The sequence below is a fragment of the Alligator mississippiensis genome, chromosome 9 (assembly GCF_030867095.1).
Source record: "Alligator mississippiensis isolate rAllMis1 chromosome 9, rAllMis1, whole genome shotgun sequence".
NCBI lineage: Eukaryota > Metazoa > Chordata > Crocodylia > Alligatoridae > Alligator > Alligator mississippiensis.
This window is the reverse complement of record NC_081832.1, coordinates 60,403,099-60,539,541: the sequence shown is the minus strand read 5'-3', so window position 1 is coordinate 60,539,541 and position 136,443 is coordinate 60,403,099. Positions and strand designations below refer to the sequence as shown.

The window sequence follows — 136,443 nt, the reverse complement described above, 5'->3', positions numbered from 1 at the left end:
TAAACGCCCTTTCCAGCTTGGACAAATGGAGCTTTTCAAGGTAATGGGATTGCAAGACACCTTAACGACAGGCCAGGGAGAGTCCCCTTCCCCTCGCACCCTGCAGGATGGGCTGCAGCCCGCCATAAGGTACTGGCCTGGCACGACCCCTAAATCGAATTAGGGAATCTTTCCCCTCGTTTCTTCCAAGGAGTGTTTTTTCCCTCCTGCGATCATGTCACCGGCAAGGTAAAATTTATTCCTTCCAGAGCACAGTTCTCAGGGCTCTTCTGCTTTCCCATATGGGGCAGTGGGGCTGGAAAGGAAGTCAGTTATTACAAACAACTTTCTCTGAGTGAGTTCACTTATGTTCCCAGGCATTAGCTGGCAACGGCCACAGGCCTCTCTCCCTCTCCTCCCCCCTTTCCCCACCACCCCTCCTTCTCTCTCTCTCTCTTTCTCTCTCTCTTGCTCTCCCTCTCAGACTTAATGACTTCCACATGGGCCTCTGGCATCCTGAGCCAAGCCTCCCAGCATTGTCTGAAATCTCCAAATTTAGAAGAAATATGAAAATTGTCAAGCACTCCTTCCTTAGGGGGTAAAACCAACACGCAGCTGAACTGTCGCAGGTCAAGGCAGCCGGCCCACGTGATGGGGCTGCAGCCAATGGCTCCCCTCGGCGCCCCTGACAGATGTGGCCGTCGGCAGCCTGGCCTCCTTTTTCAGCTCATATAAGGTAAAAGAAAAAGGTTTTCCAGATTCTGAGCAGCGTGGAAGGAGTTTTCGCCGAGGACCCCCATGCCAGCTACTTAAAAAACCCAGCCTGGCAGCTCCGGGGCCCCAGTGGCAGGCTATATTTTGAAGAGATGAGGTGACAGCCCCCCCTCCACGCCCCCATGGGGCCTAGTGCACAACAGGTGTGAGTGAATACTTCTGCTCCCCATGCAATGCAGGTACGTACACATTGAGACCAAGGGGGGGTGTGCGTGTGCAAGTGTGCTTGAGCGTACTCATGTCTCCAACTGGCTCAGCTGTGAATATATATGGACATGGGTTTGTAGCATCTGCACAGCTACAAGTAGAAAGGCAGCTACAGAGCTAAAGCCAGTAGCTCTAATTGTCCTGTATACTTGAATTCTCTGCTCGTGGGAATACCAGGCTGTTTCAGTCCCCAGGTACATGCCGCAAAGCACCTAGGCTGACTGCTTCTGTTTTGCTGTTTTATCTTTTGTGCAACAAACTTCTCCCAGGCTGAGGCACGAAGGGGAACCAAAGTCCAGGGTGGGAGGGAGGGAAGGTTGTAGGGAGGAAATAATAATGGATCCTTCTTCTAGCAAGCCATGGGGCTCTGCCTGTCTCTCCCTGCCCACTCGGATGACAGCCAAGAATTGTGGGGTGGTGGGCTCCATCGGACGGTGGGCAGCAGGGAGGGTTGCTGTGCAGCTGCCAGTCTTGGGTGGTGCTGCTTTCCACAGAACACGACCTAGGGGTTGCCCGGATTGGGCAGGGCAGCCTCTCTCTGCCTGGGGATGGATGCTGGGCTCTGCCTCCCACTCCCTGTAGTTCTGCAGTAGCCACACCGTCCTGCAACCTGCTGCAGTGTGCCAGGGGGTCAGGGCGAACAGAGCCCCGGGCATGGCAGAGCCTATGGGTGAGGGAGGAGGGTTGTGTTGCAGCTCTGAGCATCGGCAGCTTGAGCATTGGGGCGGAAGGGCCTTTTCCCCACTTCTCATTGGAACAGCTGCTGGGAATTGCAGCCCTGAAGAAGTCAGATGGAGCCTGGCAGCCCCCCTGGCTGGGGCTGCAGGCAGCTTTCCCCGGCTGCTTGCTGTGAGGCATGATGTGTCTCCTCAGAGCTGCTTTTTGCCCTACATTTTTTTCAGGTTGGAAAATAAGGAGCCCGTTGAAATCCCAGCCATGCTTGGCACTGCGCCTCCCCAAGTGGAAAATGACAATAGCCTGAGCTCCGCCGGTCCAGGTTGCTTGAGCCAGGGACGTGGCTGCCAGTTTCCACAGACAGCAGCTTCTCTGAGGAAAGGGGGCTGCTGTCAAGCTGTGGAGGACCCCTGTGCCTCTACTTGCTTGCCCTTGCTTGGTGCCACCCTGAGCATGTGTAGATAACAGGGTCCCAGCTCGCAGGTTGATGGGCCCCATGCACCAGCCTGACCCTTCACAGATGCTTGCATTGCTTTCCTCCCCAGGGAGCGGTCCTGGCTTTCTCCCAAGTGCAGGGGCTTCCACAACTCCTTGGTCAATGGCCCCAGTGCATGGTCCCTGCTCTCTCTAGCTGCTGTTCAGCAGAATTACAACATGGGGAAGAAGGCAGCCATGGCTGAACCCCTTATACTAGAATCTCAGTGGGCAACTGTCTGACAAGAGATCACAGCCAGGGGGTGCGAGACTGGGCAGAAAGTCTGTATCCTTGCGGCATTGTCCCTGGAGCGGTTTCCTCTGTCCTGGCAGAACTATTTCTTAGTGGATCCAGAGGGATCCCATTGCCTTCAGTGCAGTTGCTGTGCATTGCCCCAGGTGTGAGACCTCTGTGTGCCTGTCCTTACCCACCAGCCTTCAGGAGCTGTTGAGCAAGCTGTGTATGAGGCTGTGAGGATAAGCGGTGGGGCAAGTTTGGGAGAGTGCTATAGGCTTGCCAGACTGGGGGCATCTCTCTATCCCCGAATGGTCTTTGACTCCACTTGGATGTCTGGTCAAAGGTTCATCAAATACCAATGCACCTGGTGCTCTAGAGGCTGCTACATGAAGGTCACTGCATTTCCAGCTGCAGAATCAGAATATGTTGCCCCACCAGGATCAAGGTACTCATACAATCATGGCTGGCACACCTGTGTTGACTCTCTGAGGGTATCAGCAAGCTTTTCTGCCACCTTGCCCACATGGACCAGGCCCTCTCAGACTTGGAATAACAATCAGGACTGCTCAGATCATAGCTGGTCCCCTGGTCAGAGCATCCAAAGGGTTTCGCTCTGTCCAAAGATGCCTGGCCCCTTTCCCTTGCTGCCAGCTTGGGGGAGTCTGCTGAATGCAGTTTTATTCCAGGGCTGGTCATGCACCCTGTAGAGACCAAAGTGCAAACCCCAGTAAACATTGCCTCATCTCCCATTGAGGGTAACAGTTTCTCAGGCCAAAGGTCAGCCAGTGGGACCAGAGCAGTCCCAGGACGTGCTTACCTCCAGCCCACACCAGGGCTTCCAACAAGGGCTTATCATGTCTCAGGAAATTCCAGTGCATCAGAATGAAAATCATTCCCAGCAGGGACAAGGAGCCAAAAATTCCAAATATCCTGTAAAATGAAAAGCACAAAAAAATCTCAGTTCAAGGCTGTTGAAAGATTGTGCATTGCTAATGGTGCATAATTCCATTGTGGTAAGACTGTGCCCTTCTCGTTAGGTCAGGCCTTTCACATTGACTTTGTTGGTTTGTTTCAACTTTTCTGGGGTGTTACAGCATCAGTGGTTCATATGCAGTGAGAACTTGTGCATAACACTGTTAATAACCTAGAAGGGTCTAAATAAAATGAGTTGAAGCATGAGTCAAAATGACTCGTTTTTACCCCGTTTCATATTGGTAAAATAAGGTAAAAGTGAGGCAGTTGTCTTGACTCATTCCAGCTTTTTTCCTTTGAAAACTTTGGTGATCTTGGTTCCACAGAATGGTTTTGATTTAAGCTGCTCTTTTTGTCAACAGAAAACAAATGTCAGTGTTTTTTTCAGCCAGCTGTACCTCCCACTAACCCTCCCAGCAGCAGCATCCCATGGCAGAGAACTGAGGCATGGGGTAGGGGGAGAAGCGGCTGGTATGAGAGTGCCTCTGAGGTGTCTCCTAGGAGCATCCTGCCTTACAATCTTGGGGTCTGAGCTTTTGACTATAAGAGGAGGGAAAACTATACCTGGAACGTAGGCTAGAGGTGGACACTGGGCAGGGGGCTGGCAGGGTGGGTTGCACTCCAGTGAAGTGTTTGGGCAGGCTGGAGACACCATGGTTTGCACTCCGAAACCCCCTTATACCTTGCTGCTCGGTGTGGGAACCAGCTTATGAGTCCCATTTCCTTCAAAAGGCCATGGATCCCCTTTCTGCATGTTGCAGCACAAGCTGCAGCACCCTGGAAAAGATGGTAACCTTTTCTACTCCTTTTGCTACTTTCCCAGACAGCGTCTCAAGTAAGCAGTCTGAGCTGCGGGCACACTGCTCCTAGCCACAGCCCGATTCTGCTCTCCCACAGACCCGCTGTGTCCTAGTATAGCTCCACTCATGTCCGTGCAGTTTCTCATGATTTACTGGGATGTGACAGCAGACTCTGGCTCAGAACCAAAGGTGCTAGAGAGCAGGTGTTAGTGCCTTTGCAGCTTGATGCTGAGAGGTGAGCTCATTTCTAGTACACGCGCACACATACACACATGCACCTCGGCCAAAGATTTCCCAAGCAGTTATCAGCAGGAATTCAGGGGAAGACTATGTCTAGACAGGCTGCAGTTCTGAGTCGCTCCTGGACGGAGTGGCATTTTCCTCTTCTCTTGTCAAGAGGGTTGTCTGCGGATGATTAAACTTTTATTTTTTTAACCATAGCTTGCAAAGCTGGCACAGAGCCCCAAAGCTGAGATGCAGAGAAATGTGTCCCCCTCCACCCCTGCATAAGGCAGAACCTGCCATGTTCTCTCTGCCGCTTTCTTACAGGCTTTCTAGCACCAGCTCTTCCTTCTTTTTAGAAAGGAGACTGAGAAGAGTTATGTGGGATGGGAGGAGGTTATATATGTTGGATGGCATGTTGTGTGATTTATGGCTTAATTGCTAATTAACAGTTAATGCTGTGTGTTGATGCCAATGCAGGTGTGTAAGTGTTGGGGTGTGTGCACATTTGTTTCGGGCCACATGTGTCCTAGCAGAGCGGGTGCATCTGTTAGTACGTTTGTGTTCCTATTTTATGCAGAGTGTATCGCAGAGTTGAAGTGCAGTCTCATGCGCATTTATGGTTGTTACAATGTGTGTGTATTAGTAGGGTGTGCAGAGTGCACTACAGGATGAATATGTAGCCCCGTGTGTGTGTGGAGGGGACGTATACTTCTGATGGAAGTCATTAAGGGCATGAGGTATCTGTCAAAAGCAATCCGGGCTCATGGACAGAGGTGATATCTTTTATTAGACTAACAAGATTTTTGCAAAAAAATGTCTTTAATTGTAAGCTTTCAGGTACAAACACCCATCATCAGGCATCAGAGAAAAGAAGGTATCTGTCTGCATTTTATAGGCATTGTAACCTGCGTGGGGGAGAGGAAGGAAAGGCTCTTTCTCTAGGGACTGGAGTCATATAGCTCACAATGAGGCAAGAGGCTAGAAATCTGAACTCTGGGACTGTTTCACCATTGGAGGCCCTGGCCAAAAATACATACAAAGAGAAGGAAAGAGAAACAGATGCCGGGGGTGGAGGAGCTCCCTGCTTGGGAAGCCAGGACTGAAACAGCAAAGAGGGCTGGGGGTCATGGTTTCAGTCATGAGGACCCAGCTAGTCCTTCAGTATCCTCAGCTCAGGACAGGTGCTGGGTATCATGGGACAGCTTCTATCATATAAACTACTCCCAGCAGTGGGAGATGCACTTGCTCAGCACTCAGGATTTTCCCTTAGGCAGGCCATGGGGTTCCAGGTTGCCTGGCCAGCAGCTCCTTTCTGATGTGGGGGCTTTTGCTTGAGAACAGGAAGGTGCTCTCCAGCGCTAGGGTGACAGTCTTTCTTCCTCTCCCCCATGCAGGTTACAATGCCTGTAACATGCCATTGAATTGGAACATCTGCCCCAAATGGTGCAGAAAATAAAGCCTTCTGTAGGGTCTTTCCTTCCCCCCCCCATCTCCCCCCCCCCCCCAACGGTTTGTGTGTAGGAGTTCTCTCTGGCTACGAGTGAATGGAAGGAGATACTGTTTGGAGATGGTGGGTTAATGTGGGATTATGTCCCCTTTGGGTCTGGGTCTGTTCCACCAAGCACAACCATGACTGAGTCCCTCATTGCATGACTGAGGAGAGAGGGGAAACAGAGCTGACCTACACTAGGGCTTTTGCAGGACAAATGCGCACCCCATGCAAGGGTCTTGTGGCAGCCAGCTGCTGTGATGGGGGATGGACATTCATCTGGGGTTGTATCTTTGTTCAGAGAAACCATTGGCCCCAGTGGTGAGAAGCTCTGCCCACTGGCTACCTGCCCTCACCACATGCTTCAGCTCTCTCTTCTTCTGCCACTGCTTATATCTGAAAAGCTCCTGATGGGCCCAAAGAGGATGCTCCATAAAGGTCAGTGTTTCCTTGGAGCAGCAGGGGTAGGGAAAGGAGTTTGCCATGGCCTGGAGGTGCTGATATCTGCCATGCCAGCCTGAGGTCTCCTGCACAACGGGCTTCTCCCAAGCCACAAGAAGGTGGCTTGCACACCTGAAAGCTTCCAGGGCTGAGTAGGGAACCCCTACCCATCTCGCTAGTCCCTTGGCAAATGCATTTGCTCCGGTACTCCATCAGCTCCACAGCTCTTTATCCCTGTGCAGGGGTGGGCAGCTGGAGGAGCTAGTAAAGCTGCCACTAGAGAGAGGAATGAAAAAGACCTCCTAGGTAAAGCCAAGGCAGGACAGGGACCATTCTCTGTCAAACAGCTCAAGGGAGATCACAAGCATCCACATGAAAGGAAGCGGGTGACTGAGCCTGCTTAGAAAAAAGAAGAGCCTTGACTTTCCTTCCCGACCCCTCAGACTACCCACTAACAGAGCTGGGCAGGGCCAGGAATCTCAGCTCAGTAGCTTGCCATCTCATAGCAGATGGAGCTAAAGTTACAGCAGGGCTGAAGTCCAGCAGGCTGGGATGGAGCCAGTACCCGCTTCTGGAAAAATGGAGTATGGGGTGAGCCCTAATTGCCTGGGGATGGGGGGAAAGGGCGTTTTGTGCTGCTGACCATGCCAGCAAGGCACTTCACAGCCACCCCCTTATGTACAGATGGAGGAAGCAGTCCTGCCAGATGGGTCCAGCTGTAACTGGATGGAAAAAGCAGGATTTTTTATTGGAAAATATGAATACCTTGGCTGTGAATGCCTTCACTGCATATGAGGATGGGGCAGGACATTTCTGTGGGGCCTAAGAGCAATGAGAGCCGTGTGTCTGCCTGGATGCAGACCTTACGATGATAGACTGAGAGCCATGGGACTCTTCAGCCTGGAAAAGCACAGGCTTAGGGGCAATCTGATGGCTACCTATAAGTTTATCAGGGGTGTTTACCAGGATCTGGGGGAACGATTGTTCACCAGAGCACCCCAAGGGATGACAAGGTCAAACAGTTATAAACTCCTGCAAGACCGTTTCAGGCTGGACATAAGGAAGAATTTCTTTACTGTCCAAGCCCCCAAGGTCTGGAATAGCCTGCCGTCAGAGGTGGTTCAAGCACCTACTCCGAACGCCTTCAAGAGAAAATTGGATGTTTATCTTGCTAGGATCCTATGACCCCAGCTGACTTCCTGCCCCTGGGGCAGGGGGCTGGACTCGATGATATTCCGAGGTCCTTTCCAGCCCTAATGTCTATGAAATCTATGATATGCTGACATATGGGTGCTTAATTTATGTCCACATTGTGCACATGAATTTGTAGACAGGAGCATGTTCCTGTGACTATACAAGGCTTTCTAGGTCTGTGTCTAGGTATGTGCAGGAGAGTTGCATGTGTATGTGATTGTGTGTATTCAGATCTCAGCATGCTGCTGTATGTATAGATAAGCTTTTGTGTACATGTGCCTCCTTATATGTTTATGACCCTGAATGTTGGAGCATGTTAGCCTGTGTGTATGTGGTCTGTCCACATCACATGTAAATATCTTTGGGCACTGGTGTTTGTGCACATACCTCATATGTAGCTATTAATGTGTGTGTCTGGGTGAACTAACCTGTTCTTTTCTCTCTTCATTTTCATTTTGAAGACACTAATTTAACTACTGCTGGTATTAAGGATTGGATATAGTCTTCTTTAGCCCTTCAATAGTATTCAAGCATCAAAGCTCAATGCTGTGTAGCTACCAACCCAAGCTCTGGAAATCCACTGACACCAGTTCTGCTGGGTTGTTGGTTTTGTGCACTGGACAGCAACTGGGTAGAGCAAGCTTTGTTAGTTCCCCTTTACTCCCAGGCAGTTGATCTGGGGAATTTTATAAACAGGGATCAACGCCTCCTGTTCAAAGAAGCCTGATCAGGAAATGCAGTTTTTAACAAATGAGCCAATTCAGAACATTGGCGTTGTCAGTATCCTCTTTAAAAGACATCTGTGCTGGCTCTCGGCTGCAGGGGCTCACGTTACAGCTTTGCTGTCTGTCTTAGCTGGATGCTAATACCAGGCATTTAGGCCCTAATCCTGCTGTCTCTCACACATGGGTTTAACTGACTTCCTTGGGACTACTTCCACTACTGAAGTTTCAGCCTGTGCTTACACGTTTGCAGGGTCACAAACGTTTATCCCAGCTAGAACCTGTACTGAGAGCAGTGAGCGAGCATATTTTCTGTTGGTGAGGCTTAGCCTTTCCAGATGTTGTTCCTTGACACATGGCAGCTGGCTAGAGAGGCAGGGCTGTCAGCAGCAAGCCTGTCCATCAGTCTGAAATCTGGTCCTGAGGTGAGCAGCTGTCTGTAGAACTGGCCACAGGCGCTGGGCCCAGGCGGGTGCTCGGAGGTCTCATGAGGGCCAGATTCTTTCCCTAGGATTGAGCTGTCAGTTCTCAGCTTTTTGCAGAATAGGGTCCAGTGTGAACCTTCCCCAGTCCAGTCTCCTTCCTCATGCCTTTTTCTTCAGCTGTGTGATTCATCCTGCTCTTCTCTGCTGCTCCTTCCCAGTTCCAACCCTGCTTCTTTCTTGCTCTCTTTCTGACACTTCTCTGTGCCTCTTTCTTCGCAGAGCTTGTTGGAGCCAAACAGCAGCTGAACGGCCGTATGAGCCCTAAGTTTTTGTTGCAAGTGGGAGGTTTTAGCAAACAGCTCTGCCTTAGTGAGGAGCCTTCTACTTTGCAAGAGCAAGCTCCCTCCTGCCTCAATTAATTCTCACTACCACCTTGAACCTTTAGATCCCTGGTTTGGTAGAAATCCCATCAACTTGAAAAGCATAACCCATTAGAAACCACTGCACATGCATCTGCTGCTGGGAGTCCTTGTTAGTGAAGGGTGTCTTGGCTTTTCATTCGCTCGTGTTGGGTGTTCAGCTGTCTGTTGCCACTGGAGAGTCCAGGTGGACCCGAGTCCATCAACCAGTGTAGTGTCTGCGCAGTGCCCCCAGATAACACAGGGCTCTGCACAGGATACAGAGTAGGGCTGGAGTTGGCTTCTCCCTTGTTATAAAGACCCTTCCTATAAGTACAGAGACAGGGAGGGAGGGAAAAGAAACCCTCTGCCATTTTAAAAGGAATCATTTTAACTCAGTAGAGTCAGGCCTTGCTTTTTGTGGGGGATCAATCACAAAGAATCAAACTGTCTAAGCTGAAGCCGCCATTTCCAAGAGCTTCCCGTGCCTTGGGTCAGGGAATGAATGTTTATGAATGAGCTGCCCTAGCCTGAGCATTCAATAACTCACAGCCTGACCTGGAAGGCATTGCAGAGGGGAGCAGACCACACACCTCCTAACAAATTAGCTTGCGAGGTAAAATAACAAGCTTCCCTGGGACCCACAGCAGACAGCTGGAGGCTTTTGCCTTCAGAGCCTTGGCATATGGAGATGTGGGAGGGGGGAGCTGGTGGAGTCTAGAGTCATGTTTTCATTTGAGAGGGAAGGAAATGGGAGAAGGCAGCTCGCCCTTGGTTCTCTGCACCTGGAGTTCTTCCCCAAGTGTCGGCATGCACTCCCTTTTGGTGTTCAAGGTCTTAGGTTCACCTTCTGCCATGGGCAGGGCTCCTTTGAGGCATAATAGTGTGTTACAAAGATATCCGTAGTGCTGTCAGCTCCTGCAGTTTTGGGGGATTTCTTTGTGCCTGGTTCCTGGATCTGAGAGACACTTCAGTTGTGAGAAAAACCTAAACTGTGAGCCAAAGGCATCCTGAAGACTCGGAAGCAGAAGGTGGAGAGAAGGCCCCAAATCCATGCTTTTTAATTAAAACAAACCAACTTGGGGTTTTTAGACGTGACTTGTTTTCTGGCCTCCTCCTGTCGGTGACCATATACTGTGCCCGGGGCTCTCTGTGGTCGCAGCCCAGGTGCAGGAAATAGGCTCCGAGCTCAGGTCTGCTGCAAAAGCAACAACTCTTCTTCTTTGGCGTCCCCATTGCCCTTGACAGAGTCCCCAGAGCAGGCAAGCAATGCTGGGAAAGCCTCCGAGTCTCAGTGCTCTGGGCTAGTAAGCACACTGCCCACCAGGGAAGTGGTTTGCTCCTGAATCCAGGCTCTCTCCTGGACGTGCTGGCCCTGCCAGTGCGGAGACATGTGAGAGAAGGGGAACTGCTCATGATAAGTGTAATGAGCACCAGCCTCATCCTAGGCAGGGACCTTTGACTGGATCTTGCTTTGTTCTCTGTCCCTCCCTGTGATAGCATGGCCCAGTTCTGCTCAGACACAGCTCCAGCAGTAACAGGCATTATTATCCCTGCCTCAGGGTAGAGCATCCTGCTCTTTCCACCTTGATTGTTCGGTGACAGCCCCGCTGAGTGGCTGAGCTGTGCTCTGACCTCATGGCAAGGCCTGGGCAGAGGCCAGCAGATCTGCGGGACAGGACAGCAGAGCTGTTTTCCTCCAGCTGAGGTTTCTTCACATAGAGAGCACAGGGCTTTATTATCAATGCTGAGCCTGGGCTGGATCCCACAGCAGCTCCCACCAGCTGGAGGCACCAGTAGCTCCACATTAGTTGCATCAGGCCTCAGCCATCCCCATGCAGCAGGATATCAATAGCCATGGATTTTATCAGGGTGACTTTGACCTCCTGAATGGGCCTCCTGGGACTCTCCCTTCTGCCTTTCTGAGCCTCTCCTTCCCCCTCCAGTTCTTCCTGTGAGATGGATCTAGCCACCAGAAGGACTGGCTCCGGCCGGCTCACTGCCGCTCCCTTGGGAATTCTCCCTCCCAGTGATTTCCTCTTTACCAAGAATGTGACGTGTAAACAGAGCAGGAAGTGCTGATCTCGGAGTCCCCAGCTCACACGCCCTAAGAGCCCTCGGGGCAGGTGGGGGTGGATTGGGAAGGGGGTGGCATGCGCATTGCCTTAAGGCTTGGTCCACTCGGGGTCTAAAGCTTTTTGAAATTCCCATTGCAGAGCTAAGTTTCCCCTAAGGTTTTACCCTCTAGCACCTACAGGGGCTGTACTGAGCCTGAGGCTCTGCCCGGGATATGTGCTGGGAGGGCGAGAGAAGTGAGGGGACGCAGACTGGGCAGAAAGGAAGCAGAGTGGGGAATGGTGGGGTGGGGTCCATCTGGGCAGGGAGGCAGGGAGCAAGGGAAGCAGGCTGAGTGGAGGTGGGAGTGGGTTTATGGGTAACAGTGTCACACTGCAGCCAGTTGGTGGCTGTACTTTGGAAATCACCCCCTGACTTTGAGCAGGACATGTGTCCTGTTTCCTGCCATTCCTGCCCTTCCTTGGTAGGCCCCAAACATCAAACTGAAAAATGGGGCCTGTCCGGGAGAGATGGCATATCTCCTTCTGCCCCACTCCCATCCTCTCTGACTTGCCCCAGTGAGAGGTCTTTCTCCAAGCTGAGCTGGGTCCTGGTGAGCTAAGATTTAGGGACAAAGACCACCTGTCCCTAGAAATGCATGCCTTCAAAATCTTGGGTTATGCCTTCACCATGCACATCCCTCAAAGCTGCAAGTGCCTGTGGACACCCACCTACTGCCTGCTGGTGCTGCTCCCCCTCCCTGCGCTCACCAGTACCCTCACTGAATGCATTTCTCTACTTTGCCATAAGGAAGGCACCATTCTCCTCTACGTACCTTTAGCCTTGCAGGTGACATCTCCGCACCTTTCTTTCTGTGTGTCATGCTTAGCAGTGGCAGGGCTTACATTGGTGCAATAAGCATCGTGCCAGTGTAAAAAACATAGCAGACAGATTATGTGAAACCCTATGCCAAGGTCACTTCACTCAGTCTTTTGGGAGCTACCCCTGACAGCATCGGGGGTAAAACTGTACCCTGACAGTTGCACAGGACAGGGGTCATCTGTCCACACTCATCTTTGGGTAGCTGTTTGCCCTGCCACCTACTGGTGAGACGTCATCGCCAGCTCCAAACCCACTGTCATTTATACCAGTGCCTGTGGTCATTTGTCTGTGCCCAAGGACTTTGGCTGGTCCAGAACTCTTTGCTAATCTACATAATTAGCTAACTAAGGGGCATGAAGCTACTTTACTGTAGAGCTGCTCATCAGGCCTGGGCTCTGGCTGACTCCTAGAGAGCATGGCCCTAGCTGTCCATGGGAGTGGGCTCCAACATGTAAATATACCTCATTATTAGTAGCAAATATTTTTCTGTCTGAAGGCCCTGACTGGGGTCCCCATGTGCTGGACATGAGACAGGCCTAGGAGAAAGACAGCCTTTGCCCTAGTGAGCCTGCAGTCTGTCACACACACAGGACATGCATGCATGTATGTGTTTCATGAACACACCACAACAGACCTCCCATTACAAATGTGTGTGTGCATACACGCACACACTTGTGCACACATGTACACAGTTCTTTCTGTGGCCTGCTCTTAGGAAGCTCTTGCAAGGCAAATGCCTTTGGCCCTGACCCCCAGGGAGCCTGGTTTTGAAGCCTGAGCACCAGTTTGGGGCACTTGGAGGAGCAGTGCTGTGTGTGTGGGAAGAGACAGTGTTATGTGCCTTGGAAGGATCAAGGGGCATTTCCCAGCCACGGCTTCTAGCTGCCTCAGCACCCCGTCCCCCGTGCTCTGATCTCCACTTCTCAGACCTGCTCTTTGTTCCTGGGATTACAATTTATCCCAGCAAAGCTCCTCTGCGAGGGAGCCTCAACAGCGCAGGCCCAGCGCTGTGTCGCCTGGGCCCCCTTGGCTCACCCCCAGCGCGGGAGAGCTGGGCTGCTCTGCTCCAAATCGGCCTTTTTGACCATAAAAGGGCAGGCATTTCTCAGACCCCATCGAGGATGGGAAAGGAAAGGCAGAGCTATTTATAGTGAGCATCAGGGCCCAGGTTTGAACTTGGGGTTAATTGGCCTGCAGTCGGATTGGGATCTTGCTCTTTCGCTCCATGTTCTCAGAAGCCTTTGATTTTAAAGGGGAGTGGGGGCAGATGTGAGGGAAATGCCCTTCCACAACCCTGTTCCCAGACACCCCCAGGGGCAGTGGTGGGGTCAGCAGTGAGGCCGGAGTGTTTCTCAGCATGTGTAGACCCTGCAGAAATCCCAGATCTCTTTGTATGAAGCCCAGAATGTCTTTTTATGGGCTAGGCTGAGAGAGAGCGAGCTGGGCTGTGACACACTGGCTGGGAGAGCATGCCAGCAAGACTGCCTTTGCCTCCTGCTTGCCAGCTGTGCTCTGGGAAAGTCGCTGGTTCCAGAGCTGTTTGCTCTGGTTGGTGCAGGGTGGCTGGGCAGGGAAGGGGCACCTGGCACCGAGTTTTCCACAGACAAAAAAGGTCCTCCATCACTAAGCTCCTTCTGCCTGGCCCTGCATGGGAGGTGGAGGTGGGGGTGACCTAGGCTCTGTCTCCTGACTGCAATATCAAAGGGTGTTTTGCAGACTCAGTGTCTCCCCATTGGCATTAGCAATGACTCCAAGTGAAGAAATATCCCACAGGGAAACAACCTGGCCACTCAAAAATGCTCTCACAAAAGGGAACTTCTTCGGCTACCACAAAAGGGAATGGGCAAGGCAAACAGTACAGATGCCTGGCTCTTCTGAGTCCCCCTGATGAACCCATAGTTTTAAAAGCCCGGGGTCACTTTTCCGTAGAATCCCATGGCCTTGGGATGAGGCGTATGAGGGCAACAGGCATGGCCCAGAGAGACAGCTGTTCCCGAAAACAAAAGCCACTTTTGCTGATGAAAGGGATCGAACAAAGAATTCCAGCTGGCTCTGCAGCTCGGCTTTGGGTGAGTCTTCTGCCTCAATGATCCTGTCTGTGTCAGGGCTAGCCAGCTTCTCCGAGGTGTCTAACTACTGAACTCTCCTTTATTTCAATGTGCTCAAATGCCTTTGAGGATCAGGCCCAATACTACCTATGCACCTTGCTAATAGGAGCAGAGGGAGGAGTGTCACAGGACCATTATAGTGTACTCAGGTGCTGGTGTTGTCCGTTCCTATCGTGATGGAGCAGCACAGCTCAGTCACCCTCTCCCCACAATCGAAGCAGGTGAGACACCCCAAAATATCCCTAGGAAATTTATCCACCCAGATCTTGAAAAGGGCTTCTAAAAAGAAAAAGAAAGACACAGGAAAGAAGCAGGGCATTTCCTCACAGCCTACATCCGGCACTGACAGAGAGTGGGGTCTGCCCCACGTCATGAACACCCTGTTGTTGTCTGTCAAGGGCCACCATTGTATCATTCAAGGTAGAGTCCTTCAGACACCACAGAGATGTACCTGGGGAGGGACCCTCAGCCCAGAGGCCTGTCCACTCTCACCCAGTTTGTAACCTGTCTACAGCAAGCCTTGGATGTGACGAATCACAGATGATGTACATGGTGGGTGCTTGTACACATGACAACTATGGCTAGGCTCAGTAAGAAGTGCTCTGCTTACCTTGCAAGTCCTTCTAGCCTGGAAAGCTCCCTCACCTGGGTCTATGTCTGTATCTAAGACAGGAAGAAGTGTGTTTGCTCTGTCAGAAAGGGCCTTACTCTTCTCTGGTGCCACTCCGGTGTCAGCGGTGGCTGATGATGAGACATGAGCTCTCAAGCTGATGTGCATTCGCTGCTCTGCCCTGTAGGAGAGAACCTATGGGTCTCGTATTCTGGCTTAAGACTTTGCTGATTGGGATGGCCTTGGCCAAATCACTCACTGTCCTTGTACCTGAGTTGGGGCCAGCAGGGAAAGTGGAAGAACCCCCCGGTCTCAGCCTCACTTCCCTGCAGAGAGGCACGAGGGAGAAAAATGAGTATCTGAGAGAAGATGGCAAGGGGAGGCCCAGGCATGTCTTCCACTTCATGTTCCTCCTCAGCGACTGGGGAGCTCTAAGTGGAGTGATCGGGGTGGGAATCCTCCCTTCCTCCAACGCTGTCCCCTCCAGCGCCAGGGGGAGGGCTGGTTCCCAGCAGATGTTCCACTTCCCGGCTCCGTCGGACACGCGGCCCTCCGCATTCCAGGAGCGTTCCCTTGCATTTCATCGGCCGCCGGCCCCTCCCTGGGGACAGCAGCTGAGACCTCGGTGCCCTGGGCTCAGGATGACGAGAACGCTCTGCCATAGCTTTTCCCACCGAATCGCTTGGGCCAGGCCAAAAGCCGCAGTGGGAGGAGAGAGACGGGTGGCTGCTGGGAGGCTTTCCTGCTCGCTGGACTTTGAGCATCCTCTGGGCATTGGAGCATGGTGGAAGCACAGTTCCTACTGTCTCTTTGGGGGCCTATGCATGTGCCCCAGGATGGATAGGGGGCATTTTAATTAGAGTGGCTCTCAGGAGCTGCTCTAATTAAAATGCCTGCAGCGTCTAGTGTATTCAGCATCCTGCGTTTCAAAATGGCAGTGGGGGCACTTTAACTAAACCTTGTTCAATGGCTTTAGTCAAAGGGCCACCACCACCATTTTGAAACGTGGGACGCTTATGTACAAGACACTGCAGCATGCTGGAGGGTTCTGATTAGAGTTCATAGAAAAAGTATCCTTTGTGCTTTTCATGGCTCACTTGGCCTGCATGGGCCATCTCAGGGCTGGGACAGGAAGAATGTGCTTTCCCTGGCTGCATGGGCCCAGTTGGTTGGCCCAGGGTTGGTTGTGAGTGCTGGGCCCACCAGACACAGTTCCCTCACAAGCACTGGGGCTTGGCTGGCTGGTGTGCTACTGTGGGGTTGCCCACAAATGATGGGTTATTGAAGCTTGTCCCTCCACATGGAGCAATTAGTATTATGGTGAGGGGCAGAGGTGCCCCAGTATTAAGACATTTCATTTGAAAACCAAGCCCTACACAGGAGGGATCTCATGTGCTCTACTCTGGCTGCGAGGCCTGGTGAGCACAGCAGTGTCCCCTGCCCTGCTGTGGGGGAAAGCAAAAGGAAATGAAGGAAAACATCCTCTGAGGGGCACTGGGAGCTCAGGGACTGGAGTCCAGCTTACTAGTTGATACCCCATTTCTCAGGGTGGCCTCTGGGAGAAAAATCTGTGGCCCTGCCACATCAGGCCTCAGCCAGCTGCTTCCCCCTCACCTGGCTCATCATCTTCCTTAACTTGTTTGTTCTTCTGCCCTGGTCCTTCTGAGCTGAGCTGATCCTTTCTTCTTTCCTTTTAAACTGAAGGGAGGATCAGAGGTAGCATCTATGTGTATATGCACTGGTATGCACTGTGAATGTGTGCAAGTCAGCAAATACAATGTGTATTTACATTGTGTGCAAGTACCTGTTGGCACATACACTATGGATGTACATACTGGTGCACACATAAATGAGTATGGGAATGCACTATGAGTATATGCATGTACTTTGCATGTGTTTTATATGTCACTGTATAGAGGGTGTGTTTATGCTTCGTGTTGGTGTGCACAGCATATATGTGTGCATGACCAGTGGAGTGCATTGATACATGCAGGGGGAGGCATGTGGACATATCCGGTGTATGGGTAGCATGAGTCTGCATGTGCAGTGGTAAGTAGGTCGTGTGGGAAGTGTGCATACAGCTGTTACATATGTGTGGACATCATGCGGGTGTTACCATATGCAGTGAGGGGGGAGCCTGTGCACTGGGGGGGGGGTCCCTTGTCCAGAATGGCCGTTTCCTATGTGTGCTGCTGTTGCATTCCCAGCCTTTGGGGAACAGCAGAGCAAACTTCCCTGGGCCCTTAAGTCAGCCTCTCAGAGACGCACCCAAGGCCAGAGCAGATCCCCCTAACACATCCCAGCCAGCAGCACCATCTGCTTCCCAGACTGGACTGGAAATCCAGACCTGATCCTGGACCTCCCAGATCTAATGATAACCTGCTGTTTGTCCTCCTCCTGTTTGAGGATGCCAAGATGCTGAGTGAATGGTTTCACCTCCCAGCCCCCTGGGAGCCTGGCCAGCATCCCACAACCAATGCCCAGGTTGTTGAAACACAGGTACAGGAGGCACAGGTGACCTGCCCAAACTATTCAATGAGTCAGAGGCCAAGCTAGGCACAGAACCAGCTCCCTGTCTGCTCCTCCAAGTACTAAACCAGCCCTACTCTCACATGGAGACTGGCCAAAGCCTCATAGTCTTGTTCTTTTGTGTGGTCCCCAGAATACCGCTGTCTCCTTGGGGGAGGTCCAGCCAGCCCCACTCACTCTTGTTTCAGGTGATTCCAGCCTACCATTCCTTGTCCCATCCATTCTGTCATTCTCACTTTTGGCCTGGGAGCCCCCACCGTGCCCCGGGATCCACTGTTCCAGGTGCTGTACAGACACAGAGCAGGGAACCAGGCCTGCTCCAGAGATCTGCCGGTCTAAGAATCGGTCAGTTGGAAAAATGATTCCCTCCCTCACTACCAAGGAAAGCTCCTGTTGTCCTTCAGATTGCCAAGGACCTCAGCCTGGGCTGGACCCTGGAGTCCTCTGCAGCTAAACCAAGGGAACCTGAGCCCAAGGCTGTGGATACAGAGGGCACCCAACTTCCAGCTATCCTGTTGTTCAGCTGCAGAGGCCTTGTTCACTTTTAGTTTGCTTTTAGCTCCGGCTAAAAGTGTTGTAGGCACTCAAGTGGTATGGCCAAAATGCTGAGTTCAATCAGCTGCTGCTGGGATATCTACCATAAGGGTATGTGTTGGTATTTCCTCAGCCTCTGCTTTAGTGGGGCATGAGAGAGCTGCCAGATGGGCCTGGGGCCTCAAAGAGAGTGTTTCAAAGGAACATGCCTGGCTGCTGAATTAGCCCAGTGAGAGATGCACCCACTCAGCTGAGCTTGGCAAGTGTCTGCAAACAGGGCCACAGGTAGCATGGCTGTGCTCTCAGTGCAGACATGGCTGCATTAGACCTTGGCACAACAGCCAGTAGTTCCCTCAGACTCCTCCCTGGAGTCACCCTTTACTCACTGTATTGCCCAGCCAGCTCACAAGGCTGCAGATTGCAATAAAAGGCCAAAAAGCTGAGAAGCAGCTGAACTCCTGGCACTTATGAGCGCCAGCTGGCTTAGTGCTGTTGTCTGGGTGGAGAGCCTGTGTGATGGGGCTCCTTCCTGGCGGCTACTGATGTCCAGTCTCTTTTTCTCCCTTACAGGCTTAGCCACTGGGGCTGCAGAGACCAAGAGGCCATGCAGATGACAGCTTTGAGGAAGCCGCTTCTGGAGGCTGCCTGGAGGGGCAACCAAACAGCCACATTATCAGGCACAGCCCCTGTATGACTGACAAAAGGCAGATGTAGCTTGCCAGGCCGACTTGACAAGGTGATTACCCATTACACCACCAGCACTGGGCAAAGCGCATGCTGCCCACTGCCAGCCACATTCATGCTCCTTGGACAGACACACACATGTACACACATACACTTAGAGGCAAACAACAAGCACCTCTTCATATGAACCAGTGGAAACACACACACACCCCCCCAATTACTAGCCTGTGGATTTGCTCTTTAGATCATGAGACTACTGGCCTCACGGGAAGGCAAAGTCTGTTGTTTGCACACTTATAGCCCATTCTTTACTGTGTGTGCCCAGGTCCGGTCACAAGTACTTATGACAGCTTAGCCCAAAGCTGAATCTGTCTGCTCCCCTTGGGTCTGAGCTCACAGCTCAAGTCTGCAATGAAGCCCTGACCGGCCTTTCCCAAATGCTTAAAAGGACTCATCCAGCTCTGGGTCCTGGGGCTTTTGTTCTGCTCAAGCTATCTAGTCCCTGCATGATGCAATAAACCAACATGGATAGGCACAGTGGTGTGAAGCAGGGCATTGCTGTATGCCAGGGAGATCTGTGGTGTGATATCATCCAGCATAGAGAGGTGGCTGGAAGGGCATTTTCCTCCCCAACCCAGATACTTGCAGTCTGGTTATACACTAACAGAGATTGTGCAGAGGCTCTGTGTGTGGGCAGGTGAATGAGGATGTGGTGCTGACACACTCAGGTAAGCACGCAAAGGTTATGAATATTTATTCACTGCCTAACAGGAAGATTGGCTTCCTCCTAGGCAGAGCAGAGCGGTTTCAGCAGGAGGCCTGTTGATGTTTGCTTAGGTGTTACCATCGCGCATTGCCTGAAGCTCCGTCCTTCCAAACCAGCCTCTGCCCTCCCCACTCAGCACCGGGCGCTGCTCCCTGTCTTGCAGATCCCGTGTGCTGTTTGGCCGCATTGTTATAGTATAGTTTACTCTAGCGAGCTGACGCATTTCCTGACGGCTGTTGCTCATGTTCTGAGTAAATTTGTTTCCCTACTGCACAGCAGATGGGGGCTGCATCCCCCACCCCAGCACTGACTAGGCTTGTATCATAGCATATCATAGCATATGGTGAAGGTTTGCTGGGAGTCTCAGATGGTCTGAGTCTAAAGTCTGGCCTGGAAGAGGTGCATATGATAGCAGAGCTGGGACCTGATGGAGTACCTGGGGGTAGGAGACCCAGGGGATCCCTCTGCATCAGCTGTTCTCCCTGCCTCCCAAGGGAAAGAGGACTGTGGCATGAACAATTGGAAGCCTAGCTGCATAGATGTCAGAGATACCAGAGCCTTGGTAGAGTCTCCTCCTTGATTTCCTCTTGCTCCTCTCCGGTAGGAATTGCTTAGATCACAGCAGTTGTTCTGCCTGTCTCTGACTCATTGCAGCTCCTTTCCAAACTTGGCCTCAGCATGCTGCTTGTTTGCCTAGCTGTTTCTGGGCTTGGAGATAACGTTGGAAATGGTTCGAAAAGCCTCCTCTTTTGAGTGACTTGTTCAAGCCATGCCAAGGCTGAGGCTGAAGGAGCTGATGTAGGTAAGTCAGTCTGGTCTGCTCTGCCTGGTGACTTCAGAGACACCAGAGGCAAAGTCTGTGATGTTGCCAGCTAGGATGGGGTTAAGGTGTTGGGAAAGGTGAGTTTCGCTAGTTGTGTGAGGATCTCCAATGTTCAAAATGGTGGTTGCTTTCAATGCAGGGCTCATCCATGCTTGCTCTGTTGACTGCTGTGGGCTCTGTTGAATGCTGCCTACTGATTGATGGTGAAGGCTGGGAAAACCTGTTTGTAGGGTGTCCTTCCAACTTTGCACTAGCCTGGGTGTGATTTTGCTTTTCTTCCTTCCCCTGAAAGACACAGCAGCATGGGTTGGTTGGAAGCATGGGGTGAGCTGCAGAACTCAACCACTGTTACACCCTGGCTTGCATTTTGCCTGTGGAGGTATGTTCCTTCCCTGTGGATTTGAAGCTGGGAAGCAACTGTTGTGTATGGAGCATAGGGGAGAGGGAGGCTTCCAGGGTGCCGGATGGAAGGGACGCCAGCCCAGAAAGCTGCCATCTGCTTCTTGTCAGGCTGTTCTGAGTGCCTGTTCCTAGCTGCCGGCTGGCGGAGGTGGCTGGATCCCAGCGTGAGGATGTTGTAATGATGGATGTTCTGTTTACCCTGCACAGGATTGCACAGGATGTTAGTGCTTGTCTGCAAAAACTTTGCTGGATTTGGTCTCCCTTCCCCCCCCCCCCCCCCTTGTTCACTTCCCCTCCTCCCTCTTCCCCACTATGTGCTCACTGTTGCTACCATCTATGGCCTTGCTCTACACATCAATGTACCCTGGGCTGGTCCTGCCCTCAAGTGCACAAGTTTTGGATGGCATGTCCTCTCAGGGAGCCTGGGGATAAAGTTAGAACTGGGGCCCCAAGCTGCATTCCCATGGGTGACAGAGGTGCTGCTGTTTCCTTCAGGGAGAGGATGAGAGAGGCTGTTTTAACTTCCCTTAACTCTTTGTGTGCCTGAGCCTTTCCCCACTTGCCTGCATGGTCAGGGCTGCATTGCATTTGCTCTCACAGCATTGGGTGTCTCCCAATGCTCTAACCTGTCAAGATGAGACCCCAAGGCCTGCTCCCTATGTCTGCGCCTTCAGCCATCTCACTGCAAGCCCTGGTAGGATGGCTGCAGGATCCAGAGCAGACTGGCTTGTGTGGGTCACCAGGGTTGGCCTGCTAGCTAGCACCTTCCTTGAGCTCTCAGCATCTCACTACTTCCCAGGTGCCAGCCCCGGCCACTCCCCTTGCTCCAAATCCAGGAGTCCTACCAGTCCTGTCCGTCTCCCCTGCTGCTCATTTTTAGTAGGGCTGATCCCTCCCCGGACCTCGGCAGGCTCAGGTTGGGGAGTGGGGAGGCCCAGCTTGGTGTCTCAGTCTGTAACCTGCATAAACCTCGCTGCACCCTGTGCTTTGACAAATGTCATACAGAGCCTTAATCTGGGGATCAGCTGTCCCCACAAACACACTACAGCCCTCTAGGCCGAGCTCGGGGGCCTGCCCTGTTCTTTGTCTGCCTCAGAGGGACTGATTGATGGGCTTCTTTCCAGTGGAAACCACAACACTGCTCTCCACAGCCCTGTCCTCCCCACGCCGGGGGCCACCCAGCCATCTGCAGGCTTGTGCCAGGCAGGAGGCAGCCCAGGGGAGCTGCCACACCAGCTCAGTTTCAGAGAGATGAGTTCCTGCCATAAAAGGGAAGGAAGGAGCCCAGAAGGACGTCACCCAGGCCTGTTTGCTCTCTCCCCTCTCCTCCACCTCCCATGACATCATCCTTATTTATCTATCTAGCCATCCATCAATCATGTGTTCTCATATCGCTATGGTATCTGGGTCCCACGGTTCCCTGGGATGAAGCCTGTGGTGGTTATTTTTTAACTAGAAGCCAGTAATGATTTTCCTTGGAGCTCCAAAGGCTAAGGGGTGAAGTGTGGCACTAGTTATAGCTCATTTATATCTTGTCCTACCAGCTGTGCCAACCGCAGAGATCCCTCCACAGGGAAGTGGACTCAGGCCCCTCTCCAAGGCCACTGCAAGGTCAGGACGATCAGATAGCCTGGGCTTGGAGAGGGAACAACTGGGGTAGACACATGACTCTGAGTGGTAACCTTCAAATGACACCTTGGGTCACTAGAGTCCATCTCCAGAGCTGTCATCCATCTGGATGCCCCAGGTTCACACTGCAAGAAGTGATGGCAAAGCTCTGTCTGCCTCATCTCCTCATGTAAAACCATGGTGAGACCTTGGCTCTTGTGAGCTCTGAAAGTAAAGCACCAAGCCCAGCTGTCTGCCAAAGCACATCTGCAGGTGTAACCATGCAGCACTGACTAAGCTTCCCCCCCACTGCCCACACTGGGATGAGGCTGGGGAGAGGCTGGAGGGGGGAACATTCCTAGACAAAGCAGCTTGTTCCCTGCTCATCACTGCTCAGGAGAGCCTGGTGTAGCTCTGTCCTCCGACATAACCCCTTTGCTTTCCACTTCTGAAAGGAGTTGCCTCTGCTGTCAGTGTTGTCAAGAGGGGGCTGGGACATCCTATTCTGTCTGTAATCTAGCTAGGTGCATGTGCATACACATACATGCACATGTGCACACACACACATATGCACTGAGATGTGAGCACACACACACATACATGTACATGCACATGCGCGCACACACAGCTGACAAGCACATGGTGGAATGGTCTCAGCCATGCTCCTTGGGAGCCAGAAGTCCCCTGCAGTCTGAGCTTTTTGCCCCTGTGTCCAGCCAGTTCCCCTGCCTGGTGTTTCTTCTTCCCTGCATACCCTCTGCCTGCGCACCAGATGGATACAGACAGAGCTCTTCAATGTCTCCCAGCCCAAGGTGCAGTGCTGCATCTCTGGTCAGTTGTGAGTCTGAGATGAAGCACTGTAGCTCGGGAAGGGAGGAACTGTGCAGCTGAGAGACGTGTCAGCCCAGCAGGCCTGCGGGCTCCCTGGCCATGGGACCTCCTGCTCCAGGAAGAAGCTTGACCTGACCAGCAATAAGGAGGACGAGGCACTAGTTGGCTCAGACATGAAGAGCAGGATCAGGTGAGCTGGGGCCACACAAGACTCACAAGCTCACTAGCACCAAGCCCAGTCCTTACGCAGGACTCAGGATGGTACTGTGGTTGCTACAGGACAGGGCTGAGGAAGGATTTTCATGGATATGAACATCTAGGAGGCATCCCTTCAGGTTGCCGTTGCCTTCTCTGCTGGGTCTCTGCACCAGTTCTCCTGCTGAATCTGAGGGCCAGGTTTCAAGGAGCCGTACTCACGGAGGTGTCTGTGCAAGGCAAAACTCAAGGCCTGTGGCTGGAGTGGAACATATCTAGGGGCTGATGGCACAGGCCCAAAGCTCCCTCTGGGCACAGGCCATACAGAAATGGATTCAGCCCACCCAGGGGAAGGGCGAGGGGGGTAGGAACAGATGATCTGGTTAGAGAATGATGGGAGCAGGCAGGCTGAGTGGGATAGGCACTGTACACCCCTTCAGGAGGCACTTTGCTGGGGTAAGGTGCCCAAAGCACTGCACTCTGCCTCTGGGAACGGCATCCCATGTTGACAACAGGTGAAGCTGTGCTTGGCTAATGAAGGCTCAAAGATAGGGAGGAAGGTGGAAGCAGAAGGTCCTCTCCTTGCTGTGTCCTCAGGGTCCAGTTTTCCCAGGAATCCCTTGGGCACTGTGTTGGGGATTCCTGGAAATACTGTTCTTGGGGCCGTGGCTCAGCAGCTGGAAAAGGCCTGCTCCTTGGACCATCAGGGGAATTGGAGAGCAAGGTCCAGAATCACTTCAAGGATTAGCTGGGCTGAGTGGGATGAAGGCTGGAATACCAGAGCCCCCTGCCCTGACAGTTCCCCTGTCACCCCTTGGACTGAGGGAGGGCAGGCGGAGCCCATGTCCTATACACCACAGCTCCTCCAGACCAAAGGGACCTCTGCACCCAACTGAGTACAACAGCTTCTGCATTCGCAGCTCACTGCAGTACCACGCACTCTGGGAGGTCACAGGCAGGGCCAGACCGCTCCTTTGGTACTGGCTCACCACTTCTTCCATACAATGCATTGCCCTCCCCGAGGGGCTGAGTGATGGGTGGGTGGTGACATCCGTCTTGCTGCCCTGTGTGTTACTTGGCCACAGCTGTATAAATAAAGACCTGGGCTCTTGACTCAAGTTGCGCTGGGCTGTTTCTTCATGCTGGTCGGCAGGTGAAAGGGTCAGGCCTTGGCATCAGCAATGGCACCACATTGTACACCGGCAAGGTGTGGCACCCACACTCTGCAGCGAGCCTCCAAGCAGCAGCTGGGCCACGAGCACCCCTGGGACCGTGGCCTTCGGGGCACAGTAGCAGTTGATGCATGTTCATATAGCTCCTAGCACAGTTTGTATCGAGGTGCAATCATAACAGAAATGAGCAGGGTCCTGACCCAGATGCCTGAGGCACTGCTTGGTGTCACCCTGAGGGAGGAATGGTGGCCAGTTGTGCACTGCCCCTGCCCTGCGGCCCATCTCAGCTGTGTGGGTTACAGCATTAGGCGGCAGAGGGGCAGGCGCTGCAGGGGCACTGTAGCCCCCCCTCCCCACCAGGGTGTGCAGCCTGTGCTGAGGTGTCCCACAGCAACCCCTGCACAGCCCCAGCCCCAGGTACCGCCGCACTCCCACCACAGGGCATGGCCCCTGCTCCTTCCTCTGAAAAGGAGACACAGTAAAAAAGACTGGGCGACAAGCGCCACCTACTGGCTACATCTGCACTTGCACAAAGCCCGGGAAACCCCGGGGGGGCCCCAGCGTCCCATGGCAGAGTAGGCAAAGGAGGGCAACTTGGCAGCTGGCACCCCAGTGGGCAAAGCAAGGACGGTGAGGCCCAAGGGGTGACCAGCAGCTTAGCCTGCCATCTCCAAACAACTGAGCTTTTACAAAACCATGAGGATGGTTCCTATCTTTCTTCCTACAGGTGGCCCTTACCTTTGCTGGTTCTGCCATCTCCAGCACAGCGCCCGCGGCAGGTTCAAGTCTCAGCTCCTGGCACACACGGTGATCATTTTGCATGGCAGACCTATTTATGAGTCAAGAGCCATTCCATTAGGGGCTGTTCAACCACTATGACTCTCATAAGCTGAGAAGCTCTTCTAGGTAGGTGGAGGCTTCTAGCGCCCCAGTCTGTAGAAGGGGCTTGCGCTGCTAAGGGAGCTCAGTGGGAGTGGCAGGAGAACAAAACATGGTCACACTTGGAAGCAAGTGTGTGTTCAAAGGTCCCCAAGCCGATGTACTGCAGGCCTGCCCCGCATTGGGGGCCAGGAGCAGGCTGCTTTGCTTTAGGCCAGAGCCAGGGAGAGATGTGATGGGCAGGTGGTGCTGCAGATCAAGACTGGCCCAGGCCACGGCGGGGGAGGGGGGGAACCTCCTCCTCCTAGCCCAGACTTGGAACTGCAGCATTCCTGGGGTTCGGGGCTGTGAGGCACTGGGGGAGGCAGATGACTGGATCAGCTGAGCGTGCCAGACCTCAGGACTAGGGGAGCTGGCAATGCCCTATGAGCCTGCAAGAGCTGGAGGGAAGCTGGGTGCACACAGTGGGCTGGGAGCGAACACACACAGATCCTTGTGCCTATGAAACAGGTACAAGAGCTGCAGACCTGCTGGCTCCAAGGGGCTGAAACCCTCGCCACCTTCCAGTGTTGACTCCTCTCTGTAATGAGGAGGGGAGGGGTGGGCTGGGGGGGTGGAGAAAAAGCCATCCTTTGCCTCCACGCCCAGGATCAAACTAGAACAACTGGATTTACTACTTTGGGAGGTGATGGCACCCCACCACATAGTTGCAGCCCTTTCTTCTGACTCATCTACCCCAATCTCCAGCCAGTGGGAGCAGGAAGCTGGAGCTGGGTCATCCTTCTGAGCCATGAGTGTCTGACCACAAGGGTCCCAGGTTCTCCTGGAGCCCAGGCCCTTTAGGTAACTAACTTGGCTTCCCCCATACGGTCCTTGGCCTGGCCACTGGAAGAAGGGCAGGGACCTGGTGTGAGAAGCAGCCATGGTGGAGGGCGGTTGGGGTGGGGGGAGAGTGCAGGATGGCGGGCAAGCTGAGCTAAGCCTGACTGCACTCAGCCCTGGGCTTCTCTGCCCTCCTGGTAGGGGCTGGACTTGCCAAGAGGAAAGCAATGCCTCACAGCCTGAAAGGGTGCATGCAGCCATGATGCCTTGGGACTAGGGTCAAGCCAAGCTACGCTGCATCTGTCCTAGAGCACTAGTGCTGCTCAAACAGCTGCCCCAGGACTGTGCCCAACCAGCTGGTCACCTCCATTAGTTCCTGTCCCTGTCCTTCCATCCCCCCCTTGGGGTCATAGCACCTGTGACTTTTGCCCTGCCTGACCATGGTGTGCTCCTTGTCAGCTCAGCCCCTACGGCCTGGTTCTCAGGCACTGGGGTCAGGGTGAGTGGCCCACAGTCCATCCCTGGCCCTCAGCCCAGATTGCCCTCATGAGGACTGAGGCACTGCCTGGGCCTGTAGGCACAGAGCAGGCTGTGAGGAGGCACTGCCCTGACTCAGAGAAGCTGCGAGCCCATAGATTCATACATGTTTGGGTCAGAAGGGACCTCAGCAGATCGAGTCCAACCCCCTGCCCTGGGCAGGAAAGAGCGCTGGGGTTAGATGACCCCAGCCAGGTGCATGTCTAGCCTCTTCTTAAAGACCCCCAAGACAGGAGAGAGCATCCCCTCCCTTGGAAGCCCATTTCAGATTTTGGCAACCCTTACTGCAACCCTTCCTGATGTCTAAGCTAAATATGCTCTCCATCAGTTTGTGGCCCCATGTCTGTGTCTCCAGCATGGGCTGAGCCAGATGGGGCAGGGCCTTCAGTGTAGCAGGCTGTGTGACCAGCCCTGAAGACTGGAGTGGGATTTCCCTGGCTCAGAGCAAGGTTAAAGAGTGAGGGGCACAAAGCGCCAGCCCTCCCCTCAGTCCAGGCTGACAGGACCACAGGAATCCCAGCTGTCAGTTCCCCAGAGCCCAGCCAGGCCATCCCTCAGCTGGAGCACAGGCAGGGGGAGCTCCAGGTCCCTGACACAGACATAAGCCTGGCTGCTAGGGCTGGTACACCAGAGTCCATGCAGGCCTGGTAATAAGTAAAGAGAGCCCTTAGGGGCTGCATTGCTTTCATGAGCTGTGCTTACCGCTATGGCAGACCCTTGTCCTCATGCCATGATGTCCCTTCTGGGGCCTCTGCTGTGGCCCTGTCCCTGGCACTTTCCCAGAAACAACCCTGCTGTGCCCAACTCACTGATGAGCATGCAGGCCCCGCTGCCCATCCCACTGATGCCCTTGTCTGGGCTGGGCTGGTAGCAGTGCCCAAGGCAAGCAGGGGGCACGTGCCACCTCAGCTGGCTGTCAGTGCAGCCTGTTCTCCTTTCCCCCGGCAGGGGGCACCAGCAAGGCGGCACTTGGCCCCTTGCTCCCTCACACGCCCCACCATGCTCTGAGTCATGGGGCGGGCATGGAGTGCAGGGACTGTCTGCAAGTGATTCATCTGCCGGAAGCCCTTCCTCAGCGCTGCACATGGATTCAGCACTGCACCTGCTCGGGGCCATGTGGCCCCTTCACGAGGACATAGGACACCCCTCACAGTGGCACTGGAGGGCAAGCTCTGACCACCAAGGTGCTCTGCAGGCACCTAAGTGAATCACTATGGCGCACACAACCGGGGTCTCCAAGCCACACAGACCGTGGCATGCACACCTGCCTGTTGCACAACACAGCATGGTGCCCGCTGCCTCCTCCGCACTCCCTGCCCATAGCAGGCCCTCCCCCACTCTGGGCCAGCTGTGCTCACCCCCTCACAGCACCACTTGGTACCCAGGGGCCACTCGCTGCTCCCTGGGCCCTGTTGTGCTCCCTGCTCCTTCTGTGCTGGATGTGACCCTCTCTGGGCCCTGCCAGCAGCTGGTGGCTTCCCAGCCAAGCCTGTCCATTTTGTCAGGTGGGAGGCAGCTGAAGGGATGCAGAATGTGAGGGCCCGGGGTCCCGTTACTGTCAATGGATGGAAGTGACAGATAGATCAGCCTAGTCCTGACTGCTAAGAATAGCCCTGAGGAGCAGCCAGTGTTCAGGGAGCCAGCTTTCCTTATGGACCATCCACGTGAGGGGCTGTAAGCATGTAGGAAGGGCGACAGGATGGCCTGGAGGTACATGTGAGTGCCTGGGTGCACCAGAGCCAGGTTCACTGCACAGCCTACCAGCAGCCCCGGGGACTTGCCCTTCTGGGAAGCCCTGGATGATGGGGAGAGACAGGGCTGTGTTGCCCTCCAAGAGCTGCCCACTCACCCAGCTCCATGGGAAACACTGTCCCTGCTGCTGAAACTGCCCATGGACACCGTGGGCAGCCACGCACAAAGTAGGGTTGCTTTCATCCGCCCCAGGCTCAGAGTTGGCCCCAGCATGAGGAAAAGGAGGGAATACAGAGGTGTGAAGACCTGCTTTGGGATGAACTGTAGTGCAAAGGGCCGGGGTTGGAAAGTCAGGGCACTGTGCTGATGCTGCCAGAGGTGAGAGAGGCCTTTCACTCTGGCTAAACCAAGGCAGTGTTTCTCAAACTTTTAAGTAGCAAGTGCCCCCTAACTTCTGAAAATTTTAATAAGTACCCCAATTTTCCAGGGGATTTTATATTTACAGACTAATGTGTGCAATATGTTCAAAGAAGGGCAGTGTATATAATGCCATGATATGACAGATGTCTGATCTGGTGTGGACAAGGTTGCCACCTTTTACACCAGGGGTCCACATCTCAAGTATGTACCTGGGCTAGAGGTGACGTTGCCCAAAGCTAGGAGGACTGAACCCAGTGCCGCGTAAAGTGCTGCACAACAAATTATTACTGGGAAATTTAAAGTGCCGCGCAATGTGCAGCGCACCAAATTTTTTCCTATAGTTTTGAGAGGAAAAGAGGGTGAGAGAGAGAGGAAAAGAGGGTGAGAGTGAGAGAGAGTGTTGGGGTGCCTGTGTCTCGCGTACCCCCCAGGGGTACATGTACCACAGGTTGAGAAACTATGAACCAAGGGACAATGTAACACCCTTTTGTTTAGCCACAACTGAAGCCCCTAGGACTGGGCTGGGATGAAGCCAAGGCAATGGCTGGGCTATGCAGTCCACAGGGCTTCTTTGGGATCTAACAGGGAATACAGCGGTATGCCTAGAGCCAAGGGCACAGGCAAAACAAGCACAGGGCACATAGTAGGAGTCACCGACCAGGAGGGCCTTTTGACCAGAGCACTCTCTGAAGGAGGCTGAGACCTAGGAGCAAAGCCAACCTCCAGCTCTTTGATCGCTGCTGTGCCCTGGGATGGGAGACAGGCACATCCACATTCCTTGTAAGCAAGCAGGATTGTGTCAAAGCAGCACAGGACTGCATCAAAAAAATGCCTGACCCCAGCATCAGTTTCCCCTCATGGAAACAGCCTTCAAGACCCTGAATATTGACTCACAGCTTTGGTCAAGGTGATATGGGGCTGGTGCCTACGTGAGGCTGGACTCAGGATTATCCCCTCCCCCTGGAAGATGGCAAGTGGGCTGGGGACAGCTCACGGTTGTTTTCCATACACCCAGATGCCCCACTCTGGGTGCTGCTCCTTGCCTCATACGCTCACTGTATCAGGGGCCTCCTGAGTGTGGCTCTATTTATATCCTGCCCTGCTCATCTGAAGTGTGGCTTTGGCCACCTCCTGCTGCCAGGCCTGTCTGCCTGCTAGAGTCGCTAAGTTATACTTTTTCTCCAGCTTCTGCAACCAGTTCAGGAGGGACCACACACACCCTCCAACCTGATCCCAGCTCCCCTGGCTCTCAGCTGGGGGAGCAAAACCCCAGGTCACAGGCAAGTCACCAGCAGCTTCCCAAGGCTCCCAAGCACAGCAGCTGCCCCTCACATGCACACTCCCCATCCACGTGCAGGCTCTGCATCATCCTCTCTCACTAGCTGCTCTTCCCTCACCTCCTCCTCTACCTCAGTTAATCTTTTTGCCTTTAGGAAGCACGCAGGACAGCAGAGCCCTATGCCTTTGTTTGACTGGCGCTGTGGAAAGCACCGGCTTGTGGAGGGTTAACAGCGTTCAGACTCTCTGTGAAGCAACTGCTGAATCAGGGTTGTGTAGGCAGGCAGGCACACCCAGGTGAGGCTCTTGCAGAGCTCAGCAGGGCATGCAAAGGCAGCCAGCCCCTGGCAGCCTGTGCCCGCCTCTCCCACCCTGGCTCCTGCTCTGCTCAGCACCTCCACTCCCTCTCTCTCATCCTCCCACTGATGCACATGCTCTCTCTCTCTCTTTCTGCCTTAAGTCCCAGGTGTAACCTGGCATGCCTTCCTCTTTCTGTCAGTGGAGGCCTGTGTCTCACCAGAGTTCCCCTGCCCAACCTGGCTCCCTGTGGGAGAGCAGTGAGTTGCCTCCAGCCCTGCTGCGCTCCAGCTGCGTCACAGGCATTCATGCTGAGCCACACAAAGGCAGACTCTGGGTCAAGGAGTGGCAGGGCCCTGACAGGCACTCCTGTCCCTGGCAAAGCGCCTGGGACTTCAGTGGATGCCTGGCAGTGAATCAGACCAGAGGGTTAGAACTGGGAAAGCACTGCAGGAGCCTGCAGTCTGAGCTACCCTGACCCACCAGCTCCAGTGAAACTTCCCCCCCAGGAACTCCTGGGCTTACCAGCAGCACAGAGCCAGCCACTGGTGTGTACACTGACAGTCTCTTCTCCAGTGAGGCCTGGTTCCTGGCCTGCCCGTCCCTATACAACTGAATGAACTTTTGCATCTGAAATGCAGCCTTGTGGTGCCAGGCTCCCTTCCCAGTGTCCTGCAATCACATTTGCAAGCCTCTCCCTTTGATATCTTTGGTGCATGCCATGTCCCACATTTGAGCCTCATCAGATTGAGAGGAAGGGGTGTATATGTGTATTACTGGCTAATTTGAGGCTCTCACATGCATGTGTGTGTGTGTGTGTGTGTGTGTTACTAGCTAATTTGAGGCTCTTGCGTGCGCATGTGTGTTATTGGTTAATTGGGGGGGGGGGGTGCGTTTAGGCAATACAGACGATACAGCCCCAGGCTAGCCCCGTGCAGCACAGTGGAGCCGAAGAGCAGGCAGTGCAGGAAGCTGCTGGTTTGGGTTTGGTCAGGGCTGTTTTTCCTGGCAAAGGAACAAACGCAAGTGCAGCTGCCACTTCCTGCTATTTTGGAGGCTAAATGGCTTTGCTGGTAAGCACCGGAGCCAGCACTATGGCTAGTAACAATGGAGCTGGGCTGCCTCACTGGATTTCCTTCCACCTCGCATCCCTCCCCACCCCATGTGAGCAACACATGCCTCCAGCTGTGCCCCAGCAAGCAGGTGAGCTGCACTACCAGCTCAGCTGGGAGGAAAAGCATCATGTGGTGAAATGGCCCTGCCTCTCCCTGGGCTGCCATCAGAGTGTGGACACAGGTTTGTCTGGTGTATTCAAGAGCCAGGCCACTGGTGGCAGCTGGTTATGGCACTGACACAGAGGCTGGGAAACTGTCACTGCATGCACAGGGAGAGATCTGAGCACTTGAATTAATAGAGCCTGGGCAGGAACAACGACTGCATTTCATTACTGGGGAAACTGAGGCACTGCACAGCTGACAGTGAGAGTGGGAAGAGAGCTCCTGGCTCCTGCCTCCCAGTCCTTGCTTTAACCACAAACTCCCTCCTTTCTCTCATGTAGGGAGGCATTAGGCCAGCACCTGCTCTTGAGGAAAGTGTCCAGGGGTCTGTGCTGTTCATTAAGAGGTCAGGAGCTCCGTGTTGGAAGTCTCTACTGAAAGAGGCCCACCTTTTCTGGAAGGCTGAGCTGGGGTTTGAATCTGGGACTGAGGGAGGCTACTTAAATCCTCTAGTGCCAGCCCTGCCTGCTGCCCCAGCTCTTGCTTCTATGGCCACAGCTTCCTCCCAAGGCAAACACATCTCCCACTTCAGGGAAAGGATCCAGTCTGCCACTGCATGTAGCCTGGCTGCTGCCAAGCTTGGGCCTTTCCAGAACTAAGGAATCAAGTCCTGGGTCTGGAAGCCTGCCAGGGGTGCAGTGCTGCAGGCAGGTAACAGCTAATCATTAGGTGGAGTCAGCTGCTGCCTCCACCTAAACTCCAAATCAGGAGCAAGTCCCAAGAGGATTATCCAGGCTGGGCCAATTCCCTTTCATGTCAGCAAGGAAGCAGAGCAGAGGAGAAGGCACCAAGTTACTGCTATGGCCCTTCCATAACAATGACTCCCCACTCCTTCCCAGAACCCCCCCCCAAATGGAGACTTCTCCCCTTCCCAACACCTAGTTTTCCTTTCAGGGAGGGAAACGTGGGATCTCAGCTGTACAGGCTTTCAGCATTAGTGCAAGCATTCACATATGCAGAGAGCAGGTAGGCAATGCAGAAAGTACTCCAGCCCTGGGAATCACTGTGCTATCCACTCCAAGCATGGGAAAAGCATGAGTCAGGCCCCCAGGATTAGCCTAAAATGAATATGGCTGGCATCTTATTTTGGTTTCTGGTTCCTGCATGTGAGTCAACTTTTCCAGCGTCTCTCCCCCCACAGGAGGGCTCTAAACTTAGCTGCTACTTAAAAGGAAAGTGGAGATTCTCACCTCATCCCATGACTCCAGAAACTGGGGCTTTACTAGGGAAGCCCCAAACCCCAGGAGATGTGTAACACAATCACAAGAGTTGGCAAGGGTGGGATCACATTCCTGCACACCCTGAGAGAAGGGGCCCCCTTCTTCAACGTGCCCCACCCCAAGCTGTCCCATTAGCTCAGTGTGGCTTTCTGATGGCTCCCATAAGATGTCACATCACCCTGGGCTGCCTTTGTGGACACTCATCGATCCCAGGCACATGATAGTGGTGGTAGGTTAGACAAATGGATCCATACATGGGGTTTCACACAAACACAAGGAGAGAAGGCCCCAAACCACTGATTCAGCCTACGGGAATGTCCATCTGTACTCTGAGCACTGCTTTCACCTCCAGCTCCCCCATATCGTAGCTCAGTGGGTAAGACCTTCAACACCTTGCCCCAAAGGCAGCACGTCTGCCAGCAGAGCGCTCACTGATGCTTTGTACCTGGGTACGGCTTCAGCAAGGCTGCAACACAACCGGCATCACCTCCCCAACTCCTCTGGTCCCTCCCTGGCCCTGCCCCAGCTGGGCTGGTAAGATCACAGCAGCATGAAGGAGAATGATGCACAAATGACCTCACAAAACTATAGCTAGAAACAGATGGAAAGAAGGCCACCCTCCTATTTGCTTACATTTTGCCAGGAGGGTGGGGTCTCATTTATCACATTTATCATCCATCCCTCCTAGGACCATATGTAAAGCTTCTGTAATGGCTACAAATCCTTTGGATTTCCAGGGTGTTCCTAACCCGGCTAAAATGTCAGCAGCAACCCCAGCTCCCAAAAGGCCAGCTTCATGACCCTGAAGGCCTGCAGCCCTCCCTTTCTGGGACACCTGTGGGTTTTTGTGCCCCTGGGTGCAGAGTTACTGTCTTGTGGGTAACTCCTCTGCTGTGAATTCTTCCCAGCCAGCCAGGGCTGCTTGATCTCCCACTCTCCTCCTCACACCCTGTTCTTTAGCCCCACATACAGGCTTATGCTGTGCAGCGACTTGGCCCCAAATGTGCCGAGGCTGCAAACACAACTGAGAAGAAAAGGAAAACCACATGAGAAAGTAAATTCCTGGGATGTCAGTACGTGTCCCTGCCACCGCCCTTCCATTGGTGCTTGGGAAGCCACTTGATGAACCAACCCTTCAGAAACTAAGGGGATGATATTGCAGCAGAGATCTGCCAGGCCTGCAGCATGACTCACATTCAGGCTCCCGGATGAAAGCCAGGCTTGACTAACTCATGCAGAATCTGCTGGCTGAAGGTGGATCAGTGTGGGGTAACACTCCTCCTGGCTCAGTTCCTTGGGTCTGAGCAGAGGAGATGCCAGCAGACTGTGGGTGGGTTCACTTCTTGCCAGAGAGCTGGGGTTGTCAAGAGCACCGAGGTCACTGTGTTCCTGATTCCAGTTGTCACTCAGACCAGAAGCCCAGCTCTTGTGCAGGCTAAGGGGGCCTTCTAGAGCCCTTGCCCAAGGATGGACCTGAAGCTGACGTTAACCCATTTAGCAGCAGTAGGTGGGGTGGGGTGGGATGGGGCGAGAGACTGGGAATGAGCACCTGAGAGACAAGAAAGCAGAGCCATTGCTCCCAAGCACTGAAATTCCCAGTGATGGAGAATGGCACCACTCCTGTCAAGGAGCTGGGCATGCTCCTTCACATGACACGTTGCAATCTGGCAGGTGCAGGAGGTTTCTGCTCCAGGAAGAGTCTGCCTGTTATGCTCCGAACACATCCCCAGAGACAGCTGTAGTGAAGGAAATGAAACAGGCCCTGACACTGGCTTCAAGGCGCAAGTCCCAGGGACGTAAAGTAGCAAGGACAAAATGCAGAGGGCACAAAGGGAAATCAACACATGAGAAGAACCTCTTGGCTCACATACCTATTAGCTAGCTTACAATTGGAGGTTGTGTGCATGGCCCCCTTCGATGCCATTCACAAGGATTTGGGGATGTAGGGCATGAATTGTGCAGAAATTCTGCTGAACTGGAAAAAAAACTAGGTAAAATGTTTAAAAAAATGCAATGATGATAATGATCCTTTAAAAATAATATTGCTGGGGTAGAGCTTGCTATGGAGGGAATTTGTTTTAATGGAGATCAGTACCCTAGGGGACATGCTAGAGATGAAAATCCCTCCAGCAATGCTTACGATAAGCAGTGCTTAGAAGAGAACTCGGCTGATAGTCCTCCTGGAAAAGTGTCTGGCACTGAAGAGTACATGGTAGGGGAAGGGCAAGAAGATCAAAGAGCTGATTTGCCCAGGGGATTCCTTCCAAATGAGAAGTCCTTTGGCTAGGCCTGTGCGGCAGTGAGCTTGGAGAGGAGGCTGGCAGCATGGTGCGGGAAACTGTTGGCTGAAAAAAGGAGAAGGGGAAAATTCACCATGCAGTGGGTGTTCTCTAGCCTGCCGCATGGGCTCACCAACATCCTGCCCCTTTCATCAGCAGACACTACAGGTGGGGACAGTGAAGCTTTGCTCAGGCCCCACTGCGAGATATGGGAAGTGCCTGCAGAAAGGGTCTCCTGAGTATGAGTACCAAAGGGCAGGGAATGTGGCCATTAGGAAGAAGGGCAGAATGCAGGGTGACCTGGTATAGGAGGAAGGTTGAGGTCATGCCCCAGGCTGGATAAGGCAAACCTTGCACCATCTTCCACAATTGCTTGAACAGCCTGTGGGACCACTGGATTTTGGTCAGAGCTGTGCATGCACCTTTGTTTTTCCCTAGTCATGGCTACCAGGAAAATGAGGTGGGAAGATATACTCTCTCATCACCCCTCACCCCAAGCTTTACGACAAGCAGACAGGACTTCCTGTGCCCCTCAACACAGACTTATCTTATTCAACAGCAGGAGTAAATCTACCCTCACCCCTCTTCCCATTGCTCTCTATGCAGAGCCTGGGGGAAGCTCAGTAACTGGCAGGCCAAGGCCTTGGCCCCTACCCAGGTGATGAGTGGTTTGGAGCAGGGCTAGTCTACTGGAATCAATTCCTAGGGGGCAAACACTTTCTCATAAAATCTCCATTTTCTGCAGAAACGTTGGGGAAAAATCAGAACGCTAGCTCCCCCGGACAGCTAAGATGCTCGGGGCTATTTTGGTGCCTCCCTGCCGGCAGAAAGCAAAGTGAGCTGAACCCGCGAGGTGGGCTGGTGAGGGCAGAGTGCCCCCACTCTCTACCTCGGCCTCCTGTTCTCACCACAGCCCTGGCTGCTGGAGAAGCGGAGGCAGGGTGCTTGGGGGGCTGAGGGAAGTCAGAGCTCCTGGTTCTCTGCCAGTGCAATTGCTGGAGGTGGGGAGGGCAGGCAGGAGAGCTGAGTGCACTGGTTCTCTGCGTCCCTCACACGCTGGAGCCATCCGGGCGGGCAGGGAGCAAACCCCAAGTTCAGTTCAGGGATTCCTGCTCTCTGGCCACTCACAGCCAGGGCTGCACCACGCAACTGAACTGGGTCCGGATGAAAAGAAGCCCCCTGGATGTCCCTTTGTCCCTCTCTAAACCCTGCCTACATCCTACATGTCCCCCCCGTTACATTGGGGGGGGTGTCGGGCTGCAATGGGGCTGCTGTATTTTTCCAGGGCTCTGCTCTGACCCCCTTCCTTTTCCACTTCTGCCCCAATGCCTGGCATTAGTGCTACCCCCTACCCTCGCTTGCTCTGGTATCGTGTGACATGCCAGCAGCTGGGGAAACAGCAGAGCATGAGGTAAAGCATCCCCTCAGCACTTGCCTAACGCACAGCAGAAATCAGCTTAAAGCTAATCCCCCTTGTCCTGCTTTGGCCTCTGGGGTCTGAGAGAAGCTGGTTCCTGCAGCAGCACATGCACGCAGGCAGAGAACAGAGAGCAGGGATGGGAGCCTTGGCCCCGTTATCTGATGCTAAGGGGGAGGAGGGAAGGCTCTTTCTCTAGGAAGGTGACTTGTGTCAGTGAGTCAGGCCTCCATCAGCTGCTTACGCTGCCCAAGCACAGCAGAGGCAGGGCTGAATCAGTGCCAGAAGAGTGTACACAGCCGACGTTCTGGGCAAGGCCTGCCTGCCCCGACAGCCTGTCTCTCAGGCAGCCCTGCTGCCGCCAGGGCGTCTCCCCAAGTCGCACACGCTCCACCTCATCCTCCATCTAACACCAGCAATGGGAGAATACTAGCAGCTTGCAAGCAGGACTGCAGAGTCCTCCCGACAGCTGCACCTGCCCGCCTTGGGGTCAGCGGCTATGCAAGGCTACATCACATTTACCGCATGGACAGGCTCAGCACCTCCACCTCTGCGGGACAGACACGCCACCTCACATCACCTCACAGTGCAGTGCAAGCAAATTCTTGTATGAATCATACATGCCTGGTGCCTGCCCAAACTCAGCCTCCCGGCTCAGGGGCCCCGAGGCCCTCGCATTGCTCCCCTATGCAGAAACCAGCATGTGTCCAATCAACTAGGGCTCACAGTGCCCCAACTACACTGATCTCTTGGGCTGAGTTATACTAGTGGTTTGGCAGAGTGAGGAAGCTGCCAGACCATCCCAGACGCACCAATGGCCAGCAGCCAGGCCCCAGCCATTGTATCCTCTATAGAGATCCCCTCCTTGCTGGTCCCAGCAGCCCCAGCTCTGTGCTTTGAGCGCTGCGGCAGGTGTCATGCTGTCCTCAGTCCGGAGCCAAAGACCCCACAGCAGGGATGGGCCCCCTGCCCAGCACAGCAGCTTTTATATTTGTTAGAACAGCTCAGCACATTTCTAACCAGAAACACTCACCCACCTGTCCCGCTCCTGGCTGGGTTCAGTATTTCCAGGCCAGGGCATTATGAAGGCCCAAGATTTTGTGCTGGTGGCAGGTGCTGTGCTGAGAGTCCTGGAGCCCGAAAGCCTTTAGTAGTGGCAGCAACAGCAAGCTCCGCACCAATTCCACCCCTGGGTGAAGGATCCCCTCTGGAGGTAAAAGGGAGCTTAGAAGACACCACGCCATCGGGTCTTGACCTCTCAAGGCCAGTCAGGAGTAGCATAGTTGGGGTGGGGGGGGAAGGTGACTGGGACAGTCATCCCAGGTGCCAACATGGGGGTAGAGCTGGAAAACAACAGCTGCACAATCACATCTGCAGGAGTCAGAAGTTGCAGCTACCCCAAGCATCTGGCTGCCTTGTTACATCTCTGCTGGCTGGCAGTGTCCTGCAGAATGGAGGGCTCCTTGCGCCATAGCAAGGGGGTTGTGACGTTGTAGGGGGATGGTGAAATCCTGGCCAATACACTGCAAGGGACATGCCAAGCGGAGCTGGGTCAGAGAGGACCTAACAGGGGTCAATGCCTGTGCTTGACTTCTGGCTGCCACAGGAGGCTCCGAGCCTGGGAGGGAGCAGGAAAGCCAGCTTGACCCTGCTTCCCATAGCAGGTGTGAAGAGGCCTCAGGTCCTGGCCTGATGAGCCCCCTGATAGTCTTTGGACTTGCCACTGGCTGACTGGCTCCCCTGATCTCTCAGGTGTGCAGAGGTCAGCTCCATGGTGGGTTCACTCACCATTTGCAGTCCAGACCTGTGTCCTCATGGGAGCAGCATAATCCTGCTAGAGCCTTGGCTACTGCTATTTGGGGTTGCTAATGGGTGAAGAAGGGCACCTTGGCTGCAATTACACTCAGCTAATCTCCCCTCACCCATGGCTGACAGATGTGTGCCTGCACATATATGCACACGCAGAGCCTGCTCTCAAGCACATGGAAGAACAGTGGGTAGAGCAGGTGGATAAAAGCCCTCACTTCACCCAGGAGAATTCAGTGCGTGTGCCCCTGCCCGCTAGGCCATCTTCCAGTGCCCACTTTGCAGGCAAGCCGTGGGAGACAAGGTCAACATAGCTACCAAGAGACCTGACACTGGCTCCTGGCCTGCCGGAGTAGAGCAGCAGTAACCGAGCTCCTGCCAGACTGGAGACGTGGACTCACCTCCTCTTCCTTCCACATTAGCTGTGTGTGGACTACAGGCAAGGCTAGCCCCGTGCCCTGCCTCCACAGCTAGCCCCAAACACTGCAGAAGGCAGCGAACCCCCCACCCCAACTGCACCAGGCAACTGTGCAATGCCCCAACAGCCTGTGAGAAGTACATAGGGGCATTTTTTTCCTGACCCCCTTCCCTCCCCTTGCCTGCAGTGATCAGCCTGCACCCTGAAGCAAGAGATCGGATAGCTATGCTCAGCCTGTTTGTCTACATGGTTCCCTGGAGCATTAAGACCACGGGCAGCTGGACAGCGAGCACCGCTGTGTGTCCAGCTCTCCAATAGTGCCCTCCAATAGCGCCATGCAGAGAAGGTAACTGTGTGGAGAAGCTGAGTTCTCCATGCCTTTGCAGACAGACACCGCAATGGCTGCCAGGCCCCCATGCAAGTTGGCTTTCCTAAGAAATGCCAGGGTGCATCTTTACTGCTGGCGAGGCAGCTGAGGCGTGAAGGATTTGGGAGGATGCTGGTAGCAAGGCGGGGAGGGTGTTGCTTCATACCCTTCCTCAGGCCAAGCAACAAATCCCTGCTGGAGGGGGATCTGCTATCTGCCCTTCACCCATCACTGCACAAACTCAACAGCCAGGCAGTGGCTCTCCAGTCACTGGGGTGCCCCCCCTCCCCCTGCCTGAGTCAGCACTGGAGGAAAGTCATGTCAATACTGAACTACCCGGGTGCCTTTTCCAGGCCTGCCTCGTGGGCGAATAACTGCTGTGTTGTGCAGCTCAGGGCTCAGAGCGCAGAGGAAGCAAAATCAGCAGAGGGAGGAGCCCAGCAAGGTGCAGAGAGGGGTGGGGGGAGGGACAGGGGTAGGGGCAGCAGTGGGAGCCAAGCCTTCTGGGGTGTCAGAGCCCATAAGTCAGCAGAGCCCAAGCTCCAGCCCATGAGACATGGACCCTGAGGAGGTCACAAGGGACAGGCAGGGAGATCCCAGGTGCTGGAAATCCTGGCTGGAACTACTAAAGTTCCCTGCCAGCCCCAGCCCTGCCATCACCCACCCACCCCCTGCTCCTCTCAGCTGTGCTTGGAGGTGCCCTGTGAGCCTGCAAGCCAATAACCCTGCTGATCACCCAGCAGTGCCATGCTGGGTCCTCCAGCACATCCCCCCCCCCAAAATCGCCTTTTCACTGGGGGGATAAAGCAAGGCACGCCCTGAATTTCTCTGCTGCCTGGCAGCTCCTGCAGCCAGCACACAAAGGAGAGCTGGCAACTCAGAGGATGGCAGAAGAAGAAAGCGGGGAGAGGAGCCAAGCCCTGCCCTCGGGAGGGAGCTGCTGCTTAGACATGCCCTGACTGCCAGGAGAACACAGGCCTTGAAAGCCCCTTTGTCAGCAGCTCTTTGGTGCAGAACAGAGCAAGTATCCCCACCCTTGCTGAGGAACAAAGCAACTCAAGGCCACCCAGGGTCAGGGCAGCGCTGCATGGCAGGGAGCAGGGATCCCAGGTCTGCTCCCCTTGCAGCATGGCAGCCTCCTCCACAAGCCCAGGGCGTGACTGCCGGCAGCTCCCAGCTGAAGGGGCCTGTGCAGAAAGCAGTGAGCAAGGACCAATAAAATGAAAGCCCTGGTGCATGGCAGCAGCAGCAAGTCCTTTGGAAGGGAGGCAGAGGCAGTGCAAACATCCACTGGCAATTACCTAAGAGGTGACCAGGACCATCCCCAGGCTGGGACCAGAACCCAGCGCTGATCCCGTCCACTCCAGCCCCACTCAGGTCCAGGGCTTGGATTGCTGAACATGGGTAACATGCCCAGCCCCAGACAAGCCCTGCCATTAGGCAGCTCCTGTCCTAGAGAGCAAGGAGTACTGTGGGGCAGGGAACCCAGGATAAAAAGCTGGGGCTGGCAAGATGGCAGAGAAAGAGCTTCCAAGAGAGAACAGAGCTGGGCAGGGGCAGGCACATGACCTCTCCCTTACCTGAGCTCAGCAGAACTGTAGCCATTAGGGTCCACTATAAGTCAGTTTACCCTTTGATCTCTCTGCACAGGCTGCTAGGGGATGCCTGGCAGAGAGGGTTAGTTCCTTCTGCTTATCTCTCTTCTTCCCCTTTGGAGGCACTTCAAGCCCCAGCAGTGGTTTATTGCACCTGTAACTCAATTTGCACCTTAACCCCTGTGAATTCACAGCTGCAGTTGCCAGGGACCTGGCCCCCACTGCACTGCAGCCCCAGCCCGTGAGCAGGAGGGAGCTGGGCCCTAGGCCTCTTGGTTTTCAAACAAGTGGCCATGCCCTGCACCCTCCCAAACCAGAGCCCACTGCTGGGGTGGCTGACCCAGCACAGCAAAAGCCCCTGCAGCCAAGCTGCTGCGAGCTGTCTTAGTGTCCCCAGTTGCAACATAAAGGGACTGCAGAAAGAGGGATTCTGGGCAGAGGTTAGATGCTAGGGGCAACTAGGCCTTCTCCTACCACTAGACTGCAGGATACATGCAGCGACAACAGCTCCGAGATTAAATTACAGGCAGGACACATGAGAAAGCAGCAGTACTCCTATTTGCCCATGAACCGAGAACCCCACGACACCCTGCCCTGCTGTGTTTTTGTTGGAGGATCTCTATGGGAAAAAAGAGCACATTTCTGTCAGCATGGCTCCAGCATCCCATCTCCCTTCCTGGAAAGGAGGTGCCCAATAGCAAATCTGCCATAGCACAGAGAAGCAACATAGGTGGCAACGTTTTCAGACAGAGTGCCAAACACACCCACAACCTCAACTTGTAAGATGTTGTCACAACAGAGGCAGATAGTGGGAGCACCCCGAGGGGCCTGATCACTGCTGTGTCAGTGCGCACGGCCCTGGCCCCTTGCCCGCTGTCCACTCCAAGGCACACGTGCCAAGCAAAATGCTTGTGTGCGCCCTGCTCTGACACCCATGCTGGGGATTGCTTACTTCTGTTGTAGAGTGTCTGGGGCAGCTAAGCAGGGAATCCTGCACGTGTGCAAGGTGCTGGACTAGATGTCCCTCAACTAGGGGCAAGGCCTGTGTTTTTCATGCAGCACCCTGCACAGTGCGGTCCTGCCCAGGACGGGGGGAGCAAATTGGGGGTTTCTAGCGATGGCCCAGTCAAATGTATCCACTGCACAAGCAAGCGCCTCCCCCATCACAGATCACAGCTTGCGTAGAGCGTCAAAGCAGCCACATTGCTGACTAGCTTTTGCCCTATGATTCAGCCCTACCCAGCAGGCAGGGGCTATGCTGCTCCTGACAGGCTGGCCAGCAACCTGCCCTTAGCTCACATTTACAGATGAACTTTGGACCAGCCCCGGGCATCTCCGTGGAGTCTGACGCAGGGACCGAGGGGCTCGTTGTTTGCAGCGAGGCTAAGTAAATAATTTGGCAACTGCAGTTGAAAATCGGTCCCTATGAAGAGAGGGTGGAGGGATCGGTTTGTGGTTGGGCCAGCACAAGCTCTTTTCTAAAGGCTCAGCTTCCGCCCAGCTCCCTCAACTGCTCTCAAAGACCTTCGCATAGCAACGGTACAAAGCTAAACACATACAATTAAGCAGAGAATTACAGCCTGGGTGAGGCAGGGCCCATTTGCCTCCTTGTGGCGCAGCTGCCATGAAGGAAACAGGTTTTCAGCCCCATGCAAGCCTGATCCTCTCCTTTACTGAAGCAGGCGCTCAGGCCTGCAGGCTGAAGACAGGACTCAAACTACATGTGCTCATTTCACCAGCTGAAGCCAAGGCCATAGGTTTGAGCTTCCTTTTCGCATGGCTCTGCCAGTGCTCCCCCATCCTAACCCTGCTGCTTCCACCCCTAGCAGCTCAGCACAGCATCTCAAGCCCACCCCCAACCTCTCCCCCTTCCAATCCTCCCAGCAACTTGGAGGCTGATGATTTCCCTTCCCCACAAGCTGCTTCTGAGCAAGCTTCCTCAAATTCCTTGCTTAACGGCTTGTAGGATGCTATTTATAGGCTTCCCTCACATAGCCCCTTTGCACACTGGGTCCCTCGGAGCACCTCAGGTCACCATTTACCCCGGTACAGAGCAGGTGTAAAGTGCTCCCTGGCTGCCGTGGATGTGCTGACAGTCATAGGGCAAGGTTTATCATCAGTCAACTGGCTTGCTTGTCTTGGAGGAGGATTTGCTCCCCACAGCCAGCCCCTGGAGCAGCCAGCAGCCATCTGAGTAAATAAGATAGGTCTTTATGCCATGCCCTGAAGGTCACCCAGCCTTTGTGGATCAACAGCTTATACTAGCCACCCGCGTGGCAGGGATGGGACTGAAACCACCAGCTGGTTTCACATAGGACTGTGGCAGCTGTTCAGCCTCTGTCATTAAGGCCTTGGGACTGGATTCAGCGCTGTGATGGAGATTAACATCTCACTCCCGTCACCCCTTGTAGGGGGAACCAGCCTTCTTTACTGTCTGTCCCCTACAAGCACTGTCTGTGTTGTGCAAAACTGGGAGAGCTCAAAGGGGGGGGGGGGGGGGGGACCCTGCCTTGTCATTCAGATATGCTTTGCCTCAGATAACTACTAGCAGTCAGGACGCAGGCTTTCACCACGGACAACCCCTGCCCCGTTGCCAGAGGATTTGTTACAGGTTTGTACCAGATGCACAGACCATGCAGCTTAAACTTGCCCCTGCTCTGTCTATTGGCATGCTGCACAGAAGGTACTGGGAACAGCTCCAGAGACAGGTCAGGGGGAGGAACAAGGGAGAACCCCAGCACCATACCACAGAGCCGGGGTCTAAAAATACAGCTTGAAACTCAATCCCAGTGGTGTACTGCCAATGGCAGCCCCTCACCTGTGCCAGCAGATGACCTTAAGGGTGACTCACTCTTGGGGAATCTGAATGGGAGCAGGGCGATGGACTCTCCTGCATCTCATTACAAAGAAAGGGGGGTTCCAGCACTACTGTGTAAACACCACCCTGCACCACTTGAGATCATGACCCACAGTCATAGAATCATAGAAAATGAGGGTTGGAAGGGACCTCAGGAGGTCATCTCATCCAACCTGGTGCTCGAAGCAGCACCAGCCCCATCTAGATCAGCCCTGCCACGGCTTTGTCGTGCTGGACCTTAAAAACCTCCAAGGAAGGAGATTCTACCACCTCTCTGGGAACCTGCTCAAGTGCTTCACCACCCCTCTTAGTGAGAAAGATTTTCCTAATATCCAACCTAAACCTCCCTTGCTGCAGCTTGAGACCATTGCTCCTTGTTCTGTCATCTACCACCACTAAAAACAGTCCAGCTTCATCTTCTTTCAAACCCTCCTTCAGGTAGTTACAGGCTGCTATCAAACCCCATCTTCTCTTCTGCAGGCTAATAAACCCATTTCCCTCAGCATCTTCTCAGAAGTCATGTGCCCCAGCCCCTAAACCACTACCATGGTGCTGGATGTGCTGGAAGGAATGGGTCCTCTGAGACAGGAAAGGCCCCCTACCCCCAAGCTCCAAAATGACATTTGCCCCTTATTTCAACGTTGGTGGCAGGAGCTGAGCTATGACACTGTCAGAGAAAGGAGGCAAGGCTCATGTGTTGTCTGGGGAACTGGGAGACCGGTAAGGGAGGGAAGAGGAAGAGATGAGATGCCAACATGCAATGGCTGTCATTTATCTAATACTTCTAGTTCTCACTCATTCAACAATTGGTTGAAAGAAGATCACAACCCCTTCTCTCTCTCTGAGACTCAGACTTATGGCCATTTCTTTACTGCTTATGACAGCATTTGAGCAATCCTTGTTTAAAATATTGCAGAGAATCAATTCAAGAGTTAATTCAGACCTGCACCCTTCAAATTCCTGCAGCTGAACAAAGTGTCCTATATCCTGAAACTAAACAAAAAGATCTGTTTAGAAGCAATGCAGCCAATAAGCATTTCATTGCTATGGTTGCAAAAGACCACATGACTACAGAAGTGTCTGCCCAGAATAAGAGACCGATGAGAAATAGAGCAGCCTTGAGCCTGAATTTAATTAACAACTGACCTATTTGGAGGAAATATGGGCTGAATGGAGCAAAGAGTCAAAAACTTTGCTAGAGGATGGGATTTTCAGAAGCACAATTAGTTTAACATTGTAGCTTTCAGGAGCAGAGAAGTGAGCCAACTTTGGGAAAATCCCCCTCCTACTTTTCCGCAGGATACAACAGCTCTCCTCCAGATCTGCTGAAGTCCTTTCCTGCTGGGATTCGCAGCCGTCTTTGAATCCCAATGCAAAAATCATCACTAGTACTGGCAGGCATTTGCTTTATAAGAGGCTAGTAACTGAAACAAGGCTACAGAACCAGCTGCAAACCCAGTCCTAGTGTGATACTTTCATGCTGTCACCCCCTCCTTTAGAAATCTTAATCCATGCCAAGAAGGCCACATTAAGACATCTTCAAGCCCAATGGCTTTTGGGATCTGAATGTCAATGACCCAGGGAAGCCATGGGTTGCCTGTAAAAGTAACCTTGCCAATATGCTGTCTTTAACTCTGGAATCAAAAGTGAAGCGTAAGGCTCTGCCCACACCAGGAACAGGACTATCAGCACAGCTCCACGTCCTGTGTTTGAAGTCAACATATCCTAGAGAGGCAAGGAGAGTCCAGAGGTCAACTGCATCTCCTCCCTTATTCTCCTCCATGCTGGAGCCCCTGAAGCAAACTAACGAAGTAGCTTTGGTAGTCCATTTCTTTTCCACCTTGCCTTCCACCATATGATTTCCAAGGGTTTCCATCAGGTTAATAAAAGCAGCCCAGCACCCACATGAGAGTGGTAACTTGTTTACTAGAGGCAATCCTCATACAAAGGCACATTTTCCAAAAGACCCCTTAGCCTATCATCAGTAGCAGGGTCACAGTAGAGGTCAATCACCTTAATCATAGTATTGAACAACACATCCTCCAAGATCAGGTTCAGCAGTGGTAACAGACCAGCCCACCTAGCCAGAAGCAGCTCGGGGTACTGAGCAGGATGTTTCAACATGGGTCAAGCTCCATCCTCACTTAAATAGCCCACTGATCTGGGTTAGTGGATTAAGGCTTACACTTTAATGGCCAGAGCCTGGAATCCGGGCATTTAAATCTGCTGCTGAAGTCACTGGTACAATCACTCTAAGCTCAGTGGACTCTGGCATGATAAAGGCATGACCTGTTTACAAGCAGGGTGGCCAAGATAGGGGCTGCAGCAGAATTTGAAAGTAGGGAATTTTCTGCTTGGCTCAGCAGGGAAACAGACTCCACTCTGCCTATTTTGGCTGGAATCAAGACAGAAAAGGAAAGATTCAAACTGAAGAAGCAGAGGAGTTAGGAGTCACACTGGAGGGAACTCTGGCAGGGAAGGAGATGACTTTAATTGTATTAAAGTCTTAGGTAGTTGCAGCGCCTCAGTCTGGGACACCGCGTTAAGAGAACATCAGTCTCCCAAACAAGCAGCTCAGATCAGGCAGGGAACAGCTAATCCTCTTTCACCTTGTTAGAGGGAGGGCCAGGCTGGGGCACAGCAGCAACAGACTCCTCATATTCTGCAAGTTACTGCCTTGATGCCAGGAGAGGAGATGAAAACCATAGGCCTGGTCTTCACTAGGGGTGAGGAAAAAAAAGCCAGGTTGAATCATGTTTTAATGTGGTAAAATCTTAGTGTGGACTTTGTCATCATCATAACACTATTTAAAAGTGGGTGTTGAACTCAGCTAGCTGCTTGTCTGGACTAGGATTTTTAATCCTGATTGTTAAAATGGATACCTCCATGAAGATATGGCCTTAGCATGTGCAGTCTCCCCTTTTAGTAATGTTTTAAAGACACATCCACGTCAGGATAGGCTCCAACATTGAGCAAAGGGCCCAGTGGAGGTGGCTGTGCCTTCAGACCTAAGCTGGGGAATGTCTCATAATAGTTTTAATACTGCAAGGAATTGCTGCTTCACCTACTGCTCCAAGGTTCATTTCAGTGGAGACAGAGTACCACTTTGGCATACATTATTACAAAGACACACAGCACCTAGGGACTCGCTGCTCCATTTACCCAAACACAGCAGTGAGCAAATCATTCTGTTCTCCATCAACGATGTTAAAGTACAGTCTGAAAGCAGAATGTGGGACAATGAATGGGGACACGGCCTACTAGGCTGGATTGCAGAAGAGTTAGAACCACGTGGGTTATTTATGCTGGCAACCAAGTGGGGCTGTGATCACTCCATAGTGAAAATAAAATGGCACTGACTCTGGGCAAAGAACCACCCTTCACCAACACAGCCATACTGGTATAAAATGGTGGGTTGAGCAGGCCTCCGATTCTTGAACATCCCCTCACTCTTCCCTAGAAAGCCCTTGGGAAGAAATGTACTAGCACTGCTTTGGTCCAAGAAAAGTCACTGTAAACTGCTGACTGCTCCTTTTGGGGAAGGATTTATGCCAGCCATTAAAAAGCAGGCAGGGACACACAAGGGTGATTTAGAGGAACATGTGACCAGCTGAAGCCTCATTTTCCAATTTCAGGTTTTAATTGGGATCTGGGTTTTTCCACTTGCCCAGTGGAACGCTGCGACTGATGCAGCATCCACTGCGTAGAGCAGGGGTGGCACAGTGCTAGCCAAGCGAGGCAGTGTGTTTTGCTGCAGTCATGGTCACTTTGCCCCAAGGTGCGTACTGCCCTGAGCACATGCTTTACAACCAGAATCACCGTACCCACACCCAAAATGGGGGGAGAGGGACTGGAACGGACAGTTTTGCACTCAAGATTTGCCCAAACAAATTTAGAAATAGTTCTACAGCTACTGCTCTTTAAGCTAGCAGCTAGTCACCATGCAGCAGGCTGTGGAACTGAAGTAAGTGAGCAGTAAACTATGGGCTTGGAGAAAGAAAGGGGAGACCAAGAGGTTAACTTGCTTTTTTGCTAGTTTGTCCCACCTACTCGGACAGCCAATCTACTCTGAGCCCGTCAGACCACAGTCTATTTGACAGCAAGGAGACTGATTTTCCTCCATCTTTGGACAAGGGCCAACCCTATGGCTCTTGACTGCTGGAGTATCATTGAGAAAGCACCTCCCTAAGGATCATCTCTCATTTGAGAGCTGGAACAGGTCTACAGCTATGCTAAAAGCAGGGGTTCGCTTACCTCTGTCCCCATCCTGAGTCCCCCTGCCCAACTGCTCTGGTTCAGAAACACTACAGGAGACATGTAAGAGCCTACAACTGTCTCCAGCCCACAGACGTTGTTGTTTATACCTGTGCTCTTCTAGAAAGGGATTTGAGCGCACGCAGTTCTTTCCAGGAAAGAGTTCACTTGGGTTTAGTGTTTCTTCCCTGAATATCCTCCTTGCTCTTTCAACCATAGTGCTCAAGTGCCCTGCATTCTGTGGGGGAGTTAGTCCCATCCACAATAACAAACATCAGCAGCTGCTGTGTGTTATTTAAAAGGAGCAGGATCCTTCCCTGATGGCCATTAAAAACAGGTATGTATTAGTTTCCTCACTTTGTTTCCATGATCTCTTGCCAAAAGCAAACTCTGCCAACACTCAACTGAAAGGAAAGCTCCATTGCAACAGAATATGCTTCTGCTCCAAAACAGCACAGGAGGTGCCAGCTTGCTCCGAAGAAACAAATGGTCCTTGGAGCAGAAAGAACCTCACAAGCCACCATTGTCTATTTTCCTCTCCAAGGCATAGTTTCTACTTAATCCTTTAGGAAAGTGGCTGTACTTGGTTATTTCAAATCAACTAAAGCAGTGCTCCCCCAGAGGAGCATCCCCCTCCGAAACGCTCGCTCCCACTTGCATTCAGAAATGCACCATGGCCAAATGCCTTCTATTCAGAAAGACTCAACATAGCAGCTGCTGCTTTCATGCAGGACTCCTGCTCTGAGCAGGGGAGTTAATGAAGGGCTTATTTCCACAAGTGTCGGAGATGATTTTAGGCTAGTGGATTAAGCCAAGCAATTTGGGACAATGAAGCCTTCCCCACTCCATTCTGCCTATTCTCTTACAGCACCTGTAGGCAATTATCTCTGTGCCCATGCAAGGCCTCGGTGGAAGTCTGCTATGCTCTACTGTATTGGCACATGGAGGGCAATTTCAGTTCTGAAGCCCTGAGACTGAGCTATATGAAGGGCAACAGGCCCAATGACTTCACTCTCCCCCCTTCCCTGCCACCACAGCCATTAGGAGTAACACAAGAATAAGGTGAAACAGCTGTGAGCCAATTACAGGAAGGCTGCAATGCAAATCCCCCTTCAGTTATTCCTTGCTGTTTACCCGTTTCCCAGCAACTGTCAAGAAGGAGAATAATACTATGCTCCATTTTCACAAGCTGCCCCAGCCCTGAACCCTTGAAAAGGTAACAAGGCTGAAGGCAGTTGGTACTACTCTCTATCAGCGAGTGTACTGTAACCCAACAACACCCCAGCAAAGTGTAAGAGGGGAAAATCAGGGACAATGGTCTTTAATCCTACAATGACTTCCACTGGTCAGCGAAGCAGCTAGAGTCCTCCAGAAAATAAGCAGGCAACTGGCTCTTGTCATCTTGGCAAGGGACCCTGCCTTTTGTTGCTGGGAATTTGTTTTTGTCTTTTTGCTTAAACTGGCTACTACATTAGTTAAATTAACTTTACAATTGCTGGACCAAAGTGCACACTGCCAGGTAATCAGCTCAGCAAATAAGCATTACATCACCAAGCTTCTTGGACTGAAGTGCCCAATAGTGGTTGGAAGATGAGTCAAATACTGGCCCATGGTTGAGCACCAGGGGAGCAGACTTTCCATTCATTAACTGATTTTAAGAGTCAGCAAAAATGCACTCTCCCCAATCCACACTTTCCATAGAAAGCACTAGATGTCCCAGGGTAACATGCAAGCACAAATAAAAAGATGAGGAACTCAAACCCTGGCCCCAAGCCGCTCTCAGAAGCGAAGAGGAAGGTGACCAGGTAGGGTAGAGACTGGCATTGGTTTTACTTCACTAGACAGGCCCTTCCATTGTTGTCACAGTTGGGATTCTGCTCTTTGGGAACATGCAGCCATATTTTGCAAAACATGCTGCTTCCTGGGGACAAAGCCAGCCTTGCAGGCCCTTTTCAGTACCCTCCCCATGTGCCACAACAGAGGTGCAGCTTAGTGCTATGTGAGAGAGGCACAGGGAAGGTCAGAGGAGATGCAATTTAAAAAGCTGTCAGTAGCAGAGAGAAAGATCAAAGTGATTGATGAAAATGGAGCAATCAGCTTATGGGAGTTGCTAACAGGTTAATGCAAGCTGGCTGAAAGACTTCTCAAACCATGCCTCATAAGCAGGGATGCTATTTTGATGATTAGTGTAAACCTCATTGAGAAGTCATCAGGCTATTAACCATCACTCTTCCTGACAGGGACAGGGAAGCACATTCTGGCTGCTACAGCATGAGCACCTCTATTAAAAATCCTTCCCACTGTGCCCGACTGCAATCCTCCGCTGCTGGAAGAGGATAAGAGAGCACTAAACTTGCGCTTTGCTTTCTTCCTCAGAAGCCCCAGGCCTGAAAAGGGGCGGGGTGCATTTCCAGGATGTGACTCAGTATGAATTTCTGGTAATACCTACTAAGAATCATTCACGCTCTTTAGGCTTGTACGTGAAATTCCCAGAGGTTTGACTCATACATGGAAGAACTGCAGGTTTATTAATATAAGCTCTAGAGCTCAGAACAGACTCCAAGTGCTAGCTACGCCCAAAATGTGATTAAACAGCAGGGTCTGCCCTATGACAGCAGCAGCATGCTCTTGAATACCAACTGCTCCTACTTAAGCAAAAGCCAAGAAGAGACAGACATGTGGAACTCACTCACCTCCCGCCCCTCAGCCTGAGGGAACCTGCAGCTTAGAAGCACTCAAGCACTTTTAACTAGAAAATCATTTGCCTTTTATTTGAAGGCAATCGAGGTAGTTCCAGGACTTCAAGTGATTTCCTTCTCATTTTTGCAGTAACCTGTTCTACTTGAATATTTCCTTCCTACTGTGTAGACCTGCCACACAAACACAAGGTGGGCATTTAACACCATTGGGTGAAAGAAAGCAAAGCATAAAAAAAGCCTGTTTTTTAGATAAGGAGTAGAGCCCTAAATGGGTGTCCCTTTGAACATTCCCTTTCTGGTTATTCTTTCACTGCAAAAGTAACGGCAACCGGTATGTGGGGTTAGTCTGAACCAAGCACATGCAGCCACACTGCAAAGCTATACTTCAGTTACCGGGCATGTTCATCCAATGGCTCTTTGCATTAAGTTAAACTGAACCATTCTGCCATTTTTCAGTGAACTGATGGAAGTTTTGTCTTGTCCCAAGTACGTGGAAAGAGACTGGTGGATTCAGTAGATGAGCGAGTTAGCCTATAGTAAATTACCTGGCAAAGTACAGACACAGACTTTAGTTTTTAATTCCCAGGAGAAACCAATCAGCTCGGGTGTAAGCCATTACTATATATGATGAAAAGTCTGTATAGGTGCATGCGTAGGAGCTGGGTTAAAGGTAACACTCCAGGAAACTGCATTGTAAAAATATTGCTGAGTGACGCCTAGTTTAACAAACTGGAAGCGTCATTACAATCCACGATTGTTACATATTTGAATTATACACAGCAAGCAACACCTTCAGAGAATCAGAAAGAACCAAGCTAAATGTTAAGAGAATGTAACAAGTGTGTGCTTGTGCATGTTAAAGGTGGTTTTTATCTGAAGGCATCATTACATCTTATGGTGAACAGCACAGTCATATGCGACCAATACTCTACTTTAGCATTGGTATGCAAAACAACGTTGCAATAGCCTCCTGCTTTATGTAGTAATAATGTATGGCTAGACAAAAACATCTGCTGTGCATCAGTATAGATGCAGACAAGGAAGGGACTTCAATGGAAAGCTTCCAAGTCATTCAGTACAAACTCAGGGGTGAACTTTCTAAATTAAAGGGAGTTAATTGGAAGACATTCTTAGTATATGCACATTTTTCTTACTTAAAGGAATTCTGCTAAGTAATCTTTGCAGATAGCGAAAGTTTAGCCACCTCCTGAGTTGCATGCAGCCTCTTCTCAACATGTACTTACAATGTTCCTCCAAAATATCTACCTGTTGCCATTTAAAATACTCCTCCACTATGACAGCAATGGAAGAGGGAAACATGTTTAATCTATGAACGCCAATATCCCACCTACTTCAAAGAACTAAGATTCAATAAAACAAAACTAGTTTACCCTCCATCAAAAGTAACTGATATATCAGTAAGACCAGGAGAAGAGAAATCAGGTTGCAATGTTACTAGTGGGGTGGGAAATACTAACATGAACAGAAGCAGCCAAGAACCAAGAACCCATCTTAAGCATTCTCCCTTGCTGCCCTTTTCAAAAGGCAAGAATTACCAAAAGGACAAATAAAGCCTTTTGAATGCACAAGAATTATTTAAAATATATATTTGAAGTTAGTAAACTTTCAAAATAGCCTGCCTATCCCAACTTAGTTACCCATATTAACTCTTGAAGCAGTTTATTAATTCTGTTGTCATTTTTACAAAAGAGAATGATCATTCATATCTGGAGAATCCCATCAGGAAAGACAGCTCTCTTCCCATACAATGTATTAGCTACTATTTTAGAAGAGTGACCATCTTTTATAGCAAGACTGAGAACTCAGCGTCATTACTAAGAGTACATAGGATATCCGACAATCCTGGAATAACTCAGTAACAGGAATAAAAGATCTTTTCCACTAATAAAATATGCAGTATGACCAAAACTTTGCTACAGCATGAAGTGTCTAAAAAAGGCTAATATACAAAACACCATTTACACAATAGGCATCTGGCAGCATTTTCAGACATTTTTTTAATTTATTCTGACATGCTATAAAGGAATAAATTACACTGTTAAAGAATTACCAGCAATAAAAGTACTTCTTGCTTTTAGCTGGACTAGAGTAAGTGAGAAGTAAGACAGCCTGGGGCAGTAGCCAATATGAACACTGCACGATGGGAGGCTGTCAGAAGAACAAGAGTTAATCTGATCATATCCACTTCACAAGAACTTGAAAGAAAATGCCTTGGTTTAAAACCATCCAAACACTTCCATTCTCAATTTTCAAAAACTAATACATCGCAAGTCAGTCCAGCCGATGCAAGACAATAGCAACGTTTGCGGGTTGCCGAGAGTGGGTCTGCAGAAGATGCCATTTCATTTTAAATCCACCAATCTCTTGTTTCTGAGGGTTGGGTACCAATGCAGAAGGTTATAAAAAAATGCAAGACTGCCCTTCCCCCTCAAGGAAAAAAAAAAAAAATACAAAAATTTATTTAAAAACAAAAAGGTGAGGAAGAGTTACAACACTAAGTCTAAAATGATTTTGAAAGAGACATCTCTTGCTTAACAAATGGCCTTGAAATTGTCCGTTTAAAAAAATTGGGGTGGTGTTGATTTCTTAGACTGAATTAACAAGGCAAATTAAAAAAATTCTCATTTCCTTACAGAAACAGTTTTTAGTTTTTAATGAACTTGTAAACAAAAAAGCTCCCGCTTCAAAATAAAAACAAAATCCCAGATCATATAGATGTTTACAGTGATTACATATATCTAAGCAACTTACATACAGGTTCAGTTGTAAGATGTTAACTAAATTTGTGACAAATATGTTGTTTTTCCTTTTATACCAAGAACATTATAGAGTTAATGCAGAGTCCTAAAGATTATCTAGTAGTTGCTAAGTTTCTCTTAAGTCTTCGCTTTAGATGCTGTTATTTCTAGCACAGGTAAGCAGGCAGAGTCTTTCGTATGCTTAAAAACTGGAATCTTTGGTTACTACCATGTCAGCTGGCTTGATATGTTGCACATAGAAGCCAACAGCTTTAAGAATGTTTTAAGTGTACAGCTTTCAAAACCCAAGGAGGAATAACCAGAAAAAAAAAAAAAAAAAGAGTGCACAATTGTGAGCATTTACAATTATCACAACTGTTGCTGAAGACTGTTCATGCCATTCTTCCAAAACAATGAGATCTCAAAGCAGTGTAGTTCAAAGTAAAAAGGTAACAAAAATTGGCATATGCACAATTTTCTCCACCACTTGCGTGTCAACCATTTAGTTAACTTTTCCACTTGAAAAAATGCAATAGAAAACTGGACACCATGTTTCACTATCTCAGTAATATTCACAATTACAGCTGCTACAACTCAGGGTGCAGCATCACTGACACCGCCCAGAGCCAGTTTATACTGAAATTAAGTTCTTTACACCAAGTAAATGGTTGCCCACAACCACTGGCAAGTGTACGTATGAACTAGAATTTCTAGGATTTGGGGAGTGACAAGTCCTGCTCCAATCTGCTCTGCTTTGTCCATCCTCTCTTCATGCTCAGAAACCTGCAAGATAAACACAAGGGCAATTTACTGATATTTGAAAAGAGAAGAGAAACAGCCTCCACCTGCAGGGGGACAGGGTTGTACAGCAATCATTAGGGCTACTGACAGGGAATATGCTGTACCATCTTGGAGGCGAGTCCCCATTTTCCTTTTATAGTGTTAAACATGGTCCGACTGATCACTGCTTTTAGTCAACTTTTAGCTCACCTCCACACACCATATTTGCAATGTCCTTGCTATAAAAAAAAATAAATAGAAGAGCCTTGCACATTGCATTAATGCAAAGTCTCTCAAACAAGGATTCAGACAAGATCTTCTTTCGTCACTAGAAAGGATTGTGCAATTTCCCAGAACTGTTTTCTACTTGTCTAATGCCAAGTGTGTCTCAATGTCACAAGCAGTCATGTAACTGCTGTGCACATTACCCTTTTGAAGAGCATCAAGAGCAGAGCAATATTCATGTGTCTGAGATCAGACCTTTTAGCTCATAAGCTTTTTTGGAGGAGCACAATGGGAAGAAGAGGTTCATTGCCTCTTTTCTCTTCAACCAAAGTCCAAAGAGGAATAAATTCCAACGTTACAGGGAAAGGAAGGAGCTTTTGACAAATCTCAAAGAACCAATTATTCTAAAGGCGCATCCATTTTTCCTTCAAATTACTGTCTGCATATTCTACTCTTGGTGGCACAAGCAGAAACCTTTTGCTCTGAGCAGATGCTTCAAGTCTTTGCCAAAGCAAGTGCCTTCTGTGGATGCCCTCTTAATGGAACAAAGGTTCTGTTCATATGTTCACAACATACTAAGAGGCCATTCTACAGGTTTTCATCAGTGGAGTTATTTCTAAAGCAAGCTACAGATACAAAATGACTTTTCATTTGGTTACCAGGTGCATCAAAACTTAAATATTTGGTAACAGCCCAATACTTTCCAAAATCCACCTGGATAACCTATGGGGAGAACAGCTTAGTTTCATCCAGAAATTAAGCTTTTTGACCATATGAAGGTAGATCCTCGGAAGTGCTACCATTAGATTTAGCAAAAGAAAACAAAAGTAAATGAACAGTATGGTTAAAAACTAAAGAAAACAAAGAATTTTGGATTCAGCTAGGCCTCATCCAAGGTTTCTGAGATTTTTTTTTCCCCACAAGATGAGAACAGCAGATCCATTATAAACAAAATTTACATTTCTCCCACTTAGATGTCAAATAACCAATATTTTCATGCAAATATGGTGTAATGAACATGCAGCTAATGGTTAAAATGGAGAACCTAGACCAGGTAATAGAATTCCCCCACAGTGGGTTTAACATGTGATTCTAACTCAAGGGTATTAAATTCACCAAGGACCCCAGACACAGGTTTCCTAGTTAGATAGATCCAGGCTGGCCGTGGGATGGTAGCTGTGGCCACTGCAGTGCCAGGTAGCTGCTTGTTGTGGTGGAGGCACACAAATCAGTGAGCCAGGTGGCTGCAGTGCCAAGGGCTTGTTGCATAGCCCTTGCTTGCCCATCTGCCAAAGGCCATATCCACAGGGCCCTAAATTCTGCAGCAGGCCATGTCCACTGCTGGCCACAGCCTCAACTTCTTCTGACAGCTTGCCAATACCCCAGCTTCTGAGACAGCTCCATGGGTCAGACCCAGCTCAGGCTACATTTTTTACATCCTTGCTCTAATTGAATCCGATAGATGTACTAATACTAGTTGTAGAATGTGAAAACAAGACACAGAGTCTACAAATAGGAAGAAATATGTATTAGTCCTAACCCAACAACCAGGCAATTTCAGGAAAGAAAGCAAAGCCAAAATGAACAGGCTACAGGCAGTCCTCGGCTTACAATGTTTCGTACTTACAAAGTTTATAAATTGACACCGTTTCAACTTTATGACGTCAGTTTCGACTTTACAACGCTTGATCCGATGCAATACCACACCAGCAAACAAGTTCGCTGCATCGCTCATCTCCCTGGAGAACATCTGTCTAAACTTCCTTGAACACTTTCTTTAAGAAAGCAGACAAGACTCCAGAAAAACCTGTAGCCAAGACTCCTGGGAAGACTCTACCCAAGAACCCTTAAAGAAGTCCAAACAAGAGCCTTTCAAAAAGTCCAGCAAAGTCACCTTGAAGAAGTCCTTCCAGATCAATGATTGCTATTTGCAATATAAATCCATTAATGTAGCTATATTATATATAATTGAGTACAAAATTCTGGGGTATTTTGGTGAAAATAGGGTATTGGGCCTTGGTTCAGGAACCAATCTCCCATTTATAACATTGTTTATGAGAAAATTGGTTCTGAGTTACAACATTTCAACTTAAGACGCAGTTTTCAGGAACCAATCGTGTCGCAAGTCCAAGGACTGCCTATATTTGCAAAGAGGGTGGGCAATACTCTGCCCAAATGGTAAGCAGGATAGTTCGATTTAAAATCGACTTCATTTCAATTAGTAAGGCAAAGCCTGATATTGATCAACTAAAATCACTGATACCAATCAACTCTCCCACTGTAGTTTTTTTGGTTTTAAAGAAAGGTGTATTTCATGGGTTGATACAGCATGTTGATTTGCAATCAAATACAGTTTTTACAGTAGATTTGCTGTTTCCTAGGTACGCAAATTACGTATACCATAATTAAAAAAAAATGCAGCTCAACATATTTGGTTCATTAAATATCCTGTAGTTTAATATGCTATTAAGTGGTGAAATATTTCATATTCACTATGCAACTACAATGTTGTTCATATCTGTATCAAGCTGCATTAAGATGGCAACTTCAATTTAGTTGGCACACACAAGATCAGCACTACACATTTATTAAACAAAGTATTGTTTTGTATACAGAAACTTTTAAAAATCAAACCATAGTCCACGTTTACAACTAAATTTATTAAAAGTTAGTATTAGCTGTTATAGTATTAGAAATGTGAACTGCAGTTAGTAAATCAAACAAATTCTTTCAGGTGACCCTGGGGGAAATTGTCTAAAAATGCCTAGGTGAAAATCATTTGAGTTTACATCTCTTACTCACCCAATTCTCTTTAACAAAGCGGTTTAAAAAAATTGACTTCGGCCATTTTGAAAATCCCCCCCCACCACAAGACATCTTTCAAGTTTTCAAAACTCAAATCTCACTCTTTTTCCAGGTGTTTGCCAGTGACGTCCACCAGTTAAGGGGTGGGACTTTCTTTAAAACATCTTCAGCAAACACGTGCTGCTTGAATGGTTCAAACTCTAGCCCTAAAATATGTTATGGCTGATCAGTAGATGCTCATGTCATAACAGCACTTTCTTCTTTGGCAGTTATGCTTAACCTAAAGTACCAGGGTAGATGTCTGTTGTCAAGAAACCAAGGTGGAGCAAGTGCTTGACCCATTCGCTTCTTTACTGCCAGCAATTTAATTTTGCTATTGGGTATTTCTTGCTTAAGAGGTTCTTCAAGGTCTTTCCAAATTTCAACAGCATCTGCAATACAGCAGCAGTAGTTTGTCTAAGGCTGTGGACATACAAGATGCACTGAATATGCCAAAACCTACATTTCTCTTTAGTCCAATGTTGAACTACTCTAGCTATGATACTTTCATCAATTTTACCATGATTTTCTTCACAGATGGTCATCAAACTAGGCCAGTTCTTAATAAGTAGCTCAAAACAGTCAGCCACTGAATTCTATCACACATCTTAGGAGAGAATTGGCTTGGATTCTCCAGTTCTCTTCAGTGAAGCTGAAGCAAATTGGTTGTTATAGGACGTATTTTGCAATTTCAATTTTTTTCTTTATTCTTGGAGCACTTAAATCTTTGGCTATAAGATACATACAATTAACAGTGTACTCAGTAAGTTTTAGGTGTGCTTCATTTTCCTCTAAATTTCTTCTCATCTTTGCTACATTTGCAGGATTATCTGTGACAAGGCAACACACATGATGCTTAAATTTTTGCTCAGATTGCTATAGCTTTTACTGTTACTTCTTTAAAATATTTTGCAGCACAGGCTTTTCCTGAGGTATCAATTGTTTCCGAGATAAACAGTCCCATCTTCTGCTGGGACACAAGCACATATTACTGGATCGCAGCAAGCACTGCTCCATCCAGCAAGACTTAAATTATCACTTCTTCCTGCAATGTTTTTTGCACATTGTTAGTGTATGAGAAGGGAAACTATACCCAGAATCCTTACAGCATCTGCTCTGGTGGGTGAAGTGTAACCTGCTGGTAATGACTGAACCATGTCAGTGAAGTTTTTGTTCTGAACAAGACTAAAGAGAGAACGTGTTGCATAAATGAACTGAGCAATCTTTTCATCTATGTGGTCCTACTGCACTTTGCTGGTCCTAATTATGCCCTCATCCATAGTTTTACTTGGTAATGAACAAGCTCTTTTTGGATACAGGTAATTCACCGTCTGAGGCATGTTTAGTCGCAGGACTCTTGGTGGTACCAGCAGAGGATTCCTAAGTTGCAGATGATGGATGTTCTTAGGTCTAAGATGGACCTTGAAACAAAATGGTTAAAAAAAAAAAGTCACTCACACTGAACACTACTGAGACTGTAATGCGATAAGTGAAAAAAATCCCTCCCCATAGCACATTTTTTAACCTGTGATTAAACAATATATATTTTCAAAGTAAATTCTATAGGGAAAATATTCACTAAATCATAAAGGTTATCTTCTTCTACTTAAACCCTTTTCTTTACCAATATAGAACAGCTTGATTTTAAAATTCATAAATGCCTATTAAACTGTATTCTGCATAAGATCTCTTTACCTAGGACTGGTGTATTTGTTTACACTAAACAGTAAGACTCATTTCAGAAGTGCAGGGCTAATATTACAAATGTATAATTTACAAAAACTCCCGAAAACTGGCACATCCATTAGATTTTGAACATAACCTTTTTGAAATTCGTAAGTAACCCACCCAAAATAATTAACATCATCATACGTTTATAATTTACTAATACTGCTATATGGCAGGTAACACACAGGAATGATTCAAAAATATTAAGTTTACTAACCAATGGATCCGGACAGTTTGGACATGTCCACATCACCATCTTCAAGTTCACTGCCTTCTGAGGAACATTTTTCATGTTGCTTCCTTTGAGCTACCAGGCTTTGCATCTTCATTGTACTGTTTACATTTAGCACATGTTCCTCTTCCCAAGGGGCACAGGAATTTCTTGAAAAAAAATTCCCAAACAGGGTTTTTTTTTTTTCCCACAACCTGCACGCAAGGCAGATTTGTCCTCCAGGTGTTGAAAAAATAATCAGGACTTAGTGTTTCTCAGTAAGTTAGAAAATAACTAATGATCTATTGCTCCTTTCCCAGATATATTACTCATGGTGTATGAAGCAACTACATTAGGATGCTAACTGAAATTTAAGTAAAAAACACACTGAATAGCACACATTTCTTTATTAACAAGCTGTTTAATCCTTAAAATGTTTCAGATACATACAACTTCCCTTAAATCAAAAGATTTTTCACATTTACAAGTATTAACTGCAATTAGTGAAATAAATGCATTTAAAAGTTAACCTGGGGGAAAAATAAGTTTCAAGTACGTTCAATTGAAAGTGCTGTAAACTAGCTTCCTATTCCCTCGACTAACCTTGAAAAATGAAGTAGTTTGAGTTACTTTGGCCACCCTTCAAACTTTTAAAGAATTAGCAGATCTCACCTCCTATTTTGCACCCTTTTCTCCACCAGAGTGGGGGAAGAGAGACATTTTCCTGCTTCTTTAACTTCCAATTAAATCTTGCACTTTTGAAGATAAGAGTCCAAATGAAGATTTACTTTGCCTGCAGATGAGGCTACTTGCTTTCAAAGGCTTGTTTGTTGAAATATTCAGTTCCAGTCCCAGCTGCTTACCTGGTGGCTTCCTGTGGTTCAGTGCAACAAGCCTCTTAAAACAAAAACAAAAAAAAAATCCACACACTGCTCAAGTGATTCACCCCCAATCCTGAAGTTTGCCAGGGCTGGCATTACTGGTGGAAGATAATTAGATACCCCATATAGCTGTATCTTTTTTCTCTAGCAGTCACGCAACAATCCTGGTGAGTTGAGGATATTGGCAATAAAGTACGGTGAAGTGCTTCATTTAATTCTTTACTGCTTGCATTTTAACTTTGTTGTTGGCTATTTCTTTCTTCGATGTATCTTGAAGTGCTTTCCAAATTTCAAATCAACAGCACTGCAATACAGCAGTAAATCTTTCCAGTTTGTCCAAGGCTATGGACATAGGTTTCAACAGGGTCAGCATTTCTACATTCTGCTTCATTGTGTGTTGACTTCTTCCATTGTGAATTCCATCTATTGTGCTACAATTTTTTCCGTAGTCATCAAAATAATATATATGTTTTTAAGGACTCAAAGCAACTAACCGCTGAATTTCACTGCGTGTCTTGGAGATAAATGTAGTTTGAATCCTCTTGCTTCCTTCACAAAGCTGAAGGAAAAATTGTTGTCAAGTATCTTGCAATTTTAAGATGTTCCTTTATGCACAGAGTATGTCAGTCTGACAAAAAAAATGCAAATGAACACGGCACTCAAATTACAGGTTCCTTTATTATGTTCAACTTGGCTACATTGGTAGCCTTGTCCACAAGGAAAAGTTAACTCCTGCCATTTACATTTTTGTTCACAGTCCATTGTATGTTCTAGTTTTAATTCTTTTAAAGTATTGTGCCTAAGGTATTTCCTGGTATATCAGGAATTTCTGGAAGATAGACAATCCCACTTTCTGTTGTGTGCCTTGCTAAACACATCAAGACAAAGTTTCCTGTTGTGGTTTTATACTCTGTTAAATTTCCTTCAAACAGTATCCAGCAACCTTCCAACAATGTTCATCTGCCATGTAGCGTAACCTGGTCTTAAATCATTGAATCAAATAAATTATTTAACATTGGTAACAAAGTTTAAAAACTGAGATTTTGTTGTGCAAATTAACCAAATATGTATGTATTCTTGCTGGAATTTGTTGGTCCCCATTATGACCTTAGCTCTGGTTTCAACTCAATGAAGGTTTTTTTTGATAGAGGTAATTTACTGACTGATGTGGGTCTAGCTGCAGCACTATTGATGATACCCAGAGATGACATTGAAGTTGGAATGACCATACTCGACAGATGTTCATAAATCAGACCCCTTATGGATGCTGAAACAAAGGTTAAAAAGCATCACTTGACAATGAATATTCAGTAAAATGCTTTAAAAAGATAAAACTGTAAATGAAAGATTCTTCCTACTGCTGCTATTTTTACTTGTAAAAACTGTGGTATAACTATTAATTCCATACAGTTGTATATGTGAAGTATAGAATCTTTGTGATTTATTTTGAAGCAGATTTCTACTCCCCTAAAGCTGTTTAGTAAGTTAAAATTCAGAAACACTAAAAACTTAATTTTAACCAGGAATATCTTCACTGAGCGTGCTGACTTTTGCTCAATGTAAGCTGACCTGGAAGTGAGAGACACTCCCTCAAACATGCCAATTTATATATTTTGAAGACAATCATTTTGAAATTTGTCAGCAATGAAAATATAAAAACAAACAAACAACACACCAAAACTTATGCTAGTTACCCAAGTTACCATTTACTAACAATCTACACCAAGAGTGAAAAAAATGAAGTTCACTAACCAGTTGGTCTGACACGTCCACTTCAGAATCTTCAAAGTTGCAGCCTTCAGATGAACATTTTTCAAGTCATTTCACGGGCAACCAATCTTGGTACCTCTTTACTTTAAAGAAATTAATCAAATGTGCAACATTCTCCCCCAAAAGGGTTTTTACTGATTTATTTTACAACCTACTGCCCTGGCATTTCTCTCTCATTTCCAGATTTTCAGAGCATCTCCTCTAACGTGACTTAACAATACATTTGCTTCATCCCACTGTGTCCTGCTTTGACACCAGTGATGCTTCTTTCTTGTTGCATCTACTATTACACCTCCTTCTGTTTTTATAAGTCTTTCACGTAGCTCCAGAAAAAACACAGGAACCAACAACTTAAGACTTATGTAACTCACATGTCTTTCGATAACTGTGTTTCAATAAAAAGGGAGGAGGTTGAGAAATTAATGGATCTGTCTGCTTGCATCTGTATATACATACGCAAGGAGACGGAGCAAGCCAGTTTATCTGAAGTGGCCAGAACTAACCAGTGCCTGCAGTATGGTAGTTCTTGGGCAGAGCAGTGTTTACACAGAAGATACTGAGCACTGAGTAATAAATATTCATAAGCTTAAGAACTGAGCAAGAGCTCAGAGGGAGAAACTATAAAGAGGGTGGATTGGATCTCTCGGGTGGACTTGGCAGATGTTTCTGATGACAGTCTCCTGGGATCATAGGCTGGGTCCCCATGCCTTCATACTTTGGCAGTTTTACAGAGCAGCACAGTCCCTAGGTGTCCTATACAGCATCAAGCCATAATATAGTACATGACCTATGGTGCTTTATTTATAAAGCTAGACCAGAAAATTCAGATACAACCCCACGATTCTTCTTTTATATAGAAAAACACATGACCTGTAGCTCAGCTTTTTATAGACTTATGGAATTCAGCACTTATTTATTTTTCTATTTATATTGTAAGAAACAAGTTGAGGTTTTAGTATATTTTGCATATCATCACATTCCTATTACTTTTTTAGCAGCTACATATGAAGAATGATGGACCTGGAACAATGTGACAGTGTCTCTGCACAATGATATGCCCCCTAAAACTCTAACAATGTTACTGTTTGAGAACTGCTCTTACTTTAGTTTGTCATGAATGCAAAACTGAACTAAAGCAGATGACTACACAGTGGTAAAGTCTAGGAAAGCTACTATAAGCAGCAATTTTATCTGCTTACCCATGTCTCAAAACCAACGCCCAAGATTTCCAAAGGAAGGGTCCCTCGCTCCTCCCACTATCCAAAAGTTTATTCAAGAGTGTACATGTTAGTACCCTGTTATCCCATAAATACTTTCTGCCCAGGGGATGCAGTGAGGGAGCAGTGCACTGAGGGAAGGGACAGAGAAAGGGGACTCCTAGTATCCTCCAGTGCCGTGTGTGTGTGTGGGGGGGGAGGGGTTTAAGGGAGCAGTGCAACATGGGAAGGAGAAAACCAGTAAATAAACAACTGAGTCTGACAGGTCTAAGGGGACACCTCATGGAAATGTTATACTGCTACTATGAATCAAAGTGTTCCTTGCAAGTGCAATGTATCAAAATATGGAAACATGCCCCTGCAGACCAAGAGCTGTGAAAGTCTTTTGGATCTAGAGAAAGGACTATTCTGATTCAGGGAGGAATGCATGCATGCACTGGATCATCTGAATTGTTGTCCAATTTTTCTTCTTGGGACTCAGGAAGAACATAAACAGCTCTTTCCCATGAAGAGAGGAACATCCTCTATGGCTTCAAGAAGAAAAATTGATCTCCCTGTTGCAAAATGCTATCATAAGATAGAGTCCTGCAAAAGGGAGGGAAGAAGGTAAAGCAGGTAGTAGACTTAGTAAATTAAAACAGACTAAAACTAAATGCAGGTTTCCCTCACTTTATGCTGTACATGTGTTCCTGGAAAACGGCGCATAACTCGAATTCACATAAAGGGAACCACTTTAAAATACAACTAATAGGGGTATGTTCAAAGACTTCGACTGTACTGACCCCTAGACCCATTTCTACCACTTTTACAAGACAATTTTAGTACTCACCAACAGCAGATAGTGCCCTGTACTTGTGCGTACTATCATAATGGGCATGGCAACTACAGAAACACGTGTTGCAGATAATGAGTGAGGAGCACAGATCCATACAGGAGACTGTTTTGGTGTGCATCACTCCCACAATGCACCGCACAAAGCAGCTGACTGCAGGCTTTTCACCACACCAATCGCATGAGAGAATTTACCTTGCATATAACAAATTTTTCGTATAAAAAAGGTCATCGCACAAGAGTGAATTCGCACATATAGAACCCGCATAAAGCGAGGGAAACATGTAGGCTGTCTAGTCTGAATAATCCAAAGGAGCCAGGGATCTATTCTGATATTATCCCAGGCTTCCCTGGCAAGGGAGGGGAAGGGGAGAGGGAAAAAAAAAATCAAATGATTTGTTGCAGATAGAAGATCACAGGAGGAGCAACACACTGAAATGTGGAGGCCTTTATATCCTGTTCAGGGTTTAAACTCATCCCACCTGTATATTTTACATAGGTATGAGGTACATAACCCTGTCCACCTCCTAGAAGCCAGAAGCAGTAATATAAATAAGCAAATTCTATAGGAGGTAATTCAGTGTGAGCAAGTCTCTCCATCCATTTTGTGTCCAAAATAATAAACCCGAGTCATGGAATTCCTATGAGATACGTAGCAGGGTAGGAGTTGAGAGACTCCTCCCACTTCATATTCTTCTTACACAAGAGGAGCAGATCCAACAGAAATGCTTTGAAGGCCACCCCTTCACAAACAAAGGATCAACTGCCAACATCAGTGGTTTCAGTAATAGTTTTACTTGGGGGCTCCTACTTAGGGCAAGGGCTCTTAGGACTGACCCTGACTAGCTAACAGTTTTCTGACTTAAAAAAAAAAAAATCTAGTTTACACTGAGTACTAACTTGCATTAATAAATTAAGTCAATGCATTAGCTAATGTTATCTATCCATCTTGTTTTTCGAGTCTACACAAAGCTTAAAAGACACACCTTACTTTTAAGAGGGCAAGGAGGCAAAGGTTTAACTCCTACTTCAGACTGACACTAAAAGTTTGCCAGACAACATTATTTCCTCAAAGACGTTTAGAAAGTCCGTGAAGAAGCAACTGGAACATTTACCTAGGATACTGAGCCTCTGACAGGTTAAAGCTCTCCATTGTTTGAAAGTCAAGGGTTGTTATATTTCAATAATTACCTCTGACAAACTGATGAAATTCTTTCAGATTTTAAATAGCAATGTTAATTCTCAAGTCTCATTTCAGAAGGACATGCCAATATTGGTAATTATGGAAAAATTTGGTACTTAGGGTTAGGATAAAAGAATATAGATTTCAATCCTTCTAAGCACTTCTAATATTTAGCAAGGAAAATCATAGAATATTTCTGTTGCATCTGCCCAAGGATAGTCACGCGTGTCAATGATTTCAATCAAACAGAGTTAAGGTGCTATTTCTCCACTGTTTCCCCACATATTTTTCTCTTTTTTTTAAGCTAAAACTCAGCAAGTTTAAAATTCCCCTGAAGAAAGTTTCAGCATGGGTCACAAATAAGGGGATCATGCAGATTAGGACCAAGAGCCACTGAAGAACTGCAAAGAGAAACATTAACAATATACTTCCTTGCATCCTTACCAATTAACACCTGAGATTATTTTAGTTTGTGTAGACTCACAGTCAGATAACACATCATCCCTTTTATTTTGAAGCATCAGCTTGGGCGCATGGAGCTGCTACAATGGTAACTATACTGCATCAGTGCACTAACAGTAGAATAGCACTTTGTGAAGGTAAAACTGGAACAGGTTCTTTGCTAAAGCAGCCGGATAATTTATAGCTAAAGTTTTCTTAAGCATTTTAAACTAAAATTCCTTTTCTTTAAATTGAAGGTTTTTTAAAAAACATTAGGCTAGTAATCACATGTAAAAATTAACATTTCCCCTTGATAGCATAAACCAGAAAAGCATACTCCTTATCAAGAAAATCTGAAAGCCACAAGCATCCAGCCAGCCACTTTGGAAAACTGTGACTTTCTGGAGATCCACAGCAGTTAGTGAGGATATGTGAATTTTGGCAGACATTTTAGACTACCTGGTCCTTTACTTTGACTCTGGGCCAAGCAATTCTGAATGCCAGATATTCACATAACCAAAATGGCACGTGATAGGAGCCAGATCATTCACAATTTCCCATTTTCAACATTTAAATGGAGAGCAAGAGACAAATCCACAACACTATTAATAGCTGGAACAGAGCAGAACCCAAAGTCTCCAGATATCGGGCATAGAGCATGTTCCTTAAAAGTGTTAGGTCTAGGATTTTGGATTGTATCGTTTATCACATTCCCAACACCAAGTCAGTTTCTTGTTTTGGAAAGGGGTTAATGCGGGAGCAAAAGATGCAGTGGTTAAAATGACCCAACATTCCCAAAAGAAATGATATGAAGAACAAGGACATTTTGGTTTAAAGTTAGTAGTCAAATTCTCCAAGGACGTCTGGGTTTTTTTTGTTTTTTAAATGAACAGCCAAATGTATGTTTTTAACCACCTCCTTGATCTAACACTTCAATCACTGGCATTATCCAATTTAGTGTTTAATTTTTTTTCCTGTAACGTCACTTGGTTCTTGGCTACTAACCTTTCATGTTACTCTTGGATTTGTCAGTTTGCTTGCCTGTGGGGGTTTGGGCCTGCTGCCCCTGCCCACTGGAAGAGGCGGCTTGCTGTGCTGCTTTCTGCTTTAACATTGTCCAGTCGAATGTATAGTCATATTGGTGGTTCAAGGTCCTAGAAAAAGAGAAGGGAAATGCATGACAACTACCTTTAAATACCAAGGTTTTTAGTTAAAGAAAACAGAGCTACAGTACATAGACAGCAAGTATTAAAACTGAAAAAGGCTCTGGGAACAAGCCTGAAGCCATTTAGCAATATTTGTTTCCCTTGTGTACACAAATGTACAAGCTTTTCCTTCTAGCTCAGTTGCTCCTTCCGACTGCACCAAAGACACAATACTTTTGTTTTTATTCTGGTACAAGAAAGATTCTGAGTGCAACAAATTTAGAACTCTTCAGTGTCTGATATTTTGGAACATACCCAAAAACGATCAGCTGATGAAGAGTCAATACTAGTGCTCCTGTTAATTAAAAGCTTTTTCCAAAGAAATCTGGGTTTGTGTTCTTATGTTTCATTATCACAAAAACCTTTTAGAAAAAATACTCTCCCCCCATTTCTGAAATTAAATGAACTTGCAGGGTTGCTTTCAGTCCCATTGTTGGGGGGGCCCCCTGAATACCCAACCCTCCCCTTCTAATGTTTCTTCCTCACAACCCCACAGTTCTTTTGTAATAGTTTTGTTAGAGGTGGTTGGAAACATCAGTTCTAGATATTTCATGGCTTTTTGATATGCAGGCGCAAAGTCACTGATGTAAAAACATGCAACTACCGCAGTCATGCAGACAGAACAGAAAAAGGTTCATTTTCCTTCACAACCCGTTTCATGTTCTCCCATGCTTCTCAGCTCTCACATTGGAGCTTACAATTTAAAATGCGAAGTAAACTTAGCAGGGGTCTTCTCCTCGGGACACAACAAGCTAGCTTACTAAACAAGCTGCGTAAAGTTACTAGTGATGCAAGCAAGCACAATTAAGTTCCTAGATACTTGCACAATTTTCAAACTGACCTGAAAAGAATACGGAATAATTGCCTCAGATACATGTAATCTGGTGCCTCTTCAAAGCGCAGACCACGACAGTAGTTCAGGTACATGGCAAATTCTGCAGGAAAACCCTGTAAAGCAACAACATTAGTCAAACTAGGACCTGCAATGAGGTCTTCAGGATGCAGGGGAACCCCCGGCCCCACAAAACAGTTTACTTTTGAAGGGGGGCAAGGGAGGGAAGAAGAGAATGATATCCATATCTGAACAGAAAAAAAGTGTCCATCTACCTAATCATGATGTCAGTTTTTGCCCCACTTTGCTAAGACTGCTTAACTGAATAGCCAATACCCATTTTTCCCATATCTCAATTTATAGGTCTTCAATCCAATATCTACTTTCAAAAAGTGTGGGGAAAAATGCTACACTAAATTATGCTGCCTCATTAAAAGCCTGTTACATCAAGTGCTTTATTCCAGTTGTACTTAGTTCTTAACTATCCTATTCACTAAGAATGACAACATTCCTTTTGGAGAAACTCCTACAAATTTGGTGTGCAATTTATGTTGTGAGTATTAGATGCAAAAACAGAACATATCGCCTCATGTTTAGGACTTAGATCGTTATGCTGTTACTACTCGAGAATTTGCATTAAAACAAATTTATGCATTTAATTCTGCATGAAGACACTTTTCTCAAATAAGAAATAGCATATGCATAAACCAAAGGTGTGCAAAATACAGCCCGTGGGCCGGATCCAACCGGCAGGGCCCCTAAAAAAATTTAGAAAATTAATATTTCTCTGCCCTTGGTTCCTGTCAAAGCCAACAGGAACCAAGGGCAGTAAGACCCAGGGGAAGCCTGGCAGGCTCCCACAACAGCAGGACCCACCCAGCCCCCCCCCCCGGTCCAGCACCGGCAGGCCCCAGAGCAGGGCAGCAGGAGTACAGGGGTCCTGGCCAACAGAGGCACTGTGGGGCTGGGCCAGCTCCCACTTCTCCCTGCAGGTGCAGCCCAGTCTGGCTCCACAGACCCTTGCCAGCCTGTGCCCTGCTTTGGGCCCAATGGTATTGGCCCTGGGTCACTGGTCCCAAGATGGTGACCAGGGGGTGGGGCACCTGTCAAGGGGTGGGGCTACCTATGTGGCCCTCGACAGCCTGCCAAAACTGGGTAAGTGCCCCTCCGCCCAAAATAATTGCCCGCCCTGGGCATAAATTCATGGTGCAGTACGAGTTTAACAATATGCAAAACTGTAAAAGTAAATGCCTGGTGCTCTTGAATAATGCCTAACTACCATAACCCCTTTCAGATATTCAGATATGTTTGCCCATTAGATCCACCACTGACATCTGCAGTCCCAAAGAAGAATATTGAGACACTCCTTTTAAGTGTTGGGCAACTGGTTCTACAGTACAAGCCTGTGGGGTTCCCTCAAGGGTTCAACTCAAGCGCAGCTTCAACAAGTACAAAGTGTTATTCGGAGACAGATCAACGCGTCTTCGGTACACAGAGGAGAAAGAGGAAATGAAGCTAAAAAGTGTCATCTCAAAATACATTCTGGGAGCATGTGGATAAAACTCAAACCAGTAAGCTTGTGGAAGCATTTGGCATAGCTGGAGAGCTAAACAACAGAAAAAAAATCAAGTTGAAAAATGTGTATTATTCACATATCCAAGGGCAGAGCATGCCTGCCTTGTTATGAATATTCATAGTCTTGCTGAAATGCCAGCTGCTCCCCATGGCCATACAGCACAGCTGCCACTAAGCAGAGAACGCAGTGTCAGATGTTTTGACTGTCCAGTGTCATTCAACAGTTCAAAAGAAACTTGGTATACTGCCTTACAACATTCACTTGTTTCTTACCTTACACAAAACCTCAACAGGAGTGGACATTTTCTTTTCACTAATCTTTTCATACTTTTGCTTCTTTGTTGCAGCCTGTGGAACATGTGGGGCACAATATAAGAGACGTTGTGCAACAATGGATTAACAGGACACCACCAAAAAACAAGCAAACAAATAGAAACCCAACAACCCTCCCCACTTCGTTCCCATCCTGCCCCAAATGACAGGGAGAGTCCTTGGACAGAGTGTTTAATGCAAAGTTTCAAGCCTCACACACTTACTGCAAAAGGAATGAAGGTCAATCTGGTATTAAGATTTGGACACAATTTAACACCATTTGTTGCAGTCTAGTGCTTCCCTTACATGGCAGAACTCATGTAGTTCTAGCTGCCTTTTGCCCATTAAGAAATACTGAACTTGCATATCCATTTGCCAAAGTTCTACTAATTTCTGCTCAGTAACCCATGTGACTGCTGCATGTTCAACAAGCAGCCATTACATTAAAGTTGAAGCAGATGAGCTCATGTTTCACAAGCTGTTTACCCATTTAAAAGAAAAACAAAACCCTACAGACAACGTAGTTCCAAAACTATGAGTTACACAATTCCTATGTGGGGGAGAAATAAAATTAAAATACAGGAACAAGATTAGTGAAGTCTACACAGTCAAAAAAACATTTTACCTAACCCTTACGATTTTGGATGTAGTGCAGTGCAAATGTGTATCTGTGGTAACTGAAATTTAAAAGGTCAAGAGATACATGCTCTGACTACTACGAAGTGCAGCAGCAGGAAAAAAAAAAATCTTTCACATACTACAAACAATGCGTCTTAGAAAGAGTTCCTTTCTGTAGTTACATTTAAGGCCCCATTACCTAGAACAGCCTGCGCAGACTAATAAGGAGCATCAAGCCCAGCTCTAAAATACTGTATTTAGCTGCATAACACACAACTTCTCTCCACAAAAGTAATATCAGCTCTCCAAAACCAGGGTACGTCTTACATGGAGAAGCTGATTTTCTTTGCTGGAACAGAAGTATGAAAGAAGAGAGGCAGGGACACACAGCAAGACAGCCGCCAGCAAGCAAGAGAAATGAAGTTCAGTGTTAGTTAACCCTGTCATAGCTGCTGGCAACATTTTTTGGTTGAGGAAAGAATTGGGCACCCATCTTGCAGTATCACACCTCCATAAAAACGCCAACTCTAACTCATGGCTCTGGGAATTCCCCCCCCCCCTTTATTATGGCTTCCAAAAAAACAAGGCACACATCTTATACAGCGCACAAGAAAATGTTATTTGCAGTGAGGTATGCGAGAAAATATGGTATTTTAAAAGCTACAGTAGAACAGTACAACCTACCTTTAATCCTTGCCATGGCAGGCTGGTTCTGTTAAAGTACATCAACACATAACCTAAAGACTCCATATCATCTCGACGACTGTAGAAAAAAAAGGTACATTTGAAATCATTTCAAATGTTAATCAAAACACCACGAACTAAATGTATGAAAAGTTTCAGTTTTTTCATACTGATCTCAATTTGCATAATGACACAAGGAGCCATAGTACATGATGTAAAGAAACACTGCTCAAGGACTTATCTTCCAAGAAAGCCTGGAAAAATTTGGAAGGCAGGAAGCCACAGGCACACATGCAGCAATTACCACAGCCAAAAAACTCCAATATTAATTTCCTTGCTTTGAAAAAATAAGGGCATTTATACACATGCTTGGGGAGGGGTCTTTAATTAGAGCAGCTCTGAAAGCCACTCTAATTAAAGCACCTGGAGTGTCACATGCATGTAACAGCATCCCCATGCTGAAAAATGGCAGCTGGGGTACTTCTAAAGTTCAACTGAGCTTTAGTTAAAGGACCCCTGCCACCATTTTTCAGCACAGAAATGTTGATAACATGTGATGCTGGAGTCTGCTGGAGCATGCTAATTACCACACTCCAGCAGACTCTATTAATCAAATCTGCTCCAAGCAGCCTTGCTGCACTTGTATAGGTGCCCTAAGGTTTCCCCTTGTAACTGCTGCTCATTAGCTATAGTTATGGCTCAGTATCCATCCATCTAGGAAGTTCTCCCCTCTCATAAGTCTCCTAAAGGACAAAGTGAAAATGTGAAGGAAGTCTAGATCTGTTAACTGCACTGAGCTGCTCAGATGAATAATTTTGATTATTTCTGCTCCTTCCAAGCCTTTTAAGATCTACAACAACGTATAGTTTTCCTCATCTATTTGACCTATTTAATATTGTTTCATTAAATGTTGCTTTTATCAGTGACTGACAGCACTTTATCATCAGATTAAAAGTGACAGTTTATCTTGAGGGAGCAGTAGTGAGCAAACAACTAATTCAACAGAATAGTTTCTCTCTTATTTAAATGTGACTCAGTGCTTCCATGTTTTTCAACAAGAACCTGAAATCGGGGAGTAGTATTCCTTGGGTGAGAGAAATACCTTCCTACCTCCACAGGAAACAGCTCACTTTTGTCTGGAGCTAAGATACCAAAGATTGTCATTTGTGAACTGAATTAAGAGCTTACTTAGAAATTACCTTATTAAAATCTTTAGGTGTTTTATCTGCTCAGACCCAGACCCGCATACCAAATCCTACAATTCCCTGCAGCATTTTGGTACAACTACTTGAGGACAGATACAATCTATTACAGTGGTAAAATGACCATGATGACCACTTCTCCTTCCAGGTAATACCACAGTCTCAGCAAAGTTAAAAACTGTGACGGTCTATCTCCTTTTGTCTAAAATATTTTACCCTGATGCCAATCCATGTTTAAACGCGCCTTGGACTATACTGTTTTTTGTCTCAAATTTGTCAACTGCAAAGGGGGGAGGAAAAAAGACCCCCCCTGCTACATATCTTGCTCATCTGGTAGTCTGCAACTAGCTAAGTGTGCAGGAAATAAACAGGCTAAGCAGCAGAAGTGCTGCACTCTACCAGGCAGACAACTTGCATGAGAGGTCATATGTGCATGAGCTGGGATGGTAGGAACCAAAGGAACTTAAACAGGTCTGCTGTCCTGAATTGCTTGCCATCTAAGGGTAGTGCAAAACTAAGGAGGGTAAGGGGAGGTGGAAGAGAAAAAAAAAAGATAGCAGTATTAAGCCAGCAGTGCATGAGACCTGTTTGTTCAGAATCATTTGTGATTAAATTATTTAGGAGTATCAGCAAGATGCACTGTCCTGGTACACAGCCATGATAAGCTGATGCCCAAGACTACCATGGAGTGGCAGCAGCCTGCATTTCCCCTCCTCATTTTTCTATGCTGCGGTTGTCTAGTAGGAAGCCTGGAATTCAATCTTGTAATGACATTTCCTAATAAAGGTGTCATTAGAATCCATATCCTGAAAGTGGACCCCCGAGTATCTGGCTTGAAAGGGATGGATGATATCACCTTCTATTATACAAGGAATTTATGCTACTTCAGTAACAGCTGTCAGTACACTCAAGTCCAAACCCTGCAACAGTCTCAATTTAGCCCTGTAGCTAATGAAGAGCTGCACAGTAAAGTTTCAGGCCTCCTCCTCTCTTCTTGATTTACAACAGAGGGCCTTTTCATGGCTTCATTTTGGCTTAGTCTCAGACATTTTATTAAGTCTTAAAGACTGAAGATGCTTTACCATTATAACTGGGATTTTAAGTGTCAAGTTAGAGGATAAGGCTACAACCCAACTTAAGCAACTGAGACAATAGTGCAGTTAGCCTCTCCGCTTATCCCATCATCTCCTAGCTTAGGCAAAACTATCTGGGACACAATTCAAAACATGTTTATTTCAGAAATCCAACACCAACTTTCTCCATTTGACACACATGTCAAGATACATAGACTGTATAGGGAAGAACTGGCTTGCTTAAATTTCTAAAAAAATTAAAGGGGGGGGGGAGAAGAGAGGGAAGAAAGAAGAGGTCAGGTACAGGAAACCCATAAACCGTTTTAAAACTCTATTAAAAGCAGCTTGAACATACTGAACAATCAATGTTAAATTATGCTGCTTTTTATGAGATCAGTAGTTGGACTTTCAAGTAGTGATAACAGGAATAGAAGTGCAGAGAAAAAGCTGTAACTACTTTGATGTTACTGATCCTAATACTCCAGGATCTGACTGTTAACGTATCTAGCAGTAGTGGGTAAGGGAAAGGGACAGCAATACAACAACTCAAGTTTGGTTTGGAGTGTACAATACTGAACAATTAGAAATGTGAATGCTCAATTCCTGGACCACTGGAGCCGAGCGAAAAAGTTATGTAATTCCATTTTTTGGTCAATACTTGCTTTTGGGAAGGCAGCTCAGCTCATCGTTCTAGGCATAGGGACAATGCTGCAACTACAGCCATACATGAAACACTAGAATACAGTTGAGGAAAAAGAACACTGTGATCCTACACCTGATCTACAAACACTGGCACCATGCACTGCAACTGGATGAATGGGAGAAAGCCACAGTAAAGATACCAGGAAATGGGCATCTGAAGACAGTTAGGGTTTGGGGCATTTCTGTAAAAACTGAGCCAAATAGACTGAAGTGGCACCAATGTGGCCAGCACGATGAAGAATGCACAGTTTGCGAGGGTTCTTTGTTATCATCCCTTCGTTCCATCTGAAGTAGGAATTTTATTCAAAACAAAGGGCTAAAAACAAGCATCTCTTCAACCTGTGGTTTCATTTTCTTCCAGATAAGTGAAACTAGTTTGGAAACTTCAAAAAACTTTATAAAGAATCTCAGCTTGCAGCTTTCAGGAGCATAGCAGTCATTTTGAACTCACCTCTGCTCAATGCCAAGATGTGCATTGATACTGGCATATCGAGCTGTGCCAGTGAGATTTTTGTCTTCTCTGTATGGTATGTGCTGCCTTGTCCGGTTGTCCCGATACTTTTTGGCTAAACCAAAGTCGATAAGGAATAACTTAAAAAGAAATGAAAAAAATTGGTTACTGTTTCCAGTCAAAGTAAATGAAAACCCCACCCCATCTCAGTAAATCAGCGTTAAGCTACATACTTTTGTTTTATTAGATCTGGAGTTGAAATCGGAGCCTATGGTTTAAAGGAAGCAAAACACATTACAACCTAATGTATTGCTCTAACAAGCAAGCCCCAAAGTCTTAATTGTCAATTAAAGGCTCCTCCACCTACCCTTTATAGTCAGGTGGGAAAGACTAAAATGAGTGACAAGCAGCACTCAAAATTTAGTCCTACACTACTTACTACTGTAACCTCTTTAACACTAACCAAAATCTGCAACACAATTATTCCAATTGGCTAAGAAGGGAAATGCAAGTACAGATACAAGTATACTTCACAAATATTTATCTTCAGGCAGCTGTGGGCTAGTGATAATTAAGCATTTCCTCAATGGCAGCTCTGCAACTCTATGCATTTACAGGTGTTTGTGCACTTTAATCAGCAATGAAGTCATTTTGCATAGCACAAAGGGGCAACAAGACATACCTTGCTTTTCAGCCATAAGACCATTTATTTTAAAGCTACTGATAAAGTAAGCAAGAAGACTAAGTACCTGTATGGGTACTTGCATTGAAAGCTTAAGTTCAGCTGACTTCATGTAGAAAAGCAAAAGAAAACCAAATGAGCTTGATTTCTACAAAGCTCACGTTAACTAAACCCCCATATGACGATACAACATTTAGGTTAGTCTATTAAATTTTGTTAGTGTCCTAACAACCAATCCTGTACATTCTTGGGGCAAAGCTTCAGGGTTAGGCAGGAGACTGAGGTATGTAAAGAACATTTTCCATTGCATATCAGGACTATTGCTTCTTTTGTCCAGTGTTTTCTTTTATTCCTTCTACAAGTTCAGAGAAACATTAAAGCTCAGTCTTCCAAGCTGCATGCCACACAGCTAAACTAATGCCCCAATGTGCGTGAAGACTTAAAGTCCAAGGTGCTTAAAGGGTTACAGACCTAAGTGTTGAAAAGTGGCAAGGGTCCCACTACTTTGGGGGCTTAAAAGTTTACCTAGTTCAAGGAACTCACTTAAGATTTGCAAGGTTATTTTAAGGTGATCCTAAGACAGGGGGCATGTCTTTAAGTTCATTCAGATATGAAGAAAAAAAGTTGAGATAGATACAGCCATATCAAAAGTGGAAGGAACGAAGGCTGCCTCTGGCATATCTGGGTTGTAAAATGCAATTAAATATGACAGCTGGCATGGAAACCATGATAGGCATTTCTACAATGTTGGTTGGTGGCGATTATTTAACTGTGTTTTCATCCAGAAAGCAAAAGCCTATGCAAAAAAAATCCTATTAAACATTGTCTCCAGTTCCTTCCAAGTTAGCAAACTGAAGAGTTTGGGGACAAGTTGACATCATAATACCAGTTCCTATAAAGAATTTCCTTTTATTAAAAAGTGAGAAATCCCATTCTTCCTTCTCTTTTCTTACCTCAACTATACATTCAAGCATTTAGAATGCTTCTATTTCTTTTTTTTAACAGATGATTTAAAAGCGCGCACAGATTCACACAAAAAACTGCCAGTCCTTAAAATGGCAAGGGGGAAAAAAACTAAAAGAATCTCTATTCCTTGCCACACACTGCTAGAACTACTGACAAAGGTAATGACTTACTAAATGAACAGAAACAAAGTTCCTACAGCTACTGGAAGCAAGCAGTTTTAATACTAATGTTGTACAATAGACACTGTAACTGTCATGTGTAGTACCATACTACAAATGCTATACAGCCCTTTTGATTTAGGTTAGGTTATAGCTAACCTTGGGGGGACAGAAGGGATAACCCTCCCATTCTCTATACTATGTTTAAGTTGTGAGCTGCTGACAACCTCCCATTCAAGGCTTTGTTATAAGAGCTCCTACTTCTGCACTGCCTCCTCCAAGTAACTCAGTTGCAGTTTTACTGACTATACATTTAAGCTACACAAAATCAAAAGTAGTGATAAAACAAAAAAGCCCCCCCCAAAACACTTCACTGATACAGGCTGGGCATTTCTATAATCTTTGGGGTCTCCACTAAGTGTATTAAGAAATGCAGCTTCATGACAAGGCTCAAGCTAGTAATAAAAAGGAACAGCAAGATACAGAAGTGACAAACACAAGGACTCCCCGTATTGCATCTTTCTCCCTGCAGCTTTTGTTCTCCGGGACACACTGAGGCCTAGCTTGCTTCAAAGAAAGCTGAACTGAAAAATTACTACATTCCATACTTCCCAGTACATTCAATACCACTGCCCTGATACATAAGCACTGACAAGGGTTTTTTCTGCTCAGAGTTAAAGTGCACGAACTGACAATCCCATGATGCAGCACTATTCTTAAACATTGAAGATTCCTGATCCATTTCACACAGATCAAGTAACCTGAAAGGAAGCTGCTGCTGAATTCTGCTTAGTTTTCTTTGAAGTCAGACAGCACATAAAACCATTTCTTCTCTTTAAGACTGATGAAGGAGCAAAATAGACTGACCACACCTGACATAAGCTATCACTAATAGAAGAGAAAAGTCCAATAGGACCTCACTTTCACTTGATGCAAAATCAAGGAAAACAAGGAGGAAAGAACCAAGTTTCTACCTCAACTGAATGCTTTTCAGAAATAGTCACCAGTCAAGAAACATGGCCAACTGTTCTGTAATCCCAGGAATAAAGACAGCATCGCCACAGCAGGTTATTTAAGTAATGGAATACTACTCCAACCAACATGAACTGATGGGTTAATGATTTGTGCTTAGTAATTTCCATTTAGCTGCAAATGCATTGTTAAAAAGAGACAAAAGGCTTAACCTTTTTCCAATCCACATTATCTTTGCTAGGAGGCAGGAATCTTAGATTTAAGATATTTAAGAGATGGATAATCCCATCCATCTACCTAAGGAACAGGGGCATTTAGGCAATCTTATTTTAGCAGCAGTGTCAAGTCAGTCATGAGTTACCTCTTTGTCCAAAATAGATTTTTTATAAGCAAAAACTGCAAAAGGAGACTAAGGTGGTCAACTTGTTTCCCCATATCTGAATTTGCTCAGATAAAACAGCATGCACCCTGTTAGAGGCAAATGCAGAAAGTCTTCCTTGCTACACTGTTACTGCTCTGAAGTAGCTTGTCTTGGAGAGAACAAGTTTTAAAATACCAAATTGGAACCAATTTCTGTATTTGAAAAAAAAATGTCAAGCACATACACATAACCCTTTCCACATCAAGTTTAAAGAACTTCACACTTTAAGCAAACCCCACAGGGAAACATTTTAGTAATGTTATATGTTTGCCAAGTATGTCTGAATAATGCCAACATAAGAGGTGCTTTTGCAAGGTCTACATTCTCCAAAAACAAAACAGAAAAAAAATAAATAAAGCACATGAGTTTGGGGTTGAGGTTGGAATAGGAGACAGTTTCAGACCTGGTTTAATCCTGAGAAAGATGGGTCCTGAGAAGTACTAACAGTCATGCTTCTTTTCCTCTTCCCCACTGGAGATTCTAAACACTGAACAAACAATAGAGGGTGGCAGTGCATCAAACAGTATTGCTTACATTGCAACAATGGCCGGCGCAGACAGGCAACACCGAGGCATTAGAGAAAGAACAGGGTAGCCAAATGCCATCCTTCTTCCACCACGCACTGTAATTTTCCAAAAGAATTGCTTTTTGGGGCTTTGTTTTTTTGAATTTTGAAAAGAAACTTTGAAAGATGTGGCAAGACAATTTAAGTTATGAGCCACTCCAAAATGACACTGCCTTAAATAGGGATAGCAATGGTGACATTTGACTCTACTAAAAAAAAAAAAAGAAAAAAGGAAATCCAAACTTTGCTTGCAAAGGCATCCTTTGATATCATAAACTGCCCTTCCCCCAAAAGACATTTAGAAAAAGTAAAATCTTCAGTAAGGAAGAGGTAGAAGGCATTTAGTCACCTTAAGGTTTTTCATAAGCATGCAGGGTTTATTTCTAGCGGAGCTGGAAGTTTACTTTTTAAAGGTAGGAGCAAAGTTACTCCTAGATATCAAGTTAGTGATTGGAAAGATTGATCAATTCAATTAATTGAAACTACATTAAAAAACAAAACAAAAGAAAAAATCCTAGAAGTTTAGATATCAGGAAGCTACTGGAACAAGATTACCATGACATCCTACACTTTTGTAACTGGCACAGGTTCAAGTGTCGTGTAGAGAACATAACAATTCCACTACACTTGGCTACAAAACAGATGGAAATAACATATATCTGGAAGCAAAATGTTCCTAAAAAATGTAGCACCAGTTAGTCTAAAATTGAGTAAATGGGATGGTGTCTATTCTCAATTCTGCTTAGCCAAGGACCATATAACATGTTAAACTAGGGTGTAGATATAATAAAACTCATGCCCACAATAGGTGTTTACCACCATTTTATTGTGCAGCACTCTGACAGATAGCAAGTGCCAGAAGTGAAGCTTCATGTTCTACAGGCAACACTGGTTTCCATTTCAGCTTACATGAATCTAATATGCTCACTAATAAGCACAGCAGTACTTTCTAGGCCATTATTCCTATCAAAATAAAACAAGGTCCAGCAATGCCAACCTAACATGACTGTGCAGAAGTACAGCAAAATGGCCAAAAAAGGAGGAAGTTGGAAATAACCTGGCATAGTAAAAATATTTTCTCCTAGATAGAACTGCCAAGCCTCCCTAGAAAATTAAAAGAACCTACTGCTTTATAGCAGAGAAAAATAGAGTTCTATAGAATGAAGTATGAAACTTGGGAATAAGCAAGGTTTGATAGCAACAGGATTGCACAAAAGGAAAAAAAAGACTTTGCCTTTCAATTTTGATATTACAAGCTCCCAACAAGTTACTGGTAGAAGTTCAATATGCACTGCACCCCTTCAGTTTCTCATGTTAATAACCAATTGTTTCTAGTGTTAATGGCCCCCAAGTTGGCATTCATACAGGCAAACAAAGGTAAACATTTATAGCTAACAGTGCCCAAAGATAGTAAACATTGTCAGGTGGCATAAAAGAACAAGTGGGAATCTTGCTTCCAATAAAGTTTAATCGCATGTATTTGTCCTGAAGTTAAATTTCTGTTAAATAGCATGCTTAATGCATTGCCAATGCTGCCTGTCTGCCCGAGCTCAACACATACATTGCAGATTAAGCATATTTCACTCAACAGAACTAAAATCAGTGAATACAGTGTTTTCTACACAATTTTCAACTGATAACATGCACTTCTAGCTATGTAACACACGCAGCCAAAAGAATTACCATCAATACCTGGAGCCCCCAGTTTATCTTCGCTATTAAGACCAATCAGGTTTTTAGTTAAAATCTCTAACCATTCAACTCATCTAAAAACTTAGTGCTTCTTCTCACCTTCACATATTTGCAGACGTTCAAATACAAATATAAACATTTCAGACAATGCTTCCTTCTAACAGGCTGAATATGATTTTCATATCCACAATCTTGGTGACTGAAAGACTGTCAGTACAAGTCACTGATAATTTTATTTCCTTAGTGTCAGGTATATCAGGCACTCCCATGCAGACAAATGCATTTCAAATTCAAGAAATCAGCTCAGAGCCAAAGAGTTAAGCTTAGATTAACATTACAAAAAGCAAAGTTACCATTATCCCTTAACTTTGATTAATGGGAAAAAAAAAAAAAAATCACAATTGAACAAAGTGCTTGGGTACTGAATCACTGGATAGTTTATGCAGTATCTGGATTTCTGTGTTTAAACATAATCCTGCATTTAATTCCTAGTCTCTGGTAGGTCAAAGGCCCACATGTTCATATCACTGCCTTTAGCAATATGCACAAGGATAGCCAAGCTCCTGACACTGAAAAATAGATTGTTTTAAACTCTTTGGCACATCAGATTTAGCAATGAGACAGTTACTCAAGCTGCACAGCTTGTTCAAAATCTAAGCATTCAGAAAAGCCATTCTGAGGCATTATCCTCTGTTCGTTCAAGCAAAATATTGCACTAACCTTATTACAGTGACGCCCGATACCCATTAGGAAGTTATCTGGTTTAATGTCTCTGTGTATAAAATTCTTTGTGTGCACATATTCAATTCTACTGATCATCTGTAAAAGAACAGAAAAAAAATATATCAGGATTTAACACTAGAAGAGAGAAAGCTGCAGATTACTTTGATATTGGAGAAGTAAGTTTTTTTAGTAACAGTTTTGTTTTTGGGGAGTTTTTTGGTTTTGGTTTTTAAATATGGGATAAAACCTGCCGTATACAAATGCTCACAAAAGAGCTTCCTTTGGCAGATCTATATTGTTTCTGATTAAGACAAATTAATCATCCTTCATCATCTAACCAGCATTACCAGGCCCCACTGAAAAAAGTTTAAAAGCCTCTAAGTGTTCCATTCCAACTCCACTCAAGTAAAAAATAGTGCTTTTACATGGAAGTTACTTTGAGTATTACAGCACAAGTGCTTGCAGCAGGACAGTTTCAGATGTCTTATCTGACATGTGCTTTCTCCCACCCAGTTTCACCATCTGCTGGGCAATACCATCATGGCTAAGGCTATGTAGCAAAATGAAGGTATGGTTGTAGCACATGCTAGAATGTGTGGGTTAGTTTAATCCAACTAAACCAGATACTAAGAGTGAAGACAAAGTGCAGATTTTAGCACATGCTAACCTGTGCCACAGCCTCTTTACTCCTATACCTCTCCATGCTAGCTAGGTCAAAGCTAGCAATGCTATGCCCATATGTGCTACAGAAGACCACTCCCCTCCCCCCTTAGCTGTGTAGATATACATTATGTAGTGTTACTGAAGTAAACAGCTTGGTATTGATGCTCCGTCAGAGCTACAGTTTAATGGATTATGCTGCAATGGCTATCTTTCAACTTCAGTGCAAAAAATTTAAAGACATTCTTATGCTCCCTACATACCATATGCTTTGGTTTCCTCATAATTAAGCTTCTTTTCACAGCATTTAAAGATGCTGTTACCACAATATTTCAAATCTAGCTGAGTAAGCAGGCAAGTGGATTGCCATCTAAAGCCAGTACTTTTTAGTGACTAAAAGCAGCTAAGAACGGGGGCAGCTGATACTTATCTCCAAACATATGTGCTGTAAACTTTTTTGGCCAAAAGCCTGGGATTCTATGGCCATTTGGCAAAGTGACAGGTTGCTTCTGCTATCAATGAGATAATCTTGGATTAATTTTCAGTGCAAGTCTAACAACTTTTCTGAAGAGTCCCTTAACTCTTTTCAAGGAACTGAAAGCAGAACAATCAGGTCATTTGCTGGAAAACATACCACTGCACGAGTGTCTTATATAAGTTAATTAGAAGTCAGTGATCTTTAATTATCTTCTTTACATATAAGGTATTTAGATACCATGTTGATGGAAGTATTTAATGCCCAAATTGAGACAAAGGATTTGTCACTCCTAGTACCCTTATCACTACAGTATCTAGGCTCAAACCCAGAAGTTTGAACTGGGTAATGAGCAAAAAGGGTAGCAGCCCAATATTTGTCCATACAGGATAACAGTAAACACAAAACCTCTCAATTGGGGCTTTTCTACTAGACAAGCCAAAAGTAGGTATAGCAATGTCCAGTGGCAGGGCAGATGGGATGCTGACCACATGCTCAGCAGAAGCCTATCAGTGCTTCATTTAATAAGATTAAACTAAAATTGAAGATTGCTTTCCCCACCCATTACCAGCAATAACTGTTAGTTAAAATGCAAGCATCACCAGTCTGATGAGAATATTAATATTCATTCAGCATTTTTACTGAAGGGTTTAAGACCCATCCTACCAAAAAATCTACCACTATCACCACTGCCCTCTTTCTTCAAAAATTCTACACGCCTGATATTCACCCAAACATGTGACAGTGAGCCGCACAGTGCTTAACTTATTTAAGAGGAACCATGATGCAGTATACCAAATATCTTATCTCCCTTCCAATCAAACTTTGTTATACATACCTGGTCTGCTAGCATAAGTACTGTTTTCATCGTGAACCTGCGAGAACAGAAGTTGAAGAGGTCTTCCAGGCTGGGTCCGAGAAGATCCATAACTAGAACGTTGTAATCCTTTTCTTGACCATACCACCTGAAAAGCAGAGGTCTACAATTAACATGAGCCTTACACTCATTAATATTCAACTTCAAGCTGTTAAAGAATTAATATAGAAGCAACCAATTGAAATTCAAGAATACATTTTTACCTGGCGTTCTCCTACTAACAAAACAAGATTGTTGAGGCACAAATCCATTTCATATAACTATCTAAACGGACAGTTTTACAGAGTGCTTAGTATTTAGAAGCAAGCTCCTGCTTACAGCTAGACTGGTAGATCTGAGGGTAATTTAACTTCAGCGCATGTTGTATAAGGATCATATTGCATCATATTGCCATTAAACTAAATTTGTTCAGATCTTAAAATTGGATCAGCTCCATTTTGTGCTTCCTGCCATCAATTTCCAGAGAGCAGCAGTTAATTCTGGCTTCTTACTAAGCAACTACTGTTAACCCTGCAAAAACACCGACTGAAAAGCTAACTGCTGAGGTATTCTGTTCAGACAGTCTGAGGCTAGGTGCCTAGTCTTCTCCAGCCCCAGGAGCAGTATTCTGCAGACACACAAATACAAAAGCTCTGTAGAAACTGGGCTGATGTCAACCTACTTTCAAAAAAACTCATGATTCCATAGAACAGAGCAAGAAGCTCACTTGCATGGTTACAACTTTCACTTGAGACAATAGAATGGTCCTTTTCTGTTCTTCCATTTTCCCCATTTTTCTAAATTAAATAAAAACAAACTAACAAAACCCTGCACCACTTCCAAACACCATATCAAGCCACAGGCAGCTGAATAACAAAGCTTGTATTTGGCTGATACAGTGGTACTTTGCACTCAATATCAATTGAACGGACTAACTGCAATCTCCTCAGAGATGTCTTACAGCTGTTTCTTATGTTCTCAATCTGTCCACCAAGAATCTTCAAATAAGACTTTTGAGAGAATTGTACAGCTTGGTTTCTGTAGACTATGAATATTCAAAACACCAGTTTACAATAAAATATATGGTGAAATTAGACATTCCCCATTCTGCTCATGATTCCAGGTTTTTACTGGTATCCATCAGAGCAACTTTTGAACATTTAAGTAGGTACAGCCTGCTCTAACAGAGGAACAGGATTAAATAATCTAGAGGAGTTGTACTACATGTGATGAGCAAAGGAAGTTATTAGAAGTTTAAAATCTGAGGAAACATAATTAAACTATGCTACCCTGCAGAGGGATCTTGCAAAACAAAGCAGTATCAACTTTTTCAATTTTGAGCAAAAGATATAGCAGCAAAAACAAAAAAAATAGAAGTATTCATTAAGACTGAGGACCTGCCATCCATAGTTTTCCTTCTACCATATTTGTATAATTTGATGCCACTACACATTACCGTCTTGTTTCTTACACAGCAGGACTTAAAAAAAAAAATAGCTCCAATCCTTTCTTTCTGATGCTCAGTGCAAACTCCTCTACACTGAGAACAGAGAATTCCTTCCTTGCTTTTAATTGCCCAACTAAGTATCAAGCCAAATTTGGCCTGCTCTCTAAAGCACTATTTTTCAAACTTTCTTTTGCAGACCCCTAAAAAATTTCAAATGGGAGTGCAGACCCTGTTGAAGTGTAAGTATAGGTATTCACCTACTTTTAATTCATCATAGTCATCTTTTGTGGACCCCTCAGACATAGTCTGCAGACCTCCAGGGGTCCACAGACCACTGGCTTAGAGTAGTGGTTTTCAGCCAAGTCAAAGGGCTGTGCCTCATCTTACCAAGTTTGACTTGGCCCCAGTGACCCATGCCTTTTGTTACCTTCAGGAGATATTCAGACAAAGCCTAGAGACTTGAATGAAACAAACAAAAAACAAAAAAGGGAGCCTTAGCTTCTTGGGTATCTAACTAAAACGGACCTTTTCATAGCATGTGTACGAGTATGATGTTTTGATTTGAGCCTATTTATAGTTGAGTCTAGAAGACCATAGTGGACATTTCTACTTTAGGAGTGGACTTCAGGAGAAGTCTAGCCATTTAGAAGATAAAAGTACTTGCTAATCAAGTTGAATGACTGCCATCCCCTCATCACTAACAAGGTATCCTACCCGATTAGCTGCGTTTCCTTTAAAGCATTTTAAGCACTTTAATTGCATGAAATGCCCTAAAAACAAAGCATTCTGGCTATACTGACATGCTGAGTTAACTGGAATGAATAAATGCTTTATTTACACTGAGAATTGCTAATACACAAAGTTTTAACCTGCTGTTCATGTAGCTGCTTCTGCTTTCAGTGTCTTTTTAAATTCAATATACTGGAATATGGTCTATATTGTTGGAAGTAGTGACTCAATAATACACTAGGTGCAGTGGACAAGCAGTTGAACATACCTCAAAATGGGATAGGCTGATGGCAGGTGCCTACATCATACTTTGTAAAAAACAAATACGTCTTATGAGAGTTAGAGGCAAGAGCACAATCGGTGAAACCATTTCTGGTCAGTTATGTTGTCCCTAACAAGACCAACCACCTGAATTTTATGTATTCCCTAAAGAGCCTTTAACACATCTACCTCTGTATACTTTCTAAAATGCCAATTGATCACTTCATAACTTTTTCTTCCATAAATTGTTATACTTGTCAAGTCTTACTGAGAGGCCCTTTTTTCCTGACCTTGAATCATTCTTGTTGTTCTCATCTAAACTGAAGTTTTTAAGCTGGTTGGAAATAGACTCAAATTTCAAACAGAACATGAATTATAACAGCGAGGCAAACTGAAATATTCTATTTATTTATTTTCCATCACTGGATGATGTCTAAATCAAGATTTGATGACTTATTAAAAAAAAAAAAAAAACCTCAGCTAAAGTTATCTGGGATCAATGCAAGAATTACTGAATATTCCAATCAGTACTGAACTACTACCTGGCTTGTGGCAGAAAGATCCTCCTATAGCACTATGCAGACTCCTCTATACCTGTGGCAAGGTTTACTCAGACACACAGAAACGACACTGTTTAGAATGGAGCAAGTTCACAGTTAATTTACTCAAATGACATTAAGAAGAGCACTCTGGTCTAAATCTATCTATTCTTCATTATTTGAAGATGAACTTTAATTTTTTTTATTTATTTATTTTTTTTAATGTTTAGCCCAGGGGTCAGCAACCCACAGCACATGACAGCATTTTGCTTAGCATGCATGCTTTGGGGCACAGTGGGGAAGGGACCGAGGTCGTGCTGCCAGAACAAGGCTAGGGCCCCTCACAGCTCCCACTCCATCTGTGGGAGAGGTGCATGTACACCCACTGCCAGCAACAAGCTGGTCCAGGGCTCTCCAGATTTCAGTACAGCAGCTTGTAGCCTCTCCAACACTGGCTGAGCAACCCAGGCTCCATGGCAGACAGCCAAGGCCTGCCCAGAGCCTAGGCTGGCTGTGGCAGGTGGCCAGGAGGCCAATGTCTATGGACTCCTGGCCTGGCTTGCTGCTGGTAGTGGGTACACGTGCGCTTTGGGGTGGACAGCGGGGGAAGAAGCCACAGTTGTGCTGTCACAACAAGGATCGAGCCCCTCACAGCAAGTCAGATGTCCACCCCAAGGCACACGTGCACCTACCACCAGCAACAAGCCAAGCCGGGGCTCCAGAGACCTTGATGCAGCAGCTTGCACATCCTGACTGCCTGCCACAGCCAGCCCTGGCTCCAGGAAGGCCCCTACTGACTGCCATGGAGCCCAAGCTACTGGCAGCAGGCGGTGGGGAGGCAGCAGCAAGCTGCTCCATTGCTGTCCGGCTCGTTGATGGCAGTGGGTACACATGTGCCTTCGGGCAGACAGTGGGGTAGGGACTGCAGCTGCACTGCCATAACAAGGATCAGGCCCTTCCCAGTTCCACCACCATCCGCTTCTGGCACACCAACCAAGGTTGGGATGCTTTTGGCACTGGCCAAAAACATTGCCAACCCCTGGTTTAACCATGTAACAACTATATAAACAGGCATTTTAAAGACAGACACACTGTAGAAAGGAGATTTTTAAGCCAGCTCTGAATAGCCATCTTATGAAGACCATCTAGAAAGAAATTAGCATTCAACACTTTTTAAAAAATAAACTGGAATCATTAGGTTAACACCTTTAAGTTTCTACAAGGTTACTATTAAGATATTTTGAGAGTCACTTTCAGGACAAACTTGCTTGCAATAAAATCAGGTAGAATAAGCTGATGCAGGGCCCTACAGATTTTGACACTCCATTCTCTGAAGTATATAAAAATATTTTGCCTTTGCTTTCACTTCTGCAGGCTCTTTTAATACCAAAATGAGTATCTTCATGTTCAACTGCCCTTTAAAATGGCACCATGTTCCATTTACTGTACAGGCACTGCTGCCAGAGCTATCTATAATAATTATGCTGCCCAACACTTTCCATTTTAAGACTTTCAGTGCAAACAGGTCCCATGAAACAATGTTTAAGCAATTATAAAATCAGGTGAAGTTATGACTCTTTGATGTATGTTACTACTTGATATGGCAGCTAAAAATCTCAAAAGACTGACTTTATGGGCAAGCTGATACCACCCACAGGCTGTAGAGGACCTTTCCTGAAAGACTTTTTTTTTTTTTTTTTTTAAAGTAATCTGTGGCACCTGGGGCAAGAACCAAGACCCAAGAAAGTGCTTCTCTATTAGCACTCAGGAGGCATGGAAGAACAGCCCAACTAGCAAAGATTGAGATGAGGACAGGCAGAAAAAGCCAGAAATGACTGAAGTAAAAACTCCCTTTAGCACCTGTGACAAGGCACAGGAGTCCAGCATCAACATTTCTCAGTTATCAAGGGGATGTGAAGCTTATTAGCTGAACACAATCACCTCCTACTGCCATAATTTCAGCTCAGTAAAAATCTGTGCTGTTAAGGGAGTCTAACCCAGAGTCAGCATTCCATAAACAGCCTAGGAAAAATCTGTGCAAAAAGATTACATTTTTTTCTAGTGCTGATGCTGCCAAGTCAAGCTCTTGGAAGTTAGAAAACACCAGAATTAAGGTCAAGTGTGCAATACGCATGACAGCCTAATTACATGGTTACATGCCATTTCCTCAGCATTCCTCCCTCATTCAGTGACCATTAAGGATGGTGCTCGCTTAATGAGCAGCTATCCTACCATGTCTCTATTCTCATAAATGGACTAGTGCAGGGATGTTAAATTCAGTAGAATATGCCTGAGCATATTTTAACCATCCGTATAATCCAAGTGGCACTGCATCTGGCAATACTTGCAAGACTACTGCCAGTTCTAAAAGTATCATCAGTTCTTGGCCCCTTCCACATGTCCATGTCCTAGTCTTTGCCTTGCCCCTCTGCCAATAGCTCTACTCTTACACAGTGCCCAAGTGCCAGCAGGGGAAACACAGGTCTTCCTAGACCTCCGTTCTGGTGCCAGTAAGCACTTATAAGAGCACTTTCACCTTTCGACTGTGCCTACAAGTTCTGGGCTCCTTGTTAAAGAATTTTTTTTCCATTTGGAACACCTTACAGTTTGGATTACATTTTATTTAACCTACCTTAAAAAAAATCAAAATGGTGCAGTTTAACATTTAAAACTGAAAAAATTCTGAATGAATGTGTCTAACTTTGCAGACCTTTTAATATTTATCTTAAGAACAAAGTTGTGTGTCAAAGAGGTATAACCAACACTGCTTTAAAACCAAAGGGCTTTAGATTATAAGGAAAAGTGAACGCATGACGTACAGACGTGAATCAGCTTTGAACAGACAACTCTGAACAAATACCATTTAAGGATTCTTTACGTGTCCATGTGTGTGCACACACTTCGTTTAAATAAACCTTTTCCTCAATACATCCTGACAGCTTTATCTCGCTTCTGACCAGATGAGCTTTATAAATATCAGTTAAGACTGAACAAAGTAAATGCTAAATATAGCCATGTTTTCACACATCTATAAAATAGAGGTTTCTCCCCTCAAAAAAGGCCAACCTTAACTGGAATAACTGCATATATTTCAGCAGGATCAATAAATTATTAAAATTACTTTATGGTGAAAGATTCTGCTAGTTTCAAAATAGATTATTTTAAAACAGAATGAAGTAGAATAGTTCCTTTCTGAGACTACTACCATTGGAGCTTAGAATGTGTTAAAGCTTTGTGTTCTCCCTTGGCCACCTCTCCCAAAAAAATCACTACACTTTGGCTAGCTACCCTGGATCATCTCTCTTCTGGATCATATGCTGTCATTCTAGACCAAAAAATATGTACATTAAAAAGGGGGGGGGGGGGGGGGGGGAAAAAGAGAGACCAAAAAATATATATACAGGGTGTTTATAAAGCCCTTGTGCAACTTTAAATTAAAAACTTTGGATGTACACATGTTAGAAGCAAACTGTAAACAGTCGTTGAAAGCAAAATTCATTAAGTTTTTAGCATAATGTAAGCATATTCATTTTATTTCAGACCCCATAACTGAAAATGAAAATAACTTCCAAAGTGAGTTGGAAAAATTAGATTGGACAACATATCACAAAAGACAGCCATTATGTTGAAGTCTAGAACTCTGAGCTTTATTGCATTAAAACTTAATGAATTCTGCTTTCAATTGCCATTTAGTTCGTTTCCATTGTGTACGTCTAAAGTTATTAAAATTTAAATTTGCACAAGGACTTTATAAACACCCTGTATATTCAAAAATATATTTATATATCTTTTAAATGTAGAAGATAGCCCACATACAGTTTCAGATAAAGGTATTACACAATAAATCAGGTCAACATAACCAGCCTTAAAATAAGAGATGTTAGTATTATTCATGGCTTAACAGACTTGCCATTGAGAATAAATATTCCAAAGAGCAAGACTGACTAAGAGTTAGAGGAATTTTAAATTGGAAAATATTGTATTCTCAATCTTATATTTAAACTGCCCTTTAAAATTTCTTCATTGGCACATCATGTTGAAGAAATAGTTCTATTTGTTCATTTATCTTCAGTCATTAGATGGGGTGACAAAGATTTGAATAAATTCTGTGCTCTCTTTGTTTTGCTAAACACTACAAATCAAAACTAGAACATTTCAAGAACATGGATTAAAAGGAAGCTACATCTTGACGATTCAAGGTTTGTTTGGCGATTGTTACTCCTAAAAAGGTCAGGAATGAAAAATTATAGAATCCGGGCTTTCACAAGAAAACCCCTCTGGAAAATGGATTTCCCATACAAAAAGGTGCATCATGTAGCCTACTCCATGCTTGAATATTCATGTTAGCAACCTTAGCTGGTATGCAGGTGTACAGACATAAGCAAAAATCAAATGCAATAGCATTTTCAATTCACTATAGATTTTTATAAAAAAAGTGAGCACCTACTTACATAACACACTTCTGCCACAAATCAGGGCAGCAAAATTACATCATGCCAGATTACCTTTCATTCAAAGGTCCACCACTGTAACAATCATGAGTTCAGGGGTACATTACCACCAACTCAGCCCCAAAATAGATCTTTATAGAACTGTAACTTTCTAACCAGCAACCAGATGCTACAAGCTCAGATTACAAATTCGTCCAAACTTCTTATGCTACAGACCAACTGCTGGCCTTTCAGACTTAAATTCACTTAAATGCATGAATACATTTCTTACTCCCAGCACATCCCAAAACAAAGATTAATATTTTTTTCAGCTGTTAGTTTGGTGTTTAGTTTTTCAATCCTCCCCAAATGGATATGATTTGTGAACAGCAGGACATGCCAATCACCTGAACTCCCTGAACTAGGATTTATATATTTTTTTAAACCATGAGGATTACCAATCTACATCTCACAAGCGCACAAGATTCCCAGAAAGGAATTTTGGTTTTGTGGCTTAAAAAGGATATACATTCCCACAGCAAGAGCTCACTTTGCATGTGTATGCGGTTTTTTGTGGGGTGTTTATACACACGTGAGAGACAGAGAGAGAAAGAGACTGAAAGCTAATTATTTATATATTAGCTTTCAACCTTTCTCAGATCTAAAAGTGCCCTAGTAAGAATTTATAATATTCTAGCAAATGGACTACAGTGCAAAGAGTTCAGAGATTACTTCAAGAACAGGCAGCATCAAAATCAACAACTAATTTGAGACTGCCATTTTATGGCTAGAATAAAATGGTTGACTTGCAGGGCATGTTTATGTATTCCTGGTTCACACAGATGAGAAAACTGACAGGTCAATTGAGAGGGCCTTGAATGCTGAAGGCCAGATACAGCAGATCTGCAACAGTGTTGCAGATTTGCTTATACCCAAATTGTTTATAACCCCTGCTCTAAATCAGCCAAATAATTTATATTAAATTAAAATGCTGAGCAATACGAAACTTGCTGGTTGTATTAGATTGTGAAGCAATGACTTTTTAAAAATTGCTTGATAAAATCTGGCTTAGGCTTGTGACATTTGTAAAAGTGAAAATCATGTGTGCACCAAGGTCCATGAAGCAGAACCCAGGAACCTGTTTGTAGCAAATGTTACTATGCTGGGCAACCGAGTCACATGACACTGTTGTACAAGAAACTATTTGAATTCCAAAACCCGTATGGTCAGGTAAGCATGCTGACAAGTCACATGACTCATGTCAAAGTTTACTCAAACATATATTTTTTTATACCTTTAATGCTGGGGTGGGCAAAATGTGGCCCACCAGGCCATTCTATCTGGCCCGCAGGCCCTCTAAAAAATTTAGAAAATAAATATCTGCCCCTGGCTGACTGTCAAGCGACCCTCAATGGCTTGCCAAAACTCAGTAAGTGGCCCTCTGCCCAAAATAATTCCTGTCCCTGCTTTAATGGCTAACTTTGAAAAAAATCAAGTAAGTTTTGAGGCCACTAGAACTAGGTCATAGATACGCTAGTTAGCCTAAAAGCATTATCCTCTGTGTATAATATGCTTTGGGAGAATTAGTTTAACATGTATATTCTGACACCCTGAAAAATGTACGCATTAAGAACATGGTCAGCAGCAAAATTCAGAACAGCCTAAGAAACCAGGCCATCACCTCAGCAAGTATGCTACAAACTAATATTGCTCTGTCCTTATAATCAATTTTACTTTTCAAAACAGATCAATCTTCTATATAACATTGAGCAGAGAGAGAAAAGAAGATGGAAGACAAGTACTGGTATATAACTCAATAGACACCTACATTTTCTATGTCAACTCAAAAGCTAGGAAGAGTGTAGGAGTGATTTTTGGGCTGTGCCATACTAACTGTTGCACAAAACAGCAATTAATAGTTCAGTTTCAAATAAGAAGTTAATACATTAGGTAAGGACTTGCTGGCAACAATCCAACAGCCTCGAGTTGTACCACAAATGACTGTGTACAAAATGTTTATGTATAACCTCATAAGTTAGTAACAGGAAGCAGTTTAAAAAAACCCCCAAAAACCATGAAACTGCTTGCAAATCTACAAGGTCAGCCAAAACGTAGAGCACAGAAATTATTTAAAGCTCCAGAACAGCAAATAAAGGACACCCAATTTTCAGGCAAACATCCCAAGAACAGCCACACTAGAGTTCATAACCATGGTCACATATACACAAAGAGCACTTAGTGCTCTGGTATCCTTGTAATGGCAAAGTGGCAAAACAGACCATTATTCTGGCTAAGCCGGATCCTGCACTGGCATCATGGACTCATGAAAGGAAATAAGAAATGCTGTGGGGGAGGAAGGAAAGGAAGGGAAGGAGAAGGGTAATTTTGCTGTTATAATTGACAACTATTCAGTCCATCAGAAGCACAGAGCTACGATCCCCAACTAACACAGCTGTAGTAGCAGGCCACATCTAATATAGTTTTAGCCTGTCCACATAAAACCTGAAGCAGGAAATAGCCTTGTTGGATTTCTGAGATATAAAGATTTATCTTATATCAAAGTACACATGTGCAGAAAAAGCTGCTGTCACAAGTTGCTGGTATCAAGTTAAGTCAGCTTAAAAAGCAGAATCATAGACTTCGTGTACAAAAGCAGAACTGCACTGCCTCTCAGACTACATACTTGGAAACACCGGAAAGAAAGACAAACTTGACACTCAGCACCACTTAAGTGTGGGGATTTATCATCACTGCTTGGAATGTCACATACAATTTGTGCTCTTATGTTGTGTGAGTAGCTTACACTGCTCTAGCCTATAATTTTTCTGACTAATACCAAGCACCTGGATTATCAGTTCTTCTTTAGTAATGGATGTACCACATGGGCTAATGAGTTAAGCTGAAGATGATTAGTATAAGAATTCAGGTAGTTGACTAAAGGGGAGATGACACCAGACTATGCTTGAAAAGGACATATCAAGTTAGAGGTAGGTTTCTTGTGGACTTCGGACTGAACCAAGTTCATTCATAAAACTGGCACAAAAGGGAAAAAATGCTAATGAAAAAGTGCCAGTGCTGAACATGGGAGACTTCTATACAGAGAAAAAAAAAAAAATCACAATACAGAATATCAGAAAATAGGTACAAGTCCCGCAAGGAAGTGTGGCTTACTGCAAAAATTTGGAGTTCTTGGGCTCCAGTGGACATTATAAAGCATCACAACTATCTTTGTTCTTCTTTCCTTTTATTTTACCCAGAGACTTTCAACAGGACTTCAGTTTAAACATCCAAAATGTTAGGCAAACTGATCAATCATTCTCTTTGTTAAGCCTCCTATGAACATAAACAACACTTGCCCCCCACCCAAAGTTTAAGATTTTTTCTGAGGACTACAGTTACATTTGTGAAAGAGTGCATCTTACCAGCCTTGTTAAACTTAGTTTAAAAAGTCCTCCTTGCCAGATCAGTAAGTCTGTGAACAAAGATACACTTCCTTCTTTGTAAGAGGTGTCTCACTGGAATATTACCCCATGGTCTAGAAAGCCAAAGTCCTCCCAGAAAGACCATATATGTAGCCCTGAATTTATCTCCCGGATGTGAATACAGTTGCCAGGGCAGGGTATCACGCAGAAAGAACTAAATGACCTCAAACACAGGACTAATAGAAGTGGCATGAACTTCCACAGTACAAAAAGTACAAAGATAGGGATGTCAGGCTTAATAGGATTTTTTGCTAGGAGCTCTTCAATTAAGATGGAACCAAATCAAACTAGTCTTTCTAAAAAAGAAAAACACACTTGAGAGAGAGAGAGCCATGAAAAAATGATAAGTGATCCTAAAATGCATCCTTATGACTATGACAAATACATGAATGCTGCTGAACAAGGTCCTGGTGGGATCTCCTCTGGAACACTGCACATGAAGCTGGAAAACCCACATTTAAAGCAGAAGAACATGAAGTGTAACAGGTGTAGAGGTCCACTGGTGTGATCAGGGGAACTGAGAAACTATTTCATAAAAGGATATTGCAAGAAGCTGGCTGGTTTACCTTAGCAAAGTCCAAGCAAGAATATGGTTGCTCTCCAAGTGTAAACAGGGGTAAAAATATGAGAACAACTTTTTTTTTTAAATTAAGTGATAACATTAAACACAACATAAACAAACAGATGGGTATTAACCAGCCACAAATAAATTTTATTTGAAAATTAAAGCACTTTCTAACCATGAGAGCAGTGAGCTTCAATAGTAGCAGATGCAAAATTTAGTTTGCAGATGAAGTTCCATCCATTGATGAAATGCTCCATCAGATTATGACATAGTACCTGCAACAGTAGAAGCCTGGACTTTTCCACAGGGTTGTAAGGGACCTAACCATTCATTTCTTTACACCAGTCACCTTCCAACAACTCAAGATCAAAAGCAAGCAGACAAGTTTGCTGAGAGCCAAGTACATTCAGTTTATATCTGCTTGACAATTTAAAGCTTAGATACAAAGATCTTGAAATAATCACAAATGGAGTCCAAATATCCAAAATAGACAGCCTGCATTTGTGATTTGAGCCTAAATTTCCAGAATATTTTATATTATGTACATGTGTGGCTTAGTATTTCCCAAGACTGTAAAAATGAAGTCAGCTTAGAAAAAGTAGTAATACATAACATACTTAAATGTAGCACGACTAGAATTTGTGAAATATTAAGCAGCTGTCATTCACTATGGCAACTAACATTAGGTATAAATTAGGCCACACAAGTACTAAGTTAAGGAACAGCAACTGAACACTCTATATTATTAACTAGCTGCTAAAAATAAGATACTCTAATACATTTGCAGCGTTAAAGAAAAAAAATTATGAATCAATATATAAAGCACGCTAAGGCACCTCATCCCCTTAAATGACAGCAAGGTCATTTGACTTGACCCGTGTTCTTGATGATACACATGAACTTCCAGTGAGTCTACAGTTACACAGGTAATCTTCCAACATGAAGAAGATGCACAGGAAGAGCTTTCTTCCAATATTTAACTATGATAGTGCCTCTGCTGCTGGTCAAGCGGGATAAAAACCAAAACAAAGTATATCTTGTCATCTCCTTTTGCAAGGTAAAAGCTGGGGCCAGAAATAGAGAAGCCTATGCATTGAAGAGGGCCCAAAAGAGATTTGGTTTCAGTGGAAAGCAATACCTGGTAGCAGCAGGGAATCTAGATGCAGCTACAAATATGAAGCCAGAGCTGGTGCTGTGAGTAGGCCTTTTTCCAGCAGTTCCCAAAGCAGTGTTTTTTAAAGCAAGGTGATGCCAATGGATTTCAGAGTTATCCCTCTCTGCCATCTCTCATTAACAGATGGTGATTTGTTTTGTTTTTCAATTCTAGTTTGAAACTGCTTACTGGAGACAAAGAATGCCTCCTTGCACTACTTACTATAAAAAGTAAAAAGGAGACAACTTGAAAAAATCTGGTAAAAAAAACAAACAAACTGTGCATCTCATTGCTAGTAAAACCAAAGGATTAATAACCAAAAACAGATCACTTTGAATATTAGATAGCTCTTTCCTCTATAAAGTATATTAATTAGCTATGCTACTGCCATTAACAGTGTATTAGTAAGGGAAGGAGAAACAAGTGAAAATGAATCCAGAAGTCTTTAAACATTTTTAGATGGATTTTAAAGATGCTGCATTAAAATACATGAAGGGTTCTTTATATTAGAAACAGATATTCTTCTCCAAATTAATGGCCTGAATGCATTCCCTGGTGAGTTAAAAATACTGCACTCTAAGAGTCAGTGGTACAGTTTAACATTTTTATAGGAGAAAGGCTGAGTCTAAAACAATACTAGTAACCTTGATTCTACTTCAATGACTGAATTCAAATGTCATTTTAATGACAAATGATGTGAAGCTGGCTAAACTCCTATTCTAAGAACTTGGGCCAGACCCTGTGAACCCTGTGGGTCATCTCAGGCAAAATATCAAGATCACACAAATCTTACAGAATGCTTTCATAAATCCAATAGGAAAGCAGCTTTGATTCCCTCCTTCCTCACTCCCTCCCCAAATACAAAAAATTAATGTTACTAAGCACCTGAGGAGAAAAAAAAAAAACTTGCTTAAAATCAGAGCAACATAAATGACATGGAAGCAGGGAAGTAAGCCTGAAAGAACTAGGATTATTTAAGTCTGGAGAAGAGAAGAATGGGAAAGGATGGAGAACTGATAATTCCTCAAGTACCTGAAAAGCAATGAGAGCGAGGACGGAGATAGGCTCTTCTCTGTGGCTGTAGTGGACAGGACTAGGAGAAATGGCCTCAAGCTGCAGTAGAGGAAATTTAATTTGGAGATTAGGGAGAAACTGTCTGACTATGAAGGTGGTCAAGCATTGAAACAGTCTACTAAGAGAAAGTATGGAATCTCCATCCTTGGAATTTTTCAAGAGCAGGTTAGACAAACACATGATTTGGCTGGGATGGTTTAGTCAAGACTGATCCTGCCTTGAGCACAGGGCTGGACTAGGTGACCTTGTGAGGTCTCTTCCAGCCCTATGATCCTATATAAGGGGGAAGTAGAAAGATTTAGTACTTGTATTTCTAGATTATGCAATTTGTTAAAATCTTCTGGTCTATTTTTATTGCCTTTAAGTATCAGCCAGAGTCTGTGGGGTCTTGTCCACACAAGAACAATGGCAACAGTATCACACGCATAGAATAATAGTTTTATTCTTCATAAATGCAATATCTAGCACATTGTATAATAACCCAGGGACATCAATCACACCAAGCACAAACCAAGTGACCAATATCAAACAAGAAAAGCCTCCATCTGAAGGAAGCATTAAAATTATTTTTAAATGTTTATTAATTTATGAGCATCTAATATAAAATTCTAGTTTGAAAGCAGACAACCACCAAGACTTGTCAGTCCACCTAAATGCACACCCTAATATTAGTAGGCCTCAGGACTAGTTGAGTTTAGCACAAATACCTGACTAATATGTGACCTTATCATTTACAGAGCATCTTCTGACTCAGCAGTTATAAGAAATTACATAAGCACCCCAAATGAACAGAACATTGAATTTTACTGCTCTGTTTTTAGTTAAACACATTAAGACTTAAAAGCCTCATCATATAATGGCAACAACTCTGTAATGATTAGATGATGCAACCCTAAGGGGTAAAAGTTTTATTCCTACAGAATAAGCTCAGTTGCAAGCATATAGAATAGCAGCAAAAAATACAAGATACAAGAGAGGGGGACATCCCTGTGTAAACAACTGGGTAAAGACAATCTTTGATTGCCTGTCTTGTTGTTAATTGTGGATGTCTTTCAAGGGATGTGCAAGTATACTGGCATTTTAAGTACTACTGACCATAGCTCACTCTTTCATTTTCCAGGGGGGATCTCCAAATAACTTCAAGTCTTAGAATTTTTTAATGATTTTGCTCTTACTGTGTCTCCTTTTGGCTCCCATTAACTTTTAACCAGTAGCTAGGTGACAAGACACACCTACATAACCAACCTAAGTAAATGTACACATGAAAAGAGTGTAAGGTGCATTTTGAAAGACATGAGTTGCAATAAACATATGTATGGGGGGGGGGGGAAAAGGTTAACCCCCCCTCCCCCCAAATCAATCACAAAGAAATCAAATCATAAAAGCTACCACCCAAATATACTAATCAGCCACAGTCAAACCCCAAATTAAGGGGTTGATCAATACAGAGTTAACAAGATTAGGGATGAATGTGTTGCCAGGACAAAAAGGGAACAAAATGAAGGCCCAGAAGATCAAATTACCAAGAAAGATGGGACTTCACACTGTGCCCTAAAGACAAAACTGTTGGACTGATTTTAATCAGTTTAAGCATAAACTTGATCTAGGCACCTTTCTTCAAAAGAAACTCCAACTACAAAATGGACATTTGAAAAAGCACGTTATAATTCAAGAGCTAACAGTGCATTGATATGAGGCCTTGAATTTTTGATTCTGAACCTTAGAAGTGTTTGAGAGAGCTCATGTACTGTTGGCATTCAAAGCTCTTATAGGTAATATGAAAAAGTGTTAATTTAAAATTGTGATCTGGCAAACTCTCTCTTATTTCTATGATAGCCTGTGAGGTTGCTTTAAAGATTTAGTTAATTTACCATGACATTTTGAGTGTCATGTACACTTACCTTGTTTTTGCTGGTTTTATCCAAGTACATTTTGACTACATTTAAAGAAGAGGAGTACAATCTTTAACAAAAAAGTTTCAAAGGCAAAAGTGTTAGTCACTCTAGCCTTATATTAACTGCTTTATGACCTGGAAAGCATGTCAGATGCTCTTAGTAGAGGTTATACTGCATGACCATTACATTAGTAACTCAGTAATTCCTGTACAGCGTAAGAGTTCTCAAGCACAGCCTGTCATACTTTAATATGCTTAACAAAGGAATGAGAAAGATGATTCCTCCAATTTACAGATGGGGAACTGAGGCAGGAAGTTATGCAACTCACCCAAGGTAATACAGTGAGCCAGTGAGAAAGAGCTAGGAAACGGGCACTCCTATTCAAGCACCCTATCCACTGGATCACACTGCTTCCTCCCATGGGTTTTATACTTATAAAACCTACATTCTTACATATGTATTGCAACAATTCAAGAGATAGCCCTTTTTCAAATTGTTTCATGAGAACTTCATTCGGAGAGTATTCCAGTTGTTACATTTTTTGGCAGAACAATTTGTTATGAAACACCTGCAAGCTAAACAAAACAAAAAGGAAACCAATATTCTCTACTTTACAAGCTGATTAAGAAAACACCCATGTACTGGGGGGAAAAGCTAGCACCATAAGCATACTATGATGATCTTCAAGACCAAATCCAGACTAATTTTCTACATAATGTATATGCATGTGATAGAAATTCCTATGAGACAGTCCATTTAATAAGCTGTATTATTCAAACTTCTTTTAGAGCATCAGATGTATTTGGCTTGAACCCGATTCCACCATGACTAACATTTAAAGCAAACTATTTAGTGAAGTTCTTATTTTCCTAACAACTAGGGTAGAAAAAGCAAGATAAAAAGGGCTTTATTTTACATTCCCTTCAACTTTCATCATCCCAGCAACACGGTAGTTGTTAACAGAAAGGAAGTTACAGAAACTATTCAAAATACAATTTTGATTTAAAAAGTGTGTGAGTAACAAAAACACTTCCAAAATATTAGAGAACTTTAAGAAAGTTCTAAAAAGTGGCATTTGAAAAATGCTAAACACTACAAGGTAGTGTAACACCAGTGTGAACCTGAAAGTGAAAATGACTCAAAGATTGGTCTCTTTCACATCATAAGATCAGCTGCTCATCTTGAACTATAGTCAGTTCAAAGAGTGACCGGAGTAGTTTGGTAAAATGTCAGTTATGAGTCTTCCCTCAACTAGTCTGCACTTTCATATATCATTGTTTTGTTCTCTGAATAAAAACAGAATAAAAAACAACTCACTCCCCTGCTGCTGAGTGGGAAAAAAAGCCATTTGAAGTAACTGTATATAACTGATAACACAAAATGAAGTTGGTTACACAAAATACTGTCAAACACAAAGCATCTGTATTTCAGTGTTAGCATATCTATTATCTCCAACTTATCTATTATGTAGTCACAATGTAACTTCTGAACAGGTCATTTCAGATCATTGCTCCCTTTGTGCTTCACAGCTTGCAAAAAAAATGACAAGTCATTTTTGGAGCTCAACCACATCCTTTTGAACTGCATTGTAATTTTTGCTATGTGAATTACTCCAAAATTAAGGTTTGCTGCACACTGTGCAGTTTTCATTTAAAGAAAAAACTGTATTCACTTGAGAGCCTGCTTTTCTAGACTTGTAACAAAACAGCAAATACCTGTTTGTTTTGGCAGTTTTCCCAGGATAGCTTTGTTTTAACATGTAGCTAAAGAGTAGACTTTTCAACTGCAAATTTCAATTATTTCTTCACAATTGTAAGAAGGAAAAGCCATCTTTGAAGAAGGCTTGAACTGCAGTTGTGGAATAAAGACTATATCTAAGCATTTCACAATTATAGTTAAAAACTAGAGGTTTTTACTTCATGCAAATACATTTATTTTATCTTAACAGGCTGTACTGATTCTACAAAGGGTGTAGATATACAAGACAACAGTGCCTCTCAGCTAAGGCCTAGTTGGCATACATGTGTGAGCTATTAAATTAGGGGCAGAAAAAAAAATTTTACTGAATAAGATGTGCAGCTCTCAAAGTTAGGGAAAGTTTCCAAAACAGCACCCTACCCATGCAATGATAATCACAATATTCTACAAGGTCTGTTGGATTATCCCAGGATTAGTATTTGCATACTAATACACACACAAACAAAATAAAAAGTGAACAAGCTTTAAGTCAGTAGACAGCTATTAGCTTTATATTTCATTACTAATAAACTCACTAACTGGTTGTAGTCATGCACCTCACATTGCAGAAGTCAGAGGCAATTAACTGAATTTAACATGATATACTTAAGCATTAATAAAGTCTCTAAGGGGAAAAAAAACCACTCTGAATAAAAACAAACACTCCCAAAATAACCCTACACAGAAAGGCCTTATCCATAGACTAAAAATTCCTCTTCATACCAGTGTTACTGCAGAGCTCCAGTGAGTGAAGCCAAACAATACTAGATTTATTTTCTATCACTTAGTGCAGTGACCAGATTCAAAACCCTACTATGCTAAAAATTCAAGAAGTTTGACTAATCTTCTTTTGTTCCATTAGAGAAAAAGAAGGGAAATCTTCACAACAAGTATGAGTCAAGGAAGCTACACAGCTAGTAAACAGGAGGAAGAATCATCTCAGAACTGTAACTCTATAGAGGGCTAAGTGACGCATCTCTTGCAGGCCACTGAAAGTGGCTGCTACTCTGTTCCCTGGCTCTATGCAGTCTCAAGCCTTCCAGATATAACTATGCTGAGAGAGAGAGAGACATGCCTGAGCATATCCCTTGTCCCAAAAGAAGATGGGGGAGGGTTAATCACAGCCATCCGCCATTTTCTGAGAAGAGGAAGACATGTTGGAACAAAAAAAAAAAAAAAAACACACACACAACAAAAGAGAGCAGCCATTTCAACACTGACCCCAAATCACAACCTCATTAGGAGCACCATGCTCTCAAAGGCAGCCCATAATCCCAACTGCTGAGAGGTTTTTCCTCTTCTTTGGGACGGCCACAGAAAGGACCGACACCTACAGATCACCGGGCTGGAGTTCTGCTGCCTTGCGCAGACTGCCAAATGCCCGGCCAGGCCAGGCCCCACTCCTTTCCAACTACGAATCCCCCAGAAACACTATCGTACCCAACAAGAAGTGCCACGGGCGAGCCCACGGCCAGTGTGAATCTTACCGTATGTGCGGGATGCCGACTCCCCCTTGAAGGATCTTGTACAGTTTGCTCTCGTACAGCAGCTGGGGATGCCTAGCTTTCTGAGACTCCAACTTCACAGCCACTTCCTGCAGGGGAGGCAACAGGGATCAGAGCCGCCATCCACACAACCAGACCCACCGCTGGGGCTGAAGAGGGATTTGAGAGAGAGGTGGGACTCCACCCTACTCAACAAAACCCTGCTCAGAGGAACACAAATACAAGTTTTCTAGGGCTCCTAACACTAGCTCAAGACCCCACATATCCAGCAGGCTCCTCAAACAAGCGCAATCCACCAGGCTCTGGACACCCGTCCTGGGGAGGCAAATCCGGCTACAGTGGTTTCGTCTTCAGATCCAAGCGCCACGGCAAAGGTCTCCGAGGAACTAAAAACAGGGAGCCAAGACAGGGGGCATCTGTCTCGAGGCCCCGCTCCCAGGGACACGGGAGGAGCGTCCCCGCACGGGGAAAGGAGCAGGCAGGAGATGCCCCTGCCCGGGAGCCTCCCCGTCCGGCCCGAGACGAGGAGCGGGGACGGGGCCGTCCTTACCTCGCCGTTGGTGATGTTGATGGCCAGGTAGATGTCCCCGAAGGAGCCCGAGCCGATCTTCCGCACCAGCTTGTATTTGCCCCCGACGATGAACTCGGCCTTGGAGCCGCTGCTGCTCGCCATGGCGGCGCGGCTTGGCCCGGGGCCTTCCCGGCGCGGCCCGGGCGAGGAGGAAGGGGACGGCGCCCGCCGCTCAGCTCGGGCCGGGCCGGGCCGGGCCCCTGAGGCGGGCGTCCCCCGCTCCCGGCGGGCTGCGGGCGGCCGGGCGGGCGAGAGGCGGCCGCGGAGGGCGGTGGGGGCGCGAGCGCCGCGGGCGCCGCCGGTCCCTCACGCAGCAGCCGCCGCCATCTTGTCTCCCTCCCCGGCTGCGATCACGGACACAAAATGCCTCCAGCCTGCAGCCGCCGCTTCTTCACCGCGCGGGGCACTCTGGGAACGGGGCGGGGGGGGCAGGCCACTGCGCATGGCCGGCAAGCGGAGGGGCAGTACGCACGCGCCAACCGCGGGGTGGAGGGGAGGAGGAGGAGACCCAGGAGTTGGGGCGCATGCGCTCCGGGGGCCGCCGCAAAACCAATGACTAGATCCGCTCTTCACCCGCCCGCGCCGCCTGCGCCTCTGTTTCTAGGAGTGCTCATGCGCCCCAGTCTACCCACGAGCCTGGCGGGCGAGCAGGAAGGAGCACGAGCACGAGTGCGCGTGCTCAGAACCCCTCACCTGGGTCTTAAAGGGCCACGTGCCTCTCAGTCTCTTGACTGGGCCTGAGTGGGGAAGGGGGGTCACCCACGCTCTAGTGGCAGGGCTTGTCTGCAACACACTGGAACAAAGTCACTTCCCTCCAGTGCCTGCCTGCCAGGGCGGAGGAAATCTCTGAAACCTCTCTTTATTAACTTAGTGACCTCCTTCCTGCTTTTGCTATAAGGCACCTTTTCTAATGTAGGAACGTGCTCACGACCCTTTTCTGATCTGTCTTCAATTTGTCGGTACCCCCCTCCTGGAGCAGTGGACACTGGAAGGGGGTGTAGCGTTCTGGAGTTGGAGACCCATGCACAAGCCTGTAGAAGAATAAAAGGCCTGAAATTCGGACCTGGTATAAACAGCACCACTCCCACTGTGTGGGGGTTGTACAGCTTCAAATGTGGTCCCTTTTGTAATGAGGATCTCCCTCAGATCCTCCTCAGAGCAGGAACCTGCTCATCTTGCATTTCTGCAAGGTGCCACTTTGGGTAGCATATAAATAATAATTACTGATACTTTGAGGCCACATTCAATGCTGAGCAAAACAGCCCTAATATGACGTTGTACATAACGCAGGATATCTGTCAGTGAAGCTGCTGCATTTTACACCCTCGTCTCAGTCACATTTCCTGCTGCATCTCTCCTCTTGATCTTCATGGCAAAATGTGTATCTCCTCAGCATTTCAGGGGAGTAGGTTGTAGCAGTGTTCATCTAAGGACATAGACAGACAAGGTGCTCTAGGTAAATCTGATATCTGTTATTAGTTGGTCTAATCAAAGATATCAGATTTACCCAAAGAACCTTGTCTGTCCATCCCCTCGACAACATTTTTGTCATTAACACATACACAGTATGTAGCTCACTCCACTTTTGACATCAGCTCTGAGTCCAAAGTATTCAAGCTTTGCTAACAACTTGTCAGGACTCACTCTTATTGAATCCAAAACCCTATGCAAATTCAGGGTAAGTGTTTGGCCATATCCCATAAAAAATAAATTCTGAGTAACATATGTCATGTCTTGTCCCCTTGCTGTTCTGAGACCCCTGTAGTATCTAATGCCCAGGAGTACAATAGTGTACTGGGGATTGAATGGAGCCTTTCCTGCTTTTGTGAGTGCACACCAGCTGTTTCATTATCCTTCTCTGGTAGGGCTGACAGGATTTGATTTATCCCCTAACCTTGGTTCAGCCACGGGTCTATATGAATTTGCAATGTGTGTAGCACAAAATCCTGAATAGGCAGTGCACATTTCTACTGGGTGTTCTTGAGGCCACTCCTTTGATTCAGCAGCTTTTCTTCCCCTCTTCTGAAACATCCTTTCCTTCTTTGTCCTCTTGCTCCACACTATGCATTGTTCTTTTGCAAGAGCACGAAACTGTGAATTCCTTGTGACTCACTGTTACTCACTGTCAGGCTGGGCTCCACTGTACAAGACTAAATTTGGGAGAAGATTCAGTACTCCCGCCCTGTTGAAAAAGCACCTAGAATAATGCAGTCAGTCTGTCTGTAAGAGCAGCATATATGAAATGCTAACTCAGCATGCCTCTTGCTAACTGGGTCAGCGATAGAAGCTCTTTCAGCTCACCCTGTGGAACTGGAGTGAACTTCTTACACGTGAGGGGTACGTGTTTGAGACCTGGATTACACACCATGGGGTTATCTACTTAACTTTTTGGTAAGGGATGACATTGTATACCAATATGATAAAAATAACTGTGTGTTACACAACCAGCCAAGCTAGGTGGGAAGGGAACTCTGCAACTTGCCTATGTTTACTTGGAAAATGGTCTCCAATTGTTATCTGAAAGGTGACTTCAAAACAGAAAACAAAGAAGAATGCCAGGGTGTAAGGGAGGCAGTAAAGCTTGCAGTTATCCTGGACCTGAACTGATCCAAAGTTCCCCTGCAAGTCATGGAGTTTGGATCCCAACTTCTGCTTTCAGCCCATTTCTACCCGTGATGAAAAATAAAACTGAACTCTGCAAACACTGATTACATTCAAGACCCGTCCACAAACCTGGAATCAGTTACAATGCACAAAGGGCAAGTCATTCTAAAATTCACTCCCACTCTAAATACCATAATTTATTCTCTTCATGAGTGAGAATATCTCACTTTCTCACTGAAAGTAAATGTTGATCTTGCACCAAGGAGTTCAGCTACATCTATCACAGTAGGCACAGGAATTAAACGTTCAAGGTCACTTGAGGTGTCTCACATCTTCCTGAAGTCATTTCTAAATAAGGAGCCGTTCTGTCCTCAATTGCCCGTGTATCACTGTTAATCACAATGTGCAAGCAGCTCAGGACTGATATGCACTTAAATCTCTTTGGGGGCTTTTAATGGCTGCTGATGGGATTCTAGCAGTTTGGAAGCTATTTGGCTGGAGTCACATTTACTTGGAAGAGCTGGAAAACAGATCTCCACCTATTGGCCAGTAAATAGACCATATAGGGCTGTGTGCAAGCTACTGACCTCCCTGCTCTACATTGACAATACTGTGCAATGCTGCCACCTAATGCCTGCAAAGCACCACTACTGTTCACAATGAATAGCTACTTTTGCAGTAGCATGCAGAGACTCCAGGTGAGGCAGGTAAGGCATCAAGACAGTAATTTCTCCAGGTAACCCTTTGACTCTGAGTCCTCAGCCTTTTCTTTCTTGACAGTCATACCCTTCTAAATAGTTTTATCTCTGACAGAACACCAGATTAGGAACAACTTTCAGTTGAATCCCATTGCCACAAATCAGATCCAAAGTACATCTGGTATAGTCTCTTCTGCTCGACTAGATCATAACTGGAGACCCATCTATTCTGAAATCCTGCCTCTAGTAGTGACCAACACCTGTTATGGCAGAGGAAAATGGACACCCTTCATAATGCATTTTTGAAACATCATACTGTATTATAGGAGAAATATTCTCTTCCCAGCTTTGCTCATGGAAAAACTATGCTGTGAAATTTGGTCTTTAGTTTAGAGAGCTACAAATTATAGCAAGTGTGAAAGCTGTACATAATCTTTAAACCACAGCCTAGTTTTTGCATCAGTATTCTCATTTTAACATTTTGATGAAATAAACCTTCCAAAGTCAGTGAAATGTCAGCAACATCCACACAGCCATGCCATATCAGATGCAGAATTAATCTATGAAAACCACTGGCATTGGGATTTTATTTTAAGAGGTGCTAAAGAGCCTTGTAAATGTAAGTAGTGTAGAGAATCATAGTTAATGTCAACTGGAAATGGGCAATTCGGGTAGGTAAAAAAAATGTGTATTCCTTCGGTCAGAAATGGCTTGGCAAACAACTGAGGGGAAAAAATTAATTCACAATTGAAGTCAGACACTACCAGCTTAATCAACACCAACAGCAACATGAAGAAACCACAGCATTTTGCAGACCACTCTTTAGCCTCAGCTTTTTAATACTTGCTGAACCTAAAGTCCCATGAACCTCATGTATTTTATTGTCTTCTAGGGGCAATGAAGCAAGGGAAAGATGTTTATATCTGTATCACCCAATAAGCAAAAGAAATAAATCCTGTTTCTTCTCTCTCCAGTGGATACAATGAATATCCCGCTGTGTCAAGAACATTCGCATGTAATTGGCTCAATATCACCTTGATTCCAGCAGTGTTCATACTTCATTTATTCTTTCTATGCAATTGACTGTCCCAAATCTTTTAATTTGATCCCAGCTAGGAAGGGGGGTGGGGGTTGCACAACCTAATGAAACAGCTGTCCTATATAGTACCAATCCCGCAGTGTCCTCTATGCATACTTGTATTAGTGCCAGCAAATCTGTGTTACGATGAAGTGTGAGGGAGGAATAGATTCTCTTCCCAGGCAATAGAAATATCCCCTGATCTTGCCAAACAGAGTTTTGGGGAAATTATAGGCTGAGCCATGTATTGGTATGAAAGGTCAGAGAGTTAAGGGCTTCCTTTTACAGGGGAGCCTCTGACTGCCAGGAATAGAATATTTCCTGGAAATAACAATTTCTGAGCCTCCTGCTGGGATTCACCCTGGTTGCTGCTGCCACAAGGCTTTATTTGTGCTCTCAAGAGGATGGGGTAGGATCCAGTCCCACAAAAGAGAGCTCAAATTGAATCCTGTTTGAATACAGGTCCCATTTCAGAGCTTGGGTGTAGCACTTTGCTCACCAGCTAATGTAAAAACATTTGGGGACAAAGTCTGATCTTCGTTATGTAACCACAATCCTGGAACAGCTCCAGCTCCACTAACTTACCACAGATTTACACTGATAGACCTGAGTCCAGACTTTCTCTTTTGTTCTGTTGCCCCTGTCAACTGAGCATCTCTAAGCAGTATGACGAGGTAATAAGCAAGGCTAACCGCACTCTTTCTTGCATCAGTAGGTGCATCACGAGCAGGTCTAGGAACGTGATAATTCCCCTTTGTGCGGCATTGGTGAGGCCGCAGATGGGAGTATTGCATCCAGTTTTGGGCTCCACACTTCAAGAGTGATGTGGATAACCTTGAGAGGGTTCAGAGGAGAGCTACTCGTATGGTTGAGGGCCTGCAGGTAAGACCCTATGAAGACAGACTGAGGGATCTAAATCTCTTCAGCCTCTGCAAGAAAAGGCTGAGAGGCGATCTTGTGGCTGCCTCATTGAGGGGGTCAGCAGGGAATATCAGGACGCCCCTCAGGGTTACCAGAAATAATGGCCACAAACTGAAGGAGAACAGATTTAGATTGGACATAAGGAAGAAATTATTTACGGTAAGGATTGCCAAAATATAGAATGGGCTTCCAAGGGAGGTGGTGCTTTCCCCTACCCTGGAGGTATTCCAAGAGGAGATTAGGCAGGCATCTGGCTGGGGTTACTTAACCCCAGCGCTCTATCCTTCCTGGAGCAGGGGATCGGACCCGATGATCTACCAGGTCCCTTCCAACTCTAGAAATCTATGAAATCTAAGTACTTAACTTCCCCTGAATTTAGTTTCACAACAGCATAGTGAAGAAGAGAAGCATCAAGATCTAATTGTACAGAAAGGAAACTAATGGCCCAAGCATTGGAGGGAGAAGTTTTTAAAAAGTCCAAAGGGGAAAATGCAAAAATCTAGATCTCTTAGTTCAGAGATGATACCTTTTATTAGACCAACTAGGAAATTGGAAAAAAAAATATCTTTTTTCTGCAAGTTTTTGGTCTCAAATGCCCGTCACCAGGCTCAGGGAAAATTAAAGATGGTAAAAAGTCCCCATAGGTAGGAAATAAACTTCATTTTTGCACAGAGGAAGCTGGAGATGGAAACCTGTCCATCTGGGTCCATGAGAGTGTCTTTGTGAACTGTTCTGAGTTGTTCTTTGTTGTGCAGATCAGGTAGGATTCTTTCCCTGGAGGTGTCAGATGGCAAGCTGGGAGGTGTAGAAATATTTCTTGTTGTTCAGCAATTAAGTTTAAAATCCAAAATCAGCTAAAATGTGGGATCTGCCATGTTTCAGGGATGCATTTGGTAGCCAAGTTGGTCTGAGACAAAAAGAAATGCAAAAATCTAGAACTCCTAGTTCAGAGATGACACCTTAATCTAACTCACAGGAAACCTGTGGCAGTTAGGAACAAAGCTCTTATCTTCTGACTTCAGTACCATATTCTAGCCATCACACGACACTGCTTCCCCATTTAATTGGTGAGTTAATTATTGGGTTGCAGAGACCAGGTGAACACATGTAGGAATCCTCAATAACTTACACATGATCACGTGCAATAATGGAGTGCAATAATGGAGTGAAGAAAGGCTAGTACAACAGTAACAGCATTGCTAACATCTAAGTATTAAATGCCATGTAGTTCCTGTATTATTGGCCCTGGTACAGCATTTGTGCATAAAATTATATCTGGATGAATAATTTTGCAGATTCACTAGGCTATTCATTTCAGAACACCCATACTTCTCCAGTATGTCTTAGTGTTCTCCCCACTCCCTATGCAGGGAGCATGTCCTTTAAGCAAGGAACAGAAGTAATTTTGCATTGGTGTCAGAAAAATGGAGCAATGTTTATGTGCTTGCCTCTGCTAGGAATTATTACAAAAGTCTGCCAGCCATCTTCCCACAATACTTTGCTCCCTGGCTACTAGCAGGTCTATTTACCTGTGTGGCCACCTCTCCTCCAGGGTCATGGAAAGCAGATGGCACCTCTTTGTTTAAATCCTGGCATACAACCAGACTCTGCTTCTTTGCATATGCACAAGGAATCACCATCTTAGTTGCACTCCTGCAGGTTTCAAATATTAATTCTTGTGCCATTCTTTCTTGTCACACTTGCCATTGGACCCATGCAGAATCCTGAACCTTCTATGATGACAGGGAGAGGCAAAGGTGCAAGGAGCTGTCCAGAAGAGGCAGAAAAATCAGGAGGTTTATAAAGCCATCCCTACAGCCCTGGCTGCACAGGGCTAGCAGTGGGATGTAGCAAGATAAAGATGGGTCAAGGACTGAAACAACTCCCCCAGGAGTGCTCCATCTACCTATCCTAACTAAAGAGATTTGGACAGCATTTTGACATGAGAAACCAGCAAAAAACATTATTTCATATCGGATATGGCTTATGAAGCACAGGACCCCAAGGGCCAGTAGGACTGAGGATGCCTTCTGAGAAGATTCACCTGACAGCCAGGAACTGTTTACCTTGCAGGAGTCCGACAGAGAGCTGACACCAACTGATCCCGGACCTAGATCCTAACCTTCATTGTCAACCAGCCTGCTGCCCCTGCGAGTACCAGTGGAGAGGAGGGCAATAGGAAGCATGCCCTCCTTCATGCTAAAAATTGCCAAGATATAAAATTGGCAGTTGTTTTAATTCCAGTGCCACCTCTGTGGGTTGATGTGAATCATTTTGTTGACTGCTTCGCCTTCTGTGTTACAGCCTCACTCCTTGGTGCCCAAAATAGTCTGCAAAAATGCCCCTTCTCCTCATACTCTCTCTCATTCTCCTGATCATAACAAACCCCTCTCTCTGCCACATGTCCAACACTGCAATCTTGCTGCAGTTGGCCACTTAGCTGGCTGTCCTTCCCACCTGAGTGGTGTGCCTCATTCTCTGCCCCACCTGCCATGTCATATGCACAACTGATGACTGCACTAGGCTCAAAAAATTGCTTAGATCACACTTGTTTATTGAGAACTAAGCCTTGCATGGCAATAGTACTATTTCATATGAGTAGCTGGCCCACAGAGACAAATTCACCTGGCATAAAATCCCTTCTGTGGTGGATGTCATCCATTCAACTTCACCCAAATCCTACGTCATCCATTCTTTTAATTAAAAATCCTTTCTAACTTATTCAAATAAAATTAGGAAAGTAGCTACTGAACATGCTATGCAAAATGCTAGATAGCAGTCTCATCTAAAACATGTCTCATTGATTCTGTTAAATCAAACAATCTGGTTAGTGGTCTCCATAAAATCATAGATTCACTCACAATCTTTTTACTTATTGAAGAGTTAAGAAGGAAAGCCCTTATCTAGCAAAGCCATTAAGCACTTAAGATTTCAATATGACTAGTCACAAGTTTCTATTCTATTCTTCCCTGATTCTTATATTCACCATCATGTCTGAGTAGCTATGTAATGTCAAGAATGTGCACAGATGGAGAGCTCTCCTGGGGTAGCTTCATGCAATAGGGGGCTATTATGACACTCATCAGTAGGTGGCAGGGACCAGATAACAACCTGTTTGCCTTTGGCAATCAGCTACATTTGGATAGATGTAGACAGATGAAACCAACACAGCTCACATTGCATTGGATTGGGAAAAGTTACCCTCGTATGAGAGTTTACATCATTTATTCGTTCCTCTTTTTCACTGGTGTAGACTGATTGCACTGTTGTAAATGTGTCATCTGTTCAGGCCTTCAGTGTCACAATCTCCTACTCAAATAGCTATTCCCCTTTGAGAAGAGAAATACCCAGTACTGGTACAAGCACTTTGAAACAGAGATAAGCACATCAGCACTGGGGATAAATATTTCAGGAAACAATTGCAATTCTTACTGAAATAATAATTATACTGTTACTAAATATATCTATGGAAGAGGATTAATATGACACTTTTCTTCCTGCTCTGAATACCACTGGTAATCAATCTTTTATCCTACATCTTAAAAAAATGTAGAAAATACCCTAAAAATTAGAGTTTAATATTTAGAGTAAAGATCGTTCAAAGTTCACAGCACTTTTTGTAAGGTTGATGTAGCTAGAAACTACAGAGTAAGCCCATTAGGCATGCCATAGACAGACATTTACTACTGGGAACTGTCTTTATTGGTCTTCATCTGGAACAATCACAGACAAAATAGGATCTTCATCCACTTTCCCTTCACTTGTCTTCAAGGCCATATGGAGTTTAAGCCAAAAGAGTGGAATCTTTTCCTTCTCCTGGGGCCATGCAAGGTATGTTTTTTTCTTTATCAGCTTTCTCATCCTATGGTAGGGTGATAGATAACCAGCAGGAATGTCTTCCAGGAAAATCAGGACCAGGACATCCTCATGTTCATCAAAGAGGCGAAAGCTGGCTACCTGAATCTCCTTAGAGCACCATTCACTTTCAAGGTAGTGGCGGGTTATGACACAGATAGTTTTCCTGCTCCCATAGATATTATCCACAATGTTGTCCAGGATAGATCTTCCTGGTTCAAAGTCCCGGTGGTGCAGACACAGCTTCCAGTGGTACTCATCTTCCAGCTTGGGAAGGAGGTCATTGATCACCCATTTCTCATCCTCTGTGTTGTAGGAGACAAACGCATCATAGTCGTATTTCTTATGCTGCCTTTTTCTTTTGTGCCTGTTGTCATAAATATAAGCAAGTAATAGATGGTAGGCATAAATCCCCTGCCACCTCCAGTGATAAAAGAGGCAGACAATCATCAGCAAAATAACTAGGGTTGAATTAGATATAAACAAGATGAAGTCGAGATTAGCAGTGCAGGAGGAGAAATCAAAGGTCCACAGCTTGTCTCCTTTACTGCTGGGTGGGAAAGCACAAGTGTACTCACACAAATAGATCACCTGGGTTTTTAAGCTATTAAGGGACCAATTGAGGAATGCTTTGTTATTGCAAGAGCAGGTAAAAGGATTGTGTCTGAGATCCAGGAAAGTAAGAAATGGCAAAGCTGCAATGTGGTTTGGTTTAATAACATCAAGCTCATTTGTAGCTACTCTGAGCACTGCCAGCTTAGAGAAGTTGGCATGAAGAACAAAATTGAGTGACTGGAGCCCTATTTTATTGAGGTGTAATTCTGTCAGGTTTGCTACAGGCTGGAAAAGGTCCAGGTTAATAGGACTGATTGGATTGTTGCTCAAATCCAGTTCTTGGAGCCCAGGGGTGTAACTAAAAGTGTCTGGGTGCAAGGAGCTGATGTCCAAGTTGCCAGCATGGATTGACACTATTGATTCCAGACCTTGCAAGAAGTTAGATGGGAAATTCTGAAGCCCTAGATGACGTTGGCTGTTCAGAGTAAGTTTCTTTAAAGACTTCAGGAGAATGAAGGGAGGGTTGTCAAGTTTTCCAGCTGACTCATAAGAGATGTAATTGTTAAAAAGCTGAAGCTCTACTATTGAGCTTGCCCCTTTGAAAATGCCCTTCTGCAAAGTGTTCCCGGTGATCCTGTTGCTGCCAAGAAGCAATGTTTGCAGGCTGCTCAGCCCTTCAAAGGCTCCTGGTTCTATTGTGCTAATCTGGTTGTCCACCAGATTGAGAAACTGCAGGGAAGTCAAATTCCTAAAAGTGCCTTTCTTGATGGAGTTCATCTTATTTCTTCTGAGGTTTATTTTTTCCAGCTTCCATAAACTATCTGAGAAAGGCTGTGAGATTTCCAAAAGGATGTTCATTCCCAAATTTAACTCCAACAAATTATCCAAATCCTGAAATAACTCTGAATTGATTTTAGTGATCTGGTTTCCAGTTAGATTGAGAAACTGCAGATTCTTCAGACCAGCAAAGTCACTTGGGGTAATTTTCTGAATCTGGTTAAAGCTGAGATCCAAACTTTTTAGTGATGTTATATTTGAAGTCACAATAGGTACTTCACTGAACTTATTGTTTGCCAGGAACAAAAATTCTAAAGCATTCAGGAACTGAAAAGATGTAGACGGTATCACTTGTAACTTGTTGTGTGACATATCCAAGTACTTCAGCTGAGTGCAGTTTTCAAAGACAGTTGCTCTAATGTTTTTGAATTTATTGCCTTGTAAATTCAGAGCTTTGACATGTTGCTGCCAAAGGCAGACCTCCTCTATAAGATTGTCAGAATCAGTCAAGTTCAAATCATTTAGGTGGATATCCTCTAGCAAAGAGCAGCTCAGCTTTTGGAAAACAGTTGATATGTCTCCTGGTGTCATAAATATTCCTCCTAAATATAAATTCTTTAGCCCTTTCAGGAGACATGGATCTTGTATAAGCCATGTAACATGGTTATGTTTGCCAGAGAAGGATAAGTCCAATGAAACAAGACTGTGCAAAGCAACAGTTGTAACATCAATGAAAGAGATCGGATTATGGGATGCATCCAGTTTGTGAAGCCTCATGGGCACATAAACAATATCTTTGGTTGTAAAATTTGTTATGTTGTTCTCGCTAATTTGCAGGATCTCCAAAGACTTCACCTTAAACATAGCATCCAAAGCTTTCACAAAATGTAACTTATTTGAAGTTAAATCAATTACCTTTAACTTTATCAGATGGTCAAAAGTCGACAGCTCAATCCTGTCAATGTTGTTTTTCCTGAGTAGCAAGACAGTAAGATTCACCAATCCATGAAATGTAGAGCTGGAAAGACTCCTCAGCTGGTTTGAAGTGAAGTTCAGGAATTCCAGGCTGCCTGTGTGAATGAACGTGCCTTCTTCAATGACATTTATTTGGTTCTGAGAAACATTTAACATTTGCAAAAGGCTCATGTTCTTGAAATCATTCTGCCTTAGGCGTGCAATCCTATTCTGACACAGGTCTAAGCTTTTTATGTTGCTAGGAAGATGAGCTGGGACTTGAGACAAGTTTCTCTGATAGCATAGCATTTTCATCCTTCTCCCCAAGTTTCCATGGACTAAGCAGTTCTCATACGAGTACGGAGCTACTTGAAGATCTTGGCTGAAGAAAAGCAAGACAGGCAGAAGTCCCAGTAAAAACATCTCTCAAACTCCTATGTGCTCCTTGTGTTGCTGTAGGAGAAAGACAAAAAAGGAACTAGTGACCTTGTGTAATCAGGATGAGTATTCAAAACAAGAAAAAAATGCTGGCATCGCCAGTTGTTACTGCTTAAACATCAAGACTTTTGCTTTTAGAAGTGGAGTTAGTTAACTTAAGCCTGAAACATTAAAACATTTGATTGTCCGGTGAAGATTGAAATATCTCAGGTCAAATGTTCAAAGTGAAGTGCAGTGGGCATGTGAGCACTGATTTGATTATGGTATTACATGTGAATCTCAGCTTTCATATTTTACATGAGTTTCTATTTCTCATACTGGGACACAACTGAAAAAATTGGGGGGTTTTTTTGTTTAAAATTTGTGATTTTTAAACCTAGCTCACAGTCTTCCTGCTGTGGCCAATGCCTTGTCCTCTGCCAGAAACATATTTTTCAGCCCAGTTTCCAGGCCCCACAAGCCCAAACTCCCAAGGTAACCACTGTCTACTTTTCCCTCCTCAGCTAGCTCCCAGCCTGCTGTCTTCAACTAGCTCTAATGATTACAGAGCCCTTACCTGGCTAGATGTTGAACTAGCTAGAAACAGTGCCCTAGTAATGCACTGACTAGCCAGTTCTTTGCAGTGCTGTCAGTAGGTAGTATACAATTGAATACATGCTCATTGGGCGTGGCAGGCACCCGAGGGGTAGCTGATACCACACAATGTCTCCATTTTTATGGCAATAGATCAAAAAAAGTTGTTTCAATATACCAGGTCACATTCACTGCAGCTGTAAATGAGTGCATCTCCATTGACTTTCAGGTAGTTCCACCTAACATATTTGCAAAAGCCCAAAATCTGCCCCACTTTCTTCCCCATTCACTTTATTGTTGTTTTATTCATGACTCCATATACATCAGCAGGCATCTCTCGTTACCAGCACAGGAGGAAAAGATAGTTAGTGGGGAAAATATGCTGCTTTCTGGAGATGAGTCAATGCCTTATTTTATTGCACCATTCTGGTTGCCCTGAGCCACAGCTTACCCAGCATATTTTTATCTCCAAACAGGAAACAGTTCTTGAATGGTGGAGTCTGAAATGCATTTTCCATATTTGCTGCAGTTTAACAAAGACAAAGAAGTCTGGGGCCTTTTGTTTTGAATGTCTGTGTGTTACTATAGAGGGAAACAAAAGCAGAAAATATGTAAGCAGTTTGTATTCCATACGCAATGGTTCTCTGCAAGTCACAACCAGCTGCTTGTTTCTTCTACAGCCAACGGGAGGATATTATACCATACTGGGCTGCTCTGAAGATCCCTGCTGGTAGGTTAGCAAAAACCACACATGCCCCCATACACCATTGTCATGAAGATATGTGGCCTAGTCTGAGCTGGGCACTTGCCTGTCCCCTTTGAAAACATGTGGATGGATAGAATCCTACAGCACGTCCTCAGTCAGAGCAATCAATGCCTCTCAGCAACAGGATTGATTCCCTGTTCTTCTCCATTGAACTGAGTTTCTCATGCTGTATGAGAGCCAGTGCTTACCAAAATCAAAAGAACACAGGCTGAAAGATGCTTTTTGATTAAGGTTGAGTTTTTCTTCCTCAAAAGTTGTAGCAAGCCTCAGTTCATTAGTGATTATAAAGGACTGTGGGTGGAAAGAGCTAGATAAGGGTAAAGGGTTATTATTGTGTGTGATGGTTGCCACACAGTCAGGTAAATATAACCATCAAATCAATCTCACTCTTGATGTGCAGAGCCCTGTCTCCTTGTGAACAGCAGTCACAATGCACAAAGCCCTCTTCATAGTTCTAGCATCTAAGTGAGTGGATTAAAGGGATGTGAGCTACCTTGCTTTGATGTTTTTCAAACCAAGATTTTTTAAGGGTTCCTTTATAGTTGTATTTCCAATGCGTTTTTGTGCTGAACAGTCCCTGTCTGCAGATTTTGCTAGCAAGGTTGACAGCTGCAATGACAATTTGGTGATGTGGACACTTCTCCACTAGTTACTGAACTGAGGCCAACAGTTTCCACTGTGATCAAGGGCAACTGAGAAAATGCTGGATACCTTTTCTCTATTGTTTTTGTATCTGACCCCACTGCTGCAGAGCAGAAAGCTCTCTTTTTTTTTAGTTTCTTTCTGTAATTATCCTATTTCCTTTGTTGCTATGTGTAGCCACCATGCTGATCGACTCATGATAGATAAAAATGCCAGTATCGGGACATTATGGCTATAATTGTCCAGTTTCTGATCCAAAGCCCAGTAAGGAGTTTGGAATAGATTAAATCAATATATAATCTTGAGATATGATGACTCCTGTACCAGTCCTCCCAAACCAAGTGTCTGCTCTGCTCTCTTGAGATCTCTGTGCATTTTAGTTCCTTCTAAATTCAGAAGATTTCTAGAATTCCTAGCAAATTAAATGAATTCAATTGCTGAGTAGTCTTCCTCCACAGCAAACCACCTGTATCTTGTATGCCAATGGAAGGAACAAAAGCACACAGAATTGCTCAGCATCTTCTTCACTGAAACAAGTGATTAACATTACTCTAAAGGGATTCTCACTAGCCACAGGATGGTTGCCTGCCATGGAGGAAGAACAGAAAAGCTCAGGAGTCAAAAAAGAAGTAAACACTTGGCATTCATTGGTCTAGAAGGATACACCTGGAAGCAGCTCCTGATATTGCTCTTGACTTGTCAGGTTTCCATCTTCCTTTTGCCTGATGTTGAACTGACTAAAATGTTGGACTGTGCATTTCCAGGAGTGTACATAATGCATGCAGAGCAAGAGTTCCCTTGAGAAGAGAACTGAATGTAATGTAGGGACACTGACATTTAAAAGTCTAATTTCCACAGGGTCACTTCCTCAACTTGGGACAAATACTGAATACAAGCTGAGCAGCTCTCTTAAACAGCTGAGTTGAGGTGAACCTTACATGTAACATGTGGATTCAGAATGTCTCTGAATAGCATTACTGGTGCTTCTCCAAGGTGATTTCAGATGGAAGGTTGTGCCCTTTGATTTGTAAAGGTGGTTTTCCCAAAAGTCAGAGAGGATACTTTACTAATGCCAAACAATTTCAGAGAGTTAAATGCACTTTTTGATTGATTTGTTCAGTGCTTTGAGTATATTACTTTGTGTAAGTGCTGTTAATTACAATTTTAAAATATTATAGTTAATTCTGAAAGCGTTGTTCTCAGAATGACATTTTCCCTATGTCCCTCTTGTGCTCCTCCCAAATAGCATTAAGAAAGATAGGGCTGGATCTTGACTTGGGGTAAATCAGCTTCATTCCATTGCAACTAATGGTGCTACATCTATTTATATAATCTGATAATCTGGTATATAGTATGAAGTCACTGGCAAGGGCTATGGGTCCTCTCTGTGTAGTCAGTGTGAGTTTCACCTGAATGGAACCAGTATAGAACTGGATATTTGTGTTTTCATATTTTGAATTCAAATTTTCCTCCACTAGTGCATCTGAAAGTAAATGATATGCTTAGATTTTCATGGGTGTGTTTCACTCATGGCTATAAACAGATACAAGGCATTGCCCTATCAGAGACTCCAGCTCCTTTCCTGGTGTAAGCTGATAAAGCAATCATATAGTACCCAGATACTAAGACAAATACCTGGAGGTGCAGGATTGGTGACATACTAATAATAAAAACATCCTAGCCAAAGAATGTGCACACAAGCCCTTCATTTATTCTATGCTTAAGAACAGTTTTGCAAGCAGCTGCTACTTCTCCAGTACATAATGAAATTCATGTTAATGGTGACTAGTTTGTACGATATCTGCCTTTGTGAGACGGTCTCTGTGCTTGAAAAGGAAACAGGAAATAGCAGAGAGAGCAACTCCCTTCAGTTATGGATAAAGCATATTTCAAGGAAAGTAATCAACCAGTACTTTAAACAATGGCAAAATGGAACAGATCTGCCAGGTCACCTTGAGGAACATCCAAGTTCTACAAAGTCTATTGGAGTTTTACTACTGAGTGCAGTCAAAGCAGGACTGGACCCCCCAGTGAGAAATGACCTAACTGCAGAAATTATGTAACCAAAAAAGCCGATGTTTTCCCTATATAAGAAGCCACACAAAGCTGAACGGTATGAAATGCTCATCAGGAAGACCTTACCGTTCCAAGGCCTGCTTTTTTCCAGGCCCTATCTCCAAATTATCTGACCTTCACCTCCCAATAACAGGTTAGTCAAGATGGTGGTGTTGAGAAAAATGTTGACCATCTTATACCACCTGCCAAGACTAATCCAGCTTCATTCAAATACATGGGCTGAATACCATACAAGATGTGAGGGAAAAAATAGCTCTCCTCTTTGGAATTCACAGAAAAAATGCTGATGTCATTTTCAAGTAGCACTTTATGCTGAAAAACAGCTTTTTGCTAGATCCTTCTGACCCATCACATACAAACACAAACCCTTAAATTGGCAATATGGCTAGGGATTCACTTTGGGAACCTCCTTATTTTAGTTATTGATAAGAATAGCTTGAAAGTAGGAGGCAGTTAAGAATTTCAGAGGATTTGCGTGCCTGGAGCATAGTGCCCCAAAGATTACTTACTGAAGTAACAGCAAACTGTTGTGACCTTCACATTAGCTACTGTGACCTTCACAATGGCATAACTGTGTGTCATCTCCCAGTTTCTATGAGGTCTCCCCACAAGTAATCAGCAGGCCAAATCCTAGGAGGTACTGAGCACTGGGAGTTCTCAATCTGTGTGTGCCCCACCAAACTGTGACTGCAAAAATGATGGGCTGTTCTTCATTAGTGCTGGGATGCCCACACAACACTGCAGTGGTGTGCTCCCCAAAACTGACCACAGGGCACTCCTTAAAAGGAAATGGAACATGTCAACCGTACTCATTTTCATGTTTACTTTGCAATCCAGTGCAGTGAGAAGTCTGGCATGGTTCAGCCTCCCAATTGCAATGCGTTTTAAAAGAGCCACAGAATTCTGCATAGACCCACAGTTTCACTCGTCTGAGCTCCATGCTGTATATTCCAGGACAGGATTCAATGATCAACTTAGCTGCTGAAAACCTTCTGTTGAATGAAGGAATAAAGTTCACCTGCTCTGATGATTTGGCAGGATCACGCTCTTACCCATATGAGGATCAGAATGTTAGCCTTAGTTGTAGTACAGGGCAATTTGACTGAAGAAGTGAAGCTTCCTCCACATGGATTAATAATCTAGGTTCCTTTTGTAATGATATGGCCATCTTAGTTGGAAATGGCCATGTATAAATGCTATGGACAGATAACAGATTACCAGAAAATGTTGCAGGCCAAGAAGAAAGTGATATCAGAGCCTGTGAAGCTTGCACGTTGACCGTGTATCCTATGCTTAGCTGTAGCCAGCATGAGTGTCTCCGTGCTGGGAGCCCTGGCATGCCCTGGGAAGGACGTGTCCTGTATCTCGTTAAGAAATGTGGAACATATGAGAATTCATGGATCTGTTTTAATTTTTTGACTAGCAAGAAAGCCAAAGGATGACCCTTTTCAAGGCAGGTAACCTTTTTGCTTTCTGGCAACAGCTGATAAGTTACCCTAAACCGCCAAAATGGAAAAACAACAACAACAAAAAATGCCTTGGAAAAAAACAGTTCATATTGCATCAGCATCAATGAAAATGTTGACTGACCAGCTTGTGCCCCAACTGGTTTAGCAGCTTTGTCTTGATGTGCTCCTTTACCCAACCAAGGAGAGCAGAGTTCAGATCCTACAACAGTTGCCTGAAACCAGCCTCTGATTTCACCTTCATCTTCAGAATAACAGTCAGCTATGGACTGAGTGTTAAATTCATTTTGGTTCAGAAACATACTGTGCTGCTGAGCTGCCAGGATCAGAAGGATGCTGTAGAGGAGAGATACCAAAGGGGAGGAGCTCCACTAAAGTAAGTGTCTCTGCTTATCTACTGGCACCCTCGACCAGTTCCATAAAGCAACTGCTCCTTAGTGTCACTCAGTGACTGATCATGCATGTTGGACTGCTTAGTGGTACCGTGGCAGAGATCCAGGGATGGTGTGGTATTACACAGTGGGTGTGTCATGCAAGGACGGGGTGGTAGAGTACAGGAGGGAATAGCTCTGTGACCCAATATGTTGAATATGTATAAGATGGATCTACAACTGCAGAGCAACACAAAACCAGGCTGAAAGAGGAAAATATAAATTAACACGCAGAGGGTCATGTATATCTTTAAAACTCTTCTTCCCAGCTGCCACTTTTTCTTGGCTGTAAAATCAGACAGGCCTATTAAATTTAATCTTGTTGATTAGAAATTTAAATTCAGGACAAAGTACTGAAAATGGACATCCTGATCATCTTTTCCTCCTAGTTATCTTATTTAGAATAAATGTTTAACCCCTAACAGTCCCCAGAATTTTGGAATTTACAGTAGTTTAGAGAAGTTATTTTCAGCCTATTGTGGGTACATCTACACAAGACATTTACTGTGGAGTTACCTAATTAGAGCTGCAGTAAACATCTCTGCATCTACACATGCAGTGCCATTAGGATGGAGCAAACTAAATGATTAGGATGAAGCATGCTGACAGGGCTGGCTGGGGCATGAAGGTGCCTTAGTGTGGGGGCTGCCTGCCAACTAGCCCCACACTGGAGCACCCTCATGCCCCAGCTAGCCCCTCTGCAGCATGTTGAGCTGGGTTGGAGCAGCCCCGGGCTGGCAGGCTGACCTCTTGGGTGCCCTGCCAGCCAGGGCTGCTCCAACTTGGCTCAGCGTGCTATGGTTCTGGGCACACATTCAAATGTGGCATCTGGGAGCAACAAACTCTGGCACAATATGTGCCAGAGTTTATTGCTGTACATTAATTGCGCATGTAGATGTGGCCATGACAGGGATTTGCCTGGCAAGGGGTCCCCAGGCCATTTGTGTATTGTGTGGGTATTATCTTCTGTTGCCTCCACAGCCAAAGTGAGACAGTGAAGATCCCCAGTAAGACTGGGCATTTGCCCTTCTCTGCTGAATGTACTTGCATAATGAGAAGGACTTTCCTCTTTATGGGTTTGATAATGCTGGCAACTGAGCTTATCACTGTCAAACAATGTAAAATAGTGCCCTTAGTGCGCAAAGCAGGGAGCTGCAGCTAAAAAATTTTGTTTCTGTGAATGTGTGTGGGAGGCATTGACAGCATTTGCACACCCATGTTCATTTCCATTCGTCCTCATGGAGTCATGGGAAACAGCAGTAATAGCTCATGTGGGAAATGGCGCTAGGAGAGAGGTGTTTCCCTGTGTTGTTTTCTGCATCAAGAAAAATGATGGCTTGGGACCACCTGACTAAGCAGCAGCTATGTAGAAAAGGACCTGGGGGTTACAGTGGACAGTAAGCTGGATATGAGTCAGCAGTGTGTCCTTGTTGCCAAGAAGGCTAACTGCATACTGGGTTGCATTAGTAGGGGTGTTGCTGGAAGATCGGGGAAAATGATTCTTCTCCTCTATTCTACACTGATGAGGCCACATCTGGAGTATTGTGCCCAGTTTTGTGCTCCCCACTACAGAAAGGATGTGAACAAGTTGAAGAGAGTCCAGTGAAGGGCAGTGAAAATGTTTAGGGGGCTGGGGCACATGACTTCTGAGGAGAGGCTGAGGGAACTGGTTTTATTTAGTCTGCAGAAGAGAAGGTGGAGGGGGGATTTGATAACAGCCTTCAACTACCTGAAGGGGGTTCCAGAGATGATGGAGCTGAACTGTTCTCAGTGGTGGCAGATGACACAACAAGAAGCAACGGTCTCAAGTTGCAGCAAAGGAAGTTTAAACTGGATATTAGGAAAAATTCTCTCACTAGGCAGGTGGCGAGGCACTGGAATGGGTTACCTTGAGAAGTGATGGAATCTCTACCCTTGGAGGTTTTTAAGGCCCAACTTGACAAAGTTGTGGCTGGGGTGATCTAGTTGTGGCTGGTCCTGTTTTGAGCAGGAGGTTGGACTAGATGACCTCCTGAAGTCCCTTTCAACCCTAATTTTCTATGATTCAATGAAAAAGCTCACAAAGCTGACCTCAGATTGTCAGTCCAAACAAAGGAACTATGCTTCAAGGCAAAGAGACAAAAGGGACACTGGAGAAGTTGAGGAAAAGGCCCCTACAGCATATAGGCAAGAAGGGAAACATAAACCATTGCAGTAAGCCATAATGAAATCAGATGGGTTTCTGGCCCTGACATCACGGGCTTAAGACATGACATTTCTTCATCCCTCTTGCTGTTGAGACTCATTTTACATCACTATTATTTATGTTATGAGAACAGAGGAGAGAGGCAACACCAGGAAAGCCAAAAAAGAAGGAAGAGGAGTGAGGAAAGATCAGGCCCCGTGGGTGCTGTGACACATGTTGCTCCTGCCCTGCCCTGGCTCCTTGGGTATCCTCCCTTTCTTCCCACCTGCCACACCTGGATGGAATTATGTGATTATGAAAAGGGAGGCTGTCCCTTGTCTATAATCAGTCAGTGGATCCCTCCTGAACCCAGCTGATCTCTGAACTACCCCTCAGACATTAGGTGTGGCCCTCCTGGCCCATCTGTGCTCTGGTGCACCAGTTGCCTTAAGGGCTATTTGTGGCCTCCTTCCACCCATGCCTCACAGATATTACCAATTATCACTTTAGTGGGGCACCTTCTGCCCCCCCTGCCATACAAGTTCAGGCCTCCTCAGATTTCCATGCCTTTGCTGGGACCTGGGCCTTCCCAGCTTCTGCCCCTTTTCTCTAACTGGGTTCCTTATCCTAGGCCCATTGCACCAGGCCTCATTTATGGGCACCAGCCCCTATCTCACTCTTTACAGGCTTCCAGCCCCTGGCCCTGGGCCTCTGGCCATTGTTCTGCCTCGCTCGGGCTCTGGCCTCAGCCCTGGTTTCACTCCTCTCAGGCTCTGGGCTCCGGGCCCTGGTTTCACCCCTCTTGGGCTCTGGCCCTAGTCCTCCCAACTTTAGGCCACTGCTGTCACCTTTCCTGTCTCAGGCTTCAACCCTCTTGGCTTCTGCCTGCCTATGTTTTGTGTCCCTGACCCTGGCAGGGCTCAAGACCTCACTGTGCCTCTCAGGAATCCCCTGTGGCCTCCTCATTTAGCCACACCTGGCCCATTGGTATAACTTGAACACAAAAGGCAAACAACCACTTAACAAAACCTTCCCTCCCTACTTGGGGTTTGTGACAGAGTGGGCCCTGAAGAAGGGTCTGCCTGGTGCTGCTATGAGGCAGACCCAAGGCTAGCAGCAGAGGTTTGGCACAGAGGAGCCCCGCAAAGATAGGGCTCCAGACAGACTTATCTGCAGGGTTGCAGCAGACGGACAGAGAGCTGTGAACTCCCCCATGGCAGCGTTTTGTAAGCACTTGTGTCATCCGGCTGGGCGGTTGCCCAGCGGATGACGTAAAAGGGTTGCGATGGGCCTGAAAGTTTAAAGAAAAGACAGACCCGGCAGAAGGTGGGGAGAGCTGGACATGGAGATGCTGGAAGGAGTCTGGTAGGCCAGTGTTTATCCCTGGGAAGTGGCCCCAGGAGGAAAAGCCGGGGCGAAGAAGGGACAGGGAGCCCTAGCTGAGCCAGGGAATCAAGGGGTCTGTAGAGAAGACCCTGAATGTGAAAGCAGGCAGACTCAGTACGCCAGACCAGCCTGTCTGGAGGTAAGGCCAGGAGGAATCGTTAGGACTAGGAGGACTTGGGGTGCAGCCTCAGACCAAGAGGCATTGGATGCCTAAAAGTGGTTGAGCGTGAGAAAACGGGCAACCCAGTTTGTCCTTAGGGATACTTGTTATTTTGGGACGATTACTTGTTTTGATTGTTTCCTGGGCTGGGCTCCTGACAGGTGATATCCTGCTGATAATATTCAAGCAGTAGGATCCTGACATTGCTAATCAAGAGAACCACACGTACCTGGCAACAGTGCAGCTGGTATGTGGATGGGGTGTAGGGGAGGCAGAGCCCCAGATCACCAGGACCTCACACCATGATTAACCCCATGGGACACCCCAGATTACATCATTGATTCGTCCTTGTCCTCATTATAACAACTAAGGTGTGGCAGGAGAGCAGGAAGTGTCCCTCCCACAGAGAGGTAGACCCTTCACAGAGGCCTATCCCCATGACAGGGTTAAACAAATATTTGCCAGCCATCCTCCTACAGGGTTCTCTCCTTGCTGCCTCCAGAGGGTTTAGTACCTGCCAGGGTCTCTCAGGCAGCTCCTCCCTGCTGAGAGCTCCCTCCTCTGTAGAATACCAGTCCCCTCTTCTTCCTCTCTCCCGGTGCTGGCTTTTAAGCTCCTCCAAACATGGCTCCTCTTGGGTCAGGTGACTCTCTCCAGTTCCGGCACAGCCATCCCACTTTAACTGTAATGGACAGCTTATGGCTGCTACTCTGGATGCCATAGCTGTGCCCTGGCTGCTCAAGTAGGACTCTTGCCCACCATCCTATGGCTGGGCAGTTAGCCTACAATAGGTGCTCTTAGCCTGTGGGTTCCTGGCTGCCTACTTCCCTGCAGCCATCCCATAATGAGCTGTTTTCTCCCACCTGTGGACCTCCCTGCTTCTCTCAAAGTAATGGGAGCCCCTGCTCCCTTTACATGTCCTCCCTTCTTTTTAAAACTTATTCAGAGAGGGTCAGTTCTTTGTGGCCTTTTAACTTTTTCCCCTAACACTACTGACTCATTTTACCGGTCTTAAATTCCCATTGTCACACAGTTACTGGCTCCCATGAGCTCCTCCTGTCTAGTTCAGGACCAGCCTCCCATCTGTACCCTCTATAGCAAGTACAGTCCTTTATTTCTTCCCATATGCTGTTCCCCCTATTTCTGGGTCTCTCCTCTCTCAGTGATAAGCTCCCACTGGATGCATACCCTACTGCAAAATTCCAAAAGTCCCAGGGCAGTTTTGGCACCCCATAGATCTCTGTTTGCCAGTTTCTGTAAGAAACTCTCTTTCTGTCCAGCTTTACTCTCATAGGTCTGCCAGACAATAACTGGCCATCAAATATTGTCATTGCTAAGTGGCTTCACTGGGATGTTTGATGCTAACTGTTCCCATGCCTCAGTTTTTCCCCTTCTTGTTCTTTCAAATCTTGGCATACCTTACAGTTCCTATGATTGCTCACAAACATGGTGGACCTGAGGCTGTCAGCCCTCCAATTTGGCTCACCCTTGGGCAAGATATTCAGAAATTTTCCCACAAGTGGTTCAGGGCATCTCTGGTAGGGGTTCATCCTGCGTCCCTTCACTGGCTCGCTCAGTTGCCCTTTAAACAACAGCTACTTTGAGCCACATGGGAGATTATTAACCAGCAGTCTTTTACTTCTCCAAGTCTTCTTTTCTGTAACCATCCCCACATACTTTTTACCTTTCATGCTGTTGTTGTTACCTTCCTGGGCTGCAGTTGTAGATGTTATCACCATCATCTCATCTGGTCCCAGCTCCTGTTCCAGTAGAGTCTGAGGCAGGCCATTCCCAGTGTCTGGTTTCTTTTCTGTCATTCTTGGGGACTTTCCTGTCCCTGCTTCTGGTTTTCATGTATTACCAGGCCTGGTGGATGTTCTGTCTACAGTCTCCTTTGGTAGTTCCTGCTCTGATCTACTTGTCCCCATAATGACCTTCAGGACCTCGTCTGTACCCTGAAGCTCCCCCACACCTGTACGTGCCAGCGAGGTTTGCTCCCCTCTTTCTCTACCTCTAGGATATTTTCCTCTCAAACAGCCTCTTAGCCCCTGTCCTGGGAGCACTATCCTTCTTTTCACCCTTAGCAGGATACCTCCCCAAATCAGAGGCTCATTGTTATTAGTCCATGGGTAACTACATGCCCACTGCCCATAAACCCCACCAGAAAGACAGCCACCCCATGCCGTTTCACATGGCATACCTGGTCTTCCTTGGGTTGACCTGTCCACTTTCTGGTGAGCCTCACTTCTCCCATGATCTGGGTCCTTACTCTTTGATTCCAGCTTGGACTTTCTTTGTGCTCAAATAAATGGACCTCGTTCCTCCTTTGGGACCTTTGTTGTCTTCCTTGGAGTTTCTTCCCCATGTCCCAACCCTACATCTCTCATTTTGGGTGTCTTAGCATGCCGTTTGTGGCAAACACTGTCATTGCTCCTTCTTCTGACCACCATTCTCACTGAGGCTGCAACTGAGGTGTGGTTTCTATGACACTCATGTCCCCATTGGTTACCTCCAGAAGTACTACTCTTGTAGCCAGACCCCCTTGGTGGGCAACCTTCACCACAGTCTTTTTGGCTTTCTGCAGCCTTCCTTTTAGGTGTGGTTTTGTTGAAGATCTTCTTTCTTCAGGTCCTGTCTTGGGTCTTGGACTTCTACCTGCTCAGTGTCCCTCCTGCCTCCCTTAGGAGGACTCTGTGTCTCTTTCTGCAGTTGTGGAGCCATGGCTGACCTCACCTTGGCCCCTTCCAACTCTGCCTCTAACTGCAGGAGTTGGCTTCTCAAGGCCACCACCTCCATCTCTTTTTGCTTGTGATGGTGGTGTTCAGCATCTGCCTGCTCTAATACTGTATGTCTCTCCTGAGAGGCCTCATGCTGGCTGGCGGGTTTTGCCAGGTCTCTACTCAGTCCTTCTGTCTTTTGATTAACTGCAGCATCTAGCTCAGGAGCAGGCAATTATTTTGGGCGGAGGGCCACTTACCCAGTTTTGGCAAGCTATTGAGGGCCACATGGGTAGCCCCGCCCCCAGTCACCATCTTGGGACCAGTATCTCAGGGCCAGCACCAGTGGGGCCCAGAGCGGGGTACAGGTTGGCAGAGGTCTGTGGAGGCAGGCTGGGCTGCAACAACAGGGAGAGGGGGGATCTGGCCTGGCTCCATAGAGCCTCTACTGGCTGGGATCCCTGTACTCCTGCCGCCCTGCTCTAGGCCCTGCCGGCACTGGCCCCAGGACACTGGTGTGGGCCCCATGCATCTGCTCACTCCCAGTGACGCCAGCTCCATGGTACAGGCTGGGGGCAGCATGCAGCCCTGACCCCCTGCTCCATGGCAGGGAATGAGCTGGTACTGAGAGCGGGGAAAAAGCAGCCCCTCCTCCGCCCCGTGGCCGGCGCTCCTTCGTGCAGCTGATTTGCAGCCTGCAAGAAAGAGATGTCCTAAGCAGGCACAGGCAGCCCCACACAGGCTGCAAGTGGCTACAGCATGGGGTGCTGGCCATGGGGCAGGGGAGGGGCCACTTTTCCCCGTGCTCCTTCCCTGCCCTTACCCACCCCCCTTACCTGAGTTTCTGGCGTGGTGCAGCCACATGGTCTCAGGCCAGAAGCCCCTGGTGGGGCTTCCAGTTGGTGGAGGCGGGGCCGGGCAGGCCCTGCTGTTGCGGCTTCCCCTGGGTCGTACTCCCCCTGGTTCCTGTCATTTTTGACAGGAACCTAAGACAGATGAACATTAATTTTCTAAATTTTTTACGGACCCCCTGGGCCAGATAGAATGGCCTCATGGGCCGGATCTGGCTCACGGGCTGTATTTTGCCCAACCCTGATCTAGCTCCTCCAACATTAGATCAAGACATTCTATCTCTTGTTTGTGCCTCCCCATCAGCAGGTTGATCTTAGCCCTGCACCTCTGGAGCTCAAGGTCCAATTATCTGTTCAGGTTTTGAACCTCCTTAGTTGACTGGACTTCTGTTTTTGCTGTCTTCAGCTCTTCCTGGGATTCAGATAAAAGTTGCCTCAATACCTCGACTTACTTTGTGTAGTCCTGCCATTCTGAACTGCCAGTCTCCAAGTGCTGCTTCATCTGTGCTTCTAGAAGAGTGATATATTTCTTTAGTCAGTCTGCGTTCTGCAGCTCTACTCTCAACTTCTCCACAACCACTTCAGAGATTGCACTTAGACTTGGAACTTTTCAAGTTCCTCTTCAGATACTGTTAGTATTGCTTTCCACACCTGCTCCTCCTCTTCCACATTCTTCTGTCGGGCCTAGAGCATTCCTCCTGTCTCAGCAAGAGTAGTTCTGTATTGTTCACATTGTGCTTGTAATCGAGTTTCTTCTGCCTCTGCTAACTTAAGTGCCAAATCATGTAATTCTGTCTCTGCCATCTGCTGCTTCAGCATTTCCAGTGTCTTCTCCTTAAACACTTCTGCAGACACTTGTAAGGCTGCTGTGAGGAGACAGTGACCTCTGGGAAAACAGAAATCAATGTCTGTTGTCTGAGGGCGCTTGTACAGTTGATGATTAGCACCATGTACACATGACAAAAATTTCCTTTGTGTGGCTTAACAGTGTCACACATTAAACGTGCACAAGGTTTGGGGGATTCAAATGAGTTTGCAATATTGCAAACTAAACCACATCCCGCATAGTTTAGTTTGCAACGTTGCTACTTATAATGCTGCAGCCTTTAATCTGACATCTTGTACCCCCCTCCCCTGCGGCCACAGGAGAGGTGGGAAGGCTCTGCCAAAAGAAAGGATTGGGACCCTCACTGCTTTTCCCTTCACAGGTGCCTGCTGAAGGCAGAAGTGGTAAGGAGCCCAATCCTTTTTTTTTCATGGAGCCTGTCTGCCTCTCCTGCAGCTGTGAGATGGGCTGCCAGTGGGCCAAGTGGCCCCTGAGCTGCAGGGAGCCCCAGTACTTTGGCAGGAGGTGGCAGGAGGGAGGCTGGGTGTGTTGGTAGCTGGAGAAGGTGGCAAGAACAGTGCATGGGGTGCTGGAAGCCCGGGTGGGCTCAGGGAAGCTCAGGCTTAGCAGTCTTCTAGCACCCTATGCACCATCCCCACCACCTTCTCCAGCCACCAGCACACTCAGCCACCCTTCTGCCACCTCCTCATACTACCCCAGGGGCAAGACAGCTCATTCTTGGGTGGCCCCAGGCAGTGGGAAGGCAGCAGGGACAGTGCATGGGGCACTGGAAGCCCCAGCGGGCTCAGGGAAGAGTTGGATCTGGCTAGGTGCTGCCTCAGAGCTGGGGCAGCACCCGGCCCCCTAGCAGCCTGACCAGACAGGCCTGGGAGGTGCCACTGCAATGGAGGGAAAGACCAGGGATCCCCCACAGCTCAGGGACTGCTCGGCCTGCTGGCAGCTTGCCTCTTGGCAGCAGGCAGGCTCTGCCAGAAAAAAAAAGAAAAGGATCATGCCTCTCACCATAACAGTGACAGAAACCTTTAAATTGAAATGGTGGTTTTCAATTAAAAACTCACTGTTTCAATTTCGGGGCATAGAATAAAACCCTGAAGACTAAATCCTCATCATGTGTACAAGCACCCTGAGACCCTGAATTACTCCAAGCTGCTGATCTGGTTCTTCCTTTGCTTTGGCAGCAAGAAGCAGTTTTTCTTCACAGGCTCTCTCAGCTGTAGCCAACATTTCCATTGCTTTCTGGTTCTGCTCTCAAACATGGCCTAGTTTAAGTTGGCATAGTTAAGTCGCCTTATTTTAAGTCACTTTATTTTAAATTGGCTTAGTACGTGCGTGTACATAAAGGTCCTTGCTTTCTGTTTTCAGTTGTTCAACTATCTCTTTTAGTTCCATGGCTTCCTTCTTGAACAAGGAGACTAGGTCAACTTTTTCCTAGAGTCTTAACTGAAGCTGGCTCACTTTTGCTCAGTCAGCTGTCTCCCTTGCCAGGCCTGCTTCCAGGAGGGCTTCCCTGGATTTGATTATTTCCATGAGCTATGCACTTGCAGCACTGGCCTCCAGCAGTTTTGTTTTCAGTCCATCATGCTCTTCAGATTTACATTTTTCCTGTTTCAGAGGAGAGCAGCTTGTCTTGAAGGTCAGCAAGGCTCTGCTGCTGCTCTTTTGCCTTTTTTGTGCCAGTCAGTAGGCTCTTGTAGCTGGTCTGGATTTTGTATAGCTCTTTAATCAGGGTTTGGGTTTCATAGGTTCATAGTTGTTTGGGTCGAAAGGGACCTCAATAGATCATCAAGTCTGACCCCCTGACCTGGGAAAGAGCTCTGGGGTCATATGACCCCAGCCAGGTATTTGTCCAGTCTCTTCTTAAAGACCTCCAAGGTAAGGGAGAGCACTACCTCCCTTGGAAGCCATTACAGATTTTGGCAACCCTTACTGTAAAGGTCTTCCTGATGTTCAACCTAAATCTGCTCTCTGTCTGTTTGTGACCATTGTTCCTGGTTATTCCAAAGGGTGCCCTGGTAAACAGAGCATCTCCAATTTCTTGCTGCCCCCCCAAACCCCTGATGAATTTGTATACAGCCACAAGATCCTCTCGCAGCCTTCTCTTGTGGCGACTGAAGAGATGCAGGCCCCTCAGTCTCTCTTCTTACGGCCTTACCTACAGGCCCTTAACCATATGAGTGACCCTTCTCTGGATCTTCTCAAGGTTGTCCATATCCTTCTTGAAGTGTGACACCCAGAATTGGACATAGTACTCCAACTGTGGCCTGAACAATGCCGCATAGAGATATCACCTACCTGGACCTGTTCATGATGCACCTGCTAATGCATGATAGATGCTAGCTTTACTGATTACTTCATCACATTGATGGCTCATATTCATCTTCGAGTCAACTATGACTCTGAGATCCCTTTCTGCTGCTGTGCTGTTGAGAAGATTATCCCCTAGCCCGAGGGCAGGCAAAATATGGCCCGTGGGCTGGATCTGGCCCACCAGGCCATTCTATCTGGCCCGCAGAGCCCCTAAAAAAAATTTAGTAAATTAATATTTATTTGCCCCGGCTCCCTGTTAAAGCTGGCTGGAGCAGGGGCAGTAGGACCCAGAGGGAGCCCTCAGCAGGCTTGCAGGATTAAGCAGCTCAGCCCTGCCCACCCCCAGCCAGTTCCCTGCTTTCCTGCCCCAACCCTGCTCCAGCACCACAGGGCTGTGGCTCCTGGCTGCACCCCCAGACTGCGGAGCATGGGAACGCACTGGTAGGGGTACGTACATGTGCGTGCGTTCGTGCTTGTGGGCAGGCACAGAGCAGAGTATGTGCGTGTCTGAGGGCATGGGGCAGAGTGTGTGTGTGAGTGCTCAAACAGCCATGCCAGTGGCTCTGCAATGACACTGGCCAATTTCTTCAGCACTCTTGGATGAATATCATCCAGGCCTTCTGGGTTAAACACATTCAGCCCCTCCAAGTGGCCCTTTACTAGGTCGATACGGACAGTTGGTGGGCTGGTGTTCCTCCTGTGCCTGTCTATAATGCAATTGGGAGATTTGTCTTGATCCATGTTTTAGTGCACTCTCACTGTAGTTTTTTGGTGGCATCTTCTAGCTGCAAGTACTTCCTCTGCCAAGTTTTCACTTCCTCATAGAACTTTTTCTTTCACTCCTGGGAACTCATAGATTCATAGAAGCTAGGGTCAGAAGGAACCTCAACAGATCATTGAGTCCAACCCCCTGCCTAGGCAGGAAAGAGCGCTGGGGTCAGATGACCCCGACCAGATGCCTATCCAGTCTTCTCTTAAAGACCCCCAAGGTAGGGGACAGCACCACCTCCCTTGGAAGCCCATTCCAAATTTTGGCCACCCTTACCGTGAAGCAGTTTTTCCTGATATTTAGCCTAAATCTGCTCTCTGTCAGTTTGTGACCATTGTTCCCTGTTATCCCAAGAGGCGCCCTGGTGAACAGAGCATCTCCAATCCCTTGCTGCATCACGCTAATGAATTTGTAGGTGGCCACAAGATCACCTCTCAGCCTTCTCTTGTGGAGGCTGAAGAGGTCCAGGTCCCTCAGTCTCTCCTCGTAGGGCTTGTCCTGTAAGCCCCTAACCATACGAGTGGCCCTCCTCTGGACCCTCTCGAGTCTATCAACATCCTTCTTGAAGTATGGTGCCCAAAACTAGATGCAGTACTCCAACTGTGGTCTGACCAATGCCACATAGACGGGAAGTATCAACTCCTTGGATCTATTTGTCATGCACCTGCTGATGCATGAAGACCACCTGCACCCCCGTCTTCCTAAGCCTGGTCCCCAGAGCCCTGTAGTCACTCATGATATGGTCTGGACTACTCCTGGCCATATCATTTGTTCCCACATGGATGAGGACCATGGGATAGTTGTCAGAGGGCCGGATGAGGTCAGGAATTCTCGCTGTGACATCCCTGATCCTGGCTCCAGGCAAGCAGCAGAGCTCATGCACCATGGGATCCGGATGACAGATGGGTCCCTCTGTTCGTCTGAGCAAGGAGTTGCCCACAACAATGATGTCGTGTCTCTTCTCCTACTTACCTGGCCGGCCCTCAGCTCACTCGATAATGGCAGCAGGCCCCTCCAGGGCACTTTGCCCCAGTGCACACTCCTCCAGTGCAACCAGGTCCTCACATTTGTTGCTCAACTGCACTGGGGAGCTGTCTGTGTGGCGAGAGGTCTGGCCCCTGAGACGACTGTCCTCCACTCACCAGCATCTGTTTCAGGGCATTCCCTCGCAGCTTCTCCACCAGCAGTCTTGTCCTGCAGAAAATGAAAGTAGCCATCAATCTTTTTTTCAATTACCCTTATCCCCCGCAGCCTGCTCACCTCTGCCTGGAGTTCCCTCACCTGGCCCTCCAGGGCCTCAATCTGAGCACGTGTGGGACAGGCAAGAGAACCCCCAGCCCCCACGTTACCCCCAAATCTGAGAGGTCCCACCAACCAACCCCCGTAGACAGGGTCCAGGACACTTCCGAACCATCCAAGGGGCCTGCCTGGGTGGAGGTTTCACAGGAGCTCAAGGTCAGAGGCAGCAGCAGGGCAGGGTCCCTGGCTGCACTCTGTGTCACCACCCCCATAGTAGCCCCCCTCCTTGTTCACTTACCTGAAGTCTATGTCAGAAGCTCCCATGTACTCCTACACGGTGTGTACTCCTGCCTGCAAACTGCTCCCCTGCTGGCAATCCCTGTTCACTGGCTGCCTGGTCACCTGGGGAATCTCCTTTTATACCCTTCTGGGCCTGGGCTGATTCAGGCCCAGGCAGCAATCATGCAGCAGTCAGCAATCCTACAGCAATCAACAGGCACTCAGTACTCACTCCCAGCTTCTCAGAGCCCACATCCACCAAACAGACAGACAGATAAACCAAAGGTACAGGCAGCTGGATCACTTACTTTTCCTGGGCAGGAATTAGTGCCAGGCCTGGCTTCTTTTCTCCTTCCTCCCTCTTTTTGCCTCCAGAAGCTGCCTGCAAACTGATCCCCTGTTGGCAGTCCCTGTTCTTTGGCTTCCTGGTCATCTGTCTCTCCGGTGCTTTTTTGGTTGCTTTCTGTTCCTCCACTGGTTTGGAGTAGCTTGGAACCTCATCTGTCTTGGCCATGCCTTTCTTTGCAATTCAGGAGGCCATGGCAATAACCTGTCTGAAGCATTTGAGACTTTTCCTCATGTTTCTGACTATTCTCTGCCTCTGATGGAAGGAGCTGCTTCCAATCTTTATTTCTTTCAGCTTCTGCTGCAATCAATTGCCTTACTTCCTTGGTTTTTGCTTCCCTTTCTACAGACACTGTTTTAAAGAAGCCACTTCTGCTTCAGCCTGTTTGCATCTGCGCCTGTCTATCGCGACCTCCCACTGTAAACAGCTTGCTCACTCTGCGATCTCATCAGAGAACAGCTGCAGGTCTAGTATCTGGCATTTCAATTCCTCTGTTGTGTCAGCCTTCACCGTGGTTCCCCCATTGCCCCTGTTATAGGCCCTCCTGTGTTGGCCTTTGCTGTGTGTTCCTAGTTCTCTTTATCTCTGCCTCATTGCTGGGTTAGAAGCTTGGCCTGTTCTCTACCTATTCCTACCCTTGCTTGGCTGAAGGATCCTCTTTTCTGCACCAGGGAAACTGAGTCCCCTTGTACACGTAGCATTTCCCAGCCAATGCACCACTGTGACAGGATTGGGGTCCAGGAGTACCTTCCCTTGCCTCTCACCTGCCATGCCTTGATGGAATTATTTGATTATGAAAAGGGAAGCTGCCCCAGGGTCCCAGAGTGAGCCCTTGTCTATAATCAATCAGTGGGTCCCTCCCGAACCCAGTTGATGTCTGCCCTGCCCCTAAGGCATTAGGCGGAGACCTCCCAGCCCACCTGTGCTGTAGCACACCAGTTGCCTTGAGGGCTATTCGTGGCCTCCTTCCGCCCCTACAGCCATGCTCATGCCTTGCATATGTTACCGATTATCACTTCAGTGGGGCACCTTGCCCCCCAGTACAAGGTCAGGCCTCCTTGGGCCTTTGTTGGGTACTTCATCTTCCCAGCTTCCACCCCTTTTCTCTAACTGGGCTCCTTAGCCTAGGCCCACTACACCAGGCCTCACTTATGGGCTCCAGCTCCTGTCTCAGCCCTTCTGGGCCTTGGGCCTCTGGCCCTGGTTTCACTCCTCTCAGGGTCTGGGCCTTAGCCCTGGTTTAGACCCTCTTGAGCTCTGGGCCTAGCCCTCCTGGCTTTAGGCCATTGCTATCACCTTTTCTGTCTCAGGCTTTAACCCTCCTGGCTTCTGCTTGCCTGTGTTTTAAGCCCCTACCTCTGGCAGGGCTCAAGACCTCTCTGTGATTCTCAGGCACTCCCTGTCACCCCTTTTATCTACCCCTGGCCCATTGGTATAACCTGAACACAAAAGGCAAGCAACTGCTTAACAAAACCTTCCCTCGTTACTTGGGGTTAAACAAATATTTGGCCAGACATCCTCCTCTGGGGCTCTCTCCTTGCTGCCTTCATAGTGTTTAGCCTGGGTCTCTCAAGCAGCTCCTCCCTGCAGAGAGCTCCATCCCCTGTAGCACACCAGCCCTCTCTTCTTCATCTCTCCAGGTGCTGGCTTTTAAGTTCCTTTGTACACAGCTCCTCTTGGGTCAGGTGACTCTCTCCAGCTGCAGCACAGCCATCCCATATTGATTCTAATGGGCAGCTTACAGCTGCTACTCTGGCTGCCGTAGCAGTGTCCTTGCTGCTCCAGCAGGACTTTCCCCTACCATCCTATGGCTGGGCAGCTAGCCCACAATAAGGCTAAGTACAGACAGTCAAAAAGCCTGAGGCTGAATTGATTCAGTCTTTGCAGGTTAGTCTAAGTTGCATACATTGAACTAATATGCAAGTGACCAGACATTCACTTCTGATTCTGGAAATGCAGCCACATGCCTGCAGTGGCTCAGGCCAGAAGCCAGGGGTACTAGAGCAAAAAAGTTTGGGCAAGGGTAGCCCATCCACCTTGAGAGGCAGGGTTTGCAGTGCAGGTGTAAATCATCCTGGGATGCTGAGGGGCTGAATTAACTTGAATCTGGAGGGGATCTGGGACAAAAGCTCAATAAGCCAATTTAACCTAAATCCATTAAGTTGGATACTATATTCATCCGGGTTTATCTTAAACCAGTTTTGGCCATTTTAAAAGTAGTTTATGTGGACTGAACTTCTGTTGTATTACAGATGTGAACTAGTTTCCAATGACTTATTCCAGTTTATGTGTAATTTCTATCCCTAGTCTAGATGTTCCAAGCCTATGGCTCCCTGGCTGCTTACTCCCTTGCAACCTGTCCATAATGAACAGTCTTCTCTCCACCTGTGGACCTCCTTCTGGCTGCTTCTCCCTCAAAGTAATGGGATCCCCTGGCTCCCTGTTACAAGGAGGCAAGGATGAAGAGAAAAAACTAAACTGAGTGTAAACAAGGAGAAGCACTGCCCTTTCACTGGATGGAGAGTCCCTTCTCATTCTATGACAGGATGGAAATAGGGTCTCCAGAGAACCTGATTCAAGCAGGGAAACCTGGCAGGGTGAATTCACTTATCCAAGCGAAGGGAAAGGGATCTGGGAAGTAGTCAGGTAGGGTTAACAGCAGCTGTCTCTGCACTGGGAACAACTAACCAATGTTTTAACTGAGCTTTATGCTCTTTTTCAAAGCATGAAGGGGAGGAGGGTTGGGAGAGAAATCACACACTGAGATGAGCTCAAATTGAGTAGGCTGTACTCAAATTAGAGGGGAGATTGTCTAGATTATTGCAAAGTTATGTTCTGCTGCATTTAAGTCTGATCACCAAAGAGACCATTATCCTGTATAAAAAGGGAATGTGTCAGAGCAGACAAGCCTGATACAAGTTTGCAGCCCACACATAAACCCCTCAGAACTAACAAGCTGACATCTAATGCATTTTATTTGGAACACATCCTCTCCACTAATTTTCACTATCTGCTCCCTCTCTTCTCTCCTGTCACTGACACTGTGGCCTAATAGAAATTACACATTAATAACCAGCTTAATTCACTTCAATGGAGTTACAACAATTTTACACCTTCTGAAGATCAGACCCTCAGTCATAGGCATGTAAGAATTCAGAGCCACAATTTTCAAACAGTTTAGGCATACAAATGTGCATGAAGTTGTGTGCACATAATGGGTACCGCTACCCCCCCCCCACCCCACACACACACACGTCAATGCAACCCCACAGATGAGATAAATTAAGGGGATATGATCATATACCTAAGGGCATATGATGAAGCAAGTGAAATTACCATCTCCTTCACAATATTCCCTAGGAGTCAGTCATATTGATGACAATGACAGAAACTTTTGATAGATCAAAACAGTAAAATGTGTGGGGTAGTATAAGTATTCTCCACAGCAGTGGGTAAAACACAAAAACGCAGAATGACTGCTTAACCCCAAATCATTCTCAGCAGTTTGTCACTAAAGAAGCTGATGTTGTTTTCAAGCCCTACTATCCTACTATCCTTCAAGCCCTACTATTGGACTGATGATACAATTCATTTGTTTGAAGAAGATGGCAGGTTTTTCAAATCCTGCAGCTGATTTTGTTTTGAATTCCTCCAAACTGGGACATTTTCCCTCCACAGAATCATTCAATATTTAAAAAAAAACCCCCAAACAATTCTTCCACCTATTAGGCTAGGTGTGTTTAGCCTTTTCAATATCATATTTTGCCAACTGCATCTTTTGATACCTCTTTGCCAGTTGATACTCTTTAAAATTCCTCTGTCCAGGAGGGATAGAAAAGAAGAGGCATCTTTCTATTCTAGGTTTTTGTGCTTTTTAAAGGTCTCATTCTTTTGCCCTTGCTCATGATGAGCAAGCAGCCTTCTCCAAAATGGGTCCCCTGGTACTTTTGTGGCCTATACCACATTAAAGCAGCACAATTCACGCTGGTGGATCGATTCTAAATTGCATCTGATGATCTGGTTCCCTGTATTTTTAGTTCACTGACATTTTGCTCTCCTCACTTTCTTCCCTCCCGTTTCTGTCTTGGCCAATACGTGAACAGGATAATATCTGAGCCCAGGTTGAATTTGTAAGC

The 136,443-nt window shown here is 46.0% G+C and overlaps 2 protein-coding genes and 2 long non-coding RNA genes across 8 annotated transcripts; 1 reads left to right on the top strand and 3 right to left on the bottom strand.

Annotated features, from left to right (window-relative positions):
- The first annotated feature begins 702 nt into the window (after nucleotides 1-702).
- On the top strand, nucleotides 703-24,153 carry LOC109280955 (uncharacterized). The gene is made up of 2 exons (XR_002087452.2): nucleotides 703-932; nucleotides 18,302-24,153. It is a non-coding gene; the product is annotated as an uncharacterized LOC109280955 (long non-coding RNA).
- A 28,166-nt stretch (nucleotides 24,154-52,319) lies between these two features.
- On the bottom strand, nucleotides 52,320-101,797 carry CSNK1A1 (casein kinase 1 alpha 1). Of its 4 annotated transcripts, none has more exons than XM_006278044.4 (11): nucleotides 101,388-101,796; nucleotides 100,820-100,926; nucleotides 82,003-82,129; nucleotides 80,027-80,125; nucleotides 77,453-77,536; nucleotides 73,851-73,990; nucleotides 70,423-70,501; nucleotides 69,082-69,156; nucleotides 67,243-67,349; nucleotides 66,202-66,350; nucleotides 52,320-53,868 (listed from the first exon to the last, which is right to left on the bottom strand). In XM_006278044.4, the coding sequence occupies exons 1-11, from the start codon at nucleotides 101,508-101,510 to the stop codon at nucleotides 53,861-53,863; spliced, it is 1,098 nt and encodes a 365-aa protein (XP_006278106.1). In that variant the 5' UTR covers nucleotides 101,511-101,796; the 3' UTR covers nucleotides 52,320-53,860. The 4 variants fall into 4 exon arrangements, with proteins under 4 accessions (XP_006278106.1, XP_006278108.1, XP_019334029.1 ...); XM_006278046.4 differs by having other exon boundaries at nucleotides 66,238-66,350; XM_019478484.2 differs by lacking the exon at nucleotides 77,453-77,536 and having other exon boundaries at nucleotides 101,388-101,794.
- On the bottom strand, nucleotides 56,303-66,195 carry LOC109280915 (uncharacterized). The gene is made up of 2 exons (XR_002087390.2): nucleotides 61,507-66,195; nucleotides 56,303-61,021 (listed from the first exon to the last, which is right to left on the bottom strand). It is a non-coding gene; the product is annotated as an uncharacterized LOC109280915 (long non-coding RNA).
- An 8,469-nt stretch (nucleotides 101,798-110,266) lies between the features above and the next one.
- Nucleotides 110,267-132,784, bottom strand: LOC106738030 (toll-like receptor 13). 2 transcript variants are annotated; one of them, XM_059733504.1, is made up of 5 exons: nucleotides 132,270-132,784; nucleotides 131,981-132,162; nucleotides 131,586-131,637; nucleotides 114,313-114,443; nucleotides 110,267-113,303 (listed from the first exon to the last, which is right to left on the bottom strand). In XM_059733504.1, the coding sequence occupies exon 5, from the start codon at nucleotides 113,271-113,273 to the stop codon at nucleotides 110,409-110,411; it is 2,865 nt and encodes a 954-aa protein (XP_059589487.1). In that variant the 5' UTR covers nucleotides 113,274-113,303; nucleotides 114,313-114,443; nucleotides 131,586-131,637; nucleotides 131,981-132,162; nucleotides 132,270-132,784; the 3' UTR covers nucleotides 110,267-110,408. The 2 variants fall into 2 exon arrangements, with proteins under 2 accessions (XP_059589487.1, XP_019334134.1); XM_019478589.2 differs by lacking the exon at nucleotides 131,981-132,162.
- Nucleotides 132,785-136,443: the final 3,659 nt, after the last annotated feature.

What these genes read in the sequence shown, in the direction of transcription:
- CSNK1A1 (XM_006278044.4), bottom strand. Translation starts at nt 101,510, where the DNA reads ATGGCGAGCAGCAGCGGCTCCAAGGCCGAGTTCATCGTCGGGGGCAAA. An exon ending in TCAACATCACCAACGGCGAG is followed by an intron (nt 100,927 to 101,387) that starts GTAAGGACGGCC and finishes CCTCCCCTGCAG; the next exon opens with GAAGTGGCTGTGAAGTTGGA. An exon ending in TTATTCCGTATTCTTTTCAG is followed by an intron (nt 66,351 to 67,242) that starts GTCAGTTTGAAA and finishes CTCTTTTTCTAG; the next exon opens with GACCTTGAACCACCAATATG.
- LOC106738030 (XM_059733504.1), bottom strand. Translation starts at nt 113,273, where the DNA reads ATGTTTTTACTGGGACTTCTGCCTGTCTTGCTTTTCTTCAGCCAAGAT.